Raw genomic sequence first — 138,245 nt, forward strand, 5'->3', positions numbered from 1 at the left:
ATTGTTATTACATTTTTTGTTAGGGACATAGTGTTTTAGATCAAATTAAGTTGGTCTAGTGGCTCATGACCCCTCTCTTATTCTAACCGACAATTTTGTTTTGTAACCGTTCGGTGTTTAGAAAAAAATTGTGAAGAATGAAAAAAAGAAATATCTCGACTTCGGTGTTCTCACATGGCGATGACGATTTCAAAACTCATTAATCGAAGATCTAATGTTTTATCTTTGTGAATCTGATGTTTTTTCTTTACGAATCAAGGTATGGAGTAATTTAACCTCTTTTGAAATAATTGGTTTATTTTTCATTATGTTTCAAAGTTGTATATTGTTTGGACTTTTTCTTGGGTTCACTCCCTATAAGGTTCACCAACCAATAGAAAATTGTCATTTTAAATCTAGTATCTTTTAATTAAGGAAACAAAATAACTTGGCAAATTATATTATGCTTTTAAATAAATAAAAGATTAAATAAATAAAATAACAATAGTTCTCAAAAAAGATTATTTAAAAAAAATATTTATTTATAAGATTTAGAATTTAGTGTTTAAGATTTATAGTTTAGAATTTATCTAAATGTTTAGTGTTTTTCCAAAGGTTAGGGTTTATCCAAGGGTTTAGGGTTTACCTAAGAGTTTAGGGTTTAGGATTAGAGTTTAGGGTTTAGTGTTTTGTTGACAACATGTTTAGTGTTTTTCCAAGGGTTTAGGGTTTACCCAAGGGTTTAGGGTTTAAGATTAGAGTTTAGGGTTTAGTATTAGAGTTTAGGGTTTAGTATTTTGTTGACAACATTAATTTTTTTCAATTCGTTTTTATATATTATTTTTATTTTTTTAAAACATTTTATTTTGAAAAGATAATATAATTTGACAAATTATTTGTTTACTTAATTAAAAGATAATAAATCTAAAATGACAATTTTCTATTGGTTGGTGAACCTAAAGATTCACCATAGGGGATGAACCCAAGAATAACTCTATTGTTTGCATGTCTAGTTACACCTAGTTAATTAATAAATGTCCATAACATTTATAAAGCAAATCAATTGTTTCCTAAAAATAATGTAGTTAGCAAGAATATAGGCAATTGTCTCATTCTTAACCATTTACTTAATCTTATATTTAATATTGAGTACTCTGCAAGTTCAGTTAAATAGATTTTACTGGAAAAAAACATATATAATTTATTATTTATTAGCTAAATATAGATAGTTAGCGAAAATCATGTCACTATATTAAAGTTAATTAATATTTGATATTGATTATAGATTTGATAGAGGAATAAAGATATTTTGTTTGTGTTCTAAAATGATTGATTTGGTTTGTTGTGAAAGCATAAGAAAAATCGATTTGATTTGTTTTTTTTTTTTGAGAAAAGTTAACAACAGTCGATTTGTGTAGTTGGTTGGAAGTGTAAACATAGATAAATATATATGTAGATCGGTAATATTTTACATAGATTAATGATTTACACTGATTTTTACACAGGTACATCTTAATGTTATATATGAGAAAAAGTTGAAACTATACATATAACATTAAGGTAGAAAATTTATTCATACAATAATTTTTAGACTTATTGAGACCTAGCTCTATTTGAGGTGAATAAACATTGGTTTAGATGAAAAGGGAAATTCAATTTTATCTTGAAATTATTTTAATAGAGAATGGATGTTAAAATTTATTTTACGACAATAAATAATTTCGAAATTAATATCTTAGATTTTTTTATGATAACAAATATATAATTTCGAAATTTATTTAATATAAGAGAAGTTAAATTTTGTTTTAGGACAACACATTAACTAAACTGAAAAAGACAAGTATTAAAATAGAAACTATCTATAAAAAAATAAAGTGATAAAAACACATTTACTAAACTGGTTAAGACAAACATTTTTATAGAAAGTCTAATTAATATTCTCAGTGGCATGTCATTGTAAATAACTTGAAAAATTAAGGGACATTTTTAAAGTGTACTTCTCTTTCAATAATATAGATGTATCAAAACTCAATGTAGGTTCCTTATAAAATAGCACATTTAACATAGTTGAGCAATATGTTCTTTCCTAATTAACAAAGCTGCAATATTGTAACATAATGTTTAGAGAATACTATATATTAACCCGTGCTTCTCTTAATCTCCATCGCTAAATCAAACACCCGATTCTATTGATCATAACGAAGATGGCAGCAATTTTTGACCACATTACCGAATTGAAACTTTTCAAAACAACATGGAAATTAAGGTCAGGATCATTCATCTATGGAAACAATATTCTGCATGAGGTATTGAGAATATTGATACGGTGTTACTCGATACAAATGTAAATTTATTTTTCTGACGCTTTATTGCAATAAAAAAATATTTTCTTATACGTTTGATGCTCATACAGAGAGGTAATTTTATACGGTTATAATTAGGGTGATAAGATTCATGCGACTGTTAAAAATTATTTGGTTCCTCATTTTGAAGAGGTCCTACTAGAAGGTGACTCAAAGATTATGATGAATTTATCACTTTCTCAAGCATGTGGCTCCTATCGATCAATGAAACATAATAAAATTTGCTTCAAACCCACAACGGGTTCGTTTTTGTGATGATTTTTCTTTCAGATTGATGGATTTCCAGCCTGTCAATTTTCGTTAAATCTTAGATGGTAGTCTGAGCCCTGAATATTTGGTCGGTGAGTGTTCATACAATCAATATGTTATATTTTGATTCCTTTTAACGAATCCATTATATTATACTTACTTTTATCTTATTGTGTAGATATTATCTCTCAGGTTGTAGAGATAAAGTCATGTTGAAATTGTGTCTCTTAATGGGAATGACACGGAAAAGATTTCATGTGAGTTAAAAATGAAGAGTGATTTATATGATATTCACCCGTTTCGTTTGGTTTTTGGTGTTATACCATTATATATATATATATATATATATATATATATATATATATATATATTCACATACTTACCGCAACAACCTTTTAAAGTTTGTTCTTTGGAGATGTTAGGCTTCCATTGCTTGTCTAGAGAAAGGTTGCACTAGATTTAAGCGAAGCCATTCAACTTCTTAGTGATAAAAATCTAATTTGTGTAATGAAATTTGGCAAGATCAAAGTATGGAAAGGTAAACATCCTCAGATTCTGAGGTTACTTATTTTGGCTCATCTAAATAAATTTGATAGGCTTTTAAATTATTTCCCATCTATATTATTAAAGAGAAGTACACATATATAATGTCCCTTAGTTTTCAGTGTTATTTACACTTCTATGCCACTGATATTAAATAATACTTCCTATTTTAATGCTGTCTTTTCCACTTTGATTAATGTGTTTTCCAAAATTAAATTTGAATTAAATACACTATTAAATAATACTTCCTATTTTAATGCTTTGTCTTTTCCACTTACATTAATGTGTTTTCTAAAATTAATTTGAATTAAATATACTTCATTAACTTTTCAATTAAATCAATATCAAATTAAAAGAAAATACATTTTTGTTGGACAAATAATTCATGGAAATTATAATATCAACTCTTCGTTTAACAAATCTGAACGAAAAGAATATTATCAAATTTGAACCGAAACTAGATACTATCCAAACGGATTTACCATTTTGGTATCTAGAGAACCATAACCAAACCTTATATGAACAAAATATTTCAGATATTCGAATGTATTTAAATCATATTTATTTACTTCAATATGTTAGCTATTTTTCGAGTTAATATCCAAGATATAAGTTATTTTAAGTTGTTTAAAATATTTGAAATATAAAAAATAGTCAAAAGTAAACATCTAAAGTAGATAAAAAAATAATCAAAATACCAAAATACTTAAAATATATATTTATTCTTCATCCAAATATTCAAGTTAACCTATTTTAAAATTTTAATTTAGGTACTTTGGCTTACATTACTCAAATAGTTTAAAAATATATAATTTTAAACAATTAAAAATAATTTAAACGGGTTATCAAACCCGCAAAGATCCTAATAAAACTGGAACCAAATTTTATAAATACTGAATAGAGCTAGAATCTTTAAACTCAAAATCTTAAACCCGAATAGATTTTAACCGAATTCGAGTGGATATGCAAATATCCACCCCTAACTTAGTCAATATAAAACAATCAAATATTACAAATATACTATTTAGTATAAATAAATAAAAACTAAAAATTAATATCCGTGCGGTCGCACGGGTCAAGATCTAGTTTACTTTTTTAAAGATGAGCGAAGTGTGTGCAATGCATTCAAAGTGTCCGCTAACACTCTTCATTCCTCTATGAATGAGGTGGAAATTTCTTATCTAAGTAAGTTTGTATTTTTTTTTAAAGATGAGCGAGTACCCTTCTTTGTATTTTCATTTACTTTATATCAGTACTGATTTAGAAATATGCATCTTTTATCTATTTAGGTTACCAAAAAAAGTTTTGTCTTTGGAATTTGTGGAGTCCAAACCACTTTCTATGGTTTCAATGATCTCAGAGGAAGAAGAGCACTTCGTTCTATCGCCAAAGAAAACAATATCTGAGATTTGGAGACGAGACCGGTCTCAAAAATTTCAATAATTAAAGAGTTATTCTTGGATTGACCCCCTAGGGTGAACCTTTAGGTTCACCAACCAATAGACACTTGTTATCTTAGATTGAGTATCTTTTAAAAAATGAAACAAAATAATTATCAAATTGCATTATGTTTTTAAAATAAATGTAAAATAATTAAAAATAGTAATTAACAAAAACGAATTTTTGAAAAATAATTTTAAATCCGCCAGCAAACTATACCCTAAACCCTAATCCTAACCCCTAAACCCTTGGGTAACCCCTAAACCCTTGGATAAATCATAAATTCTAATTCATAAATATCAAACTCTAAATCATAAAAACACTAAATTTTTTAATTCTAAATCTTAAACCTTTAGATAAATTCTAAATCTTGAAATTTATATATAGCTTTTTTAATACATTTATACAATTACTATTACTTTTATTTATTTTTACTTTTTTTTATTTTAAAACATAATATAACTTGACAATTATTTTGTTTCCTTTTTCAAAAGATACTCAATCTAAAATAACTAATTCCTATTGGTTGGTGAACCTAAAAGTTCACCATAGGGGTGAACCCAAAAAAAAGTCATAATTAAATTACCTAAACATGCATTATATTTTCTTATTTTGATAAATAGGGAAAAATTATTTTGATAGGTGTAGAGGTTGATGTTAGGAGTTTGAGGCTCCTAAGTCAAATGATAGTATAGTGGTAGTAAGTTGTCGAACCAAATCTGAGGGATTCAAATATAGAGAGAATGCAAGTATTTGCCTAATCTAAGTACAATCAGAGAATTGGATGGGTTTTAAACTAATGATTGAAGCTAATGCAAAGCAATAAAAATGATACTTTTAAGCTATTGGAAAGGAGAACTCATGGGTATAGGGATTTAGACCTTGGGTGATCAGGTTTCGAACTAAGGATGACAAATGAATCAATCAAACTATTAACCTTAAGCCTAGACACAATTCTAAGCAAGCTCTATGTCTAGATGAATGCTCATTTGCTAACATGTCTCAAACATCAAATGTCTTTGGTTGAATAACATGCAAGCAATCATTACTAACAAGTCTATTAGCTATCTTAGCATCTTTAACAACAAATCTCTTTGGCAAAGTACACTAAAAGCCTAGGAGAGTTGACTCAGGCATTTCATCAAACACCTTTTGGGTGGAAAATGCCTAGAGATCACCCTTTGAGTGGCCTACTCAAATGATGCATTAAGATCACTCTACTAGCAAGGAACAAGTATGATCTACACCTAAAACATCCTAGAACTAATCTAATCACCCTTAATCACCCTAACCCATGAATCCAAAAGGTGATTACTCACTAATCCCCATGATTCCTCTTAAACCCATGATGGATTTCAGATGAATCATATAGAGAAATAGAAGAGAAATCACAAGAACAATCACAAATCAAGCCAAAAAGAAATCTTTTTCTTGAGAGAGTTTTTGTTCTTCAATAGATCAAAGATAATCTGCCAAAAGGTGGCTACAACATCCTTAAACATTAGGTTTTTCAGAGTAAAAACGTGCATAAGAAATTGCAAAAAAGTCCTTGAAAAATCATAAAATCGTGTAGCAAAAGGGGCTGGAGCGACCTTGGGGGTCGCTCTGAGAGGTCGCTCCAGCCTCAATTTTTGTGTCCGGGCGATGAAAACGCGAGCTACTTAGGTGGGTCGCTCTGGTTGGTCGCTCTGGTTGGGAGCGACCTTGGGGGGTCGCTCCGGAAGGTCACTCTGCGGTTCTCGACCAGGATGGATATGCCTCTAGTAAATTGATCATAACTCCTTCATTACATCTCCAAATGACTTGAAACCACTTCCATTAGAAAGCTAACTCAATTTCCTGTGTCTCCACAAAATCTTAGCAACAGAAGATTTTCTAAGGCCTCCATCCGTGCTCATCTTTCACCTCCTTTTTGATCACATTGCTTCCAAATGTCTCCAAGAACTCCATGTGGTGTTCCAATACCTGATAGAGACATATGTATGCCAAATGCAACCTAAACATGTCTAAATCCTAATCTATATGATGCAAATGCTTATGAATGAATGGTTAAAACAATGCAAATATGCAAGATATCAACTCCCCCACACTAGTCCTTTACTTGTCCACAAGTAAACTTTCAAGAACCAAGGAGAAGAGGTTTGAAGGTGGGGACTCATAATCAAAAGAAACTCTTCTTAGTTCTCAACTTAAAAACCTTGCATAATCATACCAAATAGCAAGAGCAAAGATTTTATCCATCTCTAACTTCTCTAGGCCTATCTCAGCTCATTTGATCTCTACACTCATTAATCATGCATCTACAAACCACAAATCCACCATCTCTCTAACATTCAGGAAGCAAACTCAATAGACATCTCACAAATGGTCAACTGGTCCAAGTCATTTGGTTTGGTAAGACAAAGGCTTTAATGCAAGTGAAATCAGAGGTTCAAAATGATCTTTTAAGGTGGTTTACTCTCAAAACTAAGTAGCTTTGACATTACACATAATATATCTAAGAAAGGGATCAACTCATGCATACAATGCTCAATCTCCATTGTTCTACCCTTTCCCAAACATACAAGATATTCAATTATTCCTCAATGTCAAACCCAACTCACATCTCTCACCAAAAGATTCCAAGAACATTTTTCACATCAGACTCTTTCTTTTTGAAATCAATAAGGGATTTTCACAATTTTAAAACAAATCTGAGCTCCTAACAACTTTGCTAGCCCCCTTTTTCATTCTTTTTTTTTTTTCTTTTACTTTTTTTTTTTATATTTGGGGGCCAAGACTTTTCACAATAAGAGCTAGATACTTCTCCACTTATCCCATAAAGACTAATCATTTAAACACAAAGAGTCAAACCTTTCATATTCCCAAATCACAATCACAACACTCACCCCCTTCCTATAGCTAGACAATAGAGTGACTAATCTAGCAAGAATGGAGACTAAGCATTGTCGTTCCCAATACTCTCAACATTATGCACATGTAAAGCTTTCCAAAGAGGCCTCACTCAACAAATAATGATGGTTTAAAAAGGAGGTATGGGTTTTGGGAGTGGAGTACCACTTGAGTTTGTCAAGAAGATTGGTAAAAAGGATGGGACAACTCAAGTGTGTATATCCATGACTTAGTACACAAGGGACCATATGCAAGAGACATTAAAACAGGAGCTTGCTTCAAAGAGAGAGTATCAACAGTCAAATGAGTTTCAAGAGGAGCATTCAAAGGCGCGAAGTTTACAAGCTTTCCAAAGGGTGCTCAAGCTACTTGTCATGATTACAAAGGTTAATAAATTCAGTACTTAGCATGAGCTCTTTACAAGGTTGAAATCCCCCTAATGCATGAATGCAACCTATATGCTTCTAGACTCAATCCTAAAAATGCAAATGATGCAACTAAATGATTCTTTTTGTGTTTTTCAAATTTTTTATTTTTTTGGATTTTTCTATGCAAATAAGAATGTAATATGCAATGCATGAGACTCAAAATCATGGAAACAAACATGATCAAATACTTGGTACCTCCCCCACACTTAAATCACACAGTCTCTGTGTGAGTGAGGTACCCAATGGAAATGTGAAACACAAAGAAAAGTGGGATTGTGTGTTACCTTCCGTGGAGCGAGGTGTGAACGTTGCTGCGACAGGTCGCTCCCAGCTGGAGCGACTTCGGTATGTCGCTGGGAGAAGATCGCTCTGAGGTCGGTTTCTGTGTTTCCACTCGCGTGTGACGCGAGCGAACTCGGCTTCTCGCTCTGGACATGTCGCTCCCAGGTGGAGCGACCTAGAGGTATCGCTGCGATGAGATCGCTCTGGTGTCCGACTTTCTGCTCAATACCTGCACACAACTTCACTTTCCCATTGTTTGATGCAATAAAATGATAATGCAAATACTGATGCAATATATACAAGGATACTCATGGGACTTCCTCCCAAGTGAGCTTGTTTTAAGTCTCTAGCTTGACTTTGCCTCTTTTGGATCAGGCTGGACTAGGTGCAGAAAGTGGAGTTGACACCCCATCTTCCTCAGGTGGTAGCTCATCAAAGTGATCATCAGCAAGAGAAGGATTCATCTCTTCAATGGTGAAGGCTTGTCCAAATACAGTGGGGTTCCTCATCTTCTCCTTGATGTCAAAGTGGAGGATGTTCTCCTTGCCCAAATGGAGGTCAATCTTCCCTTCTTTCACATCCACGATAGCTCCGCTGTAGCTAAGAATGGCCTTCCAGGAATCAATGGGTCTTGAGCCTCCTCACCCATTTCAAGCACCACAAAATCTGTAGGTATCTCATACCTTCCAATCTTCACAGGGAGGTTCTCTAGGATGCCCACAGGGTACTTCACTGAACGATCAGCCAACACCAGAGAGAGTCTACACTTCTTGTATTGAGTGAAGCCAAGCTTCTTTGCCACAGACAAAGGCATCAAGCTGACACTAGCTCCCAAATCGCAGAGACATTTCTCAAATACCATAGGTCCAAGAGCACAAGGGAGTGTGAAGCATCCTGGATCCTCTAGCTTCTCTGGAGCATCAAGCCTCTGAATGATGGCATTGCACTCATGACTCAGAACCATCATACCCTCCATCTCTTTCTTCTTAGCAGCTACAACATCTTTCAGGAGTTTGCTGTATTGAGGAATCAGCATGAAAGCATCAATGATGGGCATTGTAACCTTAGCTTCACTCATCTGCTTCTCAAACAAAGCCTTGTACTTCTGTAGCAGCTGCTTCTTAAATCTACCAGGGAATGGAAGCTTTGGTTCATAGGGAGGGGGGACATGAGAGCTCTCACTTGCTGGAGCAGCAGATTCACCATCTTTTGTTGTTTTCTTCTCTTCTCCAACCTTTCCTTTACCCTTGGCTTTCACAATCTTCTCCAAGATCTCAGCATCTGTCTTCTCATCAACAATGACCACTTCATCATCTAGGTTGATGGCCACCTCCTCACCTTGTTTCTCAGCATCCTTGGTGAGGGTTACAGGAGTCAACTGCTTACCACTCCTAAGTGTGACAGCTTTTGCTTCCTTAGGGTTTTGATCTGACTTTCCAGGTAGAGATCCTTGCTGGCGGTTCTGGTGGGAGCTCATGGAGGCAAACTGATTCTCCAAATTCTTGACAGAAGAAGCAAGGTGGGAGAATTTGTTGTTGAGCTCATTGTAGCTCCCATCAATCTTGGAGTGAAGGTTCTTCAGCTCATAGCCCACATGCTTCTCACTTCTAGTCTGAGACTCCAAGATCTGTTTCAGTAAGGCATCAGTGCTGTTCTCTTGAGGGGCGGAGGAGCTAGGAGAGGAGGTTTGCTGAGGCTGCTGGTTGTTTCTAGGCTGATAACCACTTTGCTGGTTGTTTGAATAGGGCTTCTGTTGGTAGTTGTTGTACTGAAAGTTGGGTTCCTTTTTGTACCAGCTACCATTACTGTTGATGAAACACAATTCTTCTTGCCCTTCCAAACCATCAACCTCAGTGACAGTAGGAGGTATCTCCTGTTGTGGGTTACCAACAAAGTTCACCTGCGCTTGTGTGGCCTTATCAGCAATGAGTTTGTCAATCTTCTCCTGAAGAGCCTTTATCTCATTCCTTGTTTGATTGTCATCACCTCTGCTGCTTCTGTCGTGGTCTCCACTGTAGACTGCATCACTCTTAACCATGTTGTCAACCAGAGCCTCTGCCTCTGCCTCAGTTCTCCCCAAAAAGAACCCATTGCTAGTTGTATCCAGTCTGGCTCTGTACTTAGGAAGAGCACCTCTGTAGAATGTACTCAGCAAGCTCTCCTTAGAGAATCCATGGTGTGGGCACTGAGCTTGGTAACCATTGAATCTCTCCCAAGCTTCACTGAATCCTTCCAAGTTCTTCTGTTGGAAGCTGGAGATCTCATTCCTCAACTTAGCAGTTCTTGAGGTAGAGAAGAACTTCTCCAAGAATGCCCTTTTGCAGTCTTCCCAAGTGGTGATGGAGTCACTTGGTAGAGACTTCTCCCATTGACGTGCCTTGTCCCCCAAAGAGAAAGGGAATAGCTTGAGCTTTAAGACATCCTCTGACACACCATTAGTCTTTGACATACCACAGTAGCTGTCAAACTTATCCAAGTGATCAAATGGGTCCTCCACAGCCAGACCATGATACTTGTTGTTCTCTATGCAGTTTAGCAGTCCTGACTTGATCTCAAAATTGTTAGCAGCCATAGCTGGTGCTCGGATTCCAAGTCTAGGACCATGGATGTTGGGGCAGTCATAAGTGCCAATGGGGCGAGCTGGTCGCTGTTGGGGCCCTTGTGGTGGAACATTGTTGACTCCATTGGGGTTCTGAGGATTTTGTTGTTCTTCCATTGCAGCTTCCAGTGTCTGCAGTTGAGCTTGTTTCTCTTATTCTCTTCTTTTTCTAGCACACTCTCTCTCTAAAGCTCTGATGTCTGCGGCTCTTGGAACAAGGTTTGATGTACCCTTGCTCCTCAAGTTCATACACCTGAAAATCACAAAGAGTGAAGAAGAGAATCAGTAACTTACAAAAATAAAAATGACTTAGTCTCAAGCAAATGACTAAATCTCAATGTTTAAATCAAACTCAGAATTTGGCAACGGCGCCAATTTGATGTTAGGAGTTTGAGGCTCCTAAGTCAAATGATAGTATAGTGGTAGTAAGTTGTCGAACCAAATCTGAGGGATTCAAATATAGAGAGAATGCAAGTATTTGCCTAATCTAAGTGCAATCAGAGAATTGGATGGGTTTTAAACTAATGATTGAAGCTAATGCAAAGCAATAAAAATGATACTTTAAGCTATTGGAAAGGAGAACTCATGGGTATAGGGATTTAGACCTTGGGTGATCAGGTTTCGAACTAAGGATGACAAATGAATCAATCAAACTATTAACCTTAAGCCTAGACACAATTCTAAGCAAGCTCTATGTCTAGATGAATGCTCATTTGCTAACATGTCTCAAACATCAAATGTCTTTGGTTGAATAATATGCAAGCAATCATTACTAACAAGTCTATTAGCTATCTTAGCATCTTTAACAACAAATCTCTTTGGCAAAGTACACTAAAAGCCTAGGAGAGTTGACTCAGGCATTTCATCAAACACCTTTTGGGTGGAAAATGCCTAGAGATCACCCTTTGAGTGGCCTACTCAAATGATGCATTAAGATCACTCTACTAGCAAGGAACAAGTATGATCTACACCTAAAACATTCTAGAACTAATCTAATCACCCTTAATCACCCTAACCCATGAATCCAAAAGGTGATTACTCACTAATCCCCATGATTCCTCTTAAACCCATGATGGATTTCAGATGAATCATATAGAGAAATAGAAGAGAAATCACAAGAACAATCACAAATCAAGCCAAAAAGAAATCTTTTTCTTGAGAGAGTTTTTGTTCTTCAATAGATCAAAGATAATCTGCCAAAAGGTGGCTACAACATCCTTAAACATTAGGTTTTTCAGAGTAAAAACGTGCATAAGAAATTGCAAAAAAGTCCTTGAAAAATCATAAAATCGTGTAGCAAAAGGGGTTGGAGCGACCTTGGGGGTCGCTCTGAGAGGTCGCTCCAGCCTCAATTTTTGTGTCTCCGGGCGATGAAAACGCGAGCTACTTAGGTGGGTCGCTCTGGTTGGTCGCTCTGGTTGGGAGCGACCTTGGGGGGTCGCTCCGGAAGGTCACTCTGCGGTTCTCGACCAGGATGGATATGCCTCTAGTAAATTGATCATAACTCCTTCATTACATCTCCAAATGACTTGAAACCACTTCCATTAGAAAGCTAACTCAACTTCCTGTGTCTCCACAAAATCTTAGCAACAGAAGATTTCTCTAAGGCCTCCATCCGTGCTCATCTTTCACCTCCTTTTTGATCACATTGCTTCCAAATGTCTCCAAGAACTCCATGTGGTGTTCCAATACCTGATAGAGACATATGTATGCCAAATGCAACCTAAACATGTCTAAATCCTAATCTATATGATGCAAATGCTTATGAATGAATGGTTAAAACAATGCAAATATGCAAGATATCAGAGGTGTTTTGTCATGTGCACCATATGAATTGCAAAGTATGTGGTAGCTAAAAAAGTAGAAACTTTGCATAATGACAAGCATGGAGAAGAAACCTATGAACTGGATGTTCGTTTTATGTCCTATTTAACTAAGTGCAAAATGCTTAATCCTAAGTTATTGCAAAGGTAATAATATTAGACCAAGCTAAAGGTGTCTTGCTCGGTAACGTTCTTATATGACAAAAAAAGGAATCAACTATGGTGTAAACCGCAAGCATACATATGGCCAAGAAAACTTATGCCAGTATTGTATTATTTAGTATCGAGTCATGACTTTTTTAAACGTATTATATCTTTAACAATCAATAACCGATAATATGGTTTAATGTAAAAAATACTAGTATGTTATACATAATCAAAATATATAATTTCAACAATTATATATATTTTATTCCGCGCAAAGCGCAGATTATCACCTAGTATTTATTAATTTGTGTGTATAATTTTAAAATGTCAAATGAAAAAATGGAGAGAGTATAACATGGTATTAATTAATTTGTTATGCTTATGTTTTGTCACAAAAACAAAGCCATTAACTACATCGAATATGACAATACTCTAAATTAGAATCTGACGTGTTACACAAAACTTCTAAAGATGGATTGAGTAATTTATCGATGTTTCATCTCTTTGATGTTATGTAAGACAATATCTAGCTATCGTTCGTACAAAATATTAAAACCGTAAATGATATTGATATATTTTTCGTGAATATGAATGATTTGAATTTTTTAATGATGTTAACACCAGCTAGCTTGAAGTGTGAACTAATTAAATAAGAAATAATCTCTAGGTTGTTTGGCTGTAGGATTGATACGTCAATTGTAAAAATTTACAAGAAATAATCTTAACTGTGGCACTTTTGTGCGTGTGTGTGTGCGCGCGATAGTTAAGATAAGATGCGCACATGTGGAATCAAGGTGTATTAATATGGTTTGTTTCCCGGCCTCTGGGATTAGTCGGGTTCACGGATCCGGATGACTCAGACTACAAAAAAAAACTATGGCACATTTACTCTGTTGGAAACCAAATGATGTGTATCTGCTGATAAAAATGAATCGTTGTCGCCAAAAATTAAACGACTTCATTCTGTGAAGTAGTTGGTATGTTTTTGACGTTTTCATAAGTTTTAACTTTTTTCTTTTCTTTGTAACTGTATAAGTTTTAACTTCTTGAGTAGCTTATCATGAAAAAACGCTCAGACAATACATTTGCGTTTTGTAGTTCAGTTTCACCGTGAAAGCAAATGTAAAAAAAACGTGTTAAAACAATATAATGTACATCTAAAGCAAAATATAAGTGTTTCAAAAAAAAAAGTAAAATATAATGTCCAAGGAAGAGTTCATCCTTAGTGAAGGGACCATGATTCAGTTCTTTTAAAGCCAGTTTCAAAAAAAAAAAAAATGATACAGTTCTTTTAATGTGATGATTACCACCGTAAATACCTTTAAATTATGAAAACTCGGCTGTTTTATAATTTCTACCAAAATATGTGATGTTTGAAACGAAACATTATAAATTTAATTTAAAAATCACTCCTGGTCTAATTTAAAAACCAAAAAAAAAATTATAAATTTAAAAGAAATCGAAACCGAAATATATAGAACTAGAACTAGAACCATAAATTCTCGTACCATTGAATTTGATATGTGTCGCCTAAACATCAAATGATATATGCTAAAAATGTTTTTGAAAAGTAAAGGTGGATATGAGATTTTTCTTTAAACGAAAACTTAAAAGGGAAAATTACTAAAAGAGAACAAAAAAAAATTATGTTGTTGTCCTTTTGGTATAAAACTATTTTGTACATTTTTTTTCTTCTCTACCCTTTGTATTTTTGAAAACTAATAGAATAAATAATTTTGTGAATCAAAAAAAATTATTAAAATTATCAAAATTATTAAAGTTATAAAAATCAGGATTTTTATCATTTTCTAAATTTTTAGAAAACGTTTTCTACGGATAAGAATACCTGATTTTTTGCAAAAATTAATGAAATTTCAGTTAAAGAAATATTCTAAAAATCTCCTAAATAACTTCCTAAAACGTGTTATGGTCGATTTACTTGTGAAAGAAATGATTTTGCATTTTTTTCTTCATCAATCTATGATATATAGTTTATCTTGTGATTTTGACAAACTCTTGTTCTATTTTTCTTTAAGTTTAATAAAACTAAAAAATATACAAACGTTTTAAGCTTTTTATAAAAAAATACTTTGTAAACGTTTTTTATAAAGTTTATTCAAAGTTTTTTACTAAAAACTTTTTGCATAGTTTTATTTTTATTTTTATAAAGTTTACATAGTTTATTTTACTAAATTTTTATTAATTTTTTTAAAGTTTTATTTTTATTAAGAAGTTTGATAAAATTAAAAAGTTTACAAACGTTTTAAAACTTTGTATAAAGTTTGTTTAAAGTTTTTATTAAAAAAAATTTGTAGTTTTATTTTTATTTTTATTTTTATAAAGTTTACAAATTTTATTTTATTAAAGTTTTATCAAAAAAGTTTTAAACTTTTTATAAAAATAAAAATTTGTAAAACGTTTTCATAAATTTTATTTAACGTTTTTATTAAAAAAAATTATTTTATAAATTTTACGAATTTTATTTTCATAAAAAAACTTTTTGAAAAGTTTTATTTTTATTTTCCCTTTTTCAAAAGTTTTTAGTTTATTTTTCAACAAAATCTATTAGTTTAAAATGTTTAATTAGATTAATCAAATGTTATTTTTTGGGATTATGAATAAAATTATACTAAAAAAACAATTAAATGATGGTTTTATACTATTGGGACAACCATGCTGAATTTTTGTTCTGTTTTGGCAATTTTCCCAACTCAAAAAGAAATCGTGAATGTTGTTAAACCTTTCTTTAAACAAACACCCATCACGACAAAAAAAATTTGTCAACAAAATTAGTTTCGATATTAACGAACAAGGTTTGGTGTTTGGTCCAGTGATCTATTTGAGCGGGGAAATATTTAACATGTGACTTGCTTAGAGTATCTCCAAAAAAAACTCTATAATTTTTAAATATAGATTTTTTTGGTTTCCAAAAAGAAATTTCAAAATTTTAAATTTAGAGTTTTGAGGAATGAAACTTCATATTTGAAGTTTCACTATTCAAAACTTCAAATTTTATGTTTCATCATTTTATTTGTATTTTGTTCGTTACAATTAACAACACATCACATTTATGATTCTTAAATATTTTTTTCATTTATCGTTTTAATCATTAGATTTTTTATATCTCATAATTATTTCAGATTTATTTTTATAAAATGAAAATTTACACATAAAAGTAAACTAAAAATATATATATTATTTTAAAACTAGAATTAGACAGCAAGAATTTTACAGAAGAAACTTAATAAAAATATCTTTTTAAAGGTAGATAAAGACAAAAAATTATGACACACATTTAAATATTACAACAAAACTAATAGTCTCGTCCGGAATCTCTAAAGTCTCTAAAATGTTTCTTTACAAATTTTGTGTCACCCAAGATGGATCATTAGGAAAATTATTTTAGGGAATACTGTGGTATTTTCTTGTATTTTATTATTTAATTATGTATTTTTATTTGTATTTATATTGTAGTGTAAGATTCTATTAATTAATATTATTGTTATATGTTTTATATATGTTATATTATTTATAAAAGTTTTATGGATCTATATTGATTATGATAAATATAAGGAATATAGAGCAAATTATAAATAATTTTGAAGTTAAGTTTTAAATTTTATTTTTGGAGAAAAATATCTTGAGACTTCAATTATAGAGTTTTGCAAACTCTAAAATATAGAGTGCTTTTGAAGATGCTCTTAGAAAGCTAGGGATCGATTTCCACGGTTTAGTAAATGGATTGTAAGTTCCTTTTTGGATATAGTAAAAATTCAAGTGGCAAACGCTCTGATTGTTAACTATTGCTTGATCGAGGAATCGCAGAAAAATAGTTAAACAGCAGAAAAAAATAATTAAGCTGCAGAAAAATTTAAAGTTTGCGGAATGATGAAATAGTTTAATCGATTAAAATATTTTATATATTATTCACTTTTTATAATAAAAATAAATATCAATAATAAATGTAACTATTATATAATATGAAAATAACTAAAATTTATTAAAATTATTTTAGCTTTTATTTAACTTTATCTTTTAATATGATTTAATAACAGACTGACATTTGATAATATTATTAAACAAATTATAATATTACTTTATTATTAACATTACTATTTATCATTAAAAAATGATATTTATTTAAAAATTTTAAATGGTATTAGCTTATGATTTAGTAGTATGAAAGTGTTGAATTTTATATTTTTTTCCACCATAATCTAATAAAACTAAATTTTCCACAATGAAAATTCTCAATACTCGCGGAATCGCGTAAAAACGCCATTACGCAAAGTTACCGATCAAAGCCAAAATATCCAGTTTTTGTTTAAACAAACAGAAGATTCAGTTTTTTTCATTAGTGATTCACCGTCGTTAGAAAAGTAAAAAAAGTAGCTAAACAAAAGTAATAACTAGATTCTAAGGCGGATATATTTTTGTTTTACCTTTTTTTAGAGAATTTAATTTTCATATTTTATATTTTGTAATCATATTTTTGTTCTTTTGTAATCATATTTGTGAATAAAACTTAATAAAAATATATTTCTAAAATAATACTCTCTCCGTTTCTATTTAATTATCGTTGTAGAGAAAAAAATTGTTTCAAAATAAAAATAAATGTTGTTTTAGAGTATCAATGCAAAATTTATTAATAAGTTTCTCCATTTTATTTTCTAATGGTTGAAATATGGTTAATTGTATAGCTAATTATTATTTTTTATTTTGGAAATACACAAATTATATGTTTTCTTGATATGTATGCATAAATTAGAACGACAACTAAAATGAAACGGAAGAAGTATTAATTTAAAACTTGATCCAGCATACACTCTTCTTTTTAATTATATGTCGGTATATCCATTTCTTTGTAATCATATTTGTCTGTTCTATATCTTGACCTGCTACTATAATGTTGGTTTGTAAGATTTTTTTGTTTCTGTAACATTTTCTGTAATTTTTTATATGTTAAAAATAATTAACTTATGTACAATTATATAACACATGGTTATCCTAATGTAGTGGTTAGTGTATATTTACAGAAAACAATTACGGTTATATAACATATATTAATGCAAGGTTAATTTTTTTTACTTGTTGAGAACCGCTCTAACGTAGTGGTTATTGTTTAAATAAAATTAAATACAATTATATAAATAAAATAATAGAAAATTCCTTAAACAAAAAAGTAAATAGTTAGACATAATATTTATCAATGTCATGATCCTATTTTAATAAAATAATTATCCTAGATGCAATAGTTTTACTTCGAGAAGTTATTTTTAGTATTAAGGAATAAATAGCGTTGAATAACTATATGTCTTTTATAATTGTTACTTCTTGTGTTTCTTTAAAAATTTAAATTTTAAAATATTTCTAAACTTATATGTATTTTTATTATTTAATATTAATACAATATAATTTAATAAAATTAATTGAGTTTATTGAAACTTGATTTAATATTATTGAAAATTGTTCATCATACAAATGATTCATTTATAATTAAATTTCATTTTTAATGTGTGTAAAAAAATAAATTTTACTATTTTGAAATAAAGTAAGTACTCCATCCGTTTCATTTTATTTGTCGTTCTAGTTTTATGCACACATATTAAAAAATATATAGTTTTGTATATTTCGATAATAAAAACACAATTAGATATACATGTAACCATATTTCAACAAATACAAAAATAAAGTAGAAAATCTTATTAATAATTTTTATAGTAAAACTCTAAAATGACATTTATTTTGACACAAAATTTGTTCCTTACAACGATAATTAAATCGAAACGGAAAGAGTATAATATTATTTTTTGATAGAGAGCAAATGTTAAAGTTTAATTGTAACATTGTCTTCCCGCTGTCCTTCAATACTATTCATAACTCTAGAAGCTTAATCAATATTATTAATTTAGGATCACTCATATTTTTTGCCCATATCCTTACGAGATATCCCTTATACATTAAAGGAGAATTATTTTACAAAAGTGTTCATACACATTGACACAAAATTGTTATGTGCCAGTCTCACGTTCATTTACTAATTAATATGTTCACACACTATTTTTTAATCTATCGCAGACAATTTATTGTGTTCACACACTAATTTCTTTAGTTAATTTTTATTAGTTTTTGTATTACTGAATTCGATTTCTCTCCAGACAAGTACTAAATAATATAATTATTGAAAGAAATAAACTACAAAATCATTAAAATTCACATAAATTAAAATGTCAAAATGAGAATGTTTTTAGAAATTGAAAGTTTCGTATTTTGCCGAACTTGGCCATGGTTGAGGTTTATGCATACAAAAGAAACAAATAATTATGATTGGTTATTAATTAAGAAAATTTAGGTGAAAAACACCACACAAAAGTTAGATCTTAGTTTAGCAAAATATTGTTTTTCTTTATATAATTTTCATATCAAATCAAGAAATAGACACATAATCAGATTGTAGAAAAAATCAGAAATCAGAAAAGCTTTAAAAAAAGAAAAATTTGCGAGATCGATATAAAAACAGAATTCATGTATCGAGTGAAGAAATCACATTATTTTCGAGGCAACTCTAACCCATCTCACTCGAATATATTGTGTTTTTATTATATTTACCAAATATTTTTATAAAAGTACACGTTATTGGTTATAGACTACATCTTGCCCAACACTATTAACACCACGCCCAACCATTTTATTGATATTCTTTAAGTGTGGTCCAATAATTATGTATGTAAAATAAGCCCAACATATTAGTTTTACATTTATTTATTTTTCTTTATATTAGTAGAAGAAAATAAGTCTAGATAGAATATTTGGATCCGAAGAACCGAACTGAACTTGATTTGAAAGTAATACTAAAAACAAATTAAAACATATAAATACTCAAATAGATCTGAAGTTTAATATCCGGATAACCAGATTTAAATCCAATCCAAACTAAAACATTTTGGATACCGAAAAATATCTAAAACACAATTAATTACTTAAATATATTAGTTCTTTTAAATTTTATATTTACTAGATACTAATTAATATGAAAATACCTAAAATAATAAAATATGTTCAAAATATTGAAAATATATTATTTTCTCCATTTAAATATTTAAATTATACTTTTATGTAAATTTAAGTATTTAGTCTTATATTATTTAAATGTTTATATTTTATATTATTTTTATTTTTGGATTTTGAGGATTAAGTATATTTGGATTTTTGAAAGAATTTCATAATTAAAAAGTACTCAAACTCGAACCTGAACTGAATATGCAATGCTTTGAACCATATATAAACCACATTCATACCAAAAATTGTAAATATCTGACTCATATTTAAATTTCTAACTCTAAACATCAAAATCCGAAATTCAAATATATCAACTAAATCCGAACAGATATTTGAAAGCTCTTTCCTTGAAAAAAATATACGACATATCTCTTTTCTTTTAAAATATGACATATCTCTTATTACAACTTAAAATAAATAATCAAATTAATTATTTCATTCAGCGCACGGCGCTAGTTAGTGCTTAGTATTACTTAAAATGCCACCAGATCTACTTTTTGTAAAACTCATTATTTCATAACTGCTTCTAATTATATACTAAATCTAACCGCTATCTCTTATTATTTGTCCAACCATTACTTAAGTTTCATGTGATAAACCTGCTACTAAAGTGGACTTTGTAACAATTCTTTTTTATGTGGCCCAATTATCATAGAGGTATTTCTTACACAAATAACGGATATTATAATACTTTACCTAATTAGCAAAACATAAGTTCTTCTATTATATATTATTACAAAACAATACTACAAAATCATATGTTTATTTAAACAAATAAAATTATTCAAATTTATGGAAACAATCTTACCCGCTCTTTTTTAGAGCGGATCAAAATCTAATAACCAATTAAAACAAGAAATAAATAACCGCTAGTACTTGCTCAAAAAAAAAAGAACCGTTAGTATTCATCCCAATTCATTTTTGATCATGGTTCCATTAATAGACAGACCAAATAATGATATAAGCAGAATAAAATAATAAAATAGTACAAAAAATCTAAATAGCAGTTTAATTATAACTTTAACTAAATCATGATCCGTACGACATATTTTAGTTGTATAATAATTATTTTATATGGCTTAGTTAACATTATTATAATTATTTTGTGCAATTTATCTTATTAATAATTTAGTTCATATTATAATCAGTTTAATTTTTATGATTATTTTTAAACATTTTATCTTCAGATAATATATATTCTAAACTTTTCATATTTTTTTGTTATTATATACAATATAGTTAATTTAAATGTATAATGTTTATATATATATGCAATGATTATTAATATATTATTATGTTATTTAAATAAATTATATATTACTTTAATAGATTGTAGATTAGTGGATACAAAAATAGCTGACGTTGCTTAAATACACAAATATGATTACATTTTTGTGTTCATATATATCATATTAATTACACTTCATATAAATAATTTTGATTATAATATTTATTTGATGTTAATTTATTGTATTTTTGTTAATATATATTATTTAATTTAATATAAAATAATTAAATTTAAATGAGTGTAATTTTGTTTATATAATATAAATAAATAATCTATTAATTTAATTGATTGATATTAATTGGAATTATTTTGTAGTATCTAAATCTTAAAAAATAATAAGTTATATTTTTCATAAATTATTTAAATATCCTAGTCAATTACAATGTTTTTATTGTTTGACAACAAGATTAATTAACGTGTTGTTTAGAGATTGCACTATAATATTGTTTGCATAATTGCCTATAAAAAAAGGTTGGGTCCAAGGAAATGTTTATATTTCAACTAGAGAGATTGATCACAAAATGTGACAATACGATAAAAAAGGAAGTAAATATTTTGTAATTGATTAGTTAATAACACTTGTAAACCCCTTTGTTCCATTAAAATGTAGTAATATACCGTTTCTTTGTTACTGCTGATATTTTTTTGGTAAAATAACACTTATAAAAGACCTACAGTAGAACCTTTATAAATTAATAATGTTGAAACTTTCAAATTTTATTATTTTGTAGAGATATTAATTTACAAACGTTTCATTTTCTAATTTTTTCTATTTTTAAATAATATATTTGATTTTACCATATATAAACTATGTAAATTCTAGAAATTTGACTTTTATAGTGTTTATTGTCTTATTTAGTCTATATTTTTATGTTTCATAGAATTGTTATGTGATTTTTGATATACTTTCACTAAATATCATCAAAATATATTGAAATATTAAGAAAATTAGAGGTATTTTTATTGGGAATATAAAACCAACAATATAATGTTTAATTTGTACTTATATAAAAGAATTCATACATAGATAGATTATTAATTTATGATTTTAACAAGACTATATATTTACATGAAAGTTTTAAAAATATTATTATCTTATTATTTTATCGATTAGCGTCATATTTTATACCGGTCTAAGTTGGGACAGCTGAAATTTATTAATTTATAAAAATTATTAATTTACCGAGTATTAATTTATAGATATTGTACTGTATATTAATATAACTAAGTAACAAGTAGATTTGTCGGTTTAGTCTTATTCAAATGATAAGGAAAACTCTTTTCACTTGGAGGTTGGCTATTTTTTTTTTGAGGTTGGCTATTTGGGTCTTGGCTTATACATATGAGTCCTTTATTGGCAGCAACATAATGCGAACTATACTTCCTTGGCTCTCACATTTTTATATATGAATTGATCCGACCGAGCTTCTTAAAAGAATGTCGAGCTAGAGTCTTAGAGAAGATGATCTTTTTTCTCAAAGAAAAAAACTTGCAATCTTTATTATTTAATAGTGAACCTGTACAGGAAACAACCAGTAGTGATAATCCACTGGCGTTTAAGGGAATAATTCTAATACGGAGAACTTTGGTTCGAATCCTACAGACCACATGAATATAAACTATTGTTTTCGATTAATTTGAATTTCCAAGAAATTATCTAACATATAGAATGGATACTGAGCACATTATTGGTAGGCTCTTGTGAGAGGTTTTGATTAAAAATATAAGTAGAAAAGTTAAAATAGAAAATAATAAACTAAAAGTCACAATTGTATCACGTGCAAGACATTTTCATCCAAGATTAAAGTCCCATAAAACCAAGTGTCATATTCTAATTGACACATTTAAAAAAAAACAAAAAATAAATATTTGGTTACATAAAGTATTCTAATTGACACATTTAAAAAAAACAAAAAAACACATCTGGTTACATAAATGACTTTTCTTAAGATATTGATATATTATTGTATTTTTTGTCAATATTGATATATTATTTTATAGATACTCAATTAAAAAACTTCATCCTTAATAATGGTCTCGTATTTATTGTTGGATTCTTAGAGTATGATTTTTAGCGTAATATAAGAATTGTTACTTAATTTTTAACTAAAAAATCTAAGAATCGTTTCTTAAATAAAATACTTAAGAGACGGATGGTTCTTATTTTTTCTTAGTTAAAGTTAAGAGACGATTTTTATATTACGGTAAGAACCTAAACTTAAAAACCCTGCAATAAACATAGCCAATTTGAACAGTGTACTAATTTCATAAGGAAAGAGATAAGAGAAGGGCTGATTCTCAACACTAGTTAAACATTTAAAATCGCACCTGTATAATCGGTAAATACTAAATACTCGTAATTGCAATGCCAACCCTTTGATTAGTACGGCCACGTAAGTGAAGAGAGAAAGAGATAGAAGAGGACGGGATGACCTTTTGGAGAAAAATGAGTAAATGCTCTTCGCTGCCTCTATTTGATCATACTACAGCCACGTAGAGGCATTAATCTTTTTTCTTTCAATATTTATTTGTTTGCTTCTTCTTTTTTTCTTTTTTTGCTAAAATCTGGAATATTTATTTATTTGTTGCGGTTAACTTTCATTGCCGTTAAACTTTTTAGATGTTGTATGTATCTTTGTTTGCTACATAAAAGCATTTTAAGGGTTGCGTTAAAGATAAAGTTAATGTTTTCACTAGGCATGGGCATTCGGGGTCCCAATCGGATTTCGGTTTTATCCAATCGGGTTTCGGTTATTTGGGTTTATCAAAATCAGCCCCATTCGGATTATTTAAAAATTTGGTTCGGGACCGGTTCGGGTTCTATCGGGTTCGGGTCGGGGTTAGTAAATCTTCCAAGAACCGGTACAACCCAATGTACTTTCGGGGTTGGGTCCCAATCGGGTCTTCGGTTTAAAAATATCTAATTTTTACTTATTTTGTAACCAAAACATAAGAAAATTCGGTTCTTCGGGTTTGAAATACCTAATTTGTAACTTTTTGTAACCAAAACATAAGTAAAATCGATTTAAAAATAAGAAATGAACATCAACCGTGATCATTCAAAATCAAACAAAAAGGAAACATATTTATTGATAAAAAGAAAACCAAATAAACGAAAGCATAAAACGAAAAACAACGTTCTCATGAAAAATATTGTTTAGTGAAAACAAAATCTAAATCTAAATATTTCAAGATTCAATAGCCACATTTAACCATCAATCTTCATGTAATAGTACCATCAACCTTCATGTAATAGATAATTATTTTAAATATTCAACATATATTAATGTATTTTGAATACATATTAGGAATTGAGATCATATTTGGTACAAGATCTTTTTGGGGTTTTGAATATTTCGGGTTCTATCGGATATCCATTTAGATTCAGGTTCGGTTCGGATAATACCCATAACCCGTAATACTATAAAACAAGATCCATTCGGTTTTTATGTCGGGTTCAGATCGGTTCGGATTCATTTTTATCGGATCGGATTCGGTTCGGATTTTCGGGTTCGGTTTATTTGCCCAACCCTAGTTTTCACATGTTCACTTCACATGGTAAAGAAGCAAATTAATTAAATTCTTAAGAAAACAAATATAAAATTGTGCGTTAGCGCTAGATTCGGTTTAAATACATGTGTATATGTCTTATTTCAATGCATATAGATCCACACTCTTTAATGAAACCACTCTTGTAATAAGGAAACAACAACAAAAAGAGCTAAAAGAGAAAGATCAATTTAAAGGAAAGGAAAGACTCTTTCAAGTTCAAAGTGACATTTTGAGAATACCCTCTTTGCAAAAATCCAATATTGGAGTCTTACTAGTTTTTATATAGCTTCCACATACACACGCACTATACCTATATATATATATACAGAGAGAGAGAGAGAGAAAGGAGAGGATCGTGAGCGTGTGCGAGTAGATATGGGTAGACCACCTTGTTGTGAGAAGATGGAGGTGAAGAAAGGACCATGGACTCCGGAAGAGGACATAATCTTGGTCTCTTATATCCAACAACATGGCCCTGGAAGCTGGAGATGTGTTCCTAGAAACACCGGTCTTGATCTTCATTTCTTTTTCTTATTTTTATTTTAACCGTATTAGCTTATATATATTAAAACATACATGTATACATGTTTTCAGGTTTGCTAAGGTGTAGCAAGAGTTGTAGACTTCGATGGACTAATTACCTTCGTCCCGGGATCAAACGAGGAAATTTCACTGAACATGAAGAGAAAACTATCATCCACCTCCAAGCTCTTTTGGGTAACAGGTATTTGAAAATATTCCTTTAGTTAAGTAATATTCTCCATTTTTATAGAAACTGTATACAAAATCTGACTTTTCTTGATTTAACTCAATATCGTCTCTGAAAATCAGATGGGCAGCAATAGCATCATATTTACCACAGAGGACCGACAACGATATCAAGAGCTATTGGAACACTCATCTCAAAAAGAAACTCAATCTGCAGCGTCAAAATGGTAACACCAACGACGAAAATACCAATATGACAGAGATGTCATCTTGTGATAACAACAACTACAACAACAGGAGAAGCGTCAACAAAGGCCAATGGGAGAAAAAACTTCAAACAGACATCAACATGGCCAAACAAGCCTTGTTCCAAGCCTTATCACTTGACCAAGCATATTCACCGATCACTCCCGTTCCCGACTCACCAAAGCCTCACGATCATCATTCTACCACCGCTATTTATGCCTCAAGCACAGATAACATCTCTAAGTTACTACAGAACTGGACAAGCTCGTCCTCTTTAATACCTATCACTTCATCACTCTCCAACAACCGGAGCTCAAGCACTGGTGAAGGAGTTCTTGATCATCACTCTTTGTTATCATCTAACTCGGAATCTGGATCAGTTGATGAGAGGTTGAATTTGATGACAGAGACAAGTACATTCAAAGGTGAGAGCAAATCAAACGTTGACATGGAAGCAACCACTAATGCTACTGATAATCATGGCACGTTGTCTTTGATCGAGCAGTGGTTGTTTGATGACCAGGGATTGGTTCAGTGTGATGACGATCAAGAAGATTAATTGATGCGTCGTTAGAGGGTAAAAATAATGGCAACAACTGTCAAGACTTTTCCTAAAACAACGTGGAGCAGTTCTATACTATTAACCATCAATCAAGATATATGATTGATACAATCATATCTTCTATTTATGTACATATGTATCTTGTATTTATGTACAAGAGTAGCTAGGGTATTCTACATAAATACAAGATACATATGTACATAAATAGAAGATATGATTGTATCAATCATATATCTTGATTGATGGTTAATATATACGTATACCAAGGGTAGGCAGTGTAGTGATCTTAGTGGTATTCAAAACAAGGTTGCGCTCTACGTACCGTAGTTCGAACCTTATTTATTACGAAATATATGGTCATGCCCGAGGAAAACAACCGCGGAGTCAAAAACATCACAAAGTATATTTACCTTTTTAGTGCCTCATTACGATAAAAAAAAAGTTCCTCATTATTTATTACTTTGTGGCTTACATAGCTTCTTGTCAAAATGGTACTCTTTACTTCTTCTATTTAATAAAATGTCATTTTTGAAAAATTTTCTTCTACACAAAAAGTTCACTTCAAATTTTCAATACAATATTACATACATTTTCAGTGACAAAAAAAAATATTACATACATTTTCAATTTAATATTAATTGCAAAATCCAGTGATCTTATGAACAGTTTTATTTATCTTAAACATTATTATTAAATAGATGTAATTATTAATATATATAATTATTAATACTTCTTTTAATTTATGTGAAAACGTCAAAATAAAGTTTTTATAAAAGGGAAAGAATATGAAACAGAGAGAATAAGTAACTACAATAAATGTAGTTTTTTGTTTCAAATATAACTAACCTTGTCATTTGTCAATACTTCAATTTCAGTCACTTATTGTAGTGTTTTTGAATTTGTTCCAGTAAAGAAAAACGAGACCTTGTTATCATGTAGACTTCTGAAACTTATAAAACTAGCCTGTGCGGCTGTGGCAATATCAAATTGAGTAGACCGACTCGTAAAGTTATAATCATTTTATCAAACAGAGAACTAAAATGTATCTAGAGAGAGAAAGAGTAACAAAACCATCTCTGGAAAAGTTCCAGAGAGAGAAAGTAGATCTGCTTTTGGCTCCGGCGTACGGCCGGCGCGTTAGCGTCCGTGCCGTCGCCGGAGACTTTCATCCTTCTGATTTTGTCTAGTCACCCTCCTCTTCTTCGTCTCCTTGTCATGACGGTCTTGTCGAAGCTCTGTCTCAGGCTTAACTGTCGCCGTTTACTCGGGGAGTACACCGACAGTGGTGGTTTTGTGGATGGAGTGACGACGCGGTCATGTGGAAGACGAGGCGTGGAGAAATCTGTTCGTCGTCTTTAGGGTTTTTTTTTCCGGGAGGCGGAGGCTTTACTAGCTCCGTCGCCGCCGGCTCTGGTTACCGGGAGGAGGAAGCTTCTTCAGCTTCTCTGTCGCCGGCTCTTGTTCCCGGGGAGTGAAGGCTTCCATAGTCTTACGCCGCCGGTCCTTAGTATCTCTATTTTCATTTGTCGGTTAGGGTTTGTGGTCCGTTCTTGGATCGGGATTGTGGCTTCGCTTGTGGTTATACGGCTCGCGGTTGTGCGGAGATGGATGAGCAGTCGAAGAGATCGATGAGGCTCTCCTAAGTAAAGAAAAGCGTGGAAGCTAAGAGATGGTTTCGGTTGGAGGCTCGCCGGTATTTCGAGGAGATCCGACGTTACAAGTTGAGATGGGGTGGAGACGGCGGCGGTTCGTAGAGGAGGCGGTCAAGTCGAGGCAGATCGGACGAGTGGAGTCCCGAGGTGAAGATCGCAAACGCGATTGGGCCTCCTTGACGCGTGGGCCTGCTTGAACCCGTCTGGTTCCGTTTGGTTTGGGGCGTAGGTCCGTTTGGTTTGGTCTTGTGGGCTCTGGTTTGTGGGCTTTAAGCTTTGTACCTTTTGGTTTGAGACTTTGTAATTTCTGGGCTCGGCCCGTTTGATTATTATTATAAATTCCTTGACGAAAAAAAAAAGAACTAAAATGTATCTACACCACTTCCACTGAAGGGATCAGTGGGGTCGGATCAACAAAACTCATGGCCGCTGGGGCCGGACCGACTCATAATCATTAATAAATCGTTATCGTAATTAATTAAAACATAAGTTTTGATTTGATTTAGTCCGTTTAAAATTATTTGGTTAATAATAAACCAATTAACACCATACAATATGGGTAACTAAATTTTGAGCTACCGATACGAGGAAAAATTAATTTAAAATTATTAATCCATGGAGAAATAAGTTTATATGTTTTAAATCAAGAAAATTTGGTAGAGAATCACAGTTTAGTGGAAATCTGATGATATATAATAGTTTTCATGTAGAAATAGATCGTTGATCCATCATAATACTATGAAATAGATAACATTGATTTTCTATTATACAGTTTGTTCCATGCAGATTATTTTTTGTGATTCCATATCGGTTATTTTAACAAAAATTACAAATTTTTGTGATTTAAAAAAAAACTCAAGGATACAAATTATTAATTGCGAGTATTTAAATATGTCTAATTGCTATTGGTTGTAGTTATTAGTGATCTTTGAAGTTCAATTAGGATACAAATTTTCTATTTGTAGTTTAGGATACAAATTTTCTATTTTTATTAGTGATCTTTGAAGTTCAATTACTGTAGATTGAAAAATATCTAGTGTGATTAAATAGTATAGAAATATTAATAAGTAATTTTTTATTAATTTTATATGCATAAAATATTTAAAATAAACCGGTCAATCTACAGTAATTGAACTTCAAAGATCACTAATAAAAATAGAAAAATAAGCAACAATTTATCCAATTGTCTTAAAATAAATTAGCAACAAATTATCCAATTTGTGGACTATTACCAGCAAGCAGCAGCAATCTTGGATATGGAAAGCTTTGCTATCGCTGCGCCCTCTTGCTCGTGCCTTCATTGGATGTGAGGCGAGCAACGTTTGACTGCAAGCAACTGTTGTGATGATTGGCTGTCATTATCATTCTCCGCCCATCTATCTATATTATTAAAAGAGAAGTACCCATATAAAATACCCCTTATTTTTCACTTTTATTTACAATAGTATGCCACTGACATTAAATAATATTTCCTATTTTAATGTTGTCTTTTCCACTTCAATTAATGTGTTTTCCAAATTAAACTTAAACTAAATACAAAATTAAATAATCTTTCATATTTTAATGCTTTGTCTTTTCCACTTATATTAATGTGTTTTCCAAAATTAAATTTGAATTAAATACACTTCATTAACTTCTCCATTAAATCAATGTCAAATTCAAAAAAATATATTTTTATTAGGCAAACGATTCTGGAAATTATAATATCAACTCTTCATTTAAAAAATTTGAACGAAAAAGTATTAGCAAATTTAAACCGAAACTAGATAATATCCAAACTTGGTATCTAGAGAACCATAACCAAACCTTATCCGAACGAAATATTTTGGATATTCGAATGTATTTAAATCATATTTATTAACTTTAATATGTTAGCTATTTTCGAATTAATATCTAAGATATAAGCTATTTTAAGTTGTTTAAAATATTTGAAATATAAAAAAAATCAAAAGTTAACATTTAAAGTAGATAAACAATAATCAAAACATCAAAAATACTTAAAATATATATTTATTCTTCATCCAAATATTCAAGTTAAACCTATTTTTAATTTTTAATTTAGGTACTTTGGCTTTAGATTTAGAGAAATTTAAAGATATATAAATTTTGAAAATTTAAAAATAGTTTAAACGGGTTATCAAATCCGCAAAGATCTGAATCAAACCGGAACCAGAGGTTATAAATACTCGAATAGAGTTAGAATCTTTAAACTAAAAAAACTCAAATCCGAATAAATTTTAACCGAATTCAAGTGGATACCCAAATATTCACCCCTATCTTAGTCAATATAAAATGATCAAATATTACAAATATACTATTTAGTATAAATAAATAAAAACTAAAACTAAAAATTAATACCCGTGCGGTCGCACGGGTCAAGATCTAGTTTATTATATTAATTTAGAGTTCTGTTTTTGTTGACTGATAAAAAAATATCATTTGAATTTTAAATCGTCTAACAAAAAAAATATGTAACAATTTAAAACATTAAAAATAAATGAATCGTTTGTAACATGTAAGTGGCAGTAAATCTTTCAAAAGATCTTTAAGTATATTTTAATCCTATTGGAATAATTAAAATACAGTTTGACCAAAAATAAATTAAATACCGCTATAATCTATATGACACTTTTGATAAGACCCTTTTTTAGTTACTCGATATCTACTTATTAGTACTAACACGAAAGAAAACCTAAAACACACATACTAAAACAACTGAAACTATTCTATTAATTATTTGAGGTAGAACTCAGTTATTGAAATCATTGTTCTTATCCCAACTACTTTGATTCACAATTTCTGTTTAGCAAAATGACGTTAATTTGAGACAAACGGATCAGAAGATGGTGAATGGAGAATCATAAGATGTAGAGACCAACAGATCCACACACTCAATTTTTGTTGGTTAAGGACACTTTGCTTATCTAAAGTTCTTTTATGCATTTAAACAAATACTTTGATGCGTTAAACATCATAACTCAGAAACTAGGTGATCAATAAAATATCATCATTAAGAACAACTATGGAGAAAGAACCATATGATACATCTCAAATCTAACTACCATAAATCAACAAACCATGAAATCCTTTTACAAATCCTAAAACTCAATTGCACAGCTACTCAAATATTGAAGAAGAAACAAAATGATTATATATAAAGAACCAACAAAGTTTAATACAAAGAACCATATGATACATCTCAAATTTCTCTCTAAAAACCTGCTACAAACTAAGAAAATGAAGCATAGACCATAAAAAAAAAGAGTTTTGTGGGTATTTATACATTCGGGTCAAAGCAGGTCTTCATCTTCAGGTTCGGGTCAAATTAGGTCGAAAAGCTTTGTGCATGGGGTCGGTCGATCTAGTATTTGGATGATCGATCTAGTGTTACAAAAACGTCAAAGAGCGGTCGATCTGGTGCCCTTGGTGATATTTCTCCATTTTTTTCCTTGGATCGATTGATTCCAATAACAAGGATCACTGATCTGGTGTCAAACTGACAGTAATTGAATTTATAGATGGATCAATTTGTTACCTTCGGAAAATTCTTGATATTGTGATCTGGATCGATCGATCTATGGCCCAAATCGACCTATATGTTCCTCATCTCTTGGTCGGGATTCCTTTAAGCTCAAGAATCCTGTCTAGTCTTGTGTTTTTCTGCTAAATGAACATATACCCACCCAGGAAAAAACATAAAAATACAAAAAGACCAAAATGCATAGTAAAATCCACTATTTCCCAAACAAATCCAAAGCAAAAACTGATAAATGACCCTCATCAGCATGCACTAAATAAACTCGAATAAGCTAATTATAGCTTAACTAGAATGATGTTGAGAGTTAAGCTGACAGGTTAGTACACATCAGTCATATTTACATATTTTTGAAGTCTTTTCGAGTGAACCAGCTGAAGATGATGCTAACAATTCTGAAGATTCTAAAACTGAAAATTTATTGGTGGCCAGTGACAGAGCTACCGTTAATAGCATGTGGATCAAATGACCCATATGAAAAAATTTTAAAGAAAATTTTACATATATTATTTGCATAAAATCTAAAAGAATAAGCTTGTCGACCCTCTTGTAAAATGCAAATATTATCATTTTGATCCATGTGATATAATTTTCTCCCTCCGCCACTGTTGGTGCCACAGACTTTTTCAACTACAACCATAGATGTGAATGGTGTAGTATAATGAGCAGTATCAGCCAGAGCATCTACAACAGTATCTGTCAGGTCTGTAGTTCCTATCTACCTTGTATTAACATTTTGAAGCAAAAAATAAATACACAACTAGTTCTGCTATTATCAACTTCTAGTGCTCATATGCACGACCGGTTAAACTAGGTAAGAGTAAACTGAAAATCAAAAATTTAAATTCACCTTGAATTAATATCTGTCTTTATTTTGTCTTAATAAATAAATGCACACACTGCATGCTTTGAGCACTTTCTATGAATCGAATAGTTTTTAGAGAGGCATAAAACAAAGAATGTGAATGGAGATTAAAAGGACAGAAGCATGTGATCTTTAAGGGCGGGCCTTTGGATATCACATCGATCCCATGTATCAAAAGGAACTCATCTTCACTTCAATCATTTTCTCAAACACATCTCTCCATTGTTAGATAAACCAAAGGTTTCTTTTCGCTGTCTTGGTCCACAGCTGGTTTTGTTCATTTTGGCCCCTTTAGATTTTGTTTATCTTCAATAGGGATAATATTTTTTAAAAATAATTGCATTGTCATTCCAATGTATATCCTAGCTTCTTTCATCATGAACCCCTTTTATTTTAAAATTTATTTACATATATTTAACTAGTAAATGGTCATTGAAGTTGAACTAGAAAACTTGAGAAGAACTTGAGTTTAGAATTATTTTAAGGAACACAAATATAAAGAAAAGCCACTAACCATGGACTTATAAGGTTTTGAATGGGCACCAGGGCTCTGCACATCGGTCCATTAGTAAGAAAAAATAATTAACCAAAAGAAAAAGATAGTCCTTAGTGATAATCATGATAATTAGTGAGTGGGTCTTCAAAACGTTGCACATTTACGAAAGAGCCAATCATCAACCAAAAATGCCGATTGTTCACCCAAATAAAACCAATTTGACTTGTTTTTTAAATAATATTATCATTGGCTTCTGAATGACGATTGATTTGCCATTAATGGGCCTTCACCAATCTCAACTTCAAGCTCTCCATGACAATTGCATGCCACCTAATCGATAAGATGTTCCGATATTTTATTTGGCACTCTTTAAATTATTTTTTCTCTGGTTTTAGTTTTTTTTTTTGGTCTAATCTCTGGTTTTAGTTTCATAGACTTTCAAGCTCTCCAGAAGAGAAGAAAGAGACGAATCCTAATATATACTGCATTAACTTTGTGCCAGCATACTCGAAGTTCGCTTATGTAATATTTTGCATCAAAAAGAGTTATGTTATGTTTAGGAATGGCATTATTTCAACCCTTCGTAATTTGAGGAACCATTAAACTCCTTCCGCATACAAAATACTGATATTAATAAATCTTTTGTTTTTGTATTTGAAGGATTAGCTTTTTAAACTTTAGTTAACATATTTCGTTTTAAAACTAAAATCTAAAAAACTAAAAATAAGAGTGGTATAATTTTATTGAAATTCAAGCAAAACTAAAAAAAGAACCTTTTGTGCACAGCTTAAAGAAAAATTATAAATCAATAAATCACAGTGTGTATTTAATTTTTATTAATATGTCTACAAATTCTAAAACATCAACTTTTTAATTACATAAGGACTATATGATTATTTAGTTGTTTTGTAGTAATAGTATTCAATCCGTTTTATATATAATGTTTTCAAAATTTTGTTGTTCAAAATTTTAAATGTAGTGACATTTTTATGCTAACTTTAACTTTCTTAAAACTGTTTATCCAATTATGTTTTAAACCTATTTTACGTTAGTTGAAGTTTTTTAATTTGTATTTTGAATGTTTTTGAAAAAGAAAATCTTAATTTTTGTGCTTATAGTAATAAAATAAATATTATTCGAATCATGTGTCAAGTTTTATTTGTTTTGTCAAAATTTTCAACTACAATCCTATAGTATTAACTTTACGTTGCAATAACAACAATCTTAAAGACCACGCATATATTTCAGTAAAACTGGGGAAATTGTAGGACACGGTACTAATTTTGATTAGAAATTCGTGTAATTCAGGATCATAAGACTTTGTATACGCGAGATTTTTGGTCAAGACATGCTGCAACTTAACTAACTTAAGTCTTTAAAAAAAAACTTAGCTAACTAAAGTTTTTAAAAAATAGCAAAAGCAATGTCTCCTTGCATAATATGGATTCTAAACATTCATGATAATAATCCTACCTTTTATTTTTGCTCAAGACAATAGATAAAAAATGTTGGAATATAAATATAAAAGCCTTTTCGTTTCATATAATAATAATAAACTAATGTGGTCTTTTCCAACAAATTCGAGTGCCCAGTTAGATGATGGCAAAAGCAGCCAATACACATTTTTAATCACAAAACAAAATATTTTTTCCATGGCCATAGATTTACATAATATTTAATTGTAGTTGCTTCGGCATCTTCTTTTGATTCTATAAAAATGAATAATTTGACCCAAAAAACCATTAACCTAGACGATAAGAAAACATGATCCGATATGTGGACCGTTTGTGATATAAAAGAGATTACGTGCATTATTCTACAAAGAAATGTCTTGTTTTCAAACACGTGTATTATAACTATATGTGGAATTAGATTCAAGAGGCCAACATAAATGGAATTAGATTCAACTATCTCCGAGCTAAGTATCTGATCCATCCATCCGGCTACCATCTTCAGCATCGTCATATTTCCAGCTCAATTAGTCTCTTATTGCTATTGATCTCCATTACATAGATGTAAAATACAACTTTTTGTGATAAAGTTACATGTAAGACGATTTTTGTGAGGTCTATATATTAACATTTCCTGAAACTTAATTGAAAGAAAATATCTTATGTTATATATACATTTTCGTTTCATTTCAAGTTTCATTTCAAGTTTCAACAATCTTTTAAAAACACGTTTAAGCTTTAGAGGTTCAGTATTCAAAGAAAAAAAAAAGAAGAGAGAAGGCTGCAGACATGTATTGGAACTTGTTGACGAATTTTAAAACTAAGTTCTGTACTATAAAAACAAGAGGCATCTTTTGCAAATTATATCATATATAGTGTGATGTACTGACACATGCTTCTTACCAGTGATATACTGAATTGTGATCCTATAAACTTGACAATGAAGTAAATAAATCCAATATCATTCTCCAAGTTATAAAAAAGTTATAGTTTATATCCTGTAAAAAGATTACTCATAAATATGAAGTTCATATTATGAACTATATTAACAACCCAAAAGCTAAATTTGTAACAAATTAAATATTGTTTACATCACAGACAGAATTATATACAATACTTTAAAAATTAAATACAAGACCGGCAGTTTTTGAGCTGTTGATATACACATCAATAACCATATACAAATATATCACTTCACCTTTAAAATTCAATCGATAAAATCCAAATCACAGAAAGATTATAAAAAAAAGGTTGAATCATGGAAAAATCAAGCATTAGGTGGAGAGTACTCACAAACAACCTCCATATTCACTTCCTTCCGGTGAAAACTCCGGTGACAACCACAAGCGGCGCAGCTCAAAGCATCAACGGTTCCTTCTTCGCCGGCGGCCATAAACTCACGGCAACCGTCGACTGCATAACCTCCGATGTTAGCAGCGTGATTCTTCTGACACTCCACGTAACGGATGTTACCAGTCGCCGATGAAGAAGTAGTAGTCCAAGACGACGACGCGTTGGAGTTCCTTGATCTTTGCTTTATTACCACTTGTCTCTTCTTCATCACGATCTGTGAAACCCTAGTTTTTTTTCGATTTATTATCCTTGAAATTGGAAGTGGCTCTTTGGTCATACGAAAGACTCCTTAATGAAAAAGAAGTGAAGACTAGATGGTGTGTACCAGCCCCTTTTATAAATTAGTTAGGCATGTTATATTATCTAACCCTAAAGGGAGTGAAGACTCTTATTTTGTAATTATATTTATGATTTAATTATATACAACTAATAAATATATTAATATATTTTTAGTGATTAGAAGGTTATAAACTTTTAGCCATACATACATGAAGAGGAAAAAAAAACATTTTAACTCGATTTAAGCTTATTATTGACTTTCAAGATTCGTATAGAATAATATATGTTTAAATTAACCGACCAACTTGCGTTAGTTATATAGATATATAGGAGTAACTATTATATGTAAAAGACTTTCAAATTGGTTGAAATAATTCATTTACTGCACACTGTAGTATATTGCTGTATATTATTCAGTGACGCTATGTTTTTTATTGAAATATAAATGAAATCGTATATGGTTAAGCTTACAGTAGTACAGTGTATATTGTTAGGACGATATTCTTTCTCTTCCATTATTTTCACCCTACTGACATGTACAAACGCGACATAGTTTACTATGGTCTTCGTTGTTCGAATAATTGAATACAATATTAACAGTGCTACTGTGCTAGTGACATAGTGAGATAGAAAAACAGGTGAAATAACACATTGATGTTCAAGTCCCAAGTGATAATATCTGGAGTTGATTCATACCAATACCATGATACCACTACACAAGAAAGCCTAAGTGGAACAAATATAACAAATTTAGTAGCCAGCCTTGATTTACCGTCGAGATCACGTGCAATGCATCATTGTATACAGATAACTGATTAAATTATTCGAGTAAATAGAATTAAATGCGAATCCAACTCGGTCCAGCGGACTTGCTCCCAGCAAGAGACAATGACAGGTTAACATTGGAATGCAATCACATTTCCCATCACCTTTTCTTTTATTCCAAACTTGCTGAATATGTATATTATGTTTGTAAATTACATGAATAAGAATAAATACTACGTCTATAGATACATTGCTTTTTTTGTTTAACACCATACACATACTATATCTTATGTTAAGAGCATCCTCATCAATAAGTTCTAGGAATTGTTCTCAACTTAAAAGAAAAAGAAAAATTAGATTAAAATAGGAGAGTGAAGGAGAAATGTTCTCTTTTATGAGTTATGAGAACACTTCATCATATGTTGAGAACACACATGTCCTTTAAGTAAGTGATATTTTGTTAAATAAAAAATAGAATGTAATTATATATTAGTATTTTGATTTTATTGAGAACACTTTGTAGAACTTATTGATGATGATGCTCTAACAGACTGATTATTCTCTTTAGGTATTTGTTAAATTAATAAGACATAACTGATAAATAATACGAAAAAGTCTAGTTATTTGTTAGATAACTACAATCCCTCGTGTGCTATGTTGAATTCTGTAAGAAAATATAGCAAATGGCTATTCAATTAAAAATGAACTAAACAATTAAATAGCTTCGATATTGTAGAGAATAAACGAAAAATGTGAAACAAGAGATATGATTTCCATGACAGATTTATGGTTTCTAATCGAATATATTAATACTTACTTAATTGGTCAAATTGACTTCTTTACAACGTGAGCCAACAAAGAAAGCCAACAAATATGGTTCCCACTTGACATACAAAAGTCAGTCGAGTGTGAGCATCGACTTTTTAATTCATCTTGCTCGTATTATACTAAATAATTATTTTCTTGAAACTTTGATTACTAAATAAGTATTGTTTATAGAAGGTTTTCAATATAAATATAGGTGAAAGTGTTACAGTATGAACAATTTACAAACTAAAAATAACAATAAAGAGACTTGAAAATGATAAAAAAAAATACAAATGAAATAGAAGTTTTTATTCACTAATTTATTTTTCAGGAATCGTTGCTCCTGCCTTGATAACTGGTTATAATAATATTAACTTATTAAAATTATTTCTGTAATTAATTTTATACAAATTTACGTGAGAGTAAAACATTAAAAAAAAAAACTGATTTCTCAAGAGGTGCACATAATCATTTCTAGATGTCTTAAGTAACAAAGAAAAAAAAAACAGATTTCCATGAATTTTGAGATTAATCTTGATTTCAGCTTGGAATCAGTGCCGGCCGCCCTTGGTAGAAGCAAATGGAGCAGCTGCTTCCTGTCTTTTGTTTTATAAATCATTTTTGCCACAAGGGGTTGCTGGTTTACACTAACCTATCAGTAATCAGAATTCCTTGATATATCAACAACCAGGGTTCGAACCTCTCAGTCAGATTTTTTTTTTCTTTCTATTTTAAATTTTTTTCTTTTTAAAAATGACCAATTTTTTTGTTTGTTTCTGGTCTTTAAATTTTTAGGACCGGCTCTGCTTGTAATTCAATCAACTAAAAAAAAGTTGGAACACGTATATACCTTATTCAGGTCAATGTACAATATTTTAGTTTGATAAGCTAAATTTAGAATTATAGTACATTTTACTCAATGGCTTAAGAATTTTTTTTTGCCACAATATGCTTTACAAATGCAGAAAATATACTTTGAGTTAGTTCAGCTGTAAGTTGTAAGTACCTACCGGAAACAAGTGGACAAAAATACTATCGGAAATATATATTCAGCTAGTTGTAGTGGATGATATGTGTAGTGTGCTTACTGCTACCCAAATAATACGATCGAAAATGAAAGATGAATTAATTATAATTGTGCACAGAATTATAGCTCAATATACCTGATTTTTACCGTTAGGAATTTGGTTTGTACGTACCTTTGAATTATACCGTTAGTGTAAAACCATTTTGCTTTGTACTCACCGACCACAGAAAACACAACAAATATTAGATCAAGAACTTGTCATAATTACCGATTAAAGAAACATAATTGAGGTATTAAAAGCCGAAGATCACGGAAGAATGTCACGAAGTTGATTTGTCAATTGACTAGATAAAGCAAACAGTTCTTAATCAATCTTTGACGACCACTTTGGTGTTATTTTCGCCTATTAATTAGGAAAGTGTGTTTCATACTGCAACTATAAACTTGTATGAGAAAAAAATAAAATGTTTTCTTTCTTTAAATGAATCTTTATTAACCAGAATGAATAAAAAATTATGGTAACAATTATAGTAGAAAAATGATGTTTCCCGATAGGACATCATCAATGCAACTGATAATTTACTGTAAAATAGAGTGAAAAATGCTATCATAAACAAAAAATATTATTCTATAAATAAAGTAATATTTTTTGTTTATTTATAACTGCATTTCTATTTCATTTTACAATAAATTATCTCGTTAGATTGGAAATGGTCATAGTAAAGATCGTCATGTCGAGCTGATTTAGTAAATTAATTTGGAATTAAGATTTAGGACTGCTTTTTAATTTAAAAATGGAGTCATATAGATGGATTCAAGGTAGAGAGGTGAGGGGTTATGTTGAAAGGACTCTTATGTCTCTCACCAACCGTGCCCTACTCGTGAAATTAAGAATCATATAAACCCCTAAAATCAACTTATTTGATTCAATATGTTGTCGTTTTCGTCATTAACTTTTGATTAGTATGAAGGTGAGACTAACAAGTTATCTATAATTTTATGTTAGTTTTAGACTGCTTTTATTATTCTCAAAATGTCACAATGATAAACTACCAGCATCAGTAAAAATTGAATAACTATAGAATGTTTATGGTCAATATTTCTGCATATGAAATTTTTTCACAATGCCTAGAGCATGTCCAATTTTATTTTTTTTTGAATAAAGTTTGGAGTAAAATGCTCTGTAACTCTATTTTTACAGCAAAGTACAGAAATTATTACTTTAGAAATAAATTTATAACTTTTATTTCTATATTATTAATTTTACTTTAAAATAGAATATAGTTAGAATAAAATTCAACTATAATAATGAGTTGTTTCAGTTTAAAACAAAAATATAATAATACATTAGCAATGTTCTGGGATATGAGTGTAAAGGACGAATACATATAGGCTGCAATTTGTGGAATGATATAATGTGAAATGTTTTATTCCATTAATGATATAACTCTTTTAACAATTTGTCTCAAATAAATAGAATAATCATCCCATCAATCAAGCAAGAAAATAAATAAAATGTTAAATAAATTATTTACTACTCTTTTTGTTTATAAAGAGTGTCACTTTGATATTATGGTTAAAATTTATATATGTTCTTATAAATTACATCTATTTAATTAATAGAATTTTTGATAATAAACTTATTTATAATATCAATGCTTTTGTAGTAAATATTTAGTTTTAGATAAATATTAATTGGATTAAAATTTTAAAATAATATTTTAATGTAACAAAAAGTGTCAAATAACACTCTTAATAAACAGAAAATTTTGATCCTAAATGAATAGAATAGAAATATTCCATTTTTATCCTACTATTTTTTTAATAATGTTTTAACTAAAACTATATATATTGAAACATATGAGATATAGACTTCCTCTGTTTCGCAAATAGTGTATTTAAACACATTCACGTGGATTAGAAAAATGATATATATATTAATATACTCTCATTTATTATACTTTTTTAAAAAAATGATTTAACTAAATATGTATTGGTTATATAGTTAAAAGGACAAGAAAAAAATAATAAGAAATTAAAAATGTATAATAATACTTTTAAAACAAAATGAAAAACTAAAATTTCATTTTAGTGAAACGAGGAATATTTACCATTTACAGCCATAAAACTATGAATTGAAACGAATCAAACTAGCTGCAGCAATGAAAATATCAGAAATTTGAAACGAATCAAAGCGAGGGCACACAATGATTATTAAACAACTAATTACGGTTATTTAAAAACTAATTATTATTTGGGAAGCTAAACATCAAATCCACTTTTTCAGTGTCTCTTTGTCTGTCGCTTAAAAAATGTAACAACCGTCTTTAATCCAAGACAACCTATTATTCGATACTCATTATTATATTCAGGAATAACCTTATTTAATTCAAGAAAAAGACTGTTTGACCAAAAAAATTAACCAAAAAGAAATTCAAGAAAAAAACTATAATAACTATCTTATCGAATTAAAATGGAAATTCGCAAAAGTAACCAAACACTAAAACTTGTTTACTTTTCTTTTTTTTGTTAACAAATTTATTTAGTTCATTGTGTCACTTACTTTAGATGTCCTTTGGTGGTGATATGGAATATGTTGGTATTGAATTCAGTTCTCATTAGAAACTAAATTATTGGTATTTGGTTTAAGTTCAGGTTTCAGCATAAGTGGTTAACTGATAATCAATATACTCCTAAAAATTTATAATATCTCTTTTTGTTAAATCTTGTATTGCTACTCGGACTCAAACCAAACCATCTATGGCAGGGGGTTCGAACCAATCAACTCCCAAAAGTGTAATAGGCACAAGGAAATAGTAATGACCAGAGCAGTACAATATATTTTCGAGTTAATCCATTATATAGCACTAAATGAATAAATGTGTTCGTACTATAAGCAACCGAATAACCGGTAGGATTTATCAAAAAAAAAAAAAGGAATCTGTTAAAATGAGAGTTGGGTTTTTAATTTCTCTGACTGTTCTTCCGGGCTTTTCCTTTAGAATTATGAACTTCTTGAAGTTGTTCCAACTTGTTTCACTTTGAGCTTAAGGCCTTGCCCATTCATTTGAATGAAATTTGTATTAAATTATTCTTTTTTTTTTTGACAAAGGGTTGATCAAATATTTGGATATACATACTTGTTTTGAAAGAATACATATATATATTTTTGTTTAAAACATTTCATAATTCATACGTAAGAGAAATATCAACCTCATATTTCTTATAAGCCCATATAGTTATAAACATATCCTATCAAGCCATTTCCATTCATCCTCTTATGTCGCACTCATATTTTTGTGAGAATTATGCTAATACAGTATACTCATAATTAATCTTTGTGGTCTTTATTTACATATTTTTTCCTATAAAAAGTTTCATAGCCAAGAAGAATACAGAAATAATTCTACAGTTATAATTGCCTATCTAACCATTAATGTCTCAGAATTGCAGCTCCAACTTATAGAAGTACAGCGATAACACTTTGGAGCATCATTACTGGTGGGCTGAACAAAAGCCCTTAGCTTCTTTCTTTTTTTTTTTTTTTTTTTTTGTTCATGAAAGCATAAAGGCAGCTCTTATATAAGGGCTTTTTCCCTCTTTCTCTCCTCGGTCCTCTCCCTTTCTCCCTTAAGGACTGCTTTAAGGCCATCCCAATAATGATGGTCTTAATGCCCATATACTCAGCCGGCCCTAGGTCCCAATCACTAGCAATGGAGATATAACTGCTCCTCCATGTTACTTCCTCTCTCTTTCACCTTTATACCCTTCCTTTTCTTCAGTATACTCTGTCCCCACATTTGACTTAGTCTGGATTAATCTGATATGCCATGGAGAGCTTATACAAGCAGAGAAAGGAAGAGGGCTCAGGACCGGGAGGTTGATGTTGAGATTGATAGTTCAAGCCGTTAAACATGGATTAACGAGGAGGTGCAACAACACCAAGTACCATAAACCACGATGCATGTTCTTCTGCCTAAAGCGTTGTGCTAAATGTATATGTGTTTTTTCAGGCACCTACGGCAACAAACAAGTGTGTCCTTGTTTCGAGGGGTGAGCACAGATCGGATATATAGAACTTCAAAGATATTTGTTATATGCTCTACTTAGCATGGATAATCTATTTTTGATTCGAAATTCGTAATTTTTCGGATATTCGAAATACCGGATATCTAGAAAAATAATATTTTTACCAGATATTCGATTTAATTAGTAAAAAATAAATAAATGTAAAAAATTAAAGAAAAAGAAAAAAATGATATAAAAATAAAAATATTTTTCTTTACAAATTTTCTTAAACTACATACTCTTACAAATATAATAACTAAAAATAATTTAGTGAATAAAAATATTATAGAACTTTTAAAATAAAAATATTATAAAACTTATTTACATGTATATATATATATATATATTTGATATCTGTTTTTAGAAATACTAGTATTTATTATTTGCTCCGTTTTTGACATATATTGAATTTTAGTATTTGATTTTAATTCGTTAAATTAAAAATCTCCAAATTTTTCGGATCAGATCAAAATAAATAACAGACGAATTAAAATTTGTTCACCCTACTTGTTAACGACTGGACTCAACAAGGTGGACCAAAATATCTATAAACAAAGAAAAACCTATCTATTATTTAAATTAATAGTAGTATGTTTTCGTTCTGATGCTAATGAGACTAGTATTATTTGCTTGTATTATCTATCACTAACGTCATAGTACTCATATAGTTGCATGTTTCTTTCCTATTTGTATTTTTTAATTGTTGTATCATGAGATGAAAAAGTCTACGAGACTAAAAAGAGTTATGGAACCTTCAAATTATAATATAATTTTTTATTTATAGTTGTTTTACATATACGGTGGGCATAATAGATGGTCGATTTACTCCCTGACATCAGTCGGAATACATTTCAAATTCGAATCAGAAAGTGTGATAAGCTTTCGGACTAATCTACTTTGTAGTACTAAGTACGTTTCTCTCGGGACCAACCAGATAAGCCGATAGATTTTATCAAAAAAAAAATTTATATACTTCTTGTTTCTGAATAAGTGTTACTTTGACAATTTTCAGATAGATTAAAAAAGTGACAGAAATATATGTAAGTTATTATTAATTATACATAATTAACCAATAATTTTTGAGATAAATGAAATTATTTATAAAGTTAATGCAGTTTGCAAATAATTTTCAGCTGAAAATAAGTATTATTTGCATTGAAATTGTAAAGTGACACTTTTGTGTAATAAAAAAAAGTTATAATGACATTTATTATAAAACAGAGGGAATATAACTTTTTGCACGCATTTTAGAATATAACCCCGATTTTCGGGTCAATTTCGAATTATTTTTTGGGTACAAATATGTTTTACTAATTACGTTAATAAATGCAAGAACATAGCTTGATTTTGTTCAAATTTCATTACATATTTTAAATTTCTATCAATATATTGCATATCATTCTAAAACCTGATTACATATTAAAAATATTTCCATTAGAAAACTATTTTTACAATAATTTTTTTTTTAAAAATAACGCTTCTTTGTAACATTTAAATGTAGATACACAAGCAAAAAATACACCTCTTACATTGGGTCATAATTTACAAAACCCTTTTTTAATTGCATGACAAATTATTATGTATAATAAAAATGTTACATAAATCATTATATATGTGATCAATCATGAAAATTTAATGAGAAACATATAATTTTATCTATTTAGTTACTATTTTGTTAAACAAAATTATAACTATACTTTGTTATTTTTTTTTTTAAATCACTGTTTAGGAATAGATTACAAAATAATGTTTAAAATGACTATGACACAAGTATATAGTTATACAATATCACAAATTCAATAAAATTATCAATACCTCTTACTAATAATTTTTAAAATATTATAAACAACCATATAAATTAAGTTTCTGTAACATATAAGAAAAATTACAAAAAATGTTACAAAGAAATGAGCATATAGGTATATGACTACGAATAAATAAGCGTATACCGGATCAATTTTTAAATTGTTATTATTTTATAATATAGATTTTGATTAAGATTTATACACAAATTAAATACGATCACAAAAAAGAAAATGCAAATATGATTAATAAAACACAAATATAAAAATTAAATTTCTAAAAAAAAAAATTTAAAGCAACAAATATATCTGTTTTTGTAAAAGCGGGTAAGAGCAGCAGTAACGGAGGCTCACAACGAATCCTTAGTGATTAATCATAGGTATATTAGACTAGAATAATATTATTATATGCAAATGCTCTAAGGATCAGTCCTTAAATAAAGAATTTAAAGATTCAATCCTTAGCCACGTGGTGTTTTGTTATTGGGTGGGTCGAAACATGCGTTTCGTTTGAAAAAAATAGATCTCATTCTTGACTGAAGCCGAGAAAAAAAATCCGCTCTCGACGAGGAAAAGATGGATCTCATTCTCGGAATCATTTTCACGATACACGTATACATGAACAATTGAAAAATGATTTAGTTCAAAATATTTGGAACAAATCTGGTGATGAAGATTAATAATTATTATATCTTTATATTTAATTATGCAATAAATAAAATTTTAAATTTCACATATTTAATAAAAATTAAATTTCACTTTAAAAGAAATATTATTTTATTCTTAAGAATTCTTAATTGAGAAATACTATTGGATACACTATTTTGACTAGAATCTTTAACTATTCAAAAAAAAATACTAAAATAATCATAAAGACTCCAAGAAGGAGTTCACCATTGTGGATGTTCTAAAAATCTAATGTGACAATAAATCTACGAGATTCTTATTACAAAAGAAAAATAGTTTCATAATTATTAAAGAAAAGAAAAGGGAAAGTCTTTTACCAAATTGTCCTGAACAGAGGAAAGGAGTCCAGAGACTCAACACTTTTGAAGATCCGTATATCAAAGAGAGAGAAGACCAAACTCTGCAACTCAAAGGTCATCTGATTCGTGGATCGGAGCTGTCTGAATAGCATCAGATAATAATAGCAATTTATGCATCAAAGTCTCTGTTCACCTCTAATGGCGTGAAACCTCAGATGCTCTAGTTCATCCAGGTACTACTAACTCTTGCCTCTTGGTCGAAAGCTGAAACCTTTGTCTACAAATCGATTAACCCACAAGGAACAACAACTTTTGGTTCTGTCTGAATGAATTGAAGTTCCGTAAGATGTCGGAAAAGAGCATGCTTTCCTCAAGACTCCTCTTTTACACGATAACAGTATCGACGCTGCTATTCATCGTCTCTTCTCTCTTCTTCCTCCAACGCAACGACTCTTCTTTCACTTCAAGCTTAGTCCGCAAGCTGATTCTTCCAAGAACAGACATCAAGAACGAGCAAACCGGTATTAAACCGGTCTCGTGTGGTGTGTTAAAGGTGTTCATGTACGATCTCCCCTCTGAGTTTCACTTCGGGCTATTGAACTGGCACAAGAAAAGGTCCGAGACTTGGCCTGATGTCAAGAACGTTAGCACAGTCCCGTCTTATCCTGGTGGGTTGAATCGTCAACACAGTGTAGAGTATTGGCTCACGCTTGACTTGTTAGCTTCAGAGACACCTGAGGTTAAGAGACCATGTCGTGCAACTAGAGTGAAGAGTTCTATCGAAGCTGACATTGTCTTCGTGCCCTTCTTCTCCTCGTTGAGTTACAATAGGAAGTCTAAGCTCACTGGGAACGAGACCACCAGTGTTGATAGACTGTTGCAGGAGAGACTAGTTGAGTTCTTGAAAAGTCGTGACGAGTGGAAGAGATTTGATGGGAGAGATCACTTGATAGTAGCTCACCATCCAAACAGTTTGCTCTATGCAAGAAACTCGCTTGGCTCTGCAATGTTTGTTCTCTCGGACTTTGGTAGGTACCCATCATCGATTGCTAATATTGAGAAAGATATCATTGCTCCTTACGTGCACGTTGTTAAGACTGTCTCCAACAATGAGTCAGCTCCGTTTGAGAAGCGTCCTGTGTTGGCGTATTTCCAAGGAGCTATCTACAGAAAAGATGTAAGTGTTTTATTCTACTAATGTTTTGTGTTGTATCCCTAGAACTTGGCATACTGGTTTGGTTAGTTAGGGTTTGTTTTCTGGGTCGGTTAGTTCGGTTTGGTCGAAATCTTGCCGAATTGAACCGAAAAAGTTTGGTTTGGTTTCAAAAATTTCTACAGAACTTAACCGAAGTTTTCAAATTCTGTTAAATTTTGGTTTAAATTGGTTAAAATTTAGGAAAATTTTGGTTAAGTTCAGTTATTTCGGTTAGTTCGATTAGTTTGGTTTAGATTTTTGTTAGTTCGGTTAATTCAGTTCGGAAATTTGGTTAAGATTGATAATAGTTTGGTTGTTTTCTTTTTTTTGAAAACGAACCAAAAACCAAAACGGATTTTTTTTTTTAAGTTGCAGAATTGAACCGAACCTACTAACTGAACGGAACCGGAAACCGAACTTTTTGGTTCAGTTCGGCCGGTTTGGTTCGGTTAATCCTAGATAGAACACATGTCAATAATGGTCAAATGTTTTGTTGCAGGGTGGAACTATACGGCAAGAACTGTATAACCTCCTTAAAGATGAGAAAGACGTTCACTTTGCATTTGGAACCGTAAGAGGGAACGGGACTAAACAAACCGGTAAAGGCATGGCTTCTTCCAAGTTTTGTCTCAATATTGCAGGTGACACGCCTTCCTCTAACCGTCTTTTCGACTCCATCGTTAGCCATTGTGTTCCGGTTATAATCAGTGATCAGATCGAGCTTCCATTTGAAGATACGCTAGACTATTCAGGTTTCTCTGTGTTTGTGCACTCTTCTGAAGCTGTGAAGAAAGGGTTTTTGGTGAGTCTCCTCAGAGGGATAACAGAGGATCAGTGGAAGAAGAAGTGGGAGAGACTCAAAGAGGTTGTTAGGTGTTTTGAGTATCGGTTTCCTTCTCAGCCTGGAGATTCAGTGGATATGATTTGGTCTGCGGTTTCGCATAAGCTTTCTTCACTTCGGTTTGATGTTCATAAAAAGAATAGGTACCGTAGATCTGAAGTTTTTGATAGAAGTTTATCAACTTAAAAAAATCATGTATGTGAGGATGCTATTTGAAAAAAGACTCATTCTCTGTTCTTGCCTCATTTATGTTTTCTCCTCTTGAAGTTGAAGAGCAAAGTATATAACTCAGCTGGTCCAAATTCAGACATTAAACAGAGAAGTCTTAGGTTTGAGAAAGACAAAACAAGCAGATCTTTACAAAGAAGTAGGTTTATTTGACCGAACATGACTCAATCTAAGTTTGCACTCTGCAATTCTGTGGCAATCTTTGAGCATAGATGTAGATGATGAAGAAGACCATTCTCTAAGAACCCCAAATGGGTCTCCCCCATTAATCATGCTGTCAGAGCCTTAAAAGCTCTCCTGGGAGAGAAGAAAATGAAACATTTAGCTACAACATGTGTTTATCAGTTACCATATGCTCTGTTATTATTTTTGGTATCACATTCTCAAACTGTAGCTGAATGGTTCATGCTGTTTGCTTGGGTGGATTACCAATGTATATTCTTATGCAAAACGAATTGACACTCGTGTTGTAAATTTTGGAACCTGAAGGCTTTAGGTGTTGTGTTGAGTTTGGTCTCTAACTTGCTTGTCAAAGTTTTCTTACGACGGTCTACTACTACACAATGAGTAGTTTCTGCACAATAGTCTGTCCCAAAAAATTGAGCGTGTCAAATTTAGAAGGATATTGGATGGCAGATAAACAAACAGAATAACAACTCCTCAAGTTACTGGAGATACAAACTCTGATTTTTGTAGTTGATGAAAATGATGCTGATGCTCTCAAGGCAAGATTTCTCGTCATGGAGGTGAATATTTGCTTCTGGTAAGTAATTAGGACAATGAGGCGGTGATTCTTTACGATATCTTTTTGCCTGCTCCAAGTCTCATGGCTTTGTAATTAAAGAAGAAACTTTGTACTCTCTCTCTCTCTCTCTCTCTTTCCTCTTGTGCAGAGCACATTTCTTGATGATTCGGTATCCATAGAGGACACCAAAGATTATGAAAATACATATTTATCTCAGGTGAGGCTCCCTGTCTCTTTGAAATTTTGTAATTGTATATTATCTCTGTTTCAATTTATTCATAGCTGTATACTAAAATTTTTGATTCAAAATAAGTATCATTATTTTATGATTTTAATAAAAATATATTAATTTTATATAATATTTTATTTTTTTTGTTAGTTGAAATATGATTATATGTATAGACAATCATATTTTATACAGAAAATATAAAAATTAACTTTTTTTTAATATATGTGCACAAACGACAAAATAAAACAATATAATAAACATATATGTTATAATATATAAAATATTATTATTTGTAAATAAAAATATATTGATTTATTATTTCATGATTTATAAGACTATGTGAATTACTTCTATTTACAAATAATATTTATCTTATTTTATAAAATACAATATTTTTTTACTTTTTGTTCATTATTCTATTTTCTATTCTGTTCTAGAGTAAAATATGGAATGAAATGGAAATACCTTACAAAACTTTTGTTTATGCACCGCTTAAACAACCATTCACGTGCTTTTTAAATCACCATCTATAAAATCGTAAAGAAAGCCCATATGATTTATGATCGGTCTTACAGTTTAGCATTGTCTTCAGTTTTTTGTCTGATATGTGTGATGCTCCATCACTCGATCAGCAGTAAGTTTGGTTTCTGCCGCGTAAAGTGATAAGAAATGGACTAACTTTTTTGGTCAAACAAACGAGCTTGACTACTTCCATGCCAACCTCTTGTTTTTCTCGAACTACCAATAAATAAATTAGCATGGGAACAATTATGTATTCTCTCTGTTTCAAAATAATGTATGTTTTAGAGTTTTACATTTATTAAAAAATCTTCTGCATTATTTCTGTGTTTAACTGTTTACTGTAATTTTTATAAGATCAAAATTTAGTAAACACAATTAATATCTTTGAAATTTATAATTTGTCATTATTATATATATTAAAAAATATAATAAGAATTTTTTATAAATATTTTTTTTTCTAAAATATAGATCATTCTTAAACGGAGAGAGTAGTTGTTATCAATAATGACTAATGGCTTGTTAACGTAACAACGATTAATAAGTTTATTATGTTTAAAATGTGAGTGTGAACATTTGAACATTAGGTTTTAGTCTTACAATAATGTTTATTGTTGGAACCCAATTTTTATAAGCTCTGGACTGAGTAAAAAAATTGGATAACTTTGAATATTTTTTTTAATCTCAATGGCTGGCTAAAATTTTGATTTAATGTGAAAATTATTACATTAGTTTTGAAAGCATAATGGCTGATTAAGATGATCCATAAATTTTCTTGGACTTTAAGAGAAAAAATTGGTGACCAAGTTAAGCAAAATTTGGTGAGTCAGTTAAACCAACTTAGCGACCAAGATAATCTCTATATAAATAGAGAAATCGTCTCTTCAGAAAAAATATATTTCAAACACACACAAAATACAAGTTTTTCACAAGCAAAACTCTTTAGGTATTCTTTTTTTGAAGTGAGTGTCTCTAGAGTATTTATAGTAGTTATACTTCATAGATTTTGTTTTGAGGGCAGTGAAACAGTCTCATCGTGGTATCCTAGAATTCAAAAATGCATAGAAACCATCTCATATTACCGGTGATTTATTGAGTTAAAGAAAGAGATCAAATTCAACTCCACAAATTCATCTATTTTCTTAATGATTTCTTAAACTTTTTATAGTCTTTATATTATGTTTATATGTTTTATGTTTCGTGATTTTCAATCAAAATCTTCTTACTTATAGCTTGAACCGATTATATATTACAAAAAAAATATTTATATCTAACGATTTTATAAATAGTTTTTCAAAATATTTTTAAATCGACCTTAAATGATCTTCGAAAGCACTTTAGCTATTCTCCAGACATTCAGATCAATAAGACATATTGTATAAGAAAATGATTTATGCGATAGTCTCTGATAGGTTCGCAATCTCGTTTTTAAAAAAATATAAAAATGATTTATTGAGTTAATGAAAGATATCAAATCTTTTACTTTATGAATTCGTTATTTCCTTAATAATTTTTTAAATGTTTTACAGTCTTTAGATTATCACTTATATGCTTGCTGTTGATTTTCAATGAGGATTTTCGAGGTCCTACATTTATAGCTTTTGTTCCTGTGTTTGCTTCAAAAAAAGCCTTTGTTCTTGTGCTTTTTGTTCTTCTGTTATCTCTTGACTAGTGTGTATATAATAATTTTTTTCACGTTTTCAAGAAGGGTTTGCATCAAGTAAACGAGATAGATGAACACATGGTTTAGACATTTTTTATCAACGTAATTTGAACATTGTCAGACGCGTGATTTTCGTAAACTTTTTAGCTTCTCAAATTTCGTTTAAACTTTCCAACTATATATATAGCATGCGACGTTGAACTGCAAGTCTGCAACAAGTAGTAAACAACCATTCCAAGTCTTAATTAACTAATAGAAACAAAATGTGATCACTAGTGACCGCGTCCAACATTTCATGACCTAGAAAGTCACACTATAGTACAAAATCGTAGGACTAGGACCGCGTGTACTTGCAGTTTATTTAGATGCTAGCTGAGTTATGGTTTGGTTTCATTATATTATTATCTGAAAACCTTGCTAATATTTTTTAATAGCTCGTATGATAAATAACAATTTGACTTATAAAGTCAAGTCACTTATAGTCTGATTAATATATTCGTTTTGACGACGATGATTCAGTTTGACAGGAAAAATATGATAGGTCTATCAAATAGCTGGTGAGCCGTCATAATCATCGTATGGACTTTGGACTAAAATGTGTATATTGGTTATTTCAGGGAAATTTTGGGGAAATTGCTACAACCTTTCTATACTATCCTGTCTCCTCTCACTCTTGACGACATTATGATTCATTCATAAATGAAAGTAAACCTTTGTATTTTCAGTGTGTTTTCGTTTTACATTAAAAATGTTTAAATAATTTTATAACCGGGACGTGAATTGATGATTTTTCAAAGAGCCACTTTCCTAGCAAAGAAGCTGGTTAGACTGAATTGATTCCTTAAATAATATATAGGACTATACAGATAACAATAGATGGATTTATAATCGTTGTAGAAACAAGGTCGATATTTGTAAAATGGAATCATGTAGAACGGATTCGTCATTGGCAAAGTAGAAAAATGGAAGAATATTAAAGACTGATGTTAAAGTAAGAAATCTGAGAAAATGCATCATGTTAAAATGAATCTAAGCTAAGATATGATCAGCAAGGCACATAAGAATTTAGTCAAAAAGTAAATATTGTGGGTGTATCGAATCTGAAATTTGAAGTATTTAATTTTTAATGAATTTGTAAATGAATTTGTAGATGATTGCAGGATATTATAAAATTTGGTGTGATTTTTGTTAAAACACTCTAGAATTCCATGTAAAACAGTGAGATTTTTTTTTTATAATTAAGGAACTCCTCTAAAATACTATAAAAATATTTAAAGTACTCTAAAATTTTCATCTTAAATTTTGTTTAATAACATTGAATTTTAGAGTATTTTATAAAATATCAAGTTTAATAACACTGGATTTAAAGTATTTTTTTAAATTTATGTTTGAATAACAGTGAATTTTTATTTTAATATAAATCAGTTAAAACTCTCGGTTGAATACATTCATGTGTATATTTTCTGTTTTGGAGTTGATTTTAACTATGACCACATATTTTTGATTAATGATATCAGTTATTCCGATCGGATCCGAATCTGTCAATTAAAATTTGATCTAAATTTTCCATATTGGTTATGCTTTTCATTTTGTTTTGAACCGTTGATTTCATTTTTGTTTCATATCTTACACTAAAAATCTCACTAATCCGTTGGGAAAATGATCATTAAATTCCTGAAATATTTGAAACTAACACTTTTATTCCTCAGCTATCTACTATGCAATTTAAATCCTCAAATGATCGTTGACTTGGCAACATTAAGACAGAAGTTATAATTAGTTTTCTTTAATTGTTTTGTTAATTTTCTTCGTATTTTCTGCACCAAATCAAAACCTCAATCTTTAAATAGATGTACTCCAAATAAGAAACCCAGAATCCTAAATCATTTCCACACTACTACGGTCTTTAGTTCAAAGTCGGGTACTGTGGTTTCGATGACTTAACCTGAAGGAACACTGATCTGAACTGTGAGAGAAAATTAAATAAGGAATGAAGGGATGATAAACAAAGCTAAGTGATGTTTTCTATGGTAGCTTTTTGGTAGAGATTGATTTTGATGTAAATAAGAGGAACAACAAGAATAAAAGGTTGCAGAGACAATATACCTCTTGAGCTTGGTACTTGTGCACAAATGATTGAGACAAATGTTGGTAACACTTAAACTTGAGAAATAAGATAGATTCGTTGATTAGTTTTGTGTAATTAGTTTTGTTTGAAAATCTGGTATTTTCCCGAAGCTATATAGGTTTCATTTGTCATCTTAAGGATGTATTTGTTTTTTTTCTTAAGATTTCTAATTTCATACTCTGTTTCCTGGGACATCCAAGAAACAAAATTCAAAATTTTGTTTATTCAAGTTTAAATTCATATGAGAATTCCAAAACTTTGGTTAAGAAAAATTTGTAATCAGAAAACAAGCAGGTACAACTTTGTCAAATAGATTCAAGGTTCTGTGTTTGATTTAGGGGAAAATCAATCAAGGGGTTTTGCTTTTGATTTGTAGATTTCGAGATTGAGATTTTATTTGGGGAAGGAGGTGACGAGAAGTGGAAATAAATCGGAATCACTTTTAAACTTAATGTTTGCCATCTTGTTTTTAACGTGGACTTTTCTTATGTTTAAAGTCAAGTCAACAAACATTTGAGGATTTAAATTACATAGTAGATAGTTGAGGAATAAAGTGCTAATTTCAAATACTTCAGGAATTTAATGATCAATTTCCCCTAATCCGTTCCAAATTTACAAAACGTCAGAACAAGTGCAACGAAGTACAGCTATTACCATCATATCCATCACATGTTGTCAGTCCGTCAAATTGCTTTTTTTCTGTCATTACAATCCATTGTATCTGTATATATCTCTGAATCTTTATTTTGGTAAATCCTTGGAGAGGTAACCAAAAATACATGCACATATAAAATATAATATCCATCTCATGTGATCCAAGTCAGTGGCGGAACCACATAGTGTTGAGGGGGTTCAGTTGACCCCTATGACTTTTGAAAAAAAAATGAATTTAGCTTAGGAACACTGTTTTTTTCTGGATCATTTGGTTAAAATACCTTACTCTGACCCCCATGTCACATGATCTAACCTCTTCAGTTACCCATTTAAAAATTTTGACCCCTATAAGATATTGTGCTGGCTCCGTCACTGATCCAAGTCCAACAAAAGTTTGAAAAACACTTGTTAGTATATTTTAGATTTCTTAATTTACATCATTAACATGTTACATTTTGTAGCTTCTAGCCTTTAAATCCATTACTACCACCCCAAGTATTATTATGTATCTTACACTATTTTATCAACATATATCTATGTTTCTCGAGCAACACTGTCTACTTATTCACATATATACATTTTAAGGTTAAAAACATAATTTTATTTTTCTAATTCAGTTTATACTTCCATACTTCATAGTAATAGACCAACCAAACACGAGTTTCCTTCTTTCTTTAGATTAACAATATTAAATTGTAATGTGAATAAATAAAAGATAGAATGAAAGAAAAGTGTGATTCATTTGAAGAAAGAATAAAAACGAAAATTTCTGAGTAGTTAACTTAGCAATTCTGAGAAATTTGTGTGAAAATGAAATGAATTCTACAATATTAAATGGGATCCAGCTACATCCGTCTCCTATTTATTGAGGGACGTATCCATAATCCATATCATCAAATATCTTACTTGAACAAAAAAAAACAGAAATTTCTTATAGAAAAAACAAACAAAATATTTAAACAAACCACTCACCATTTCTCTTTTGTTCGTTCTCTAAGCAATCTCCAATGGCCTCCCTTCATCTTTCTTCTCGTTTTCTGGCCACAAACACTAAAAAACACAGCTCCATATCCACCTCTCATCATTACTCTCCAGCTCCATTCACCAGATTATTCTTCCGCAAGGTTTTTTTGTTTCTCTTTCTTTTGAGTTCTGTTCTTCTTTTGTCTTTTTTTTTTTGGTCAACGTTCTCTTGTTTTTTTTTTCAAGAACGTAAGATTACATTAACTTTTTTTTAAAGGCTTTCATAACATTACTTTAACCGAGAAACCTATATGGATGGTTGCAGAAGTTTAAGTCGTGTTCGATGTCTATGAATGGATGCGAAGGGGATTTCAAGACGCCACTTGGTACAGTGGAGACGAGGACTATGTCCACTGTTTTGTCTCCGACAGCCGCCACTGAGAGGCTAATATCCGCCGTTTCCGAGCTCAAATCTCAACCTCCGCCGTTTTCCTCCGGCGTCGTCCGGTTACAGGTACATAGACTATCCTCTATTTTTAATTTAAGAGATAACCAGTTTTCACGTCAATGAAAGAATCCGATCACGCCACGTGGTTTCTTTGGATTGGTTTTCTGGTGATATCGCTTTCTGATTCGTTTCTTAAAGCCTAAGCATTTAAGTTTGCTTCTTTTAGCTGGATCCAAATGGTTTAAGGCATCTTCATCCAACTCTATAATTTAATCCATTTATAAAGTAAATAGAGTAAATTATGGAGTGAGAATGGAGATGTTCTTAGTGGGTTTAAAGAGAATCATTTAGTAGATGAAAACATATAAAGAGAGATGATATACTTATTTACCACTCCTTCTATTTCTATATAGCTGTAATTCCTTTTTTTTTTGTAACACTGTATCCTAGATTCCTAGTGCTTATTATCATTATCGCACCAAAAAAAAAGGTTAGTGCCTTTGGTAGTTTAATCATATAGACAAAAAGCTATGGCTAGTATTAGTAATGACCAAGACAGAAGAAGATGTGGCTAATCTAACACTAGTACTATTATTAATCTATCTTATTAAAACAGAAACATTCTGTTGGACCTAACATTTATTTTGTAAGTTTTAAAATTAAATACACTTTTATATTTTATAGTTAAACCTACATTAAATCACTAATGTTACTTTCTTTATACTACTATCCATATTTCCAAACAATATACTTATTTCTTTATACTATTATCAATGTTTCCAAACAATATATTTTTTATACTACTATCAATGTTTCCAGACAATACAGTAATTAATCTTAGTTATTTTATATCTATCATTTTCTCTTTAAAATTTTGTAGAAACGTCATAATTTCATAAATTGCAAAATAATGAACTTTAAATTTTGGATTATAAGATTACATATCGGTCATCCATCAGTCATCCATCAGTTCAATCGGTTAGTCTCGAGGTTTAGTGATTTTTTTAATATGAATATTTTAAAAACCAAAATTGAATTGTCAGATCTCCGAATTAACGGATATAATCACAATCGGGTTGAATTTAAAAACATTGATTTAAATGCAAAAATATTTTAAATACACACTCTTTAAAAATTACCAAAATATTTGTTAAGTTATTAGTGAAATTTATTATCGTAAAATATTCCGCGCTTCCAAAGCGCGGGTCAAAATCTAGTTTATTATTATTTCATGAATCACATAGACGAATTGAGTCGTACAAGAATCTAATAACCGAATATTAATTTATATTATTCATAAATCATAATGCGGTGGACGTAAAAAAGAACTAATTTCCATTGAGTCAATTTAACTTTGCCAAGTTCAGAGTTCTTTTTTTGACAAACTGAAAAAGTTCAGAGTTGACAGTCAACTGACAAAAATCCACCGTTAATTACTAATTAGGCTAGAAATGTACTAATGGTTTAATGATTTGAGTGGGCCTCAACCGAACCGAACATTTTCCCGCGCAATTTCTCAAAGAACCATAAATTATATCGGTTTTGTTTGGTTTGGTTTTAGGTGCCAATCGACCAGCAAATCGGAGCAATCGACTGGCTTCAAGCTCAGAACGAGATCCAACCTCGCTGCTTCTTCTCCCGCCGCAGCGACGTCGGTCGTCCCGATCTCCTCCTCGACTTGGCCAACGACGAAGAGAACTCGAACGGAAACGGACTTGGAGGCTCATCAGGTCGCGATTTGGTCAGCGTCGCCGGAATCGGCTCCGCAGTGTTCTTCCGTGACCTAGACCCCTTCTCTCACGACGACTGGAGATCCATCCGAAGGTAATGAGATTCACCAGAGTTCTCCACACGTTCTTCGCTTCTCAGCTTATATCTGATTGTTGAGTTGTTTCTGAAGGTTTCTCTCGTCAAAGTCGCCTCTGATTCGTGCCTATGGTGGCATGCGGTTTGATCCCAACGGCAAAATCTCTGTGGAGTGGGAACCATTTGGCGCGTTTTACTTTGCAGTGCCTCAGGTATAAAAGCACGTGACTTTTTTTTTTACTTAACAAAAAGCACGTGACTTGTTTTGACTAATTGGTTGATATCACGCTACAGGTTGAGTTTAATGAGTTTGGTGGAAGCTCAATGCTGGCTGCAACTCTTGCTTGGGACGATGAACTCTCTTGGACGCTTGAGGATGCTATTGAATCACTTCAGGAGACTATGCTTCAGGTTTGAATTCAAGTCCGTTTCTCCTTTAAGTTATTGAATGTGACTCTCTCTTTATGCTAACGAGGAGTTTTGTTTGTGTTGTCAGGTTTCTTCTGTTGTGGTGAGGTTACGGAGGGAGTCTCTTGGAGTATCTGTGCTTAGCAAGAATCATGTTCCTACCAAAGGGGCCTATTACCCTGCTGTAGAGAAGGCTTTGGAGATTATAAAGCAGAAGAGTTCGTCTCTCAGCAAGGTAGTTTAGTGACTTCGTGTGCGTGCGTATCTGTTCTTTACTCAGTTATGGTTCCTGTTGTAACTGATTGTTTTCTGTTTGTGAAATCAGGTCGTGCTTGCTCGCAACAGCAGAGTTATAACAGATACCGACATTGATCCCATTGCTTGGCTTGCACAGTTACAGGTGTGTGTTTTGACCTTTGATTCTGAATATATATATATATATAGCAATGTTTTTAGGACATAAATCTCATTACAATTATTGTGTGACAGAGTGAAGGGCATGATGCATATCAGTTCTGTCTACAACCACCAGGTGCACCAGCTTTTATCGGTAACACGGTATGTTATAATTTAGTCTTTAGGTACATTTTATATGGACGAAACAAGGCTGACATATTCGTCTCTTTGTGATATAGCCTGAGAGGCTTTTCCAAAGGAACCAGTTAGGTGTCTGCAGTGAAGCTTTGGCTGCAACTAGGCCTCGAGCCGCTTCAAGGGCTCGTGATATGGAGATAGAGCGTGACTTACTAACCAGGTCATTTTTCCTTTTACTCTACTGTTTTGAACCATCGTAGAATCCATTTCTCTGATCTCATTTGTGTACTGACGTGGTTTGCTAAACTGCTGCAGCCCCAAAGACGACCTTGAGTTCTCTATTGTACGAGAGAATATCAGAGAAAAGTTAAACGTAAGTTCAATCATCTTGTTCTGCAGCTTTCACTCTTTTTCCTGTTAAGATACCAATCTTGAAATCTTTTCTTGTACTTGTTTCATTTATTTTTCTTATTATCATTTCTTTTGCTCTGCAGTCTATATGTGACAAGGTAGTTGTTAAGCCCCAAAAAACTGTGAGGAAGCTTGCAAGAGTGCAACACCTGTATTCACAATTAGCCGGGAGGCTTAGGAGGGAAGATGATGAGGTGAGAATAGTTTTATATCACATAATCATCTAGATCACTTGAATTTAAAGGGTCTTGAATGTTATCTCCAGAAGTTTCTATTCCTTAGAGATTAGGTTCGACCCTTTTGTCTTATGTTTTACTATACAGTTTGACATCTTGGCTGCTCTGCATCCAACTCCAGCTGTTTGTGGGCTTCCAGCAGAAGAAGCTAGGCTTTTGATTAAGGAAATAGGTAAGATTTCTTGTTTCTGACATCTTATGCTTTGTTTTTTTTCTTTCCCGAGTTTTCTTATTAAAACATTTCTCGTCTCCCAGAATCATTTGATAGAGGAATGTACGCTGGACCTATTGGTTTCTTTGGTGGAGTGGAGAGTGAGTTTGCAGTTGGTATCAGATCAGCTCTAGTGGAGAAGGTGAAGATCTTATTTGCTCTAGAAAAATACTTTCCTCAGTTTAAGAAACTAGACTGAATCGTTTCTTTTGAATTATTATTACAGGGTCTTGGGGCATTGATCTATGCGGGGACAGGGATAGTAGCTGGAAGCAACCCAACCTCAGAGTGGAATGAGCTTGATCTAAAGATATCTCAGGTTCGAGTTGTTAACAAAATTGTTACCTAACTCTGCGCTTCTTTTGTTTCTAAAAACCCTTGTTTTATTCATTTTGTGTGGTTGTTTCTGCAGTTCACCAAGTCAATTGAATCTGAGGCAACAACAACAACAACTCTGCAGCCAATTAACTGAAGAAGAGTAACAACATTTGTTTATCCTTGTAGTGTATGTGGAAAGGGGTTACAATAGAGAATCAGTGTGTATTTTGTCTACGTTGTAAATAGAAATAATATTTGTTGAAAGTTCATAGGGGGTTTTCTGATTATATATTTCTTGGTTGTAACTAGGCCAGGCCTAATCTGAATGTTAATAAGGCTAAACCTTTCATTGTTAATGGGATTCGTTAATGTTTTGATCAGAAGCAAATTTTCTAATTAATCTAAAACTTAAAAATTAGTGCTATGAAAAGTAAAAAAAAACAAATCAAACTTTTACTTTAATATCCAGAACACCTCTAAAATCAAGCTAACTGGTATAAAATATGAAAAACAAAGAATTCAGCATATTTTTTACTTTAACATGGTAACCAATTGGAACGTTTAAGTGAATTCAAACAGATGACAAGAAAATAGGGTTGAGATAATCATTTTTCACATCTAAAACACTTTTTTCATAGAGGGCTTGTGTGATAAAGAAAAATAGAACTTTAATGAAAACGGTGATGCTTTTTTCAATTTTTACGAAAACGATGTTTGAAACATGTGCTATACTGTTTGGAAAAGATAATGTTCGTTATTTCTTTTCATGTCCTATTTGACTAAATTGTAACTTTTGTGTTGTCCACAACAAAACCGGATTGGTACATTTAACAACCCGATTATGGTTATTATAACCAAACCGGGATATTTCACAACAGACACACAGAAAAGGTGGTGTGAAAAATAAACAAAGGCTATGGCAATGACGAGAGCACGAGGGAACAAAATTCTTTATCGTATTGTGTGTGGGATACAAAATCAAGGATCATAATGGTCCCTACCCACTTCACTCCTCACATTAAATGGTAGCATTCATATCATATAATGCAATAAAAACAAGATTTTCTTGGTTTTTCCTTCATAAAATAAGAACCCACTGCGTAGTAATTTATGTGAAAGTCCCATAACATTTAATGATTCTCTCAAGTCACAACTCACAAGTATTGATCATTTATCTCTGACTTCAAATGAAAAGAACAATCTATAGCAATGACCTTGATTTCACCAAATAGAACAAAACCGGGGGAGGAGGTTTGGGCCTTAAACGATGGTATGGATTTTGTTAGTCGAGTCCAATAAACGGTAAGTGGCATATTCCAAACTTAAAATGGAAAAACATTAATAATCTCTGAGATAATTTTTTAAATTAGATTAAGAAACTTGTGTGTGTTTTAAAATAACTAAAGTTTCCATCCAACCGCCTTGGTTGCCAAATCTTGTCATGTAATATTGTAACTAGATCTTGACCCGTGCGTACGGGTATTAATTTTCACTTTTAGATTTTATTTATTTATATAAAATAATATATTTATAATATTTGATCATTTTATATTGACTAAGTTAGATGTGGATATTTGGGTACCCACTCGAATTCGGTTAAAATCTATTCGGGTTTGAGATTTTCGAGTTTAAAGATTCTAGCTTTATTCGTGTATTTATAAATTTTGGTTCCAGTTTGATTCAGATCTTTGCGGGTTTGATAACCCGTTTAAACTATTTTTAATTTTTCAAAATTTATATATCTTTAAATATCCTTAAATCTAAAAATTAAAATAATATAACATGTAAATTTGAGTAATGTAAGCCAAAGTACCTAAATTAAAAATTTAAAATATGTTTAACTTGGATATTTAGATGAAGAATAAATATATATTTTAAGTATTTTTGGTGTTTTGATAATTATTTATCTACTTTAGATGTTTACTTTTGACTATTTTTTATATTTCAAATATTTTAAACAATTTTAAAATAGCTTATATTTTAGATATTAACTCTAAAAATAGCTAACATATTGAAGTATATAAATATGATTTAAATACATTCGAATATCCGAAATATTTCGTTCAGATCAGGTTTGGTTATGGTTCTCTAGATACCAAAATGGTAAATCCGTCTGGATATTATCTAGTTTCGGTTCAAATTTGGTAATATTTTTTTCGTTGAGATTCATTAAATGAAAAGTTGATATTATAATTTCTATCAATTGTTTGTCCAATAAAAATGTAATTTATTTAATTTGACATTGATTTAATGGAGAAGTTAATGAAGTGTATTTAATTCAAATTTAATTTTGGAAAACACATTAATCTAAGTGGAAAAGATAAAGCATTAAAATAGGAAGTAATATTTAATTGTGTATTTAATTTTGGAAAACACATTAACTAAAGTGAAAAAGACAACCATAAAAATAGGAAGCTTAATTAATACTACAGTGGCATGAAATGTAAATAAAAGTAAAAATTAAGGGGTATTTTTAAATGGGTACTTCTCTTTTAATAAGATAGATGGCGACTTTAATAAAATAAATGAAGAATCAAGAACAAAATAAAATAAACAAATGAGAGAGTACAATAATAAAATCAGAGAACACGTATAAAGGGAAGAATAAAACGAAGGCTTGGCGATAGAGAATGGAATCAGATTTCCCCATTATCTAACGCCAAATATTCTTTCCCCCTTTATGCCTTTCACCATAATTAGGTTTATTTGTATCTAATATTCTAACTAATTTAACCAATAAATCTAAGTCTATATTTTCTTTTTATAGTTTTTAGCTATAAAATTATGAGTTATAATATTAAAAATAAAAGAGAGAAAATGAGATGAATTCACTAAATGAAAACTTCAATAAACCCTGAAAACTCATAACCATAGTACTATAGTTTTGTTAAAATATGATTATTATATAAAAAAAATATTTACAGTATTTTTAATAACAATGATCTCTCTTTAGATCTACCTAAGTTGTAGTTTGCTAAATTTATAAAAACTATTTGGGTGTTTAATCAGTAGAAGTAAGTTCATTTCAAATGTAATACAGGAAAACCATCCATAAAACAATAATTTTATCGACCGTATGCTTAGTAGTTAATCTCAAGATTTGGTAACAGAAACTAAAATTACTTATACAAAACAAGCAAGAAAAACATTACAAGAAGAAATGGCATTAAAGAAAGAAGAACAAATTCAAATAAATAAAGTATAGCCTCGAAAAAACACACTTTCTCCTCTCTTTTTCTCTCTCTCTCTTCCGCGATTATCGTCTCTGTGACAAAGGTTCGAAACTCTCTCTCTTTCTACGATGAACACGACGCCGTTTCAATCAGATCCTCCGCCTTCGAGGATGCAGCGAAAACTCGTCGTGGAAGTAGTAGAAGCCCGCAACCTCCTCCCTAAAGACGGCCAAGGAAGCTCGAGCGCCTACGTGGTGGTCGATTTCGACGCCCAGAAGAAACGAACCTCCACCAAGTTCCGCGACCTAAACCCTATCTGGAACGAGATGCTCGATTTCTCCGTCAACGACCCCCAGAACATGGACTACGACGAGCTCGACATCGAGGTCTACAACGACAAGCGTTTCGGCAACGGCGGCGGCCGGAAAAACCACTTCCTCGGCAGGGTCAAGATCTACGGGAGCCAGTTCTCCAGACGCGGCGACGAAGGCCTCGTCTACTTCCCGCTCGAGAAGAAGAGCGTCTTCAGCTGGATTCGCGGCGAGATTGGGCTCAAGATTTACTATTACGACGAACTCGCCGGCGACAACGAGAACATGGAGCAACAACAACAACCACCGCCGCAGCCGCAACGAGAAGCTGACGAACAGTTTGTTCCTCCTCCGCCGCAGCAGATGCAGAATCTACCTCCGGAGAAACCGTCGCCGGTTTTCGAATCGGCTCAGAGTCATAGCTACCAAGAACCTCAGCAACCGCCGGTGGTTATCGTTGAGGAATCTCCTCCGCCGACGCAGGAGGTGATGCAGGGTCCTCCCAGCGATAACCATCCTCCACCACGACCGCCGTCTCCGCCTCATCACGAGGTGCATCGCTATCCGCCGGAGGTGAGGAAGATGCAGGTAGGGAGACCTCCCGGCGGAGACAGGATCAGAGTCGCCGCGAAACGGCCTAACGGAGATTTCTCCCCTAGGGTTATCAGCAGCAAGATCGGAGCCTCGGAGGCCGCGATGGATAAGAAGACTACTCACCACCCTTGCAACCTCGTCGAGCCAATGCAGTACCTCTTCGTGAGGATCGTGAAAGCGCGTGGGCTCCCGCCGAACGAGAGCGCGTACGTCAAAGTACGAACTTCTAACCATTTCGTCAGGTCTAAACCGGCTGTTAACCGGCCTGGCGAACCGACGGATTCTCCGGCATGGAATCAGGTCTTCGCGCTGGGACATAACCGAACCGACTCAGCCGCGTCGGGCGCGACTCTCGAAATCTCGGCCTGGGACGCTTCGTCGGAGAGTTTCCTCGGCGGTGTTTGTTTCGATCTCTCCGAGGTTCCGGTTCGCGACCCGCCGGATAGTCCGCTCGCTCCTCAGTGGTACCGCCTCGAAGGCTCGGCCGCCGATCAGAACTCCGGGAGAGTCTCCGGCGATATCCAGCTCTCCGTGTGGATCGGCACTCAGGTAGACGAGGCTTTCCCGGAGGCGTGGAGCTCCGACGCTCCGCACGTGGCGCACACTCGGTCCAAGGTGTACCAGTCGCCGAAGCTCTGGTACTTGAGAGTGACTGTTCTGGAGGCGCAGGATCTACACATCGCTCCGAATCTTCCGCCGTTGACGGCGCCTGAGGTCCGTGTGAAAGCTCAGCTAGGGTTTCAGTCGGCACGTACACGGCGAGGCTCGATGAATAATCACAGTGGCTCGTTTCATTGGCACGAAGATATGATCTTCGTAGCTGGGGAGCCGTTGGAAGACTGTTTGATGCTGATGGTTGAAGATAGGACGAGTAAAGAGCCGATGGTTCTAGGGCACGCGATGATACCAGTGAGCTCCATTGAGCAGAGAATCGATGAGCGTTTCGTGCCGTCTAAATGGCATGCTTTGGAAGGAGAAGGTGGAGGACCTTACTGTGGGAGGATTAGCTTAAGACTGTGTCTTGAAGGTGGGTATCACGTGCTTGAAGAAGCTGCGCACGTGTGTAGTGACTTCCGTCCCACGGCTAAGCAGCTCTGGAAACCACCGATCGGAGTACTTGAGCTGGGGATACTCGGAGCTCGTGGGTTGTTACCGATGAAGGCTAAAAACGGAGGGAAAGGCTCCACTGATGCTTACTGTGTCGCTAAGTACGGGAAGAAATGGGTTCGGACGCGAACCATAACTGACAGTTTCGACCCGAGATGGCACGAGCAGTACACGTGGCAGGTTTATGATCCTTGCACTGTTTTAACTGTTGGGGTATTCGACAACTGGAGGATGTTCTCGGATGTCTCCGATGATAGACCTGATACTCGGATAGGGAAGATAAGGATTCGTGTCTCGACGTTAGAGAGTAACAAAGTGTACACCAATTCGTATCCTCTACTTGTTCTGTTACCTAGCGGTCTGAAGAAGATGGGTGAAATCGAAGTGGCGGTCCGGTTTGCGTGCCCGTCGCTGCTACCTGATGTTTGCGCGGCTTACGGACAACCACTTCTACCTAGGATGCACTATATAAGGCCTCTAGGAGTAGCACAACAGGATGCATTGAGAGGAGCGGCTACCAAAATGGTTGCCGCGTGGCTGGCTAGAGCAGAACCGCCGTTGGGACCGGAAGTGGTTCGGTATATGTTGGATGCGGATTCACATTCGTGGAGCATGAGGAAGAGCAAAGCGAATTGGTATAGGATTGTTGGGGTTTTAGCTTGGGCGGTGGGTTTAGCTAAGTGGTTAGATAATATCCGACGGTGGAGGAATCCAGTGACGACGGTTCTAGTCCACATTCTTTATCTAGTTCTTGTATGGTACCCTGATTTGGTTGTCCCGACAGCGTTCTTGTATGTGGTGATGATCGGAGTTTGGTACTACCGATTTAGACCCAAGATACCGGCTGGTATGGATATCCGGTTATCACAAGCCGAAACTGTGGATCCTGATGAGCTAGACGAAGAGTTCGACACCGTACCAAGCTCAAGGAGACCAGAAGTAATCAGAGCTAGGTATGATCGGTTAAGGATCTTAGCTGTGGGGGTTCAGACCATTCTAGGCGATTTTGCAGCGCAGGGAGAACGGATTCAAGCGTTGGTTAGCTGGAGAGATCCGAGAGCAACTAAGTTGTTCATTACAATATGTTTGGTGATTACAATAGTTCTATATGTTGTTCCGGCGAAAATGGTGGCGGTGGCTCTTGGGTTTTACTATCTTAGGCATCCGATGTTTAGGGACACAATGCCTACGGCGAGTCTTAGTTTTTTCCGACGGTTGCCAAGCTTGTCTGATCGGCTCATATAAGGGTGTTTTTTTTAGTGTCCAAGTCTCTTATGTTACTTGAGCTGAGGAAGAGAATAGAATAAAATTCATTTTGTGTTTAAGAGTTAAAAGCTATGATTTTTATCATACTAATATTATGATTCGTTATTTTATTAGTCGGATTCTGTCGGAGTTTTATAATCAGATTGTACGAGTTTGAGACCTGACTATTATATTTTGAAGCAAACGACAGAGATGTTTCTGTACTTAACTCTGTAATCCGAAATGATTTATTAATTGATCACACTTAAATAAATGATTCATACTCTGCCGTGAAATCACCAGCAGTCTTTCTTCTCCTAGTTTCAGTGGGTCTCCACTCACTATCTTACAATCTCTTTTTCTACATCTCTACTACTCCTTTCCATTACATGTTTAAGTTCTGAGCTCTTTTTGTCCTTTCACGAGTCACTTACTAAATAAAGCTGCATAAAATTCCATAACATAGTACGAGACATGACCTACATAATGTACATCTCAGTATAGTTGGTCTAGCAAGAAAATACAAAATGGGCTGGTTGGACTAACTGATACAAAAACCAAATTATATCTTCTCAGCTTAAACGAAATGCTTGGATAAGAACATAAAAGGCCTAGAGGCAAATGATCTCATAATCATCATGGGCTTACCTGATTGCAAATCTATAATATTTTGAGAGTTTATATTGTATTACCATAAATCAACAGACTAAAATCTCTAATTCCACAATATATTTGTCGCATCATTTCCATATATTCTATAAGATTTTTTTTTCCACATATTTAGTGATTGAGAACGTTCTACAAATCTAAATCAAGTAAGCGGCGGATATTTAGTTTTGCAACGAATCATATCCACTAAATCTCGCATCTCTTTACTAACCTAACAAAGCTGTGGGTCGTATTCAAGACATGGAAAATAACGCCACGTATACAATGATATTTGGGGAGGGCAACATTGAAACGTTGCACAAAGGGGAACAAAGAGTAAAGACCGTTTTTATAGCTAAATCCTCCTATAGTCTTTTTCATTCTCACAAATCAACCACTTAACTTGTAAATTACCAATTCTGACCCAACATTGGTTACTTAAGATTTAACAGGGAAGTCAATATATATGATAAACTATTATTTTAACGATTAGTTAAGCTTTAATTAACACTGATATTGTTATGGTAGAGATCAGATTAAAATTTGAATGGCCTGGTTGTCAAATAAAACATTTATCGTGGTGTTATAGAATATTTATCAAATTATAGGGGTGTACTTGAAAAGCCCGGTAGGTTAAGGAAAAAAACATTTTATAAAATTAGTAAAAGGCATAATAAAGTCGTGACCCTTGCTCAATTTTGCTTGGAGAGCAAACACAAAAGGTTGAACCTTGAAGCTTTCACATTTTGACGGCTACAGAGGGAGAAAGATAAATTCGATTTCTTTTCTCCTTTTGGGTCATCTGGGGAACACGAAGCAACACGAAGGAAGTCAAACTCCGCACCGTTTCTGAAGGTGAGAGACTTTTTGCTAGTCTCGTTTGATCTCTCGCTGCTTCCCTCTCTTTCATTTTTCCGATGGAAATCTCGCTTTTTTCTTAGCAATAAAGGGGTCAGATTTGTGGGTTTTTAATGAGAGTTTCTGTTCTGTATTCAAAACGTTTTGACTCTAGTTTTAGCAACTTGTTTTTAAGGATTTGGATGTGAATCAGATGGTGGATAATTCTACCAGAGGCTCAGTGATTTTGAGAAAGTAGCTAGAATGCATCTCGAACATGGTGTGTTAAAAGGAGATGATACTTTTAATGAGAAGCTGAAAGAACAATGGTTTTAGTTAGTCTATGTGGAATTATTACAAGACAAAGGGTGACTTTTGGACAATTAATGTACAGATTTTCTTAGTTTCATTTAACTATTAAGGGACATAGAGGTGGTATACAGCTTTGTGGGTGAAAGAGAGCTAGATGGCTAATAAGATGTGAATTTTTTTTTTAGACTCATGTCTTGAATGCTTGATTACACTACCAACCGTTGAACCTTAATTACTGCTTCGGTGGCTCCGTTGACATTATGTATATGGTGAGAGACTGAGAGATATCAGGTAGTGTGTATTAGGTTGCTAAGGTAGTTTAAAGGGTAACACCCTCTTTTAGTTTTATATTTGAATCTTTTTAGACTTCTCTGAGCTTGTGGTTCGTTTCTGTTGTATTTGCAGACGATGATTCGTGCAAAGCAGATTAGTAATCTTTCCAGTACAGCGAGATCCTTTTTTCTTGGTGGCACAACAAGATCTGGTGCAGCTGATGGAAACTCTTGTACATCTGCCGACGATGAAAGCTGCGTCTTGAGACGCCAGCAAGCCAGAAACGAAGCTGTACTGACTGGGAAAAGAGCTTCGACTTTAGCTGCTGGACTAGCTGGAAATGTATTACCAGCAGAGGCCAAGGTTGAACATTTCGCCAGACCGTCTCTTCTTCCCCAGCATGTTTCCTCTCCTGTTTTGCCTGTGAAACCAGATTCTGTAACCCATGTTCCCGTTATTGTTGAGGAAGACACGGTGGCGCCTATTGGGGATCAGATGTTCAAGGCTGGTATTGGAGCTGTGAACTTCCTCTCGGATATAGCAAACTATAAGATCCCTCTAACCGATGGAACTGAAGTCGTTGGTTTGCCTAAAAGCTGTATGGTTGACCCTTCTCGGCCTATTACAAGTGTTAAGTCTTCGAATGTGAAAGTCATCAGAAGAGAGGATCTCTCTAAAGTCTACCCTAAGGAAGCTGAAAGATCAGGCTTAAGGCAACCTTCAAGTGATGTGGCAGGAAAGCCTTTTGAACCTCAGGATTTACACACAACTACTGTCTCTGGAAAGAGGAAAAGCATGCCGCAAAGAACCAATACTGACTCTACCAGGTATGCGTCTGGTGGTTGTGACTTTAACGTGCATTCTTCAGATGACAGGACGATGAAATATCCGGCTGAAGGTTTCAGTAAGCCCTCAAGGGAAATGGTGAGAGTGACACCAGGGACTGGTCCAACAACTAGGCAGCATTGTAACTCTGGATACGTTGTAGAGAATGTTTCTAATATATTGCGGAGATTCAAATGGGGACCTGCTGCTGAAGAGGCCCTTCACAATGTCGGTTTGAGGGTGGATGCATACCAAGCAAACCAAGTTCTCAAGCAGATGGATAATTATACTAATGCGCTTGGTTTCTTCTATTGGCTAAAAAGGCAACCTGGGTTTAAGCATGATGGCCATACTTATACCACTATGGTAGGTAACCTTGGTCGTGCAAAGCAATTTGGTGAGATAAACAAGCTTCTCGATGAGATGGTTAGAGAGGGGTGTCAGCCTAATACCGTCACGTATAACCGGCTTATCCATAGCTACGGCCGTGCAAATTACCTCAGAGAAGCTATGAATGTTTTTCAACCAAATGCAAGAGGCTGGATGTGAGCCTGACCGTGTAACTTACTGTACACTTATAGACATCCACGCTAAAGCTGGGTTTCTTGACATTGCCATGGACATGTATCAGAGAATGCAAGCAGCGGGTCTCTCTCCTGATACTTTCACATACAGTGTTATAATAAACTGTCTTGGAAAGGCCGGACATTTACCTGCTGCACATAGGCTCTTCTGTGAAATGGTTGGTCAAGGCTGTACTCCTAACTTGGTCACATTCAACATCATGATAGCTTTGCACGCCAAGGCGAGGAACTATCAGAGTGCGTTGAAGCTCTACCGTGACATGAAAGATGCCGGGTTTCAACCTGACAAAGTGACTTACAGTATAGTTATGGAGGTGCTTGGGCACTGTGGATATCTAGAGGAAGCAGAGGCTGTTTTCACTGAGATGCAGCGTAAGAACTGGGTTCCTGATGAACCGGTCTACGGTCTTTTGGTGGACTTGTGGGGAAAAGCTGGCAATGTGGACAAGGCTTGGCAGTGGTATCAAGCAATGCTTCACGCTGGTCTGCGACCTAATGTTCCTACATGCAACTCTCTTCTCAGCACTTTCCTTAGGGTTCACAGGCTGTCTGAAGCTTATAATTTATTGCAGAGTATGTTGGCGCTTGGTCTACAGTCTTCTTTGCAGACATACACGTTGCTCTTAAGCTGTTGCACAGATGCTCGTTCAAAATTTTGACTTGGGATTCTGTGGTCAGCTAATGGCAGTCTCAGGTCATCCGGCACACATGTTTCTCCTCAAAATGCCACCTGCAGGTACCGATGGCCAAAACGTGCGTGACCATGTCAGCAACTTCCTTGATTACATGCACAGCGAGGACAGAGAGAGTAAGAGAGGTCTCATGGATGCAGTAGTGGATTTTCTCCACAAGTCAGGTCTGAAAGAAGAGGCAGGCTCGGTCTGGGAGGTGGCTGCATTCAAGAATGTGTATCCAGATGCGTTGAGGGAGAAAAGCTGCAGCTATTGGCTTATAAATCTCCATGTAATGTCAGAAGGAACTGCAGTGACAGCACTGTCTAGGACACTTGCGTGGTTCCGTAAGCAGATGTTGGTTTCAGGAGAATGTCCTTCAAGGATTGATATAGTAACTGGTTGGGGAAGAAGAAGTAGGGTCACAGGCACTTCAATGGTGAGACAAGCAGTTGAGGAACTGCTCAACATGTTCAACTTCCCGTTTTTCACTGAGAATGGGAACTCAGGCTGTTTTGTTGGATGCGGAGAGCCTCTCAAGAAATGGTTGCTTGAATCATCATATGTTGAGAGGATGCATTTGCTCTAGTTGTAGATTAGTTGTTTTTGTTTTTCTTATTTTTAAAGCCTATTCAATTATTAGACTTTGGCTAGTCTCAGTGGCTTGGTTTTGTATGTCATAAGGTTCAAGGTTTATGGTTAGTGATAACTGGAGTTTTATCTCCAGATTTTTTTGTTATCATGTGGACATTATCTCCTCTTGCAATGGGATGTAATGGGAGTATATAAATCAATCTTTCAGGGTGATAATAAGACCCATATTTATTAAATATTGGAATGTTTTGTTGTATGTTTTATGTTTGTACAAACATCAAGTGTTACAAAACAGTTTCCTTACCACCATGTCCTGATTCTACTACAATGATGTGAATGGAGAAGGAAAACTGGAGATCTAAAGGAGCCTAAAAGTTAGCAATTTACCATTTTTTTCTGGCTGAATAGAGTCTGGATCCCTGGAGAAGAGCGATACCCTTTATTAGGGATGGGCAAATAATCCGAACTCAAAAAACCGAACCGAACCCGATCCGAAAAAGTAGTACCGAACCCGAACCGAAATTGATTAAATATCCGAACGGGTTCAAAATTTCGGTATTTAAATAACCGAAACCGAACCCGATCCGAACCGAAGTATTTTGGGTACCCGAATGTATCCGAAATAAATTTATATACTTAAATATATATATTATTTTTATATATAATATATATTAAAATATTAAAAATATATAAGATACCTTTAAGTTTTCCAAAATACTTGAAAAATATATGCAAATAGTCAAAAATAAATGTTTAAAATAGCTAAAGTATACTGAAAATACCAAAAATAGTTAAATATCTATTGATTATTTATCCAAATATTCAAAGAAAACCAATATATATATTAAATTAAGGTATTTTGACATATATGTTATGAAAATTTATATGTAATATATTATCTTTCTTATAGATTTTGAAAATTTAAAGTATATAATGAATTTTGAAAATTTAAAAACATTTTAAATGGGTTATCCGAACCCGAACCGAACCCGCAAAGATCCGAACCGAACCCGAACCAAAATTTAGAAATATCCGAATGGGGTTGAAATCTTTGACCCCGAAAATCCGAAATCCGAATGGACTGAACCGAAACCCGAATGGGTACCCGAACGCCCAGCCCTACCCTTTATATCTTATTTAGTATAAAGCCGAGAAAGAGATTTTGCCAAGTTGCCAGTGTCTATTTCAGAGTTCATTTTTCCTTGTCAATCAAACATAACAGTTGTATACATGCTGAATTACTGATACACAGGTTTTTTTTTTTACTTTAATAGTGAATCTCATTAAGAGTTCATAAAACATAAACTAGACAACAACTCATAGTTAGAGCTAATTTTTGCACAATACTCTTACACAAACAAACAAACAATGTTCTTCACACATTAAACAATTATCAAGTCTGCCTAAAACCTTCCGTTATTCCATTCCTTCCCAAATCATTAGTTCTGCCCCCAATACATAGGTCCACCTCCTTGAACCAAACCTGACATGTGTCATACTACATGAAAGTCATTAATGAAATCTTGATTCGCTTCCTCAGGAAGAAGGGCTAGAAGTATAGTGCATCCCTTGTATTTTAGATCCAACATTGTGCTTTCGAAATCAGAATCTGCTATAATCAACATTACAACATTACTACGTGCTGGTTTCTTGCCGAGAATGTTATGGCGTTGATCACTATACATCAATCTAGTGAGCAAAACTTAAAGAGTCTCATTTTTTACTCTCCCAAACATTTAGATCAACCCGATCACCTAAGTAACCATGACCAGATTTAGCCAAATTGCTATATTCACCGCACAAACAATACCTCTCCGGTGCATAATGTAAAACAACTCTATGTGTACAACGGAAAACAATACCTCTCTCTTATAGCACATTGTTCTTTAATTCACAACTTAGTCATATAAAATCTATTGAAAAAAGAAAGCATTCTAATGTAAATGTAATATGTAATAACCATAGATTATTCATGAAAAAAACGTAACAAAACCTTACTTATTCACAAAAAAGAATATAACATAACTTTATTCATAAAGGACAAACTCAAAAACTATTTGAATAAAGAAATCTAACCAAAGAGAGATCAATGCTGCTCAGGAAAATTAATCACAACGAGCCGTGACAACACGTGCCTCGCCACTCCTTCCAGTTAATTGGGCTCACATGGGCCAACGATCCTAATATTGTCAGCCCATTAATAATTAATAAAAAAAGGTGTATATGTTTTTTTTGCCAAGATTTTATTATGGACTTAAAAGCCCAGAAACGAGAATACACAAACAAAACACAAACATAAAAGCCCAAAACCCAGGGCAGTTAAAGGAGACAATCCATGGGCCGAAACCCAGTCTCCAAACCCACGCGGCGCGCCAAACCACGCGTCAAAGAACACGCATGGACGCTCACGTATTGAAACCACATCATCGTCGATACACGCGTCGCACTTCCATCGAGTCACGACCCACCGACCGAGGCCGACATCGGAGAAAACGAAGCAAACTACTGCTTCGCCGGGTCTCTCCGGAGCCAGAACCACCGCGTCGAACAACATCGATACCGGAGCTCAAACTAGGCAGAGATCATCATCGGGACAGTCCCGAGATCGCCTCCCGAGCCTCCAGATCCATCTTCTTCTCTCCTAGGCTTCGGAGAGCTTCACCGAGACTAAACGGGATCTCATCCCGAAGCGAAGCCACCCGAAACACCAAATCTCTAATCGGACTTTCCGATAAAAGAACCGCCGGCGAGAACAAAACCATCACACGGCACCAGAACCTTAAGCCGACCGTTTACCCTTTGTAGTAGGTACAACACCGAAGACAGAACCGACCGGCCACCGAAAGAATGATGCGCCATCGGAAGCAGATGATAACTCCTAAAAAAACTAAACAAGAAAAGAAAAAACAGTAGAGGCGGACAGACCGGACCGGCGGTGGCTGTGGAAACCTACCCCGCCGGCCGGAAGCTTTAAATTCGTCGGTTGTCTCTAGAGAGAAGACGGAGCAAAATTTGTAGAGAGAGGCTGAAGCTTTTTTTTCCTTCGTAAAAAAAAGGTGTATATTATCTGTCAAATTCATTTTTTTCAAATAATATCTACCGTAACGTGTTGGCTTCGTCATTAAACTCTCACCCCCGGCGGCGATGGAGATCCTAAGGACGAAATGGGTGGCTATGGCGGCCAGCATCTGGATACAGTGCACGAGCGGCGCCTCCTACACATTCGGAATCTACTCCGCCGCTCTAAAATCAACCCAATCCTACGATCAATCCACCCTCGACACCGTCTCCGTCTTCAAAGACATCGGCGCCAACGCCGGAGTTTTCTCCGGGCTTCTCTACACATACGTCACCTCCAACCGCCGCCGCGGACGTGGAGCAAGCGGAGGAGGAGGTCCCTGGGTGGTGCTTGCTGTCGGAGCGATTCAGTGCTTCGCAGGTTACTTCCTCATGTGGGCTTCCGTCACCGGGATGATCAGGAAGCCGCCGGTGCCGCTGATGTGCCTCTTTATGTTCGTAGCGGCGCAGTCGCAGACGTTCTTTAATACGGCTAACGTTGTGAGTGCTGTGGAGAATTTCGCTGACTATGGTGGTACTGCCGTTGGCATCATGAAGGTGACAACACTTTTACTGTAGCTGTTCAAATTTCTCGTTGTGTAGATTGTTTAGTAATGGGGAGACTTTAGTAATAGTTGTGGGAGCTATCTTATATGCAAGGTGAAAGCTTTTTGTGGTGTAGATGATGTTCTATTGATTCCATCTTGGTGGGAAGTCTTAGATTGTTGGGTTATTTTTTTTTAGATGATTCATCAGAATAAAGGTTATGTATTGGATGGGACTCTGGGCCCTGAGATTTTTGGGTGCTGTAGGGGGTTTAGTAAAAGGTTTAATAGTTTTTTACTTTCTTTTCCAAATTTGGTGGCCAATGTCTATCTATGTAATTTTCTTTAAAAATTTTGAGGGCATGTAGCTAATAGTTTCATCTGGCTGGCCCTGTTGTTCAAGTAATACATAGTCTTTGCGTAAAGTGTTTTTTTGCTCTGTTTGGTTTGTTTATCATCATAGTGAAGCAGCCAAGCTTATCTCTTTCTCCTTATATATTGGCAGGGTTTTCTTGGTCTAAGTGGAGCGATACTGATTCAACTGTACGAGACACTGTGCGGTGGAGATCCGGCGAGCTTCATTCTTTTGCTGGCTGTAACTCCGACACTTCTCTCCCTCTTAGCCATGCCTTTGGTTAGGATCTACGAGACGAGCACGGCTGATGATAAGAAGCATTTAGATGGTCTTTCAGCTGTATCTCTTACCATTGCAGCTTATCTTATGATCGTTATCATTGTGAAAAACACCTTTGGTTTGTCGTCAGTGGCCAATGTCGTCACGCTTGTATGTCTCGTCCTTCTTCTTGCTTTGCCTCTAGTTATTGCGACAAGAGCACGTCGTGAACGCACGGAGAAAACAGCGTTGCCTGATAAAGCCCCTCTCATAAACAGTCCCAAAGCAGCAGCGTCCGTTAGCCAAAGCGATGCAGGCGACAGTCAAACCGAGAACATGAATCTTCTGCAAGCTATGAAAAGCCTAAGCTTCTGGTTGTTGTTTCTCGCCATGATCTGTGGAATGGGCTCTGGACTTTCGACGATAAACAACATCCGACAAATAGGTGAGTCTCTTAGATACTCACCCGTTGAGATAAACTCACTGGTCTCCTTGTGGAGTATATGGAACTTTCTCGGTAGATTTGGAGCCGGTTACGCCTCAGATGCGATGCTTCACAAGAAAGGATGGCCTCGTCCACTGCTAATGGCCGCAACTCTTGGAACCATGACCATAGGCCATCTAATCATAGCCTCTGGTTTTCAAGGGAACCTTTATGTCGGTTCTGTTATTGTGGGTGTTTGCTATGGTTCACAGTGGTCGCTGATGCCTACAATCACCTCAGAACTGTTCGGAGTTCGACACATGGGAACCATCTTCAACACCATATCCATAGCCAGTCCCATCGGTTCATATATCTTCTCTGTAAGATTGATCGGTTATTTCTATGACAAGGCTGCTTCTGGGGTATGGAACAAATGTTTTGGCCCTCACTGCTTCAGGCTGTCCTTTGTTATAATGGCTTCTGTCGCCTTCTTTGGGTTTCTTGTTGCCATTGTTCTGTTCTTTCGGACAAAGACGCTCTATCGACAGATCCTTGTGAAGAGGCTGCATCGTCGATAGAATACTTGTGAATAAGAATACATAAGAAGATGAATACCGAGCTTATGATACCCAAAGGTGTACATCTATCATATCGCTTTACCTGTATAAGTTGTCTGTAACTTATATTTCTATTCCATACGTCTGTGTTTTGAGATGGGAAGGAAGAAGGCTGAGAGATCTTTGTCTCCCTTTTTTCACAATTGTGAATCTTGTTTTGTGAAGTGTACAGGCATTCCTTCCAATAAATGTTGAAATTACTCTTTAATCGAGAACTTGGTGATGGTTTACTTGCTTTACTAAGTTCAGACCTACTTTTGAAGTCTCATAAAGTTCCTAGAAAATCCAAAAGGACCAAAACATAGATGAAAATGAATCAAGTCAAATAAGTGTTTGCTGAACCGGTTGACCTGCAGAGGATTGGAATAGACTGCTGACCTGAATATCTCTGTAACATCACAGATCAGGTAGAAAGTTTGCAAAACTTCATAATGAAAACATTTGCAGAATGTTTAGGCACATTGTACTTACAGCACAAAGGATTTGACTTCACAACAGAAGCACAACCCTTGTTGGAAATGTTCATAGCTTGAAACTGCTTCAGATTAGAGTGGTCCGTTAACTGCAGGTTTATCTTCTCCTTTGGCGAGGACAATAACAAAGACATCTACTCGCTCACAAGCAATGGTGTTTATAGAGTGGTTAGGCCGAGCCGCTGCAACTTGTCTGATTCTGATGGCTTTGTTAGTGTAAATGGTTTCAAAGGATGGAAGTTTCCAGATGGAGACAACTTAGGTATTTCATGGAGAATCCATATAAAGGACCTAACTGTTTCTTGCTCTGTGCCAATGATGTTGTGAAAGTAAAAAAGAACAAAATTTCAATTAGATTTAAGAAATAGGTTTTATACAAATGAAAATAAATCAAATTGATTCACAAACAAAGTGAATGTATGACTAGACTATATATGCGTCTTTGTTTACTCTTCTCTCCGTTTGTTCTACAGATTTAGATGGCTTGAAGATTGCAGACCAAAACTCCAGAGTCTCTCTATGTGTGAGCTTTGCAAAATTGGTTTCCTTAATCGGCATTAGTCTTTCAACGCACGCTTGAAAGCATATTATATCTCAAAAACACACATGGCTGTTTCCCTCGATAATCAATCATCTCATGTTACAACACTCTGGCTTGTTCTGTCTTAAGAGCTTGTCCCATAAGCATATCATCTGTCTTGGCGACTGGTAATGAGCTGTGTAGTAGTTCTCAACACAACCAAACTGACAAAATCTCAGACTGTGCCTATAGTCCACTGGGTTTGATGTGTTTTTGAAATGCTCCACCCACATTCCCACACTTACATCCTCCATCTTGAACAGCTGGTGGTGTATGTTAACAGTATTAGATAAGTGAAAAAGAGATGTTTAGTTAATGATTCTCTCTTCTGCTTCTTACCCGTAATCTGTGTCTCTCAAACTCTCCCACGATGAAGCGTGCAATGTCAGAAGATAGAACATATCCAGGTCCATTTGCATAGGGCGGATAGTCCTCCTCTGGCCATTCCTGTCATTTAACAAAACACTCAACACCGTTTTACTATATGATGGATGGAGTGTGATGCATAAGAATGTATATACCTCGTAAGTGACTGCCCATTTACCCCCACGGAGAGGCTTGTGGTAATAATTCATGTTACCAATGTACAAGCTTCTACCTTCGGGTACTTTCTTCACTTCGTTGATCACTGCGCCGAGTTTTACAAACGTATCATCATCACACTTCATTATGTACTTTGCAGAGAATGCAAAAGCCTGCACCAAATCAAAAGTCATTTGTTTTCAACCAATCAAGAACGATTATGTGGAAAGCCATGTCCTATAATAAGATCTGATTAAAACTCACTCCGTGTTCACATATTGCAACAGTTTTCAGCACAACAAGATCATAGCTATCCATGTAAGGAACAAGCACAATGTCCCCAAAGTACTCTGCTTCTTTCTTCAGTTCCACATTCACTTCTTTCCTCCCATGCTGTTAAATACACATAACAGATACAATAAGACAACAACTCTTACACGAGATGAACAATGTAGAATCCAACTTACGAGTGCCACAAAGAAACGAGCAACAACTTTCGAAGATGTGATAAGAACATGCTGCATCCACGACTTCCTCACAGCCATCCGTTCTCCGAAATGATTGCCTGCGGAAAGAATACCGATAAAAAGCTCCACAGGCCCATCGGGAACCAAAGGTGCCTTCCATCTCTTTGACAACTCGAGATGCCTTTGGGGAGCAAAGCTGGGATGTGATGTTGGCAGAGAGGCAACAACAACTGAGTGGACATCAATGTCTCCATTTACTGTAAGCCCCGTTGCATCCTCAAGTGTGAAACCCTATTTATTCATTTACGGTTAAGTGCTCAGTGTCATTTATCTGAACACCAATGATGTAGAGATGATATATGTATACTCACAGTGCGATAAGGGAAGGATGTAACATGCTGTCCATCAACGTTGATATGGTAACCTTCTAAACCAGCGCTAAGAGTGAGAACAAAGAGCTTCTCTTCCACAAAAGGAAACGGCCATTCTACTTTGACTCTCTTCCTCCTTCCTATAAGTCTATTCAACCACCATCTCGCTCTCGACCCTTCTGAGTAGTTATCATCATCACGGATCCACTTCTCACACTTCACATGACTATCAACTGCCAAAACAACAAACACTAAACCCTATTAGAACACAAACAGATTAAACACATTAACTAAACTTAACCTCACCAGTCTCTTCTTCATCTCTTGACCTCCATCCTTCACACCGTTGCGAAGATCCCCACTGCATTCTATAACAAGTGTTCTGCTCAATCACCGGCTTTCTACTCCAATCTCCCTTGAGCCTCGGGTTGAAATGCAGGATCCGAGGAGGATCCTCACCATCAACAGTCTTCAAACCTTGAAGCTCAATCACAAACTGAGAAACCAACTTAGTAGTAGACCCATCACCTTCCTTGGGATGGCTCTTCCTCGGCCTCCCGACCAAAGTCACGTGCGAGCCCAACGTCAAACCACAAGGCAGCTCCATCAGCTGATTCTCCCGGTTCATAAACTCCGACCCGGTTAACGAAACAGAGTGCGGGCAAGCGTCTGACAAGACGTTCTTCTCAGTCTTCTCCACCGACTTCTCCAGCCTCCCTGACTCTAGCTCCTTCCACAGCTTCCTCCCTAGCTGCCAAGCCTCCTTAGCCGACTTGTGAAGCTCCACCGACCCGTCTTTGCTGCTCGGGTCGAAAGTCTCAGAATCAAATCTCAGGCTCGAGAGAAGACCTCTGTGATGCTGCTCACGGACGTTGTTCTTCTCCTCCTCCGTCCGGTTAAGGGTCGTCGGTTCAGAATCCGGTTTAGGGATTGTCTCGACTCGAGGCTCTTGCTCTGTGTCGAGCCTTGAGAGAGAATCAATGGAGGTTGTGGAGGAGGACCAGGATTTGAAGACGAGAGGTATCTCGAGGGTGACCATAAGGAGGTAGAGGAACCCTATTGCTATTATCACACGGAAAGGTCTCTGCTTCCATAGTGACGAGAAGAGATCGAGTTTGTCTGTTTTTTCAGGTTTTGATGATTTGGGTTTCTTCATTTTCCTTGGGATCCAAGCAAAATGAATTGAATTGGGAAGGAAAGAACCTAACTTTGAATGGAGAAGGATCCGAAAGTGGTAGAAAGTTTTGAACTTTGTTCGGTCCGAGCAATGAATAAAGAGAAGAAAAAAAAAAAAATAAGCAGAGACGATGATGGCGAGAGATGGAGAAGGAGAAAAGAGATCTTGATTCCTTTTTTAGGCGTATGTTAGTAGAAATAATTTTCTTATTAATTAATTTTCCTTTTAAAAAAATTTAAATGTCTTCACTTTTATATTTTCTGATAAATACATGAGTGATAAAGTATTTTCTTATTAATTAATTTTCCTTATTAAATAGCTTTTTCAACAACACTGTAGCATCTATAATTGCTGTGCAGAATACAAATTTCTGAATTTCATGGCTAATAAATGAGATAATATAAGAAAATGAGATGGATTTTTCAAATAAAAAATCATAAAATTAAGATTTTTCTGGGGTATTTGACTCTTTTTAATGATTCATAATTTTATTACTTGTATATAAAAGATTGATATTTAGAATATAATTATTGCATTTATCTTTAGAACTAAATCATTTTTAAATTCATGAGTGGTGAAGCTTTATTGATAAAACAAAAAGTAATAATCAAAGAGTTTATTTATTTTTTCTTAAATTGTGTGAGAAATTTTGAACATCAATCTTTTCAAATACAAAGGAGTATTAAACTAAGTGAGATGATTACCCAAAAAATTACAAAGTGAGATAATGATATGAGTTTTTACTTTTTAGTCCTTAACAATGTTCTAATATTACCGGTTTATACCAATTACCCAACCATTAGAGAATTTGAAGGCTATAACCAATTTCTGCATCTGTCTTCTTGAATGAGCTTGAACAAACTACTGTATAGTTTTCTTTTGTTTTTTTCCCTTGTATGTTTCTTTTTTTCCTTGTATTTTACGTTATTAATCAATGGTTTATATTTTTTTAACAAATGTTTATTTTTGAAATGACATAAAACGAAAAATCTCCAATATTTTTTTGAGATTTTCTTGTAAACAAAAACAAATAAGAAGACAGCTCATTTATTCATTTTTTAAGGCAAGCCCATACCAGATTACATTTTTTTAGAGGAAATACAGAAACATATGTTTAATTAGTTAACTTAGACCTGAGCATGTTGATTGTGGTACCATCAGTCTTGAAAATCTTCATCAAAACAAAGTCTGGAATCGCTGGTTTCGCAAGAAACAAAGTGTGGGGCACAAGCACCTCGCTAGGCAACTCACTAGTCACCACAGTCAAAAGACGAGCTTCCGTTTTCCCGACGTTCATCTCATAGTGTATGAGTCCCGGTGGAATCACAAACATGTCACCTGGTCCAGCAACCTTTGAGTACAACGTGTAGTTATTCGTCAAGAACCCGATCAAGACCGAGCCTTCGACCACGACCCCTGCCTCGGTCACACCAGCGTGCGAGTGAGGCGGGTTAGCTACTCCTGCAGCGAGTGCAACGTTGTACATGGAGATTCCCATCGTGTTTAGTCCTGGAAACGTCATGAGGTTTGCTCTATTAACGGCTACACCTTTAGGGTTTGAAGTGTTTAGTGGAGTGCTTAAGCCGGAGTAGAAGAAGTCTTCAGAGGTGACTTGTGATTTGCATGGGTAGCCAGTGTTGGATGGGGTGGCTTGGAGATCAGCTACGCAGAAGTCTTGTAAGGGGTTAAGGTAGTCTGAGAGGGCTGGATTGGTGAAGAGAGTGATGCATAGTGCAAGGAGGATTGAAACTCTAGAGAGAAAAGTAGCCATTGCTAAGCAAGTTATGATACTGATGATGATGATAAGTCACCATGGTTACTGTTGATTATATAGCCGCTGAAAGTTGGTATTTCTTGGACTGGCCCTTGGATAAGAATAGGATTGGTTTAAGGGAAACACATGAAAGACCGAATGTTTATGAATGTTAGGTCCGTATTGGTGTAACCTTTTTGTGGTTTTCATTTAGGCTGAAATAAGTTAGGTTTAATTGTCTTGATGTACACGCAAATCACAAATAAACTAAAGAAAGACCAATCAAACCTATATTCCCAAACGAAATAATTACTGTATTGTTTGGTTATAATAACGTACTAATCAATTATCAATCATCATTGTTTCTGCAATATATCCATCTTCTAGGTTAATTTCATGGACCAAATCCAAAACGCAAATACAGGAAAAAAAAAACTTTGTTTGCCATGATAGTTAATGTTACCAAAGTGTTGTGGGTCTAGAAGTTAATGTGAGAAGGTTGATACTATGAATCTATATTGATGCATTATTTTTTATATTTGAAATTTTCAAAAGTAATTTCAAACACTATGAATCTAAAGTGAAGAACTTTCAGGGTAATTAAAAAATTAGGTTAGACAAAAATTAAATTTGGGATTTTTTTTATTCAACAGAGATCAGTTTTCTTTCTTTTTTTTGATCAAATATTTATGGAATCAATTCATCTTACTCTTACAAGTTAGATTCATGGAGCAAATCTGAAACATTTTAGTGACTAAAAGAATAAGATAAATCTTTTGAATTTAAGACAAGGTGCGTGTCCTCTAAGAAACAATAAAAAGATGTATTACAAGTTCATGATTCTGAAGGCATAGCAACAAAACTACGAAGCATATGCAAATTTTGAGATATGTGCAATAGAATTGCTTCTCCATCACTAGCATCTAAAACATCTGCAATATGTTTCAACAGCTCACCATTTGATTGAAGAGCACTTAGCCTCTCTGTGATCTCAGAGAGCTCCTTCACTATACCTTCTTTGCTTTCAGCTCCTTTCATTTGTCCTAAGAATCTCGATTCTTCGGATTTACAAGACCCACTTTGTTCAATGTTTGCTCCATTGTCCTCATGAATTGAATAACAAACTACACTGGCATTGCCGTGATCTTCAAGAAACTCTTCTTTGACATCATCTTCATCTGCTAAACATCCATATTGCTCTCTGTAAGCCTCAAGCTCAGATTCAAGCTCCTTTATTTCCTCTTCCCTCTTTGTCAAGTCACTACTCATAGACTGCAAAGCTTCTTGGTCGTACTCTGCTTGTTCATCCATCATTCTTTGGCACTGCAAAGCCTCCATTTGAACAGCGGCTTTTTCGGCTTGTAGCTTTGTAATCATAGCCATAGCGTTGTTGGCTGCAACAGCTGAAGCACTTCTCTCTTCATCTAACTCCACATACAAATCTAACAGTGACTTCTTTTCCAAGCCAACCTCTTTCTTGAGCTGATCAAGAATGGATTCACCTTTTGAATCACCCAGGTCTGAAGCATTCTCAAAGAACTTGTTACCTCCTCTTACAAAACTTGGTGTTCTGTCCACATCCAAAACCCTAAAATCAGATTCATTCTCGGACAGCTTGTTGTAGGGAACCCTAGGAGAAAGAGCAGGAGCAAGGAAAGAACTCTTGTGCTTCAATAACTCTCCGCAACAAGAGCAATGTTGTTTCAAGCTAATGTTCTTGTTGCTTGTCTTGTAATCCATTCGGTTTGTTGTTATCTGAACAAAGTTATCGTCTTTCTTGAGCACCAAGGGAAGCTTTCTTTCGTCATCAGTGAGAAGCTCAAGATCTTTATGTAAGATCCCAAGGAGAGACTTATACGTATCAGAGTCAGATTCCTTCTCGGTGACGAAAGAGAGAAGACAACCTTCACACATATGTTTGATCTCAGAGAGTTTCTTGTGGACATGGCAATATGCAAGGGAAGAGACTTTCTTCTTGTGAGAATCACAGATTGAGTCGTTGTAATAGAAATGAGGGTCTCTAGAGACAAGAACGTGATCGATTCTGGTGCACAGGAGACAAGGAGTTTTGAGCTCAAAGAATCTTGCGTACTGGTTTGATAAGAAGGAGAGAACGCCGTCGATGAAGAGGATGGTGATGAGAGTCCATTCAAGAACGCTGTAGATGAGGAACTGAGGCAAAGACCCGGGTTCTTGTTTCAAAAATTTCTTGAAAGAACGTTTAAACATGGTGACTTGTAATAGAAGAAACAAGAACAAGAAGAAACAAAGCAATTGTATAATCATGGGAGATCAAGTTGGTCAATAGATCAACAAAAGAATATAGATCAGGATCTCTCTCTCACACTCTTGTGAGTTGTGTGTTATGATTGTGTTTCTATTTATGGATTTGGGAAAGTCTAAAACAGACCAAATTAGTCAAAAACCGAAGGATAATGTCAGATTTTGGAATTGAAAATATTTAGAGACAACAGATAGATAAAAAAAAACCACAAAATGGGATTCGTGTAAATCTTTCCAGCTTAGACGTGAGGAGAACTTTGTCGTTGATGCTTAAACTGAATACAACCTTGCACGACCGAAACAGAGAACAATGCCAACACACACATGACATCTACATATCTATATGATGTTGTTTGATTATTATGTTCTGTGTGATTGGAATACTATTATTGCTTACAAAACAGGTTTTGTAATATAAAAGAATGACATTATTCTATGAGCAGCACTACAATATCCTATACTTGGAAATCAGATATATCTTACTATATAAAGTCAATATAATTTAATAATTTTTTATATATCCACACAGGTGACTAGGCAGTAATACAACAACTTTCCCAAGTGGAAGGATTAAAGAAAAAGATGATGATGGAACTCTAAAACCTACTTAGTCCAATTCTCAGAAACTCCTCTGTCTATTATGTAGCCAAAATACATAAACTTAGATTATCGCAAAACCCCACTAAGGAAAACCAGTGGAGTAGCGTCAAACAGATCTTAGCACAACATCTTGGCCAATTGTAGTGCATTACAGAAAACAAAAGAAAGGAGTGATGAGAACATACTCAAGCTGCTCAATCATGAGCCCTAGATTCTAGTTTCATTCGCTTGGAAGATGGAGTTACATCATCCAGAGAGGAAACATCATGAGACGATGATGATGAAGCAGTGTTGTTTTGTAGGATTCTGTTAGGACAAGAGTGTTTGGCTTTATTATCTTCTTCTTCAGCTAGACCACTTTTCATTATAAGTTCTTTTAACCGCTTCACGTCTGCTAACTTCACCGGTTTTAGCAGAAAATCCTCTGCTCCTTCTGTCATACATCTACAAAGGGAAAAGAGCAAATGGATCTCTAAAATTAGATAACAGCGTTGAGATTCATTGAATCAGCGTTTGTGTCAATAATAGTAACAGTCACTTACTCTTCTATACGAGGTTGTATATTCTCAGAGGACATTATCACTACTGGTATCTCTCTTAATGCAGATGACTCCTGTTAAAGAAAATAAAACAACAATGTTTCTGTGTAACTAAACTTCCATTTAAAATCAAAAAAAATATTATATAAAGTAAAGAAAACTTACTTTGATCTTCTTCAGTAGTTCATATCCTGTTAGTCCTGGCATAGAGTAATCTGTCACTATCAAATTCACCTTCAAATCCTGAAATTAAACATTTTCAGAACTATTCATATAAACCACATCAACACCAGATCCTTGATGTTATACAAAAGCTTAATTTTCAAGAAACTGACAATACAATTTAGGTCACTGTTCAAATCTTTAGATTTCTTGGGAACCAAACAAGAAGAGAAACAACATCAAATCTTTTCTTACAAGAAAACAGAGAGGTCTCGAAGAAAGAAACAGTACTTTAGGAGCAGAAGATCCTTTATCTCCATCTAGGCCAAGATACTGAAGAGCCCTAGTCCCACTCTCAACAGTGGTCACTGTATATAGTAACCAAATCCAAATCAAGAAACCAAGCACAGAGGAGCAAGAGAAACCTAACTGAGAGACGGTTTTATTACCTTTACAAGCAGAGATCCTAAGCAATCTCTCGATAACCTTACGGTCCACAAAACTATCATCCACAGCGAGAACATGCAACTCCGGGGAAGAAGAAGAAGGAGAAGATGATAAATCTCCTACTGCCATTGTGTTCTCTTGAGAACTGAAATGAGAAAAGGGACGTTATGATATACAAGGACACAAAAATCAATGTGAGGGAGGACGAGGAGTTACATAAATAAGAGAGAGAGATGGTGATGTGATATAAACACACAGAGAAGAGAATCTCGAGGATCGGATCTTTGGGAAGGGGGAAGAAAATCTAAATCGATACGTGATGTGTTTTATGTCTTGTCAGAAAACCTAACATTGTTGTATCTTCACGGTCATAAATCTTTTGAGGGTCCCAATCTTTTTTGATTTTACAATCTTTTGTCTGCTCTCTTTTCTCTCTATCTAACAACGACAGCTCTCCTCTCCTCTATAGATTTATTTTAGTGGTAATCTCAGTGATGACTGTCTATTAATGAGTGATGTGTTTTATCATGTCTTGATGCTCTTTGTATAGGAGTTAATGGCCTTTATTCCCCATGCTCAAAAACTTGCATGTCATTTTCTATTTTCTTTAGACTACTGTCTCAGATTATTTTTATACCTTGTACAGAAAAATATTGAAGGTATATTCAAACAAATGTAACAATATAGCTTTAAATGTTAACAGTTCGATCTTTATATTTTTAGCATTTCTTTTGAAGTTGTAAGCATTAAATTTAGAAGTACATCTACAAAATTTTAAACCCCAGACCTTAGATTAGACGGATATTGATACACTATAGAGTTCATGGGATAAGACACAAGTGCTTTATTTATTATTATATCATGGGCCAAAATGTAGTGCATTTACAGACTTAGTTATAGGTGATGGAATCTGGTACAAATTGAAACAAAAGATTCATGTGAAAATACTTCTCAAATTACTTGCTTTTGTGATTCTCCAGTGAAGATTGAATCACAGGGACATGGTATGGATCCCTTAAGGTTGGTTTCGTTTCTTCAGTTACAAGATGATCTCGTCTTGAACACTGACGTTGAGTGTCTTGTTTGGAAGAACAATACTGCTGGTCACCACAACCTCGTCTTCAACTGCAACCGAGTCTCCTGAAACCATTTATGTTTCAGGTTAGTTTTTATGTCTATTAAGGAGAAGTAGCGACTCTTTTGAGGCAAAGTGAATTTTAAAACAGTTTACCGAGAATAGTAACTCCTAGTTTGGAGTTGTAGACTCCCTCAGCCTGTGATCAACAAAGTACACCTTCAGGTTCATGATTGTATATGAAACCAGAAAGAAACATTTTAAAAGAATGAGTCAGGGTCTTAAGAGAGAAACATGCCTGGACACGAGACCATCTCCCAATAGAAGATTTCCACCCAACAATTGAGTTACTCACCACTGCATTCTCCTGAGCAAAACAAGTCATGAAAAAAAAGTCAAATCACTAGAGAAAACTCTGCCCGTTCTCTGATATAAGAAGACGCACAAACCATGATCTCAACGTTGTCAAGGATGATACAGCTGATGAGCCTGACACCAGGCCCAACACGAGCATTGGCAGAGATCGATACGTTGGGACCAATCTGTCGATAGACGAAACAGAATGTCTTTGTTTGTGATATAAAGTAGATAACAAGAAGTTGCAACAACAAGGGACAAAAGGTACCTTTGCAGTTGGGTGTATTTTTGCAGAGGGATGTATGTAAACATCACCAATCACTATTGCACTCTTTGTTCCATCACCACTACTAGCCAGCACTTGCGGAGAAGTCAACCGGAACTGGGAAAGATAGAGCTCCGAGCACCTCAGTGACATTCTGCGCAAAAGCCAACCAATAAGTACATTTGATACTCTCCTTTGCAGCTTAAAAGAAATGAGACAAGGCAAAGGCATACCCAGGAGATTTGATTTGCTCCCAGAAATCCATAGTCTCATAAGTATATAGCTGTTTCTTCCCAGCTAGAGGTGAAAGTATGTCTTGATCCAGTCTTACAAAATCTGCTGGGATCCTATTTAAAAAAAGGGGTGAAAGTGAAGACATATCATCTTAAGAGGATGATTCAGTTCAAAAGGCTAATCAGTTATGTCTGAAGAGACAGGCAGACAAACCTTGTTGCCGGTTGAAGAGCTTCAAAGCTGGAAACACGTCTCAGAATTGCTAAGACAAGAGAAAAGGGAACAAGAATGAGAGGGACTTTGAAGATGTATACTAATAAGAGAAGAAAGCATGTTGTGAGATCTTTGTTGCTTGCTTTTTACCTGTGTCTTTCCTTTGAGAGGAAACATCTCTTATGGCAGTAAAAATGTCAGGTGTAAATACATAAACACCGCAGTTAATACGGTCGCTGACCTGAGTTTCCAAGATTAAAGAAAAACAATTAGAAGCAGATCTTGGAGATGATAAAGAGCTGAAGTCATCTCAGTGATATGTACATACAAAAGTTTCTGGTTTCTCGGTGTAATGAAGCAGTTCATTAGTAACTGGATCTGCAACCAGTTCTCCAAACTGGCTTGCTGACTCAGGAGAGACCTGAAAAATCAAAACACAGAAAGCAAACTTTGGTTAAGAAAATAAACACCAGAAACAAAAACAAGACTAATCTTATGCTCAATGGCAAACCTTGATCACAAGAAGAGTTCCAATTCCACCATATTTCCTATGAGCCTCTGTGTAGTAAAAGCATCAAAGAGTAAGAACAATCTTTAAAACCAAGAGATGAATCTGCGGCTTAAAAAAAAGGGTTCATACCGAGCATTTCTGGCAAGGGGAAACTGCAGCAAACATCACAGTTAAGCAGGAAGATATGAGACTGCAAGGAAGTAGACACAAGAACTCAGTCAGATGTGAAGAAGAAACACTAAGTTCATAAAACAATTGAGGATAGGAATAATAAGAAGATTCCTTGGAGACAAACCGGGTCATCTTCCATGATTAGATTTCTGAAATGATAGAGACCACCAGCTGAACCATGTGACTTGTCTTCTCGCAGATATCTAATATGCAGAAACCCCAAAACAAAACAGAGAATCAAAGATCAAACCCTACATAAAAGAGCCACACTGAGAGTTCAAAAGGAGGAGAGAGTTTTTATCAAAACCTGACAGGAACTTTGAGTTCATTGGAAATGGCAGAGACATAAAGTGCAAACTCCCTTTCCTCATAGAAACCAACAAGATAGATTTGAGCCAAGTTTGGAATCTGCAGACAATTAAAGGATTGGTACCATCATCATCATCCATTGATCTAAAGTTGAAACATGGGGGGTGGAGTGGAGGATTCACCCTTTTACAAGCTGAAATTGGATGATGCACCATTGGTTGTCCGGCAATAGGAAACAGAGGCTTTGGAATATTCAGGGACAATGGTCGAAATCGAGTACCTGTGTGGATCCCAAGATTCGAAAAGAATCAGAACATGTAACTTATTCAGACTAGAATTGTCTGCAGAGACCACAAATTTATAACAAAGAAACGAATTGGATTCTGTTTGAGAACAAAGGAGATTTCTCAGGCATTTGTTACAGAGTTTACCTTTGGTTGGACCACCGACCATGATCACAGCCACCACTTTCTCCTCCATTGAGCTCCCCATTTTTTTCTCAAAATTCAGACAAGAACGGATCCCCAAACGCACAGATCTCTAAGCAGATCCACAAAACCTCAGAGTTCTTTCTTAAACACACACTAATATCACAAAATGTTCTTTTACAAAGCAAGAAATGGGCACCGCAGGATCAGAATTCAGACAACAACAACAACAGGATCTAATGGTCGGAGAAATTGACAAAGAAAGGAGAGGTTTTGAGAAGATCTAATCGAAAGTGTCACTAGTAAGTGAGTAAGTAGTGGTTATCTCGTGATGGGATCTAAGGAGAGCTGTACTGTTATGGTGATGGTCCAAATCCAAGTGACACTCTAAAAGGATAAGCACCAGAAAATACCCCCACACACACCTCTCTCTCTCTTCTTTATCCTTTTTATCTTCTTTCCCCTTTCAGATTTGATTTAAAACGCAAATACTCCGACATTGAATTTAATGCCATGTGAGTTTCAAACTTTGTTGTGACTTGAAGGTTACATAAAAATGGTGCATGTTCTTGATATCTCTGCACCAGATCCCTAAAACGGTGCCTCAATGCCACAACAAACGAATCACCAAAGCTGACTTTATTCATATCGTCTTTGACTTTTTTTACTCAAAAGGTTCCACAAATAGACAGACTGATAAAAACAAAAGCACACAGACAGACAGCATTTGGTTTTCCGTTTTCATGACAACGTATACATCCATTACTTAGTAAGGGGGTTTGTACCATCCCCACGGGTCGTTTGATGTGTAGAGAGTCACTTGCTTCACATTCAAGTAGTTATCAAGTCCCCTGAACAAACAAGAAACCAACCAAAAAACCCAAGACTTGTTCAGTACCAAGCCATCAAGATTTAAAGTCCTTAACAATTAAGACTTGTGTCAGAATAAATATGTATGTACCATTCTCCTAATTCGCGTCCAAACCCACTGCGTTTGACTCCACCCCATGGAGCTTGAGTAAAGCATGGCTGTGAGCAGTTAATCCACACAATCCCAGCTTCAAAGTCCTAACAAAGTATTGATTTGTGTTACTAGGTGGTATTGTAAGAGACCAAAGAGGAATCTGAATGGTTTAAGAAACCTGGCTTATGCGGTCACATCTTTCAGCGTCATTAGATATCACTGCAGCTCCTAATCCGTAACTATCATTTATCAAAGATTTTCAGTCACAAAAGATCTTAATTAACAAAGAAGATTAGGATACAAGTTCAACAGATAGGATATGATCAGAAAAACGTTCTTACTGGGAATCATTTGCTAGCTCAATTGCCTCATCCTCACTGGAGAATGTTTTCACGCAAAGAACAGGCCCGAAAACTTCTTCTCTCCAAATTTGCATTGAAGTCGTTACATCAGTTATGATGGTTGGTTCAATGAAGAAGCCCTTTTTCAGATGCTGTGAGATGTATATGTTATGTAGAGGTCAGCATCATAGCCTGGAAGAAACTGTATCAAGGATATGAAAGAAAGGGAAAGATATAATAATACCTCAGGTCGGGAACCACCCTGTAAAATCGTTGCCCCTTCACTTTTAGCCGTTGAGATAAACTTCAATATTTTCTCGTACTGCAACATTCACATTTGTCAGCTCGTTCAGATCATATGATCATCAGAAGTTGAAGTACATCTAATAAATAAGAACATGAGTATCCTAATGAAACATGATATGGAATTTGAATGATGCTCTTGAAGCAGAACAGTTCAGATATTACAGGAGGCAACAAATTAATCTCATATTATAAGACACTCTCATCAATGATATCTTCCTTATGTTATCTGGTTCTAGAAGTGCATTTACGTTATGTAAGATCACAAAAATTTAGAAAGACAGAACAAACCAACACTGGGTTTTTACCTGTCCTTCGCTGACAACAGGACCAAGCCTGCATCCTTCTTCAAAGGGGTCAGAAACTTTAATGTTCTTGCTCCATTTTACAAGCTTTTCTATGAATTCAGATGCGATGTTTTCCTAGGATTGAAAATATAAAATAAAAATGTCATAAGACATATATACATAAATTACACAAGGATCTGCAATTGTATCTAGAAGTGACTTATTCCTGTTGGCAATAACCACCCAAAAGGTTTAATCTGAGATAATTATCATTGTCATGGATCTCTATCGAAACATCTTATTGTATAATTTGGACTATGGAGCTACGGCATGTAGTTCATGTTCACACAAAAACCAAGCAGAAGATAATGAAACACATTGTTGGCACTTACATGAACAAGAAGGCGGGAAGTTGCACTGCAGATCTGACCATTTGTCCAGAAGCAACCGAAGAGAGCCCATTCAGCAGCTATTCAGATCATTAACATACAAAGCTTTCATTTCAGAGCTTCACTGGATCCAAGTCAAGTCTACTCATCATAAAACCAATCTATATCAATACCGTTTAATTACTTTTTCGTGACACTCACCTTTATCAAGATCAACGTCATCAAACACAATGAGAGGGCTCTTCCCACCCAGCTCCATCGAAACAGGCTGCAAAAAGGCCACGAAAGTAGTGTCACTTACATTGTTTGATGAAGAGGAGAAAATAAAAAATATAGCAGCAAATTTCAAAAATTTGAATTACCTTCACCAACTGAGCAGCAGCTGTCATGACCTTGCTTCCCGTGGCAAAACTTCCAGTAAAAGCAATCTGCCAAGAAACAATGACTTTTGCATTTTAAGTTCTAGGAACTCAGAAGCGCACACATTAAACTAGAATGATGGTTTAATCAGTAGAGTCAAAATGAATTATGTCTGATGTATGCCTCAAAGACCAATACCTTGTCGACATTGGGATGTGAAGCCAAAGGAGCACCAGCTTCCGAACCATATCCAGTAAGAACGTTGAGGACACCAGGAGGAAGACCAACCTCACGACAAATATCAGCAAGCTCCAAACAAGTGCTGAAGTTGAAAAAGCCATAACACAGATGAGAGCTCAAAGAAGGACCAATGCAAGAAGCATAACAACGAAAAAAAATACACAGCTTACTTACACAGAAGCGAGCTCTGATGGCTTGAGAACCGCAGTACATCCAGCAGCAAGTGAAGGAGCCACCTTCCAAACAGCCATCAGAAGAGGGTAATTCCTACAACACCAAACCAAGTTTAAGAGCATAAGGGATCGTCACCCACCACCAGAAAGAAAAAAAAAGGAAAGTGATATAGTTACCAAGGTGTGATGAGTCCCACAACTCCAAGAGGTTGCTTGAGAACATAACTCTTAAAAGTCTCCATGGGAAGAGAAACAGGCGCTTTCTGCTTAGCATCTAAGCCTTCAGCAAGGTCAGCATAAAACTCAAAACACCCAGCAACATCCTCCTGCGGCAAATCAAACAAAACCAACATTAAAAAAAAAACTGTAAAGAAAGATCCCGACTTTAACCAAAATAAAAAGAGAGCAAAACAGTACCATATCCCAAAGAGTTTCATCCAAAGGTTTACCAGAGTCAAGCGACTCAAGCGTTGCCAGATGCGACTTCCTTTCAGTCACCTAAACCAAACAAATAAACAGAGGCTTGATGACTTGAAGACAACTCAATAGTGATGAAAAAAGCATAATAAATACCTTAGCAGCAATAGCGCGTAGATACTTGGCACGAAGAGCTCCTGATGCTTTGGACCAGTCTTTACCTTTGTTCCTTGAGAAAGCTCTTCGAGCAGCGTTGACTGCAACTTCCACATCCTCCTTTGTTGCCCCCGGGATATCACCTAACCTCACCAACACAATTACACTATGAAGTCGAGATTGACGGATCTGTCGATAAGCGTAACGGATCTAGGGGTTTTTGTGTAACTTACCAATGACATCTTGGGTAGCTGGATTGACGATGGGGATGCGATTCTTCAAGATTGGCTCTCTCCATTCGCCGTCGATGAATAGCTGTCTAGTAGGCATTGGAATCGCCATTTGATGTTTGTTTATCTTCTCTCTTTCTCGTTCGTTCACTGAAGATTGGTAGACTCGAAGTTGGTGATGCTCTCTCTTCTCTTCTCTTACTTGCACGCACTTCTATATGTTTATTTTGTCTCCTCTCTCCTTTACTGACACATGTGGTTCATTTCACTCCAACCTTAATTAGATTTGACAAAGACGTGACAGAGCCATCAACCAACAATTTTAAAGTTAATGTCCAAAGTACGCAAAATCAAATCTTTGTAACTCTATTAATAACATAGTTTTTTTTTTCTTTCTAATTAGTAACATGTTTTTTTAACAAGATTTTGTTATATATCTAAACCATCTAATAATTCTGAGTTTTGATTTTCGCATTGCACCATTAACTTGTCTTTAAATTGCTGCTCCTTCTTCTGTCACTGTCGAAATTTTCTATTTTCTTCTAATGATAGACTATTAACTTTCATAAAGTTATTACTACCTCATTTCAGTTTGTGACCAAGTCTCCATTTGGAATTTTGTCTGTTGCTCATTCTTTAGCTCTAGTCTTAGTACTTTTGTTTTAAACTATTTTGACAGAGAATATTTTTGTTAATAAAATTTTAATTGTTGTGATCCGAGAATATATGATCGACATATATCTTTGTTATTATCTCATTATATTGGTGTTTATCTCCTTATTAAAATAACTATGAGAACATGTATATATTTGATGTTTCACGTCAAGGAATAACACAAGTTTTTCCCTTAGTTACAACACACGTTATCAGCACGATTAGTTTTTCAAAGAAACCTGACCTGATCATTTGATGCATTATCATTCATCCGCCTGTTCTTTTTTATCCGAACCGAGTACTTCTATGATCGCTTGCCCTGTTCTGTATCAACTTGCCCGCTTGTTTTTTTTTTAATCACTCGTTCGCATGCTTTGTTTTATCTCGTTCGCATGCTCTGTTTTATATATATATACCTTGCCCTGCTCTGTTTGCCATGCTCATATATATATATATATATACATATTGCTCTGTTAATTTTTTTTTCAACTCGGCTAATTAATGATCATGCATAGTTCGTATATTGTTTGCATTGCTCTGTTATCGCATGCATCATATATTGCTCTATTTTTTTAGTTTTGACCATGCATAGCTCGTTTGATCATGCATATTGTTATCATGCATAACTCGTTTTTTTGTAAAATTTTATATATGTTATCGTATGATTATTATATCTAATGGGGGAAATAAATTTTTCAGATGTCTAAATTGGCAAATCTTGACTTCTCTGCTTTGAAAAGCAATGGTGAAAATTACCTTGATTGGACACTTGATGCAAGGATCATGCTACGATCAAAAGGACTTGGTGATACGATCATTAGTGACAATAAGTCCAGTGATAAAGATCGATACAGTGCTATTTATATAATACGCCATCATCTCCAAGAGAGTTTGAAAACTCAGTACAGAACCATGGAAAATCCATTGGACCTTTGGAACGCTTTACAGCGACGTTATGACCACCAGAAAACGGTGATGCTTCCAAGGGCTCAATATGACTGGAAACACTTGAGGTTCCAGGACTATAAAACAGTAGACGAGTACAACTCTGTCCTGTTTAAAATTGTTTCCATGATGGAATTATGTGGTGAAAAAGTTACTGAGCTCGAGATGCTTAATAAGACTTTCTCTACGATGCATTCCAGTAAAATGGTATTGCAACAACAATACAGAGAAAGAAAGTTCACCACATACACTGAGTTGATCGAATGTCTCTTGTTGGCTGAAGCCAATAATGAACTGTTAATAAAAAACAGTGAGATGAGGCCTCCGGGAACGGCTCCATTACCCGACATCTCTAAACTTGCTATAGAGCAAAAGAAAGAGAGTAACCTTGTCCACCACAATAACCAACCCGGCTCATTCCGTGGTAGAGGAAGGGGACGAGGTGACATGTTTAACGCACACAGGCGAGGACGTGGTCGCGGGAACACACCAGGCTTCAGCCGTGGTCATGGTCGTGGCCGTAGTGTGTCGTTTAAACCTCAGATCAAAACTGATATGTGCCATCGTTGTGGTATGGGAAACCATTGGGCAAAGAACTACCGTACTCCTAAGCACCTATGTGAACTTTATATCAAAAGTCTAACAGAGAAACCGGAAGCTCATATGGTTCGAGACTCAGGATATGAAGGAGATGATGACGAAGAGGACACAGAATATGTCCAGAACAAAAAGGAAGGATCAAACCAAGATACCGAGATAGAGTTTCAGACTTCAGACATTCTGAAATAAGGAATTAAAATTCCGTAGTTTTTTTTATTTTCCCCCGTTTTGGTGTTTTCTTATTTTTCTATGTTTGGTTTTTGGTGTTAAACATTATATCATGCATTAATAAATTTTTTTTATTTATTATATATATTCATACGCCTAAAAAAACATACATACATAAAATATATATATATATATATATATATATATATATATATATATATATATTATCGATTATATACCAGACAATTATTCTTCAAAATTATAAATATATAAAAGTATATACGAAAAAAATATATATATACACCATACATAAAAATTATTATTAATTATATGTATTGTCTTTTGAAGAATGAAAAGTGGAATGGACTCTTTTGTGGTAGACAGTGGTACCAGCCATACCATCCTGAGAGACAAACGATACTTCATAAATCTGATTAATAAAACAGCCGACATCACAACCATAGCTGGCACAGCTAATCTAATCGAAGGCTGCGGCCAAGCATGCATTTTATTGCCTAATGGTACACATCTAGAGATAGATGATGCATTGTACTCACCTAGCTCTAATAGGAGCTTGTTAAGTTTCAAAAACATAAGACTTAATGGTTTTCATATTGAAACCAAGGGTGAAGGAAATAAAGAATTTCTTCAGATTTATAATATCACCCAAGGCAATAAAAGAGCCCTTGAGACTATACCAGCATGTGGGACTGGACTTTACTATGTTAAGACTAGTCTGGTTGAGGCTAATGCCGTGATGAACAAGAACTCAAAGAAGAGTTCACTCTTTGGCATGACAGGCTGGGTCACCCCGGATCAGTGATGATGAGGAAAATCATAACAAATTCAAATGGCCACAATTGGAAAAATAAAAGAGTTATCCCAAAATACCTCACATGTGAAGCATGTTCACAAGAAAATTAATCACTAGGCCATCACCAGCCAAAGTGAATAAGGAAATGATAAATTTTCTGGAAAGAATACAAGTTGATATTTGTGGACCGATACACCCACCCTGTGGGACTTTCAGATATTTTATGGTCTTAATTGATGCATCTACAAGATGGTCACACGTTTGTCTCTTATCAATTCGTAATCTAGCACTTGCGAGGTTGCTGGCTCAGATTATAAGACTTAGAGCACACTTTCCAGATTTTCCTTTAAAGACTATACGTCTTGACAATGCTAGTGAATTCACTTCCCAAGCTTTTAATGACTACTGTATGTCCATGGGGGTAAGTGCGGAACATTCTGTAGCACATGTCCATACTCAGAACGGTCTGGCTGAATCTTTTATTAAAAGAATTCAATGGATTGCCCGACCACTCTTAATGAATACCAAACTCCCAATATCAGCTTGGGGACATGCTGTGCTACATGCAGCCGAGTTAATTAGACTCATGCCATCAAGTGAGCATAAATACTCGCCATCCCAACTAATTACGGGTCATGAGCCAGATATTTCCCATCTAAGAGTTTTTGGATGTGCAGTCCAAGTGCCTATAGCACCACCACAGAGAACAAAGATGGGACCTCAAAGGAGGATGGGAGTATATGTTGGATACGATTCCCCCACTATTATTAAATACGTAGAGCCAACAACTGGTGATTTGTTTAAGGCCAGGTTTGCGGATAGTCATTTTGATGAATCTAAGTATCCAGCATTAGGGGGATATTTTGGTAAGCTGGAAAAGATATAAAATAGAATCAAACATCCTTAACATGGCAGGATCCTCGGACTAGAGATTGTGATCTAGAAGTCCAGAAAATAATACATTTGCAAGAGCTAGCTAATAAATTGCCAGATTCCTTTGCTGACCCAAATAGAGTAACCAAGTCATATATACTAACTGCCAATGCACCAATAAGACTTGATGTCCATGAGGGACATAATCGAGCTGCTACTACGTCTAAACCACAGTTAAAATGTGGTAGACCATCAGGTTCCAAAGACAAAGAAGTTCGGAAAAGAAAAGGTGCAAAGAAATCCGAATCCTTTGAAACCCTAGACATGGAAAAGGGAACTCATGTACCATCAAAAGAAACTTGGGACGCCAAGGATCAAGGTACTGAGGTTCCTGACAATAATGAGATCTCAATAAATTATGTCATGTCTGGAAGGAAATGGAACAGAAAACATGTCGACATGGATGATATATTTGCATACAATGTAGCACTTGAATTGATGGATAATGAGGATCTAGAACCCACATCTATATATGAATACATGCAACGACCAGATTGGTTAAAATGGAAAGAAGCCATTAATGTGGAGTTAGAATCATTGAAAAAGAGAGGTGTATTTGGACTGATCATCCGGACGCCCCATGATATAAAACCAGTGGGATACAAATGGGTTTTTGTGAGAAAAAGAAATGAGAAAGGTGAAGTTGTGAGATACAAAGCACGACTTGTTGCACAAGGATTCTCACAAAGACCAGGAATAGATTATGAGGAAACTTATTCCCCTGTGGTGGATGCTACGACCTTGAGATTTTTAATAAGTCTGGCTATAAGAGAAGGTCTAGATATGCGGTTAATGGATGTTGTAACTGCCTACTTGTATGGTCCACTGTATAATGAGATATACATGAAAATTTCAGATGGTATTGAAATGAAAAACGAAGAGAGTTCTCGAGAACAACATTGTATCAAATTGAACAAGTCTCTTTATGGATTAAAGCAATCATGTCGAATGTGGTATAATAGACTATCTGAGTATCTCCTGAAAGAAGGATACAAAAATGACCAGGTCTGCCCATGTATTTTCATAAAGAAGTTCAATAAGGGTTTTGTAATCATTGCAGTATATGTAGATGATTTAAATATCCTAGGAACATCTGGAGAAATTTCCCAAACTGTTGAATATCTCAAGAAAGAATTCGAGATGAAAGATCTCGGGAAAACAAAGTTTTGTTTGGGTTTACAATTTGAGTATGTAAAAGATGGAATCCTTGTGCATCAAGAAACATATACAGAAAAGATACTCAAGAAATTTAATATGGACAAATCTCACCCATTAAACAGTCCTATGGTTGTGAGAAGCCTTGGTCCGGACACGGATCCATTTGGTCCAAAGAGGGACAATGAAGAGATCCTTGGTCCAGAGGTGCCATATCTCAGTGCCATAGGAGTTCTGATGTATTTAGCTGGCCATACACGACCAAACATTAGTTTTGCTGTGAACTTACTATCTAGGTTCAGCTCATGTCCGACCCAAAGGCACTGGAATGGGATAAAACATGTACTTCGTTATCTACAAGGAACGAAGGATTTGGGTCTTATGTTTACTAACCAATCTAAAGAAGGTTTAGTTGGTTTTGCTGATGCAGGTTACCTATCTGATCCACATTTTGGTAGATCTCAGACTGGATATGTTTTTACATATGGAGGGACAGCAATATCATGGCGATCCATGAAGCAGACCATGGCGGCTACATCCTCAAATCATGCAGAAATATTGGCGATGCATGAGGCTAGTCGAGAGAGTGTATGGTTGATATCCATGACACAACACATCAGTACCACTTGTGGTATAACCAAAGGAAAGGATCCACCTACCATCCTATACGAAGATAACACAGCCTGCATTGCTCAGCTTAAAGATGGATACATCAAAGGAGATTGTACGAAACACATTCTTCCAAAGTTCTTCTTTACCCACGAGCTCCAGAAGGCAAGAGAGGTCCAAGTGTTACAAGTCAGTTCAAGTGAGAATTCAGCCGATCTCTTCACCAAGTCCTTAGCTACATCAGTGTTCAAGAAGCTCGTGCACCAGATAGGCATGCGTCGACTGAAGGATCTTCGGTGATGCATTCATCAGGGGGAGTTCATGTGTTGTACTCTTTTTCCTTATCCACGGTTTTGTCCCACTGGGTTTTCCTGGAAAAGTTTTAATGAGGCAACATCAAAAGCATGAATGAACCCTGAACCGGAAGTGTCGATCAAGGGAGAATGTTGTGATCCGAGAATATATGATCGACATATATCTTTGTTATTATCTCATTATATTGGTGTTTATCTCCTTATTAAGATAACTATGAGAACATGTATATATTTGACGCTTCACGTCAAGGAATAACACAAGCTTTTCCCTTAGTTACAACACATTAATCCGTTTGTTAATTTATAACAGAAATGACAAATCTATTTGTACTTAATTTCTGATGTTAAAAATATATTAAAATATCTTAAAACGTAATTTAATATTGAACTTAATTTTTATCTAATACTAGAATACTTACAGAGAAAATTTTACTTTTCTATTTTCTTTGGTACCACTATTTATAGTTATATTTTAGATATGAGTATTATAATTTAAAAATATTCTGATAAAATTGTTCTACTAAATTTTATTTCATCTACTATATTAAAATAGAGTCATTTTTGATCGATAGGTATTTGGACTACTAGAAAAATTATAACGGTTCGATTAAAATTAATAAAGAAGAATATCCAATCAAAAAAAGCTAATATATAACTGTTTAGATTCTTATTCATTATCCTAGATTTTCTCAATTCAAATAAGATAATATTTTTATATATCAAAACAAACAGATTTTAAACATATATTTTAAAAATTCAAATATCTATTTATATAGAACTGTGAATTTATATTCAACATAATTAAAATATAAACTCGACATATTTACACATAAAATGGCTTGCCAATTTATAAATTTAGATAATTGATTTTTATTTATTTTGTAAAAAATTTTGTAAAAAAATGACTGATGTTGAATTAAAATAATTTATTTTATGATTTTGAAAAAGAAAACATAACCCGCATTTCAATGCGTGTACTATTCTAGTTTCATTTATACTAGTGTCTACAATTTTGAAATTTTTGAGCCGTTAACTTATTACCATATGTATACCAAATGATTTTTTATCATGTATATAGTAAAGGAAGTTTTTGAACCGTACATATGTTAATTTCCTTTAATCTTCTATTTTAATATTATATATAATATAATTATAAAATTTATAAAAATAGCATAGAATTATATTTTATTTTTATATTCAAATTTTATTTAAAATTAATTTATTATTTAAAATTACTTTATAATAACATAATAATATTATTTATGAAATTAATAATGCATTAACTAAAAAATATTTGAAATATGTAGTAGAATTTTGTTAGATTTTTTTTCTCAACAGCTAACTCAGTTACTAGTCTAGATAGTGTAAGCTGATCAGTGAGTGTGCATCTAATGTTTAGCTGGTTTATTGAGTTCAGCTGATAGCTCAGCTACTCCAGCTCGTCCAGCATCGTCACCACCAGTGGCGGAGCCACATTGTACTGAGGGTGGTCAATTGACCCATATGAAATATATAAAATTAGATTATTAGGCTTGAAAACATTGTGTTTGCTGTGGTAAACTGGTCAGAATTTCTCTTTTTTGACATCCATGTCTCAAGTTCAAAACTCAGATATGACCCTTTTAGTTATAACAAATTAATTATGACCCTTATGAAATGGATGTCTAGCTCTGCTACTGGTCACCACGGTATATTCTTTTCGTATAAGTCTTTTGGTATGTTTCCCGACCTAGACTATACATCTAATGCATGTCCGATTATTCTTTCTTCATACCTTATTCACAATCATTTCTTATAATCTGAATCAAGGCAGTCATTTTTTCTATGCAAAGTCTAGTCCTTATATCAAGTTCCAGACCATCTAACCTTTCTGTTCGACTTTGGAAAACTTGACTTTACATCTATTGATCAGCTTGCTTGTTCTCTTGTCCCAAATCTGTTCCAACGGTCCTTTCCATGATTAGGAATGTTAATTACAACTCAAGTCCTGCTCCTTCCAAGAGCTTCACAAGGTCAACCGGTAGAATAATCACTACCGGGTTACTCATTTGTTTTTTAAATGAAGCCAGCATCAACGATTATAGCATCATGTTTAATAGCCTTGTTCTTTGAATAGACGCTGAAACTAGCGTCAGCAACGATATCTAAAGTGTAGTTGAATATATATTAGCTGGAATTGGTCGCAGCGATCACTTAAAAGTTCTGGTATGACTTACTTTGGATCACCAGATTTAACAGCGGCTATCATTTTCTTTAGACGATCATTTTCTCTCTTTCATTAGTGTTTTGTTTTGCCTTGTTTTGTAACGCAGCGTCTTCTTCGTGAACAGGGCTATTCTTATCACTTCATTTTTACTCTCGATGTAGCTCTTTGCCATTCTTCTCCTAATTTCCCATTTGATTTTAATACGAAAAGGTTAAGGTTAAAGAAAACAACGTGTCTAAAAACAAATAGAGAAAATAGTAGTCATCAGATAATGCAAAAAGACAAAGTGGGATAAAATCACGTGGAAAACAAGGAACAGAATAGACCAACAACAGTCTCAGAGTTCCCGCGTGATCCACTTATAATCCGCCATGTACTCCTTCTTCACGCGCCAGTCAGCGTTGATCTCTTACCTCCACTTCCCACTTCACTCCTCAAGTCCATCGTCTATAAAACCCCACACAGCCGCAAATTCGAATCAAATCAGACTAACAAAAATAAACTAGAGATCTCGAAACGGAACAGAGTCGAATCGAAATCAAAACCAAATCTAACCGAACCGAACCGAACCGGGTGTGTGCTTGTCTTTTCTTCTTTGTTATTTCCAATGGCGAAGAAGGCGATGAAGGAGGAGGAAGAGAATCGAAACTCGTCGACGCAGTCAAAGTACAGAGGCGTGAGGAAGAGGAAATGGGGAAAATGGGTGTCGGAGATCAGACTTCCACACAGCAGAGAACGCATCTGGTTAGGCTCCTACGACACTCCCGAGAAGGCGGCGCGTGCCTTCGACGCCGCTCAGTTTTGTCTCCGCGGCTGCGATTCAGATTTCAATTTCCCCGATAATCCACCGTCGATCTCCGGAGGAAGGTCGTTGACGGCTCCGGAGATCCGAGAAGCTGCTGTTCGGTTCGCCAACGCTCAGGACGATACTATTAGTGTCCGGGGAGAAGAATCGGGTTTGTCGGAAATCCGACCGGAGTCTCCTTCAACTTCCGTCGTGTCTGAAGTAGCTACGTCGTCGGCGACAACGCTGGATTGCGATATGTCGTTCTTCCTAGATATGATTCCTACTGATTTCGAGATGTTTCCAGGGTTTGATGACTTCTCCGACGGCTTCTCTGGTGATCGGTTTACTGAGATTTCACCCATTGAAGACTACGGAGGAGAAGAGATTTTTGATGGGTCTTTGTTTCTTTGGGACTTTTAAATATCCAAAGACAGAAAAAAATCGTAAAGAGCGAGTTGTGGTTTCTTCGGGGATATGGTGGAGTAATCTGGAGATTTTTTTTTTTGTAAGACGGAGCTCCGACAACCCGGAAACTTGATTCGTTTCGGATTCTGTAATATGATGACGTGGATGATCATTCTTCATATCATTCCTATTTTTTCATTTTTTTGTCATTAATTAAAATCTTTGGATAAATAACAAATCATTGTTCATTCTGTCAATTTCTTGATTTTTTTTAATTTTCTGAAGAATATCATTTGGATATTATGATATCCCCTACATATTAATACATAAACATTTAAAAATTTGTAATTTTAAGTTTGTATTAATTAAAAAAGAGTTTTGCTTAAGAATCACTTAATTAAAATGTCAATTTGGCTTACAAGATACCATAAGAATCAATTGAAAAATTAGTAATTATAAAATCAAATTGCTAGGAAAATTTATAGCATAGAAACACACCTATTCAAAATTGTTTTGTTAATCTTTTGTTAATCAAGAAAAAAGAGAAGAAGAATATTGTTCGGTTCTCATGTCTTCATGCCCTACATAAATTTATATAAAAAGCAATACAGAAATTAAGTTATTTTGTAATTACCAAACAAACTTATATATTAAATATTTTTACTTGAAACAAAATTCTATAGAAATTAAATTATGAAATTTATATTGAAAATTAAGAAAAAGTTTTGGCACCTGACTAATTGTTATTCGTAGTCTAGAAAAATGTTAAGAATGACCTTTGAAAGTAGTTAATAATATGCTAGGTGTTTTCCTACAATGTGTAATAAGGAATTTTAAAAATTTAAATTATATTTTAAATGTATTTTTTTAATATTATAGTTTTATTAAAAATAAAATTAAGATAAAAATAATTTTGCTTATTTAAAATTATATTTAAGAATATATGTATATATTTAAATTAATAATCTTAAATAAATTTTTCTATCTATTAATTTTAGTTAAATATATTAAATCAATCAGTATAAAATAAATGAAAATTTGTTATAAAATTGTATAACTATCAAAAATTAAAAATAAAAATGTTTATAAAAAATTTAGATATATAAGAAACTAATGATAATGATTTTATGATTAAAATTATATTTCAAAAAAACTGTAGAAATTTTTGAAACTGTTAGTAATAATTGTATAATTATTAAGAAAAAAATATATATTTTGGCATTTGTAATGTCATATTTGCATATATTTAATAAAAATGGTAGATATTTTTGAAAAGTTTAATAATAAAATTTTCATTATTAGAAAAAACTAATAATATTTAAAATTTGTAGTGTGATATTTGAATATATTTAATTCAATGATGATGTATGAGCTATTACTATATACTAAAAAAATTTACTAAAAATAAATATCAATAGTAAATGTAATGTATGAGTTATCGCTATATTCGGAAAGTTTACAAAAATATAAATCCATATTTTTTGTGAAAGTGATTGTAGACAGCACATTTGACAAAATCACTTCTCAAATCATGTACAAGGATATCACGTTAACCTAACTTTCATCATATACAAAGTATCGGTTGCAAACAGATAATACTATCATCTTTCTATATTCGGGCTTTAAGTATAATAATATTTGGCTGCAAAATTTTATGTTGTCTTAATGTGGTCCACAACCAAATTATACTTCAATTTATAAGCTTAATCCAATTTGTAATTATCCTTTTAATATTTTAATTTTTCATCTTATGTTGTCAAAAAGAAAGTAAAAATGTAATATTCTTAAAATTAATGTAACTTCAAAATCAAAAATATATAAATTTTATTTACTGATAAGTTACTAAAAGAAAATATCCAAATATATCAGTCCAACATATAGTTGATTATATAAACAAACAAAAATTGTGTACATATAAAAACAATTTAGTCATATATAAATATTAAATTTTTCAATACAATATTTTTAATTATAAAAAGAACTACTTACTTCGGATTATCTATAATTGAGGTCGCTTAAATGTTCTTTTAATTTCAATTCAACTGAAGGAGGATTAATCGTAAAATGCTGGTATTATTATTGTTAGAAGAAAGTAAAAATTCTAAAATTTTGAACCAAATTTTTCATGATCACAATTTTAGAATCAAGCTCTTTTTGTAAGTTTAAATTAATTTTTTTTATACCTGTCTGTTCAAATAAATAAGAAACGTTTCACCAAGTTAATGTTTCTATCAAATTTTTAAGCTTGGTACAAAATTTTGAAGAAGTTCTATATGGTAAGTTTAATTTAAGATAATAATATATTTTGTCACCAAGTTTATAATTTCGACAATTGAAAACAATTTGTCTAATATGTTTGTGGTAATTACTGAAAATTTACATAAATATTGGTTCAATGTATGACGCTAAAATATAGTTTTTACATTACTAGTTCTAATTATTTTAATTTTTTAAAAAATCCTAAAACCTATCTATGCCTAATATATATACGGTTGAGTTTTCCTTTAGAAGTACTAGTGATATCACATTTTAATTGTTTGATTTGGGTTTCTATACTTTTTCAATGTGTACCAAATATTTATAGTTTGTTAATTATTCTATATTGAAAAAACATAAATACTATATATATTTTGATTACAAGAATACATGTATCCAGAAATCATTTTACAATATGAAAACATAAATCTTTTAATAAATATTTCACCATGCGCAATGCCACCATGCACATTGCACATAGGCACAAGGCGAGTACTTGCATTTTTACATATACTTGATACTTGCCTTGCCTAAAACGAGTAATAAATTTTTCGACTTGTACTTGCCTTGTCAGAAACGAGTATTTGTTATTTCGTGTACTTGTCCAAAAATATATTACTTGCAAGTTACTTGTTTTGTTCAATTACTTAGTACTTACAAATACTTATGAATTATGTGGATATATTTTCAAGTTAATAAGAATTACTTGATAGATAATATTCTATGAGAAAAGGTTATGAAATTTCGTTTTGTTTATTCGAGTTGATAAAAACACGAGACTTATTTCAAATAAAATATTTACACCTAATATAAAAATAAAAAGGAATATAATACATATATTTAGATATGAAATTACTGCCTACTTTTTACAACATAGAAATATCAGTTTAAGAATTTGGTTTTCATAGTTTGGTTATCATTTTTTCAGTCGTAAAACAAGTAATGAATAGTATTAAGGCAAGTCGTTAATTTTTTTTGTGATACTTGTTACTTACCTTATTCTTGCAAATAACAAAACTCAATGACTTGATATTTGACTTAGCAACGACGAATACTTGAAAAAACGAGGTGAGTACGGATCGAGTGACGAATAACGAGGATAAGCCAATTAACGAGTATTGATGCCCAGTCCGGCATATGTCTTATCTTATATCGAACCGATATTCTGAGCAGATCTTATTATTAGGCCCAGAGTATTAAGTTGGGCCGAAATCTTCAATCTTTTCGTGCGGTCCAATTTTAAAGTGATTCTCTTCTCGTGTTTTGCAGGTCCCAAGCATAAACTAATGAAATAATACTTTCTTCCCAGCACTATTATTTAGATTAGTGAAAAAACAATTTCAACATCAATAATTAAAGAAAAAAACAAGGACAAGAATTAATTAACTAAAGAAGAGAAACGGTCGATAAAACAAATGTAAGTCGAGATAATAACCAGAAAAAATGATTTATGGGAACAACAAAAGAAAGTTGGGGATAAGATTCCACAATCATTTTCATATTGCCACCTAATTTCGGATTATATTAAAAACAATCACTTTCACAAAGAAAGTAAAACCACTATCTGATTCCATATAAAAAACCACTATCTAAAATATTAATCTAGGTGCTGATAAATACTCATTTCAAGTACAGATGAATTGGTCTTATAGAGATATAATGCAGTGGTTTGAACAATAACACTTTACATTAATATATATATATATATATATATATATATATATATATATACATATCAGGTACATTAAACACATAATTTTTTTTTCCCTTAGAAAAAGTCTTGGATTCCAAAGAATAAAAATAAATATCAGAAATGGACATATGAATCTTGATGAAAAAGTGGGTCCTAGTGTCTTACTCACCAATGAAATAATAATAAAAAGAATCATTTCCTAGAATTAAATAAAACTCTGACAGACAAAAAAATAATGAGCCTGCTCATTTCAATAAAATTCTGAGCCTGCTCATTTCAATAATGGTGTACAAATAATATAATGTCGATCAAAGTAACCAAACAAGATATTTTTTTTTTTTTTGTCACGAAACCAAACAAGATAAATGAATACAAAAACAATAATAAAAATAATGATTATAAATAAACGGTGGGCCGTTCTGTTTACTTCAATCATTGATCATCGCACATAAAATTCCAAACTTCAAAGGAAACCAGTGAGCTCAAGAAAAGTCTCTCTACCTTTCTCCATATTTCTCCTCTTCATTCAGATTCTTTCCTATAAGCTTGCCTTTCTTGATTCTTGATTCTTGATTATGACACTAAGCAAGAGATCTCATCTAATGATCCGAAAGTTGTCGGAGATGTTGGTTCCGGGAAGAAGATCTGCTACCAAACGGGAAGATTCCTCGGCGAGTCCGAGGAGTCCGTTAGATATGAAATTCCCCTCCCGGTTAACTCGAAACGGTACAGCTCCGGTGGTATCGGTTTAGGTATCGTCGCTGCGTTGGAGGAAAGTAACCGGTACGATCCGGTTTGCTACTCCGGGAGATTCCGGTGCCCCGAGATCGATCTGTCGGATGAGGAATACACTTACGTGACGAGCCCTGGTGGGCCGACCAAAGTGTATTACAGTGACGATGGGTTTGAACTGTTTGAAAATGGGTCGGAGTATGATGATCGGAGAAAGCATAAACCGTTGGTTAACCCCGTTGAACCACCGGTTATTAAGAGAGAGGCTTTTAGGGAATCGACAGAGTTTCTGAGCGCGTGTTGCTTGTGTAAGAAGAGACTTCAAGGCAAAGACATATACATGTACAAGTACGTGTCTCTCTTCGCATTATTATAATATTTTTTGCAATATGTGGTTTTTCTTGAAATTAATTTTCTTTTTTTGGGTTGTGTGCAGAGGAGAGATGGGATTCTGCAGTGCAGAGTGCAGATCAGTGCAGATAATGCAGGACGAACGAAATGAGAAATGTAAATCGCAAGTCTCCAGAAACGTCGACATTTCAAGCTCTCCTTGTGCCGGCGAGCAGACTAACTCCGCCGGGATATTCATATTTTAGGATGAGCAAAATCTTTCGAAGAGAAGTACATTAACATAAAAAAAGTGGTCATTATTCAATAGTACCTTCAAAATTTTAATAAGAAAAGAAAAAAGATCGAAAATTTTGGTTAGGTTGTAAGCAACTTGTATAGAAGCTTTGCTTTTGGTTTTGATTAAGGTTTATATGTATTAAAATAAATCAATAGAATTGTTTGTTGGTTCTTGGATTAAGTATATGTATAGATTACCGAATCTTCACAAATTACTTGTATGCATAATACTTTAATCAAGTAAAAATGTATGATTGCACAAGACTCAGTGTCTATAACTTTGTGACTAGAGGACCTGAAAAATTATACAATGAATACTTATTATTATTTACTTGGTTTATTTATAAAAAAAAGAATACTTGGTCAAAAATACAAATTCCCACGGTTTATTTATAAAAAAAATATTTACCAGTCAAGATGTTTATATATTAAATTTATAAATTTATAACTAGTAATAACTTATTGCAATCTTTTATATGAAAATTTCGTAATATTCTAAAAAATCAAAATATCTTCGAAAAAAATAAATATTGCGTCCTGTCTGTCAGATTCAAGTTGATGGCAAAAGTAAACTAACCTTTTAATAAAAAAAGGACATGAAGAAACAACATAATAACTTTTTCATCATTCTGATTCATAGTGCAATTAATCCATCTGGCCCTTTGGATGTGCAACTTGTTGAATCTGGGTCCCGTAGTTTTTTTTTTTAACTCAACATAAACTTTCATTCAACTTCTAGCCAAAAGATTCTTACACAAATGGTTTTTCAACCTCTACAAAAGATTTAATCCAAGAAGGCATAATAAAAAACAACACAGGGGCATTATTCTCGAAAGAGAGGATCTCTTTTACTATTCCATCCACGACAGTATTACTCTTTTTTCCTCTGAAAGCTACCTGAACTTCACCCAACTTAGCTAATTGATGATGCATATCTTGAACAAAGGAATGAATGCTAGGATGACTATCTCTTTCCTGCAAGGCTTGAACTAATTCTTTGCAGTCAGTTTCGAATATGATTTTGGTGTAGTTTAGCCTTACCATTGTTGAGATAGCCCATCGTAGTGATTCAGCTTCCACCTCTATTGGGGATCGACCTCTAGGTAGCTTCTTTCCTCCCATCCATACAACGTCCCCGAGATGATTTCTCAAGACCCATCCAACACCACTGTGCTCCTTCGTTTTGTCCCAGGCTCCATCGCTGTTACACTTCAGCCATTCGTGTGGTAGTGGTGTCCATCTTTCCTCTCCTCTCATCTCCGGAACTGTGTTCACTGCCTTTTCTTCCAAATCATCCCGACTATTCCATTCATCAAGATCTTCTTGCGCCTTTAAAATGACACTGGATGGCTCATAATCCTCTCCTCTATAATAGAAAGCATTTCGGCTCTTCCACAGTCTCCACATGATCCATGGTCCTAGCTTTAGGTAAGGATTACCGTCTGAAGCGTTAAGAGCCCACTGCAGCACTCGATAAATGTTTGTGTAGACTGAGTCAGACCATTCAGTTCATGGTGGAGCTGGTATAGGGGAGATTGCCCAGATGAGTCGCGCATAAGGGCACTTAAACAGGACATGATTTGCCGTCTCTTTGCTGGCACCACAGCGGGGGCAGGAGCCATCCTTTGCTAGATGTCTGTATCTGAGATTCTCACCAACAGATAGACAGTCACTCAGTGCTCTCCATATAAAGTGATGGATTTTTGGATATGTATTTGTTTTCCACAAAGATTGGAAGATGGTGTCTAGGCTCGGTTGAAGGACTTCAGGGGTAGTCTCTTCCTTTAATAAATTTGCAGCAACCCAGTACCCTGATTTCACACTGTACTTTCCAAATGATGTGAAATCCCAGCTGTATGAGTCCCTACAAATCAACCCTGCTGGCCTGATAGCTTCAATCTTCCTAACATCTTCCTCTTGAAACAGTGTTTTCAACAAATTATCATTCCATTCTCTTCCATCCGGCGTGAGGAGATCCTTGACTGTTGTACAGTTAGATAGTAGTACCTGATTGCTACCATGTAAGCAGCGAGAAGCAGTGAGTGGCCTAGCCGGTTTCTCATTAATCCAAGGGTCCTCCCAAAGGCTTGTGTTTTCCCCATTGCCGATGATAGCTCTTGCTCCCTTGGCGATAAGTTTCTGTGCCGCATGTAAACTCCTCCAAGCATAAGAGGGTCTAGAGCTGAGAGGTGCATTGAGGATCGACGATTTCAGGAAGTATCTTGCTTTAAAGACTCTTGCCACCAAAGTATCCGACTTGGTTAGCATCCTCCAAACCTGTTTCCCCAGCATAGCCAAATTAAAAGCTTCAAGCTTCCTAAAGCCCAGACCTCCTTCGCTCTTAGGTTTACATAGATGCTGCCAGTTCTTCCAATGCATTCCCCGGGAATCCTTTGAGGTGCGCCACCAAAAGTCCGACATAACCGCTTCAATCTGTTGACAGGTTGCTTTTGGGAGCAGGAAACAAGACATCGAGAAGTTTGGCTGAGCCATTGCCACTACCTTGAGAAGTACTTCTTTTCCTGCAGGAGATAAAAAATTATTTTGCCAACCCACAACCTTGTTCTGCAGTCTTTCCTTAATGTAACTGAGCGTGTACACTTTGGAGGGGCCAAAGTATTCCGGTAGACCAAAGTAATTTGTATTTATCTTTTTGCCTAAAACTAAAGATGATTTTGATAAATAAATAATTCACCATCTGAACCTATGTTGTTGATAAGATGAAGTCGGGCCCCATTCTGTTCGATGCAACGTTTTGTTTGGTTCGTTCAAAACATTTGTGCAAGACTAAACCAATTAAAGCTATCGCCAGCCAGAATTCCCATGGCCTACCAAGCCTGGTCTGATCTAAAAGTAATATATTAAACCATTTGTAATGTATTTTTATATCTTTCCTTTAAAATAAAAGAATTTTATGATAAAAAGACTTTTATTTCAATTCATTTTAATAGCATTTTCAATACATATAAACAAATATTTTGTCTTCCTTTAAATATAAAGAAAAATAGTAATTTCCAATTTTTTTTGAAGATAGAGATGTGTTAATTATAAAAAAAATAGAAATGTGTTGGAATATATTTGTTTATAAATACTACTCTCTCCGTTTCATTTTAGTTGTAGTTCTAGATTTATGCATACAAATCAAGAAAATATATGATTTTGTATATTTTCAAAATAAAAACATAATTACCTATACATCTAACCACATTTCAATTAATAAAAAAAATAAAATAGAGAATCTTATTAATAAATTTTTCATTGAAACTCTAAACGACACTTATTTTGAAACAATTTTTTTTCTACAACGCCAATTAATTCGAAACAGAAAGAGTATTATATAAATAAATATAAAGATGGATTAAAGACTCTTAGTTTTTCTGTGATATTTATTTTCTCTATAAAAAAAAACTTCTAGTTTGTACATTTTCCTTATAAATGTCAAACCTAAAACACTAGTATAGCAACGAATAGGTTCAAATGTCACAATCTACACCTATGCATAAATGAGTGTTAGTTGGATAAATAATCTTCTATCTTTTCGGATTTCCATATTTTCAAGGGAAAATGATTTTTGGAATTCTCTTCCCGTTGGTTGAATTCAATGATCTATTTAATTTCGGCGAAGATAAGCAAAAATGTGCAAATTCCATTAAATATCATAAAATAATTTTATCCTAGAATAGTTAATAGTAGATAAGATAATAAATATTATTCATTGATAGTGAAAAATATTTTAACTTAATTAATAATATATTTAATATACTTATTTAAATATACTTATATTAAATATATATATACACACACATATACATATTCTAAACCCTAAAACTTGGACCATAAAACTTAATTCCTAACCCCTAAACACCAACCTTAAAATCTAACCAGTAGTTCTTAGCTCTATAATCCTTATTAATATATGTATGTTGTATTTTTCAGTGACGTTACTTTCTCATTGTATTATGTTGTTTTGGAACAAAAACATATTTTAGTGCTATTTCAATTTTTTTTAAATAACACTTATATATGATTAATTAAACTGCATAGATGATATCAAGACCGTAAAACAAAAAGAAATTGTTAGAATTACTACAAGTTAGGTACCACTTTTTAAAAATATCACCAATCAAAAAATATATTAACACTTAGGTTTACGCTTTAGTGATTATTGCTTAGAGTAATATTGAGAATTTGGGGGTTGAATTTATAAATGTTAGCCCAAGTTACAAAAAAAAAAGAATTTATAAATGTTCTATAAATACTAAAAAAAATTAGTATTATTTTATCACAAATTTAGGGTATTTGTGAAAATAATTATTCATTAACGGTTTGTAGAATTGAAATTTTCCAGAAAAAAAAACAGGTATTAAGATTACATTCGTTATTGGCTGATAGAACAAACAAGACGACTAGCGCGTGAGACAAATTTATTTTATGAAAAAACATGAATACGACCTTGATATCTGTAAAGTGTAAACGATGGAGCATCAAGAGAATCTTTTGAGATGATCACTCGTGTGGCTTCTGTATCTACACAAGTCCCAAAAGATAACTGCAAACCTAGCCAGGCTGTGTTTAGGCTTCGGTTGAACCTTCTTTCTGGTACGGTGCCTTTGATGTAATCCTGTATAAGGTTACGAGTTGAATATATAGAAACTTGCTTTAACAGTGGAGTAAGATGTTTTGCACAAATATGCATTTACCTATCCTTTCTCTTCTCTAGGAATCGATGAAGGGAAGCTCTTCTAGCAATTGGGAGTTCTACAAAGTCAATAAGTAAGTTAGACAAATATTTATAAAGCCAAAAGGCCAGAGAAGAGAGTAAAAAAAAAGGCCGGAGATTGAAACAAAGTGGCCTGAGGAAAAAAAACTTACCGGAAGCTAAAGAGGACGTGTTGGTCTGGATGATCTCTTGAGCTGCAGTACTAGGGACTGGCCTTCGGATAGAAGCAATCTCTTTTTGATTATTTGCTAAATTTTTAGTATAATCACTCTGGTTATTGTTTAATTCAGGTGTGAAGCTGTTGGCACTTTTTTTGTTAGCCAAGTCAATGACTTCCCTGGCTTCCTCAGCAGGAAAATCATCAAACAACATAACTTGACCGCCGTAGAATATGGTCAATGGAGCAGATTGAGACTCTGGCCTCACAACCCTGTTCAAGATTAAAAGGCAACCCTTCAAAAAGATTAGTCACATCTAGTAATAATGAGATGATGGTTTAGCAACTATTTACAGATAAAAAAACATACTTAGGCTCTTCGATCTTCTCGACCTCTTCCTTGTTCCCAAAGGAAGAGAAAGAAGAAAAGCTTGATTGCCTAGGAAAGATGTCATATTTTAGGTTCACGTCTTGAGCAGCTTTAAAATCTATTCCTGAAGTTTCACAAAGGAACAGATTCGTCATCATGGTGTATACTAGGCCTGGACGTTTTTAACTTAATCCGAAGTACCTACCTAAACCCGAATCAAAAAAACCAAAACCGAATATAAACTGTTATACAAAAATATCCGAACGGGCCTTATGAGCTTAGTATTTATAACCTGAACCGAACCAAAATTGGAACTATAATCCAAAAATATCCGAAATTAGTTAAATATTTTAATGTTTTATATATTTTAAAGTGATTTGGATATTTTAGAGTAGTCAAAATAGTTTTGTAGTTTGTTTTATTTGTTAATTTGAATACTTTTAGCTAATTTATACATTTTAACTAATATTTAGTTAGATTTGTATATAATTTATATATTTTGAAAAAAAAACATTTGTTAGTTTTTGAAGTTTAAAAAATACATTTTTGGACGATTTTAAACATTTGTTACATCCGAACCGAACCATCTCCGGAAGGAACCTAACCGATGGTTTGGAAGGAACCTAACCGAATCCGATCCGATAATTAGTAATATCCTAATGAGACTTCTGAGCATAACGCCGAAAATTTGAAAATCCGACTTGATGCCAAACGGACCACCGAGGCCTAGTTTATACTTAAACCTAAGGCTCATCTTTCAACTAAAATCAAAGTAAGAGGATTTAGTTTCCGGTTAACATGTAACCTACTTTCAGTAACTTGTTTCACAAGTCTGACTCTTAAAAGAACATAGAATCAAACAGATCTACACTTCTAGTCATCGAGTTAGAAAGAGAAGGGGTTGCTTACCATTGACGTCAGGCTTGCATGTCATCGCCAAGCTCAGATCTCCAAAGCTACCCTTCTCCTTGAGATAACGACTCAATCGACTACATGTCTGTGAGAAGCTCGGCTTCTTCTCAGGTAACTTCCGACCAGGGAACTCCCAACACTCGGCAGAACTTGACATCGTTTAAGATCCCTGGTTCCAGATGTAAAAATAAAATAGGAGAAGAAGAATCTTCCTGCTTTCTTGAATTGCTTTTCTGCCTTGTTCTCGAATATAAATATAACAGATGAGTCAATGACCATGAGAATCTTTATTACTTTCTTAGCTGGTTGCAGATACCAATATAAATCAATAATGGTAATTCTATAATAGAGCATATAAAACACGTGTTAAAATAAAATGCTCTTTTATAAATTGTAGATAATATTGTATTGAAATCATCTCTCATGTATTTTGCTATTTTTCGGTAAAATAATAATTATACTAGAATAAAATCCGCGTGTTGTGCAAAGTGAAATTAAAATTACATTATTAAAATTAAAAAATTTGTATAAATATATTTTGTAACTAAAAATAATATAAGAAAATAAAAATTGACATTGCTAAGTGGGTATTATAAATTACAAAAACAAACTGATTTATTAGATAAACAAGTATGAGTTAACAGTAATTGTATAATACCATTGTTGAGTATACATAATTTTACATATACAGTACAAGTATAACAATATCATAAAGTAAACTAAAAATGATTAATGAAATAAATCATCGAAGACCATATTTCGTTTTTGTTTTTATCTGAGTTTATTTAAAGACCCACTCTTTCAGATTTTTTTTTTTTTAAATTCCAATAATAGTAGTAACCGATACAAACCTGAAGGATGCAAAAACAGGTCTTACAACACAAGTATGCCTTCATTAGACTAAAAACAAAAAGCTCCTACTAAAGACTTACCATGTTAGAATAGAGAAAACCAAGTTGCCAACAAAGTAACTGGCGGGTTGGAGGATGATGATGCCGCTGTTGCAGCAAGTGATCGTGAGAGAGGATCAGTGCCGGTCCTGAGAATAATAAGACCAGAAGCAATTAAAAATAATTAAGGCCTGTTAATTGTTAAAAAGTTCTATAAATGTCTAAGAATTGAAATGATGGCATAAAGATTTGAACTGCATACCTTTTCTAAAAGGAAACAGCTACTAAACAGCTGGACTACTAGAGAACTTGTACGATATATTGGCTGAATTTTTACCTATAGAAAAAAGGCCGGAAGCCCGAGCTTCCTATGCTTCCCCTCAGGGCCGCTACTGGAGAGGATCTAACCGGAGGTGCACAGTGTCCTTAATGTCCGCGATAACCGCTTCAGGAGGACGAGAGATGGCAGCATGTAACCTGGAATTACGTTCCTTCCAGATGGCGTATTTCGAGGCCTGGTAAATAAATCTGATGATGAGGACGAGCTGGCTATTCGAGTAGGGTCTGCCTAACCAGCTCAGAGTTGCTTCAAAGGAGGGAGGAGGATGAAGGTTAGCTGCTGACGTGAAGTGCTGCCAGACCACCGAGCTAAAAGAGCACTCAAAGAATAAGTGCTCACGAGATTCATTATGAGTAGAGCATAGCACGCAGGAGGCAGGAACCTGAAGTCCCCATCGCCGCATTCTGTCTCTAGTTGCAAGCCTATGCTTAACATTAACCCAAGTTAGAAAGGCATGTTTAGGAATATGACCTGCAAACCAGACTTGTTTATGCCACGATACTTGTTGTCCCGGAGGAAACAAAAAGCTCCAAGTAGCAGCGGTTGGGAACTTCTGCACCGGAGTCTGATCTCCCACCTTCCAAGCGAAATTGTCATCAGATTCTGAGAGGGCTATAGGTTCAGCATCAGGCAAACACTGCTTCAACAGAGAGATGAGAGGATTCCGAGTCCTCATTCCGGAAAGCCACCAAGCACTACAAGAAAAATGTGTTTTAATAGCAGACGAGGATAGCGTTTTTTACGATTGTGCTATGATTGATATATCCGTGTTTTTAAGATAGCGTTTCTATTTTTGGAAACGCTATGATAGAGTTGTATATATAGAAACGCTATGAAAACTTGTGATTTAATAGCAAAACATAATTAAACGTTATGTTTGCCTTTTAAATCCCTAAACCCTAAATAAGATTTTAAACCCTAAACTATAAATACAAAACTTAACTCTAATGTTTTAACATCAAAACTTAAATTCAACTCCAAAATTTAAATATAAACTCAAAAATCAATCTTTAAAAACAAATCTCAAATCTTAAATTCAATACCTCTAAACCTTTAACCCTCAAACTATATACTTTAAACATTTATAAACCTTTAAATCATAAATATAACTTTTATACAATCTAATTATACAAAGCCTATTATGCAGTTTAAATAAACATATAACCACAAAATTCTTATCAAATTTTATATTTCAAATGTAAAATTATAATATTCTGTTTTTTATTTAGAAAATTTCTAAAGCAATTAAAAAGAAATGCTAAAACAATTTTTATTGTCTTTTTTATGACCCTTGATTGATTCTAATCTAAAGGTTAAAAAAAAATCTTTTTATCAATCCACGACCTTTTCTCTTATTGGTTAGTTTTTCTTTGCCAAGGATTACACTTTTTAGCCATTGATTTGTTTTGATCTAAAGGTCTAAAATCATTCTCTCTCCTTTCTCACTCCTGATAGATCTGAATCTCATAATTTTTTTGGTTTCTACGGTTTCACAGTTTTTCTCATTCTTCTTCCTTTACAATTTTTACGCCTCTGCCTCTGTTCAATATATTTTTCTCTGTTCATTCACAGAAACAAAACGATTTGATTTTGATTGGAGGTTTGGTCCAGGAGTTGAGAGATGAAGAGTCTTGTAGAGGAGACAGACACCTCTGTATAATAGTCACAGAAACAAAACGTCTCTGCACCTGTCTTATGTAAGCCTCTCTCTCTCTCTCTCTCTCTCTCTCTCTCTCTCTCTCTCTCTCTCTCTCTCTCTCTCTCTCCTTCCGGTGTGTGCTGCTGATGCTTTCCCTGCTCTCTCTCTCTCTCTCTCTCTCTCTCTCTCTCTCTCTCTCTCTCTCTCTCTCTCTCTCTCTCTCTCTGAGTTCTCTGGTTTTGATTCATGTTAGATTTTTTTTTGAGATTTTGTAACAGAGAAACATATCTTGTCTTTCCAGATTCAGAGATGAGGTGTGATAAACAGAGACAGAGAAGACAGAGCGCTAGCGGCAAGGTGGAGCACCGGAGGAGATAGAGGAAAAGGTTGATGGTGGTGGCCTGAGCTTCTCTCCGCTGAGAAAGAGAAGACAGGGTAAGAGGAAGACAGTATTAGTCATGGGCTTGTGGCGAGGAGGCGCAGGAGCATCCCAGTCCTCTGCAAAATCGAGTTCTCTCAATCCCAATCTTCGCTGGGTTAGCTTAATCCATGGCTAGTTCATCGTTGATTGAGGTGGTCTCATCTGTAAGAATGTTGGTTGAAGACGGCGGCGGCAAGAAGAAGCTACGTGTTTTGTTATTAGGTTTAGTTAGTAAATAGGTTTAGGTTTAAGTTTGGTTTAGTTTTGGTTTAATATTTTTTGTATACCAACAAATCATTTTTTTAATAAAAAAATTAAATATATAAATGATTTTAAATTTTAATTATGTTTCTAATTTTTTTTAATTTTTTATAATATAAACAATAACGAAAATTATATGCTATTAAAAAATATTTAATTGCATATAGAAAAGTGATATCGTAGCGGAAGAAAAAATAGCAGTACAAAAAACCGCTATCTAATGTCTCTAACCTACTATGACGGGCGATGATACAGCGTTTCTAAAACCGCTATCGTATCGTTAGATAGCGTTTTTTCGTCCGCTAATAAAACTCATTTTTCTTGTAGTGAAGTCCCGTTCACAATAGCCTCTGATACCGTGGCGTCGAGAGGTAAACCCGCTGTCTGCGGTCCTTCTGGACCAGTAATCTCAATCAACGGACCCAAAGAAGTCCAAGAGTCCTGCCAGAAGCTTGCTGTAATACCAGAGCCAATTTCACAAATCACAAACTGCCTTGCTACCGGACGTAAGCTACATATCGATTTCCATATCCACCTGGGATCGAGGGTCCAAAAGTTATCTGAGCCGATCTTGTTTACACGAATCCAAGCTGCCCATAAAGAACAGTTATCTCTAAATAGCAACCACAGCAGCTTGAGAACCAAAACCTGATTCCACTGGGCAATCGGCTTCAGACCCAAACCTCCACAATTCATAGTAGTGCAAACAGATTCCCATGAAACCTTGGCCCCCCTTGCTGAACTGGCGTCCCCTTTCCACAGAAATCCATTACACATCCGTTCCAGCGCCTGAACACACTCCAAAGGAAGGATAAATATAGAAGCCCAAAAGGTGATAATGGGATAAATGACGGATTTGATCAAAACCAGGCGACCCGCATAAGATAAATGCTTAACCGTCCAGGATCTGAAGCGAGTGGAAACTGTATCGAGAAGAGGCTGAAAGTCTGATTTCTTCATTTTATGATTGTTAACCCAACCTTTCTCGTTAAAATCGAAAAGTTGTTAAAAATGTAAATATACGTCCGATCAATTGTAAAAGAAAATCTAATATTGAACTATATTAGGGAAAAAACGAAGCTGGACCATTTACATCTTCGACAGATTAATTGTCTTATACTTTTAGATAGATCTTTGCATTGAGTATTAAATTTGTCTGTTCACAAAGCTTATTTTAAAATAAAACTAGTCACACATGAAAATGTATCTTAATTTCCTAATTTCGTAGGTGTATCTTTGTATCAGATATAAAATTTGCGTGTAGACCAAATCTCAATCTGAACAAATATCTTTGTTTCTTATTTTATATCTTTGTTTCTTATTTTTGAGTTATTTACTTTTTGAATTGTGTCGAAATCAAGCTTGAGTCGTTAGACTTGTAAGCACTGATAGAAAACAGTTCTGTATCATTTGAAAACATGAATTTGGAAATAGAGAAACATGAACAAAATCAATCCGTATGAAAAGTTAATATTGTAATGGTATCCGAGTTCCATCCATATGTACTTCTTCCACTTTGATGAATGATTCAGAAGTGGGTAATAATATTGAAAAAAACATGATTTCCTATATAGCCAGTTTATATTACAATTTCATTGACTGTGTTGTTGTAGTGGCTAGATCTTTATGATAAATTTGGAGTATGTTGTTTACGTTTCTTGACGTAAATTTATCTATTGCAATGGTCCAGTAGAGTTTATAGTGTTATACTAGATGATAACCCGTACTTTGCACGGGATGAGATTATTTTTAAGATATTAAGAAGTTAGGTATGCTTATTTTGGATATCAGTTTAGTTTCGGGTTGTTTTCGGATTTTAAGATCCTATGATATAAATACATTCTAAATTCATATTTATTTTCGTTTGTTCGGTTAAAATGGTTGAGATTTTTGTTTTTTTAGTGATAAACTAAAGACTATTTGTATTTGTTTGGTTTTATGTTCTTTGAATTTTAGACAATTCTAATGTAAACCAATCGTTTCATATTATAAATTATGAACAAATTCATAATAAAATCAAATTTATATAACTGTTGAAGAAAACAAAGATGCCTATAAAACAATTCATTTCATTACAATTTGGTTAATGGTGAAATAAAGATTTTTAAATGATAATATTCTATATTACGTCTGATTTAGAATCTTCACTTGCGGTGAATATTTAGTTATATAAGTACTAACTTTAATGTGCATATTTGTGTGTATGTAAATTTTTTTAAAAGTGTTTCATCGCTATATACATATAACGTTAACTAATATTGAAAGAAATGTTTGTTGATATAACAAATTAAAGTTTTAATTTTTAAATTAAAATTAATTAAATATAAAATATACTTAGTCATTACAAAATATTTTTAAAAATAATGACAATTAAATTATATAAATAAACCGTTGTATAAAAATATATACATAAACAATAATATTAATACATCTACACATTGAGCCTGCTGAGTTTAATTCTTACAATGTGGTAAACATAAGCCCAATGAATTTTTCAATTTGGCTTGCGTAAAACGTTTTCACAACCTACAAAATAAAATAAAAAACTCGAAACTTAGACATATTTAAATAAAGAAAACGAAATTAATAAAATTTATTTAGGTATCTTTGTAAATATATTACATTTCAAAAGTAACCATTTTATTTCGATTTTCTTTTAATAATAAAAGGATAGTTAAAAATAATATATATTCCTATGTATTAACTTAAGATAATGTTTTTTATATTTAGCGTAAATTAAGAGAAATATTACGTATTCACTAAATATAGATGAAAATTAAAATCTCTATTTAAAAAGAAACATATGTGGATTATAGTACTTAGGGAAAGTGATAAGAGATGGCTGAGGTTACTAAGGTCTGGTCAGATTTTTGAATTTGCTCATCAAAAATATGACTGTAGAAATTTTCATTTTAGATTAGTAAGAACTTTCATTTTAGATTTTATCTTCTAAAATATGACTGTAGAAAATTTGGCTATTGAAACTTTGACTATTAGTTTAAGTTTTATTAAAATCAAATGGGTAATTAAAGTTGTAAAGGTTTTGAGTAATAATTTAAATATTTGTTTAAAATATAAATTATACTATTATTGAGATTTTAAATATATAAGATTATAAAAGTAGTACAATATAAATCTCAAATGAATAAGAAAAAAATTCAATGATTAATTATTCAATTTTAAGTTTTAATAAAATTATTACAAACTTATATAAAATATTTAATTATGAAGGGAAAAAAATGTTTAAAGAGAAAAAATAAAAGGAAAAAAAGTTACAAAAGTCACGTATTGTTTGACTTTAGAAAAAAACAACAAAAAAAGGAAAAAATTATAAAGACTTAAAAAATTTAGGGATAATTATTTTTAAAAACCAAAACTGAACGGTAGAGATGTGTATAAATTAATATCTGCCTCTATCTCTCCCAAATCCCTAAAACAGGAAGCACATCGTAAAGCGGCGGCTTAGGGTTACTTGCCTCTTCATCACCATGGACGCGTACGACATCCTGAGATCCGAGAGGGAAGAGTTCGAGAGTGAGGCTGCTGAAAAAGCCTTTGCCGACAGGATCAGTGGCAAGCCCCGAGCTTTGATTTCTGTGGCGGGATACAACCCTAATCTGCCTGAGGATGATATCAAGAAGGAACTGATTGAACTCTTCAGTTCATGTGGCGACGTTACAAGGGTTAATATTGTTCCCAAAGACCCTGATCATAACCCTAATCTCGACAGACATGCTTTAGTTATTCTTTTCGGAGATGGGGCAGAAGAGAAGGCCTTGCAACTTAATGGGACTGACGTTGGAGGATGGAATGCTCTTGTTAAGGTTGAATCGGATGAAGAAGATGAGGAGGCAGCACGCTATAGATCCTCTCTGATTAACGAACTAATGAATGACCCAAAATTTTGGTATGGCGTTTCGGTTAGGGGATATGACACTGACCTTCCTGTAGACGAAGTCGAGACGGTTTTGAAAGGACTTTTCTCTTTTTGTGGGGAGATAACTCATTTTTTTTGTCGATACTCTCGACAAGCTGGTTAATGTCTATTTTTCCCTACGAGAAGGAGAAGCTAGGGCGCTGGCTCTTGATGGAATTAGAGTGGGAGAATTCGAACTAGATATTTCTGGCGTACCTTCAGTCCTGAATAACCGTCCCAGTCCCTTTCCCTTTGCCAACAAGGACGACACGACGAGATCGAGAACAAGGTCATTGCTTTCAAGAAGCAGAGGAGGTCTAGCTCTATCGTGTGATGATAATACAATGCAACCTTGGGTCTTTTTTTACTGTTTAATCTCAAAGCTTTATGCATGTACGATGACGTACGTCGTTTGTGTGTGTGTGTCTTGATGATGAACGCACTCTTAATAATTATTATCTTTACTAAAGAAAAACTGAACGGTAAAAAGTAAGTTTTAGAAACTTTCTAATTCCATAAAGCCTTCAAAACCATAACGCCAATCAGACCCTTAATCCCAAATGAATATGTCCTTTTTGAAGATCAAGATAGACGGTTGCAGATCTCTTGTCAAAAAAAAAAAACAAGGAATGGAACAAGGCTCTTATAGAGAGACTCCTCCCATAACTATCTAATCATGTCCTCTCCATCCGTCCAAGCATCGGGGATTCAGGGGCATCAAACATTCCTATATGTGGACATAACAAAAAACAGACACATATTCAGTAAAATCAGGCTATTTTACAACTCATCTAGCTAAGATCCAATCAACACTATCACTCTTGGAAGAAGCTAAGAATTGGCAAATATTCATCAAAAAATATGACAAGAAGATATTAATCCATCTGATCGTTTTACTGATGATTTTTAAGACTAAGCACATAATATATTTTTTTTAAAATATACTTTTCATTACATAAAAAAATTTCTTTACATTTTCTAAACAAAAATATCATTAATTATTCCTCTAGTTACAATTCACCCAATAATAAAATAGACGGTAGTATCATTTGTCATATAACAAAATTGTTAAATTTTATATGAAAAATTGAAAAATTCATTTATTTTAAAACAAAAAAATTCTAGAATACAACTATTAAGAAAACAAGATGAGTGGCCTTGATTAGCAGAGTATTAGCATAAACATTATGTTCTGTATTATCCAATCAACATTTGTTGGAAAAACATTTACCAAATGCTAATGCTCTCTAAATGCTCTTTGGTCAATGTATTTATAATTTATGAAATTAAGAAATGTATATAGTTTATTTATTTATTTTATTTAATAAAACATAAATTATTTTTATATCCAAAAATTAAAATTATTTATTTTTAAATAAATTTTTAAATTTAAAATTATATTTTATATATAATTATATATAAATAAGATTCCCTTTTATGTGGAAAAGGCTCATCTCAAATTATATTTTATATATAACTAAATTATATTTTATATATAGTTAAATTAGATATATATAATTAAATATTTAAATAATATTACTATAATTTAAATGTAAAGTATTTTTTAAATAATTAAACTATATTTTATATAATTAAATATCATTTATTTCTATAATATAATATAATTATATATATTTTATATATAATTAAATTAAATAATTATATAAAAGTTATATTTTATATGTGAAATATTATTTAAAAATAATAATTGTGAAATTATTTTTAAAATAACATTTTTGATAGAAACATAATTTTGATATTATTAAATAAAATAAATTAATTATATATTTTTCTTAACTTTATATATTAAAATATATTAGAAATATATTCAATTGAAATTAAAAAAATATGTATTGTATACTAATTTTTATGATAATTTTAAACAACATGTCTATACTGCTCTATACATATTCTTCAATATAGTGCTTTTATAGCATACTGCTCTACTGCCTTATCATCCACCGTACCAATCAAGGTATCTCAGTTTAAAATTAAACAAATCTAGTATATGTCAAAATAGGGCTGATCATAGTTTAAAGTTCATAAAGTATCAGCTTTAAACATCAAAACTAAATATAAAATTGTAAAGGCATCAAAATTTTTGTAATGTAATGGTTTGTAGGCAAAAAGTTTTCTTTTTAAATGTTTTAAGCAGACCAACTACACAAACCGGATCTGTTGAGGCCACTGTTATAGCCTAGTTGCGAGTTGTATAAACTATCAAGTATTAACTCTATGCATTTTGAATGGAAGCGACCAATTTTTTCAATGAACTAAGAAATTGCATAAAAGTAAACTAAAGATATATGGCTAACTCTCACCAGGTTTGTAGTTGATTAGGACAACACGTAATAGTTTTAACTTTGTTTTGAGAATCTGAGTCTGAAACAAATTAAAGAAAAAAACATATCACAATGAACAGAATTTTCATGGAAAATCCAAACTCTGCCACGTTTGCTCCAATCCAAGCTCTATGGCACATAAGATATTGATCCTAAGAAACTTAGCTTAGCTCTTGGTAGTTTAAACAAACTGGTGTTGATTCCCACCACAAGATAACCTGGGGATGAGTTCTTGTAAACACTGCACAGGATAGTTACATACTTTTAAAAACTCAGCTTCAACACTGTACAATGATGATGGACCAGAGAACAATGGATATTAATGTTACCTTACAGCAAGTTATAAAACCAGTTCTGGAGTACAAGAAAACGAATATAGCTTTCACTTGTATGGAACAAAAATGATGCTGGAGTTATGGCCACCAAACCCAAATGAATTTGACAGGGCTGCTTTAATGTTCAATCTCTCCTTTTTAGGACCCACCAGCAAACTTGTATCCTGTTCCAGTTTCATCACATTAGGTAGTACTATTAAATCTTTCATCACAGTTTTCTTATGGGCACATTAAATGGTCTTTGTGTAGTATACTACTAGTATAGAACTTAACATACCACTCCATTGTCTGGATTCTCGAGGTTGATGTTTGGATGAACCCATCCTGTCCTTATTGCCTGTAGACAACAACAGACGATTTTCACCTCCAGTTCCTTCCTTGAGGATACATTGATATTAAATGTGTTTTACCTGCACGGTTGCGACAGCTTCTACGGCCCCAGCAGCTCCCAGCAAGTGCCCGATCATAGATTTTGTGGAATTTACTTTTAGCTGCACAACATAGTTGTGAGACCAAGCAAACTAAAAACTATCATGAACTTGAGGAGGGCCTAGACAGCTGAAATTTTACCTCAGGGTTTTGGCCAAAGCAGTGAGCAAGGGCTTGGTATTCTTTAAGGTCACCAGCTGGGGTTGAGGTTGCATGTGCATTTATGTAGTTTATCTGCTCCTTTGAAATTCCAGCATCAGCTAATGCTCTCTCGATACAGAGAATGACACCAGCCCCTGTGGATGGATATAAGACATTGTTGATCAATGACAATAACTCTTATAGACCAAAAAAAAAAAAGATTATTAACTAATATGAAATAGAGGGGAAAATGAAAGTACCATCAGGGCGAGGCTCGGTCATGTGGTATGCATCACATGTGAAACTCCCACCAAGGAACTCTGCGTAGATTGTTGCTCCTCTTTTCTGAACAAAAGATAAAATCAGAACAACACATAAGAAACAAGAGAGGAGAAATGAGCTTATTACTATATATACCTTAGCATGCTCAAGTTCTTCCAAGAGCAGAACTCCAGCTCCTTCTCCCATCACGAAACCATCTCGGTTCTGTTATGCAATATCAAGACCAGGTTTTTAAACACGTTTCCTGTTGGCAATACAGTGTTTCTAACAGTACTATCCCAAGAAGAGAGGACAAAGAGATTGTTGAAACTCACGCTATCCCAAGGACGTGAAGCTTTTGTGGGATCATTATTCCTTTGTGAAAGAGCCCGGCATGCAACAAAACCTCCCAACCCTGCATTATACGTACACATATGATAAGAAACATGCAGCTTAGAGATCAAGAACAGGAGAATGAATATGCACCTATTGGAATAATCACTGCATCTGAGCCACCACAGAGCATTACATCCTGAAAAGATTTAGTGGAAAGTCCAATAAAAGTAGAACCAGAAGAAGTTGAATTTTCAATTTGGGTGGAGGAGGATTACTTACAGCTTCCCCTCTGATAATGTGGTTTGCTGAATTCAAAATGCAAAAGTTGCTTGTTGCACAAGCAGTCGAAATAGAATAGTTTGGCCCCATCCATCCCTAAATACAGTAACCACAAAAAGAAAGGTCAGTGCTAAAACTGCTGGTGGTGATCCATATAATAATATTTACATAAAAATCTAATCAGACCAGATCCATAGCGAGCATAGCAGAACCCATATTTGTTGTGGCGAAAGGTACACAGAAAGGATTCATCTTCTTGTAAGAGATCTTCAGCGCTTCAATAGCATCGTTAAACACCTGTATACAATATAGAGAAATGCAGCGGTTAGCAAAATATAGATTTTCTCAATATTTGGCTTCAGTATTCATACAAAATCAAGAATGTACACCTTCATGCCTCCCATTGCAGAGCCAATCAAAACACCACATTTGGCTTTGTCAAACTCTGCCATTACTTCATCAGTCACCCCACCATCAGCCAAAGCTTTCTTACCAGCTGTGAGAAGATAGAGCATGAACTTGTCCATCCTTTTAGAAAGCTTTGGAGCCACCCATCCTTCAGTTGAGAAGGATTTGATCTCTCCCGCTATTCTCTTAATCAAAGGTTAAAAAAAGGAAAGTCACTCAAGGGAGTAAACTACAAAATCAAAAGGAGAAACTCTGATATATAATAATATTTTTGCTTATTACCGTAGGAAACTCAGAACAATCAAAATTCTCAATCTGGCTAATACCACTGTTGCCTTGTAGCAAGTTGTCATAAAAGGTGTTTGGGTCATGACCTAATGATGTTTCAACTCCCATGCCTGTCACCACAACCCGCCGCTGCTCCATTGGGGGTTTCTTGTCAACAGTGGCTTCCTTTTCCATACCCATCGCAACAGCCATGACTCCACCTAAAAAGAACCACAAAAAGATCAATTAGTAGTAGATGATAGATTTTAACTTAAACTAGCTACTATCTCAATTACCAAATGGCAACTTCAAATTTTAATATAGTTTCACAAAGATGATGTGGTTTTTCATATGACACATAAACAGAATAAAATAAAATAAAGAATCCAACTTTACACTTCAGTTGGGATTCTCTAAGTCACCTGTCATTTGCCCATTGACATAACTTACAACATGGAACTAAGAGACTTGTGTAATGAAACATAAAAGGAGAAACTTTATACACAACAATACAAAAAAACAAAGCTTGTCAACTTCCAAACAATATACCCAGAAACAAAAGATTAGAAATTTATTGAGAAGAATGTTATTATACTTGTTGCTCGATTCGTTTTCCTCTGTTTACGATTCAGAGAAAGGCTATTCGATCCGAAGAGACAAGCAAAGGCATTGCCTTTACTCTTGTTGTTGTAATGATTGCAAGGTTTAAAGTCCAAAAAAGAAGACACGAGGAGGGCCTGAATGCTACCGGATCCAGAAGAAGCAGAGCATTTGCCGAGCTGTTGTCTCCTTCGACGGCTCCGCCCAAAGGCTTGACGGGTATCATTGTGAGAGACGGACATGCAAGCAGCGACGAAGAAGGTGCATAAGGGAGATGCGTAAGAGGAAGACGCAGCAGCACCCACCATGGCTGGCAAGGAGAAGACGACAAGACAACCAAAGGCGAGAAAAGGGTGAAGAGAGAGAGAGAATCTAGCGGATTCACGAGAGATATTAAATAAGATGATGTTTCGATCTCTCTTCTCTCTCTCTTTCAGGATGCGTGCAGAGCGTAATGGAGGCTTAAAATCGTGCGTGGAGACGTCAACATAACAATACCTCCTGTTAACAACAAACACACACAGATAGCGAGAGCGAGATAAAACATACATACAAACATATCGATGACCAGAATAAATTTTTATTCATTTATTTTTATTCTGAATCTGACCCAAAAAAAATTCAATATTATATAGCTAAAAGTCATTTATTTGCAAAGTAGTTTACAGTTTTAAAATACACTAGACTCTGATTTATAGAACAAGTAAACTACAACAAGGAAAAACTAGTAAAATAAGTTTTCTGTTAGTTGTGTTAGTTGAAATATATTTTAAAAGATTTTACTATCATAGTAGCAATTGAAAATATAACATTTTTTTCATAGACAATTTCTGTCTCACATAAATTTAATAGAAACAATTTTAATTGTATACTAGATGATAATCTGCACGTATGTGCAGAGTGAATTTTTATACTAATGTATTCGGTAAATGGTTTTAATATTTTGCAATACTATAATCTTCATCGATTGTAAAATGATGAATAAAAATATTGATCCCTTAAATTTATCGTTGTTGAAGAGTTAACGTATTACAGTTCATTTAAATTATTTAAAAGACTTTATATACACAATAAAAAAAATTAAGTTTTGGAGCTAATACAAATCACAAAAAGCAGATGAGCAACATCGACTGTAAAATGACGAAAAAGAGTTAGGTTTTCTACTCTCGATTTGTTTACTACTGACTTTCATTTTCTACCTCAATAAAATTGTGTTTTCATTCTCATTTTGGTTTCAGTGATATAAGTTTTGTTTCTTTTTTAACTTATTCTATGATTTCTGTGAACTAAATAAGTGTCAATTTAAAAAGATTAGCATTTTCACTAAGAAATAAGAATCAAAATTTTGAACAAAATCACTGGCAACTGTATTCAAATGTTAATGTTCAAATTTAATATATCAAGCTGTTATAGAATATAAGTGTAGACTCCATATAGAAATGTCTCTTTAGTATATTTTCACCAGCTTGGTCTAAAAATCATATAATTCTAGAACAACGAAACAAATTACTTATTTTATTAACATATGTTTTTGATGTTTAGTTTTTTTAAGAGTATACCCGTAAAAATATTTATAATACTTTACCATTCTAGTATATGTAAGCTATTGTATAAACTAATAACTGTTTGATTTATTAAATGATAAACCAGAAAACTTATAATAAATAGTTCAAATTTCTCATTCTTACAATTATAGTAGCTAGATAGAGTATTAGAGAGAAATAAATACTCGACAAATGATCAAATCTTTCATTATTCGAACAAACTCAAAATGAGGTAACTGAAATATTGTTATGATATTTAATTAAAAAAATTTAGGAATAAAAATCAAAACTAAATTATTTAGTCTGAATGAAATAATATATATATATATATAGTGCTTCCAATATTAAAATCACTTCTATTTAAAGAAGTGTATTATGGGATTGTGAAGATCAAATAACATATTAGAAACCACCTATTTTAAAAATAATTTGTAAACAGAAAAGTATATACATTATGTAAGCACATAGATCAAAACCAAAATTTTTTGTTTATTTACAATCATGTTTTTGGTAAACAAATCAAAACAATCATTTTATTTATTTTATAAGGTATATAATTAAACTTTAGTGATATTTAAATATATATAGTATATTTTAATATAAATATTTAATATTGACACTTCTTACTCATATAATTTTATTAACATTTGTATGTCTGATGTAAGAAAAATTCAAACCGTTAATCACAAAAATTTCAATGTAAGATTTTCTATATAAATTTCAAACCTAAAATATTAAGATATCAGTAATTTTTAATGCAGATTTTGAAACTAATATATTTATATATTTTTATATAGTAGGTAATTTAATTTAAATGATATATACATGTATATAATATGAATATCTATTAATGAGACTTCATATACATGTGATTTATGATCATTTGTAACTTGTTTGAACAAAAAACAAATAAACCATTGATCACAAAATTTTCAATGTTAGACTTTTACCGTTAATTTTTTTTTTAAACACCAAAAGCTTGTATTAAAAACTAAACGCCCAGTGGGTTAATTTGGTTACAACAGGAGAAAAATCCGACGGTAAATTGATAAGCTAAAATAACTAAAACATAACGAAAGATGTAAGTGGCTAAGGAGAGAAAAAATCCGTAGAAAATCTTCACTTATAATCCTAGCGCCCGCTTTCGAAAGAACACACAGTATTTGAAATCATCCATGTTGAAGAAACCAACCAAAGGGTTTCGAGACGAGTTGAAATCCGTCTCTAAAAATGTATGGATCTCCTGATGTAGCAGTGTGACTTTTACCATTTTAATAATTTATTTTGGTTTAAAAAAGATAACATATAAGAATAAATCTAACTTTTTAATTATATGCTTAATGTGATTGTTTGATTTCAATTAATTATATAAAATTAAACAAAAAGTGAGAGGATACAACAATTGTTATAAAATATATATGATTCATAATTATTAATTATCATATATATGTTAGTTTTTATTTAAGGAAATAATTTATTTAAGGTAATTCCGTAGCTTTTAGTTTGATAGTTATTTTAATAAAAATAATAGTATATCCGCGCCTTTTTTGATTTCTCAACGAGTTCATAAAACGTGAGGGAATGCTATACGTTTGGTAATTTCATTTATATGGACCAATTTATTTTTCTAAGAATTATAAGAATTGTTCTAATGATAACACGTGGATACAAAACTATATTGCAAGAGTACCTCCAAAAAAACATGCTCCAAAATTAATATATAAGGGACTTAACAGGCGAAATCACATACTATGAAAAGCACCTCTAATAAAATTAGTTTCATTAATCTATAGTTTTCAAAGAATCCAGCCCTTGATATAAAACACAAATAAGCCATTGGTCAATCACTGGTTTATGCACTTATTGCACTTTTCTTTGGAGTTGATGAAAAATAACCTAAAAGTTAAATCTTGAATGGCAATTAATCTAAAATGGAATGAATATTGATCGATCAGTTTTCAATAAAATTAAAGTGACTTAAATCAAAATATTTTATATTTTGAAATATCAAATTTTCTCTAAAACATCTTATTTTATAGAGAGGTGATAAGTTTCTTGGGCTTCCAACTTAAAACCAATTGGCAATTAGTGGAGTGGCCCAAGTCCCTTATATATTACTAATGTCCCTTTCATATTTCCGATGTGGGATCTTCTTTCCAATACCCTCCCTCGAGATAATAGTGCGTATAACCATTAATCTCGCAGAATCCATCATACCCCTCCGAGATAATGCTCTTTTTCTAGCTATCTCGAAGAATTGAGCCTTCTCTGGGCCATCAGCTAATGGGTTGATCGGGCCACTGTTCAGGCCGGATTAAAAGGTCAGAGTATTGGACCGGCTCTGATACCATGATAAGTTTTTTGGACTTCCAACTTAAAACCAATTAGCAATTAGTAGAGTGGCCCAAATCCCTTTCATATTTCCGATGTGGAATCTTCTTTCCAATAAGAGGAAGTAGAAGCAATTAGCAATAATGTAGATTCATAATCGTGTATGCATATACTTACTTGCAGACAGATTTGGTGACCTCGGTTTAATCGAAGGAAGGACACTTGGATACCAATATTTTACTTTTGTTTCACTCGTCGTATTGTGGCAGCGAAGTGGTGCAGGGAAAGGATAGCGATATGACAAAAGATACGCAACTGTTTTAACTTATATTTTCATAGAAATATTCAGAAATACAAATATACATTAGGTGACGTACATACACTGACACACTTAAGTTGTTCATAGATAACCAAGAAAACCAAAATATTTGGTCCGGTGCTGGTAGTAGATCCAGAAGAAGAAGAACATTAATAAAAGTCATGTTTTTATATGGTATCATGCTGACTGTTAATAACGTAATAACTTCGTTTGAAAATTGACCCTTCAATATCATGGAAACTGTTAATACTGAAATACATTTAGCATTTTTTTTTGGCATCCAAGTACAAAACAAAATAAAAACAAAATAACAAAAGTTACAAGGAGCTAAAGAATGGAAGAACAAAATGAAAACAGAGGAAGCAGCAAGAGAAAATGCATGGAAAGAGTCAAAGTGGGTAAGCTCTCGCATACCTGACATTGGCATCACCATTCTCAGCTAAACCAGCTTAATCTCGGTTTTCATTTTCTGTATGCATCTGATCACTGTCTCACACGTGGCAAACCGTATGATGACAAGGAGACCAAGACTCAAGAGAAAGCTAGAGATCACAATTCCAAAAAAGTGTGTTCTTTTACGATAATACATAGTTAGTTATATACACACAAGTGTGTGTGCGTTCCTCACAATTATGTGTTTTCAACAATTTAGTGACTATTAATCCGAGCCTCAGATACGAGAGATTGAGACCATGATTATTGTTCTTTCCTGTTTTTGAAAGAACCAAAAGTTTCAAGCCCATGTATAACTGGGCCAGTTTTTATAGGTTTTTTTTTAGTCTTTCCATTATATAAAAGATGCACCTTGGTGAATAAGAAAGGAAACGTAAATAGGGTTTCGAGGGGTGTGTTTGCAACTTGAAAACTATGATGACGATGTTGGATCTTCCGGATGACTTGCTAGATGAGATTTTATCTAGGGTTCCCGTGGACTCTACAAGAGCAGTACGATCAACATGCAAAGATTGGAACGCTTCATGCTATCGAAGGTTTGCAAAGACTATGGAACATAGTGTTAAAGTAACATCAGAAGAAGCAAGGGAGTCAGGTGAGTCTAAGATGATCATGACGATGGATCATAATGTTTATCTAACGAGCGTCGTCGTCAACAAAAACCCATCAGCAAAGCGTCTAGGTAAACTTACGTGCCTAACCCATGAACAAGTCGAGATATCTCAAGTCTTTCACTGTGATGGTTTGTTACTATGCATCCTGAAAGACGACGAGAGACTTGTGGTTTGGAACCCTTGTTTGGGGGAAACAAGATGGATAGGAGAAGCACCACCAGATGCTTACGTACAGGCCAAGTACAAGTACGCTCTCGGGTACGAGGAGTATTCTTGTCGTCACTACAAAATCTTGAGGTTTACGGATGCTACAACCGGGGACTTTTCATCATACAAAAAAATACGAAACCTACGATTTTTGTTCTAGTTCATGGACGCAACATCGTTGTAGTGCCTTTAGGGGTATAGAGGAGTTTTGTGACCGTGGCGTTTCTATCAAGGGAAACACTTACTGGTGCGTTATGGACTCATGGGGACTGATCAAGCACATTGTCTGTTTTGATTTCAAGAATCAGATTTGGAGGGCTTCAAAGTCTACCGCTAGGGGAATATTTTTGGCATAAATATTTTGTGAGTCTGTCTTGTGTGAGAGATGAGAAGCTTTCGGTTTTAATTCATGCCAGTGAAACACTTGTGATAGATATATGGATCAGTGATAAGATTGATGAACAAAAGGTGTCGTGGAGCAAGTTCTTGAGAGTGGATATGGGACCACTTACTGGCTTGATCAGGACAGATGGAGGTTTCTTTGTTGAAGAGGAGAAGAAACTCGCAGTGTTTTTTGGTAAATACGCAGTGAACGTCTTTGGAGAGGATGGATACTTTAGAGAACTGGATCTTGGAAAACCTTCATGCAAAGAGTGTCGGCCACTTGTGTGCCCTTATGTTCCAAGTTTCGTGCAGATCAAGCCACACAAAAGTAGTTCAGAGAAGCGTCGTTATGATGGGAACATGTTGAGATATGATAACAAGCGAATCAAACACACAAGGAAATGATCATATATATGAACAAGAATTTTAGTTTTTTCATTTTTTTTCAAACAGAGAGAACTATACTATATTATTTTTTTTTACATCGAAAGCTCCATATTTTATTAAGTAACTACCAAGAGGTTGTTATCATTGTCCGTCTTGGATGAGCTTAAAATAAGCTTAAAACAACACCTTTTTAAATAAGCTTAAAAATGCTAGATTTTCGAGTTGTACTTGCTGTTCTATTTCAGTTTAGTTTTTCTTTTTCTAGAATGACTTTTTGATGTAAACAATGAATTCTCACTCTCTGGATTTGCATTATATTCAATCAAAACAGAGATTGGTTCATCAACACATGAACATAGAAAAAGAAAGTGGAGGCAAAGGATGATCCAACAAATAAATAATACAAAAACAAAAGGGTTCCCTTTAACGCTTGGAGAATTGTGGTGCTTTACGGGCCTTCTTGAGCCCAACCTTCTTTCTTTCAACGACTCTTGCATCTCTAGTGAGCAAACCTTCCTTCTTCAAAGGCGATCTATGGTCAGCACTTACCTTCAAGAGGGCACGAGCAACTCCGAGAGTAATGGCCTGAGCTTGACCAGAGAGACCGCCTCCATGAGCTTTCACAAACACGTCGTAGCTGTTCTCGTAACCAAGTGTCACTAACGGCACTTTAACGTATTGAAGCCACAGTGGGTTGCCCTGAAGGTACTCCTGAAAAAGGACAGGACGAGAGCATCATCGTATTATCACCTGGTACTGATTAAACTAATTCACATTCATAAAACAATTTGCTAAAACTACCCCATCAGAGCCTTTTAACAATAATAATCTAGTCTAAAAGAGTGTGTTATAAAACAGCACTTTAAGATATTGTTAACATTTAGGACGCCTAAGTAACAATTTATACTACTAAATGGTTCAGACAGCTACACGACATAATGTCAGTTTAAGCAAACACACAACAGAAACAGTTGTAGCATCATTCTGTAATAAACGAATTAAAAAAAAAAAAAAGCAATGTAGGAGAAAATAGATAAGTTTTTACCTTGGCATCGCGATAGTTTATGATAACTTTGCCAGTGCCTTCTTGGAGCACAACTCGAGCGATGGCGCACTTACGCCGCCCCGTGCCTATGATCTTCTGAGCTGCGAAACCTCCCGGAAGCCGAGATTTCACGTACTTCTTCAGCTCCATTGTATCATAATCCTCCGATACTTCCGCGGGAGCAGCCACCGTGGCGGTAACTGAGAGAGAAGCGCGGCGAGCTGATTTCGCCGGCAGTGAGAACGCCGAGTTCGTCTGGGGGACGGAAAGGGTGGTTCTTCCTTGAGAAACTTGGGAGGAGAAAGAGAGAGACGAGAGAGAAGAGGCGAGGTTTGAAACCGATAACGCCATTGTTGTGTTGTGTTGTGTTGCTGGAGAATCCAATCCGCACAGAGGAAGATGATGATAAGGGGAAAAGATTACGCACCGGCTCGTGGGCTCTACAAGTGATGTAATCAGCCCACTGGGCTTATTAATGTTATCAGATTAATGGGCTTCTGGCATTTCTTTAAATGTAGCTCGTTCAGCAAAATATATAGCGATCGATCAATTTGTAGTTGTGCAAAGCCATTAACAAACACACACAGAGATAAGTCATTTTTTTTTTTGGGTGACAAATCATGTTGATAGCTTCATCTGATCAACAGATATTCATATGCCTTAAAATCTCGTCGCTAGCATAAAATTTGAGAGATAGAATTATCACTTTCTATATATGGACCGCAATAGAATCACTTCTACTGTAAGTTGACGAATCAAAGGAGATAATATTTTTACCTCTGAAAGCTGATCAATCACATCCTCATAAGGTTTGGTCTACTGTTCACTTTTAATGGAGTTTACTTTTGGTCAATGATTTCACCAAACATTAATATATCTACAAAAAAAAAAAAAAGAACGTATCTTCAGTCTGCTAATTTAATGAGTCCATTTTTATTTAGGACAAGAGACTTTTCTTTAATAACCCCTAGAGAAAACATATAAGTCTACAAACTTAAGAAATCAATAAAAATGCATACCTTTGGAACTACATATACACGATCGCTTGGAAAAGGTACTTTTTCAGCATTTTTTAAACATGAATTTAGATGTTGTTTTGCCAACCGCATGTATGTAGCATGCATGAAAACAATTGAGCATGTGGGTCAGACAGACTCCATAGTCCATATACAATTTAAAGAAAAAACTTAGATCTAAAAGTTTGATTAGATCCAAGCTTTATAAGAAAGAGGCAAGCGTGTTGATTTAATTTTTAAATAAATTACGAAAAGGTGTTATTATTATTTTTTCCTTTTTTTGGTACAACTAAAATTAAAAAAAAGCGAGAATGTTTTACAAGAGGTTGGCGTTGCTTGACGCTTGGAGTGTGGCCAAAGAGGATTTGTATAGGGTGGGTCGGTCGTAAGTGTCAGCTTTCTGAGATTTTTTGTCTTCGGCGCGCCTTTGGACCTTTATTCGTATTCAACCAATCAGATTGCCGGATTTACTATACACCCTACCTTCTCTGATCATTCCACCCCTCTTTGTTAAGATCCGACCAGAAAAAAAAAACGAATCCTTCTCTGAAACTTGGTTAAAATTCTCCCATTCCTCTGTTCCTTTTTAACGTTTATCATCATCATCTTCCCTCTTCACCAACTGCTTCTACCTCCCTTCTCCAGGTACTTTCATTATCCTCTCTCTCTCTCTAGATTTTGTTTTTTTGCTTCCTTTTTTTCTTCCCCCGACATAAGTGTACTTCTCTTGCTCTTTGATCACGTGGGGGGATCTAATTTTTTCAAAAAAATCAGTTGGTGTATCCACAAGTCTTTCCCAATTTGGAATACTGATTGAAATAGTCAAATTGATTAGACAATCGTTTACGTTTATTGGCTTGTTTTAATGTGACCAAAAGAAAAATAACGAAACAAATGTTATACCAATTTGGTTTTGAATTGGAGACCCATGAAACTCAGTTATGTTTTGTAACTCACTCAGTTATGTTTTTGTTCTCATTTCTGCAGTTTTTGTCTCGACTCTTGAGGAGGTGTTGTCTGAAAAGAAAAGAAAAAAGATGGAAGTTAGCGGGGACTATGACAACTTAAAGAACCGCCCCTTGACTCCGCTTAGGATCCTAAGGGGTCTCATCATCTTACTCATCTTCCTCTCCACCGCTTTCATGTTCCTCATCTACTTCTCACCCGTCTTCGCTCTCTCCTTACGCCTCCTAAGCGTCCACCAATCCAGGAAATCCATATCCCTCATCTTCGGTCACTGGCTAGCTCTCTGGCCTTACCTCTTCGAAACGGTCAACCGAACAACAGTAATCTTCTCCGGAGACACCCTTCCCGTGGAGAAACGCGTCCTTCTCATCGCAAACCACAGGACGGAGGTGGACTGGATGTATCTCTGGAACATCGCCTTGAGGAAAGGCTGCCTCGGCTACATCAAGTACGTCCTCAAGAGCAGCTTGATGAGGCTGCCTATTTTCGGATGGGGGTTTCATATCCTAGAGTTTATCCCTGTGGAGAGGAACCGTGAGGTTGATGAGCCTGTTATGCTTCAAATGCTTTCGACTTTTAAAGATCCTCGAGAACCCTTGTGGCTTGCTCTATTCCCCGAAGGAACAGACTTCACGTATACTATATATCTGATTTTACATTATTTAATGAATCTGTACCGTCAACAACACTTAGAGATCTCTTACTTTGATTATATGCAGCGACGAGAAGTGCAAGAGAAGCCAAAAGTTTGCAGCTGAGGCTGGTCTTCCAGCACTATCTAACGTACTTTTACCAAAGACAAAGGGCTTTAGCGTTTGCTTTGAAGCTCTACATAACTCTTTGGATGCAGGTATGCGTCTCCTTTATTATAATAATAATAGTATCTCAAAAGTATATTTCATAACTTTGACTATTATGCAGTATATGATCTGACTATCGCATACAAGCCTCGCTGCCCATCTTTCATGGACAATGTATTCGGTACTGAACCTTCAGAAGTTCATATCCACGTTCGGAGAGTTCTAGCTAAGGAGATTCCAGCAAACGATGCAGAGTCTTCTGCTTGGTTAATGGATTCGTTTCAGTTAAAGGACAAACTCTTATCCGGTTTCAATGCTCAGGGTCAGTTCCCAAATCAAAGACAAGGAGGAGGAGAAGAACTCTCTATCTTGAAATGCGTTGCCACTTTTGGAGTGGTGATATCTTTGACAGGGCTGTTTATTTATCTGACCTTGTATTCACATAGCTGTTTCAAAGCCTATGTTGGTCTGAGCTTTACGTATTTATCTTTTGCTACTTATTACAAGTTCCGACCTTCACCACTTGCTGGCTGTTGTAGAGGAGATTCTTCTAGTAAAGAAGGAAAAGAACACTAACTCATGTTGTACATACAGTTCTTTCCTTTACATACAGAGAAATAATATCAAAGAAATTTACAGGCAGACAAGTTTTCAAAGCTGCCTTTTTCATTGTTTAGTTTCTTTTTTTTTTAATCTTTCAGTTTCTTATTAAGTTGTATCTTTATTTACATTATTATGGTTGTGTCAAAGTTGCAATGGCCACTGTGAGCAGTTAAGTCAATTCTTCCAAAAAATGTCATTGAGCAAAGGGAAGTTGATCGTTGGAGCTGTAAAATCTTGTGTTCACTGAGAAACCTAAAACCAAACAGTGTTTATAGAGATAGATCCACCTATTGATTATTTCCATCAAACCCACTCCAACGTGTCCAGTGGAAACCATATACATGTTTCATCACCGTATAGCTCTTGAGTCTAAGTCGGTCTTCTTAACCCCTTTACATTAGAATTTACAAAGTCACCAAAACAGATAAATAAATCGTATATGTCAAGGAAACCCAATCCTCACGGTAGGTTTAAATACTCCTATTTTTCTCCGGCACAGAGTTGGTTCAGTTTCGTGAACTTTGATTTCAACGTCTTAAGTCAGTCTTCTCAACCCATTCCCCGGTTCTGCTTTGCTGAAAATGTGCACCGTTCTCATTAATTATGGGCCTTTAAATTTGATGAAGATGAAGAAGGAGAAGTCTTTGATGCCTCTTTCAAAGTCTCTGCTCACACTACGTCACTACCTAGAATCTGTACTCTGCAAATAGAGGATCATACCACTGACATTCATCAACACTCAGAACAACACATAACACACAAGAACCCAATACAAAAAAAAACATGGCAAGATTCTCCAGCTTTCACATTCTCTTCTTCATGTTCATCACAGGTAACAACAACAACAAATACATTTTGTTTTTGTTTTTTCACTTATGTCTTTATTTCCTTTTTGATGATTTGGTTTGTGTTTTGAAAATATGCAGGCGGAGTTGCTGTTTCCGCCACCGTCTTCACACTGAAAAACAGCTGTCCTTACACCGTCTGGCCGGGAACTTTCGCCGGAAAGGGAAGCACCCTCGGCGAAGGCGGGTTTCAATTGGATCCAGGCGCTTCCGTGCAGCTCACGCTTACAAACGAACCAGGATGGTCAGGCCGGTTCTGGGGTCGTACGGGATGCAACTTCGACTCGTCGGGCCACGGCAGCTGCGCCACAGGAGCCTGCGGCAACTCCCTAAAATGCACCGTCACCGGAGCCACTCCCTCAACTCTGGCTGAGTTCACAATCCAAGGCGACTCCGGCAAAGATTTCTACGACCTGAGCCTCGTCGACGGTTACAACGTCAAGATGGGGATCCAACCCCAAGGAGGATCCGGAGACTGCAAGTACACGGGCTGCGTCGCCGACCTCAACGCGGTTTGTCCTGACCAGCTTCGCGTCATCGACGGTGGGAACGTTGTGGCGTGTAAAAGCGCGTGCGCGGCGTTCAAAACGGATGAGTTTTGCTGCAAGGGAGCTCACTCCACGCCGCAGACTTGCTCTCCCACGGATTACTCGAGGAAGTTCAAGGACGCTTGCCCTACTGCTTACAGCTACGCTTATGACGACGCCTCGAGTACCTTCACTTGTGCTGGAGCTAACTACTTGATCACTTTCTGCCCCTGAACTTAACCAGAGCTCCGGTTTTTGATAGATCGGGTTGC

General features: G+C 34.2%; 23 protein-coding genes, 1 long non-coding RNA gene, 1 other non-coding gene and 2 pseudogenes across 30 annotated transcripts in view; 16 read left to right on the forward strand and 11 right to left on the reverse strand.

The window, feature by feature from the left end:
* The first annotated feature begins 10,344 nt into the window (after nucleotides 1-10,344).
* On the forward strand, nucleotides 10,345-10,451 carry LOC130498155 (small nucleolar RNA R71). The gene has a single exon (XR_008937077.1). It is a non-coding gene; the product is annotated as a small nucleolar RNA R71 (small nucleolar RNA).
* A 14,331-nt stretch (nucleotides 10,452-24,782) lies between these two features.
* Nucleotides 24,783-26,230, forward strand: LOC108815929 (transcription factor MYB96-like). The gene is made up of 3 exons (XM_018588465.2): nucleotides 24,783-25,152; nucleotides 25,239-25,368; nucleotides 25,476-26,230. The coding sequence occupies exons 1-3, from the start codon at nucleotides 25,020-25,022 to the stop codon at nucleotides 26,155-26,157; spliced, it is 945 nt and encodes a 314-aa protein (XP_018443967.1). The 5' UTR covers nucleotides 24,783-25,019; the 3' UTR covers nucleotides 26,158-26,230.
* A 9,012-nt stretch (nucleotides 26,231-35,242) lies between these two features.
* On the reverse strand, nucleotides 35,243-35,828 carry LOC108816252 (mini zinc finger protein 1). The gene has a single exon (XM_018588825.2). It carries the CDS (start codon nucleotides 35,787-35,789, stop codon nucleotides 35,427-35,429), a length of 363 nt encoding a protein of 120 aa, XP_018444327.2. The 5' UTR covers nucleotides 35,790-35,828; the 3' UTR covers nucleotides 35,243-35,426.
* Nucleotides 35,829-45,249: 9,421 nt separating this feature from the next.
* LOC108814539 (probable arabinosyltransferase ARAD1) lies at nucleotides 45,250-48,018 on the forward strand. Its single transcript, XM_018587134.2, has 2 exons — nucleotides 45,250-46,423; nucleotides 46,941-48,018. Exons 1-2 carry the CDS (start codon nucleotides 45,593-45,595, stop codon nucleotides 47,466-47,468), a joined length of 1,359 nt encoding a protein of 452 aa, XP_018442636.1. The 5' UTR covers nucleotides 45,250-45,592; the 3' UTR covers nucleotides 47,469-48,018.
* A 6,312-nt stretch (nucleotides 48,019-54,330) lies between these two features.
* Nucleotides 54,331-59,070, forward strand: LOC108814915 (isochorismate synthase 1, chloroplastic). The gene is made up of 15 exons (XM_018587565.2): nucleotides 54,331-54,572; nucleotides 54,737-54,925; nucleotides 56,421-56,683; nucleotides 56,760-56,877; nucleotides 56,960-57,076; nucleotides 57,162-57,308; nucleotides 57,399-57,473; nucleotides 57,563-57,631; nucleotides 57,709-57,827; nucleotides 57,923-57,980; nucleotides 58,102-58,212; nucleotides 58,342-58,426; nucleotides 58,510-58,607; nucleotides 58,692-58,784; nucleotides 58,878-59,070. The coding sequence occupies exons 1-15, from the start codon at nucleotides 54,456-54,458 to the stop codon at nucleotides 58,935-58,937; spliced, it is 1,719 nt and encodes a 572-aa protein (XP_018443067.2). The 5' UTR covers nucleotides 54,331-54,455; the 3' UTR covers nucleotides 58,938-59,070.
* A 2,946-nt stretch (nucleotides 59,071-62,016) lies between these two features.
* LOC130494743 (protein QUIRKY-like) lies at nucleotides 62,017-65,437 on the forward strand. Its single transcript, XM_056990844.1, has one exon. The coding sequence runs from the start codon at nucleotides 62,085-62,087 to the stop codon at nucleotides 65,211-65,213; it is 3,129 nt and encodes a 1,042-aa protein (XP_056846824.1). The 5' UTR covers nucleotides 62,017-62,084; the 3' UTR covers nucleotides 65,214-65,437.
* Nucleotides 65,438-66,539: 1,102 nt separating this feature from the next.
* Nucleotides 66,540-70,151, forward strand: LOC130497810 (pentatricopeptide repeat-containing protein At1g74750-like). Its single transcript, XM_056991041.1, is given in 4 exon segments — nucleotides 66,540-66,716; nucleotides 67,416-68,627; nucleotides 68,629-69,342; nucleotides 69,344-70,151. Coding segments are annotated over 3 exon segments (2,532 nt in total). The 5' UTR covers nucleotides 66,540-66,716; nucleotides 67,416-67,418; the 3' UTR covers nucleotides 69,953-70,151.
* Nucleotides 70,152-73,060: 2,909 nt separating this feature from the next.
* LOC108814953 (protein NUCLEAR FUSION DEFECTIVE 4) lies at nucleotides 73,061-75,446 on the forward strand. Its single transcript, XM_018587609.2, has 2 exons — nucleotides 73,061-73,572; nucleotides 74,065-75,446. Exons 1-2 carry the CDS (start codon nucleotides 73,102-73,104, stop codon nucleotides 75,172-75,174), a joined length of 1,581 nt encoding a protein of 526 aa, XP_018443111.1. The 5' UTR covers nucleotides 73,061-73,101; the 3' UTR covers nucleotides 75,175-75,446.
* A 570-nt stretch (nucleotides 75,447-76,016) lies between these two features.
* LOC108818475 (hydroxyproline O-galactosyltransferase GALT5) lies at nucleotides 76,017-78,958 on the reverse strand. The gene is made up of 7 exons (XM_018591455.2): nucleotides 77,933-78,958; nucleotides 77,627-77,859; nucleotides 77,256-77,546; nucleotides 77,053-77,181; nucleotides 76,788-76,961; nucleotides 76,606-76,713; nucleotides 76,017-76,529 (listed from the first exon to the last, which is right to left on the reverse strand). The coding sequence occupies exons 1-7, from the start codon at nucleotides 78,780-78,782 to the stop codon at nucleotides 76,317-76,319; spliced, it is 1,998 nt and encodes a 665-aa protein (XP_018446957.2). The 5' UTR covers nucleotides 78,783-78,958; the 3' UTR covers nucleotides 76,017-76,316.
* A 959-nt stretch (nucleotides 78,959-79,917) lies between these two features.
* On the reverse strand, nucleotides 79,918-80,574 carry LOC108816870 (germin-like protein subfamily T member 3). Its single transcript, XM_018589432.2, has one exon. It carries the CDS (start codon nucleotides 80,572-80,574, stop codon nucleotides 79,918-79,920), a length of 657 nt encoding a protein of 218 aa, XP_018444934.2.
* Nucleotides 80,575-81,390: 816 nt separating this feature from the next.
* LOC108816907 (probable myosin-binding protein 6) lies at nucleotides 81,391-82,842 on the reverse strand. The gene has a single exon (XM_018589468.2). It carries the CDS (start codon nucleotides 82,840-82,842, stop codon nucleotides 81,391-81,393), a length of 1,452 nt encoding a protein of 483 aa, XP_018444970.2.
* A 495-nt stretch (nucleotides 82,843-83,337) lies between these two features.
* LOC108815966 (two-component response regulator ARR15) lies at nucleotides 83,338-84,927 on the reverse strand. 4 transcript variants are annotated; one of them, XM_018588512.2, is made up of 6 exons: nucleotides 84,804-84,927; nucleotides 84,590-84,732; nucleotides 84,396-84,508; nucleotides 84,144-84,221; nucleotides 83,982-84,052; nucleotides 83,338-83,883 (listed from the first exon to the last, which is right to left on the reverse strand). In XM_018588512.2, the coding sequence occupies exons 2-6, from the start codon at nucleotides 84,714-84,716 to the stop codon at nucleotides 83,634-83,636; spliced, it is 639 nt and encodes a 212-aa protein (XP_018444014.2). In that variant the 5' UTR covers nucleotides 84,717-84,732; nucleotides 84,804-84,927; the 3' UTR covers nucleotides 83,338-83,633. The 4 variants fall into 4 exon arrangements, with proteins under 4 accessions (XP_018444014.2, XP_018444016.2, XP_018444015.2 ...); XM_018588514.2 differs by having other exon boundaries at nucleotides 84,432-84,508; nucleotides 84,804-84,909; XM_018588513.2 differs by lacking the exon at nucleotides 84,804-84,927 and having other exon boundaries at nucleotides 84,432-84,508; nucleotides 84,590-84,797.
* Nucleotides 84,928-85,416: 489 nt separating this feature from the next.
* On the reverse strand, nucleotides 85,417-88,620 carry LOC108817254 (uncharacterized). Of its 2 annotated transcripts, none has more exons than XM_018589897.2 (15): nucleotides 88,154-88,620; nucleotides 87,905-88,002; nucleotides 87,721-87,821; nucleotides 87,538-87,616; nucleotides 87,372-87,432; nucleotides 87,243-87,289; nucleotides 87,060-87,152; nucleotides 86,882-86,972; nucleotides 86,732-86,780; nucleotides 86,518-86,631; nucleotides 86,288-86,438; nucleotides 86,112-86,204; nucleotides 85,961-86,029; nucleotides 85,819-85,861; nucleotides 85,417-85,727 (listed from the first exon to the last, which is right to left on the reverse strand). In XM_018589897.2, the coding sequence occupies exons 1-15, from the start codon at nucleotides 88,212-88,214 to the stop codon at nucleotides 85,627-85,629; spliced, it is 1,251 nt and encodes a 416-aa protein (XP_018445399.1). In that variant the 5' UTR covers nucleotides 88,215-88,620; the 3' UTR covers nucleotides 85,417-85,626. The 2 variants fall into 2 exon arrangements, with proteins under 2 accessions (XP_018445399.1, XP_018445400.1); XM_018589898.2 differs by having other exon boundaries at nucleotides 85,819-85,855; nucleotides 85,957-86,029.
* Nucleotides 88,621-88,774: 154 nt separating this feature from the next.
* LOC108817253 (aminoaldehyde dehydrogenase ALDH10A8, chloroplastic) lies at nucleotides 88,775-92,274 on the reverse strand. The gene is made up of 15 exons (XM_018589896.2): nucleotides 92,014-92,274; nucleotides 91,781-91,923; nucleotides 91,625-91,705; nucleotides 91,385-91,533; nucleotides 91,209-91,301; nucleotides 90,993-91,116; nucleotides 90,797-90,862; nucleotides 90,636-90,702; nucleotides 90,438-90,514; nucleotides 90,067-90,180; nucleotides 89,700-89,777; nucleotides 89,456-89,607; nucleotides 89,293-89,353; nucleotides 89,112-89,218; nucleotides 88,775-89,001 (listed from the first exon to the last, which is right to left on the reverse strand). The coding sequence occupies exons 1-15, from the start codon at nucleotides 92,120-92,122 to the stop codon at nucleotides 88,917-88,919; spliced, it is 1,506 nt and encodes a 501-aa protein (XP_018445398.1). The 5' UTR covers nucleotides 92,123-92,274; the 3' UTR covers nucleotides 88,775-88,916.
* A 1,089-nt stretch (nucleotides 92,275-93,363) lies between these two features.
* Nucleotides 93,364-94,398, forward strand: LOC108815432 (uncharacterized). Its single transcript, XM_056991353.1, has one exon. It carries the CDS (start codon nucleotides 93,364-93,366, stop codon nucleotides 94,396-94,398), a length of 1,035 nt encoding a protein of 344 aa, XP_056847333.1.
* A 2,980-nt stretch (nucleotides 94,399-97,378) lies between these two features.
* On the forward strand, nucleotides 97,379-98,188 carry LOC130498019 (secreted RxLR effector protein 161-like). The gene has a single exon (XM_056991354.1). It carries the CDS (start codon nucleotides 97,379-97,381, stop codon nucleotides 98,186-98,188), a length of 810 nt encoding a protein of 269 aa, XP_056847334.1.
* Nucleotides 98,189-100,842: 2,654 nt separating this feature from the next.
* On the forward strand, nucleotides 100,843-101,857 carry LOC130497771 (ethylene-responsive transcription factor ERF018-like). Its single transcript, XM_056990928.1, has one exon. The coding sequence runs from the start codon at nucleotides 101,016-101,018 to the stop codon at nucleotides 101,613-101,615; it is 600 nt and encodes a 199-aa protein (XP_056846908.1). The 5' UTR covers nucleotides 100,843-101,015; the 3' UTR covers nucleotides 101,616-101,857.
* Nucleotides 101,858-105,975: 4,118 nt separating this feature from the next.
* LOC130497772 (FCS-Like Zinc finger 13-like) lies at nucleotides 105,976-107,085 on the forward strand (annotated as a pseudogene).
* Nucleotides 107,086-111,162: 4,077 nt separating this feature from the next.
* Nucleotides 111,163-113,347, reverse strand: LOC108814791 (protein TIFY 10B-like). The gene is made up of 5 exons (XM_056990929.1): nucleotides 113,065-113,347; nucleotides 112,156-112,279; nucleotides 111,781-112,058; nucleotides 111,609-111,666; nucleotides 111,163-111,529 (listed from the first exon to the last, which is right to left on the reverse strand). Exons 1-5 carry the CDS (start codon nucleotides 113,222-113,224, stop codon nucleotides 111,481-111,483), a joined length of 669 nt encoding a protein of 222 aa, XP_056846909.1. The 5' UTR covers nucleotides 113,225-113,347; the 3' UTR covers nucleotides 111,163-111,480.
* A 999-nt stretch (nucleotides 113,348-114,346) lies between these two features.
* LOC108815433 (uncharacterized) lies at nucleotides 114,347-114,973 on the reverse strand. Its single transcript, XM_018588039.1, has one exon. The coding sequence runs from the start codon at nucleotides 114,971-114,973 to the stop codon at nucleotides 114,347-114,349; it is 627 nt and encodes a 208-aa protein (XP_018443541.1).
* A 646-nt stretch (nucleotides 114,974-115,619) lies between these two features.
* On the forward strand, nucleotides 115,620-116,700 carry LOC130497773 (uncharacterized). The gene is made up of 2 exons (XR_008936751.1): nucleotides 115,620-115,994; nucleotides 116,238-116,700. It is a non-coding gene; the product is annotated as an uncharacterized LOC130497773 (long non-coding RNA).
* Nucleotides 116,701-120,106: 3,406 nt separating this feature from the next.
* LOC108815434 (nucleolin 1-like) lies at nucleotides 120,107-120,658 on the forward strand. Its single transcript, XM_018588040.1, has one exon. It carries the CDS (start codon nucleotides 120,107-120,109, stop codon nucleotides 120,656-120,658), a length of 552 nt encoding a protein of 183 aa, XP_018443542.1.
* Nucleotides 120,659-122,820: 2,162 nt separating this feature from the next.
* Nucleotides 122,821-126,449, reverse strand: LOC108814756 (3-oxoacyl-[acyl-carrier-protein] synthase II, chloroplastic). Of its 2 annotated transcripts, none has more exons than XM_018587379.2 (14): nucleotides 125,928-126,449; nucleotides 125,348-125,553; nucleotides 125,047-125,250; nucleotides 124,844-124,954; nucleotides 124,658-124,753; nucleotides 124,529-124,574; nucleotides 124,378-124,457; nucleotides 124,199-124,267; nucleotides 124,042-124,126; nucleotides 123,782-123,936; nucleotides 123,622-123,702; nucleotides 123,489-123,548; nucleotides 123,206-123,375; nucleotides 122,821-123,117 (listed from the first exon to the last, which is right to left on the reverse strand). In XM_018587379.2, exons 1-13 carry the CDS (start codon nucleotides 126,238-126,240, stop codon nucleotides 123,259-123,261), a joined length of 1,623 nt encoding a protein of 540 aa, XP_018442881.1. In that variant the 5' UTR covers nucleotides 126,241-126,449; the 3' UTR covers nucleotides 122,821-123,117; nucleotides 123,206-123,258. The 2 variants fall into 2 exon arrangements, with proteins under 2 accessions (XP_018442881.1, XP_018442882.1); XM_018587380.2 differs by having other exon boundaries at nucleotides 126,081-126,447.
* Nucleotides 126,450-130,967: 4,518 nt separating this feature from the next.
* Nucleotides 130,968-132,189, forward strand: LOC108815435 (F-box/kelch-repeat protein At4g33290-like; annotated as a pseudogene).
* Nucleotides 132,190-132,451: 262 nt separating this feature from the next.
* On the reverse strand, nucleotides 132,452-133,644 carry LOC108814891 (30S ribosomal protein S9, chloroplastic-like). Its single transcript, XM_018587533.1, has 2 exons — nucleotides 133,217-133,644; nucleotides 132,452-132,882 (listed from the first exon to the last, which is right to left on the reverse strand). Exons 1-2 carry the CDS (start codon nucleotides 133,565-133,567, stop codon nucleotides 132,595-132,597), a joined length of 639 nt encoding a protein of 212 aa, XP_018443035.1. The 5' UTR covers nucleotides 133,568-133,644; the 3' UTR covers nucleotides 132,452-132,594.
* Nucleotides 133,645-134,538: 894 nt separating this feature from the next.
* On the forward strand, nucleotides 134,539-136,654 carry LOC108814798 (probable 1-acyl-sn-glycerol-3-phosphate acyltransferase 4). Its single transcript, XM_018587428.2, has 4 exons — nucleotides 134,539-134,877; nucleotides 135,220-135,832; nucleotides 135,918-136,048; nucleotides 136,120-136,654. Exons 2-4 carry the CDS (start codon nucleotides 135,270-135,272, stop codon nucleotides 136,572-136,574), a joined length of 1,149 nt encoding a protein of 382 aa, XP_018442930.2. The 5' UTR covers nucleotides 134,539-134,877; nucleotides 135,220-135,269; the 3' UTR covers nucleotides 136,575-136,654.
* A 625-nt stretch (nucleotides 136,655-137,279) lies between these two features.
* Nucleotides 137,280-138,245, forward strand: part of LOC108814795 (pathogenesis-related protein 5-like) — a 1,112-nt gene continuing 146 nt past the window's right edge. The window contains exons 1-2 of the mRNA XM_018587422.2: nucleotides 137,280-137,433; nucleotides 137,528-138,245. The exon at nucleotides 137,528-138,245 is cut by the window's right edge and continues 146 nt beyond it. Coding sequence (XP_018442924.1) covers nucleotides 137,385-137,433; nucleotides 137,528-138,207 — 729 coding nt within the window. The 5' untranslated portion in view covers nucleotides 137,280-137,384 and the 3' untranslated portion in view covers nucleotides 138,208-138,245. The remainder of the gene's footprint in view (nucleotides 137,434-137,527) is intronic.

Source organism: Raphanus sativus, chromosome 7 (genome assembly GCF_000801105.2).
Source record: "Raphanus sativus cultivar WK10039 chromosome 7, ASM80110v3, whole genome shotgun sequence".
NCBI lineage: Eukaryota > Viridiplantae > Streptophyta > Magnoliopsida > Brassicales > Brassicaceae > Raphanus > Raphanus sativus.

Excerpts from the sequence above, each read along its gene's own strand:
- LOC108815929 (XM_018588465.2), top strand. The coding sequence starts at position 25,020 with ATGGGTAGACCACCTTGTTGTGAGAAGATGGAGGTGAAGAAAGGACCA. Across the intron at positions 25,153-25,238 it reads ATGTGTTCCTAGAAACACCG|GTTTGCTAAGGTGTAGCAAG; the intron begins GTCTTGATCTTC and ends ACATGTTTTCAG. Across the intron at positions 25,369-25,475 it reads CAAGCTCTTTTGGGTAACAG|ATGGGCAGCAATAGCATCAT; the intron begins GTATTTGAAAAT and ends TCTGAAAATCAG.
- LOC108816252 (XM_018588825.2), bottom strand. The coding sequence starts at position 35,789 with ATGACCAAAGAGCCACTTCCAATTTCAAGGATAATAAATCGAAAAAAA.
- LOC108814539 (XM_018587134.2), top strand. The coding sequence starts at position 45,593 with ATGTCGGAAAAGAGCATGCTTTCCTCAAGACTCCTCTTTTACACGATA. Across the intron at positions 46,424-46,940 it reads GAGCTATCTACAGAAAAGAT|GGTGGAACTATACGGCAAGA; the intron begins GTAAGTGTTTTA and ends GTTTTGTTGCAG.
- LOC108814915 (XM_018587565.2), top strand. The coding sequence starts at position 54,456 with ATGGCCTCCCTTCATCTTTCTTCTCGTTTTCTGGCCACAAACACTAAA. Across the intron at positions 57,632-57,708 it reads CAGCTTTTATCGGTAACACG|CCTGAGAGGCTTTTCCAAAG; the intron begins GTATGTTATAAT and ends TTTGTGATATAG. Across the intron at positions 58,213-58,341 it reads TTAGGAGGGAAGATGATGAG|TTTGACATCTTGGCTGCTCT; the intron begins GTGAGAATAGTT and ends TTTACTATACAG.
- LOC130494743 (XM_056990844.1), top strand. The coding sequence starts at position 62,085 with ATGAACACGACGCCGTTTCAATCAGATCCTCCGCCTTCGAGGATGCAG.
- LOC108814953 (XM_018587609.2), top strand. The coding sequence starts at position 73,102 with ATGGAGATCCTAAGGACGAAATGGGTGGCTATGGCGGCCAGCATCTGG. Across the intron at positions 73,573-74,064 it reads CTGCCGTTGGCATCATGAAG|GGTTTTCTTGGTCTAAGTGG; the intron begins GTGACAACACTT and ends ATATATTGGCAG.
- LOC108818475 (XM_018591455.2), bottom strand. The coding sequence starts at position 78,782 with ATGAAGAAACCCAAATCATCAAAACCTGAAAAAACAGACAAACTCGAT. Across the intron at positions 77,860-77,932 it reads AAGAGATGAAGAAGAGACTG|TTGATAGTCATGTGAAGTGT; the intron begins GTGAGGTTAAGT and ends TTGTTTTGGCAG. Across the intron at positions 77,547-77,626 it reads CATCCTTCCCTTATCGCACT|GGTTTCACACTTGAGGATGC; the intron begins GTGAGTATACAT and ends ATGAATAAATAG.
- LOC108816870 (XM_018589432.2), bottom strand. The coding sequence starts at position 80,574 with ATGGCTACTTTTCTCTCTAGAGTTTCAATCCTCCTTGCACTATGCATC.
- LOC108816907 (XM_018589468.2), bottom strand. The coding sequence starts at position 82,842 with ATGATTATACAATTGCTTTGTTTCTTCTTGTTCTTGTTTCTTCTATTA.
- LOC108815966 (XM_018588512.2), bottom strand. The coding sequence starts at position 84,716 with ATGGCAGTAGGAGATTTATCATCTTCTCCTTCTTCTTCTTCCCCGGAG. Across the intron at positions 84,509-84,589 it reads TAGGATCTCTGCTTGTAAAG|TGACCACTGTTGAGAGTGGG; the intron begins GTAATAAAACCG and ends TACTATATACAG. Across the intron at positions 83,884-83,981 it reads ATACAACCTCGTATAGAAGA|ATGTATGACAGAAGGAGCAG; the intron begins GTAAGTGACTGT and ends TTCCCTTTGTAG.
- LOC108817254 (XM_018589897.2), bottom strand. The coding sequence starts at position 88,214 with ATGGGGAGCTCAATGGAGGAGAAAGTGGTGGCTGTGATCATGGTCGGT. Across the intron at positions 87,433-87,537 it reads TAATCATGGAAGATGACCCG|TCTCATATCTTCCTGCTTAA; the intron begins GTTTGTCTCCAA and ends ACTTCCTTGCAG. Across the intron at positions 86,632-86,731 it reads GCTCTTCAACCGGCAACAAG|GATCCCAGCAGATTTTGTAA; the intron begins GTTTGTCTGCCT and ends TTTTTTAAATAG.
- LOC108817253 (XM_018589896.2), bottom strand. The coding sequence starts at position 92,122 with ATGGCGATTCCAATGCCTACTAGACAGCTATTCATCGACGGCGAATGG. Across the intron at positions 91,117-91,208 it reads CCATCAGAGCTCGCTTCTGT|CACTTGTTTGGAGCTTGCTG; the intron begins GTAAGTAAGCTG and ends TTTCAACTTCAG. Across the intron at positions 89,354-89,455 it reads GAGCTAGCAAATGATTCCCA|TTACGGATTAGGAGCTGCAG; the intron begins GTAAGAACGTTT and ends GATAAATGATAG.
- LOC108815432 (XM_056991353.1), top strand. The coding sequence starts at position 93,364 with ATGTCTAAATTGGCAAATCTTGACTTCTCTGCTTTGAAAAGCAATGGT.
- LOC130498019 (XM_056991354.1), top strand. The coding sequence starts at position 97,379 with ATGGACAAATCTCACCCATTAAACAGTCCTATGGTTGTGAGAAGCCTT.
- LOC130497771 (XM_056990928.1), top strand. The coding sequence starts at position 101,016 with ATGGCGAAGAAGGCGATGAAGGAGGAGGAAGAGAATCGAAACTCGTCG.
- LOC108814791 (XM_056990929.1), bottom strand. The coding sequence starts at position 113,224 with ATGTCAAGTTCTGCCGAGTGTTGGGAGTTCCCTGGTCGGAAGTTACCT. Across the intron at positions 111,667-111,780 it reads CACGTCCTCTTTAGCTTCCG|AACTCCCAATTGCTAGAAGA; the intron begins GTAAGTTTTTTT and ends TTGACTTTGTAG. Across the intron at positions 111,530-111,608 it reads CTAGAGAAGAGAAAGGATAG|GATTACATCAAAGGCACCGT; the intron begins GTAAATGCATAT and ends AACCTTATACAG.
- LOC108815433 (XM_018588039.1), bottom strand. The coding sequence starts at position 114,973 with ATGAGGACTCGGAATCCTCTCATCTCTCTGTTGAAGCAGTGTTTGCCT.
- LOC108815434 (XM_018588040.1), top strand. The coding sequence starts at position 120,107 with ATGGACGCGTACGACATCCTGAGATCCGAGAGGGAAGAGTTCGAGAGT.
- LOC108814756 (XM_018587379.2), bottom strand. The coding sequence starts at position 126,240 with ATGGTGGGTGCTGCTGCGTCTTCCTCTTACGCATCTCCCTTATGCACC. Across the intron at positions 125,554-125,927 it reads GAAAACGAATCGAGCAACAA|GTGGAGTCATGGCTGTTGCG; the intron begins GTATAATAACAT and ends GGTTCTTTTTAG. Across the intron at positions 124,268-124,377 it reads CTTCACGTCCTTGGGATAGC|AACCGAGATGGTTTCGTGAT; the intron begins GTGAGTTTCAAC and ends ATTGCATAACAG.
- LOC108814891 (XM_018587533.1), bottom strand. The coding sequence starts at position 133,567 with ATGGCGTTATCGGTTTCAAACCTCGCCTCTTCTCTCTCGTCTCTCTCT. Across the intron at positions 132,883-133,216 it reads TAAACTATCGCGATGCCAAG|GAGTACCTTCAGGGCAACCC; the intron begins GTAAAAACTTAT and ends GTCCTTTTTCAG.
- LOC108814798 (XM_018587428.2), top strand. The coding sequence starts at position 135,270 with ATGGAAGTTAGCGGGGACTATGACAACTTAAAGAACCGCCCCTTGACT. Across the intron at positions 135,833-135,917 it reads CCCGAAGGAACAGACTTCAC|CGACGAGAAGTGCAAGAGAA; the intron begins GTATACTATATA and ends GATTATATGCAG. Across the intron at positions 136,049-136,119 it reads ACATAACTCTTTGGATGCAG|TATATGATCTGACTATCGCA; the intron begins GTATGCGTCTCC and ends ACTATTATGCAG.